Here is a 144,179-nt window from a genome sequence, read left to right as displayed (position 1 = left end):
ATCCCTAATTCTCTTGAAGAGATCTCTAGTCTTTCCCATTCTATTGTTTTCCTCTATTTCTTTGCATTGATCACTTAGCAAGGCTTTCTTATCTGTGTTGTTCTTGGAACTCTGCCTTCAAATGGATATATCTTTCCTTTTCTCCTTTGCGTTTTACTTCTCTTCTCAGCTATTTATAAAGAACCATTTTGCCTTTTTGCATTTCTTTTTTGGGGGGATGGTTTTGATCACTGCCTCCTGTACAATTCTATGAACCTCCGTCCATAGTTCCTCAGGCACTCTGTCAGAACTAATCCCTTGAAACTATTTGTCACTTCCACTGTAAAATCATAAGGGATTTGATTTAGGTCATACCTGAATGGTCTAGTGGTTTTCCCTACTTTCTTCAATTTAAGTCTGAATTTTGCAATGAGCAGTTCATAATCTGAGCCATAGTCAACTCCCGGTCTTGTTTTTGCTGACTGTATAGAGGTTCTCCATCTTCGGCTGCAAAGAATATAGTCAATCTGATTTCAGTATTCACCATCTGGTGATGTCCATGCATAGAGTCATCTTTTGTGTTGCTGGAAGAGGGTCTTTGCTATGACCAATGTGTTCTCTTGGTGAAACTCTGTTAGCCTTTGCCCTGCTTCATTTTGTACTCCAAGGCCAAATTTGCCTGTTTTCAAGGTATCTCTTGACTTCCTACTTTTGCATTCCCATTCCTTATGATGAAAAGGACATTTTTTTTTCTTTTTTTTTTTGGTGTTAGTTCTAGAAGGTCTTGTATGTCTTCACAGAAAAATAAAGATAATGGGAAAACATCAGACAAGAAGAAGTTAGCAGAGAAAGTATTCAATATTTCAGATACTTGAGTCTGAAATCACATCATGCAGATAGCTAACACTAATCCTAAAAAAAAAAAAGAAAGTTAATTTTTTTCTTTATTCTATCATGCCCTTTCTCTATCTACTTTTTGAGACCAAAAGCAGAAATTTGGTCAAAAGTTGCAAAGGCATTACAACTGTGATCAAGGAAGCACACTGAAAGTTTCCAAATATAAACAATTTCTACCCTCTGATCTCTTCTACCATTTTTCAGAAAAGACTCTGAAAATTAAATATCCTCTCAAAACAAATAAATGCAAAGAAACATTCTTTCTGGGTCCTAATTCTCTACTGAATTTTTGCATCACTTGACTTACCTGAATTTCTCATTGCTTATTTATGTTTAGCCTCAAATATCACACAATGGCATAACTGAAAATAAATCCTATGCCACTTAACCTGTGGAGCACTGTTGCCAAGCTTAACCTGGTTGACACTGGAACTTGGGACCAAAAGGAGAGACAGGCACAGAACGTCTCTCAAAAGTCTCAGGAAGTTAAGTATGATATTTGGAAGAACAGTTAAGTTGTAAAGAAGGCTGTCTTATTCTATGTGGTAAATAACACTGTTAGAGGATTTAGTGCAAACAAGGCAAAGAAGTTTCCATGACAAAGTTAGTCTATACTTTCATATGTTGCTTTAGTTCTTTTGTTGTAATATGGTTTGTCAAGATAGTTTTCAAGTTCTGTGGCTTTATAGATTCAGAAGAATGTAAGTAGATAGATAAATAGATACATAGATAAACACATACATAGATAAACATAGATACACACATAGATAACTTTCTGTATTGTAATGCCATCAAAAGATTGGGCATAACTCAATCAAATTTTATCTTGGACATAGTCTCTGGTTTGAATAATATCATTACTATAAACATATTTCAGTGAAATGAAAAGGTATTAAATACCATTAACGTACATTGAAAATCAACATCTTCTAACAAATAAGATGTATTTAAATCAGAACTTAAACATGTAATATCAAGGAAGAAATAATGGAAAGTCATTGATCTCAACAAACCTTGATTTTTTTAGATCAAAGTGCAATTACTAAAGTGCATTGAAACTTAATTCCAGGTCATGTCTTGATCCTATAAAAATTTGTCATTTGTGATATTGGATTTTGCATCTGCCTCTCAAAGGTCAGAAGAACAGCAGGAACACTGCAGTTCCAGTTTATCCATAAATCATTTTATATTCATGGAGGTACTTCTTTATTGCTAGGAGAACTGCCTAGAAACCAGATTGAAAATGTCTATGAATTGAGTAGTTTCCAGGTGGGCAGTGATCTTTACAGTGACCACATATTTCAAAACTTTGGGGAGAAAGTGTGTATGTGTGTGTGTATGTGTCAAAGTGAGTTAAGATTAAGATACTTTGCAAAGTTCTGCATTTTTACAGATGCAGAACTGCTATCACCAGCCATGGTGATACTATTTTTCTTGTTACCTACTCCCTAAAAATTGTATACAGTTCAAATACTCTCTGATATGGTGTTATAGTACTATTTTTTGCTTCCACAAAATATATTAAAACACACACACACATACACACACAGAGAACTTAGAAATTTGCAATCATTATTATGGCCATAACTATATTCCGTCACTAACAATAACAGCATTTCCTTCATAATTTCAATGTCAAGATTCCTATTCTTTGAATATCACCTTGTGTCTAAGTCACTTACTTTGGCATTCCAATTCAAACAACCCTTAGATCCCAGCAGAATCTCCAATCCATTATCACCACCACCTTCTACTTTTGAACACCCCCTACATCTGACTTCTTTCTCTATGCTGTTGAAATTCTATACTGCTTCAATCCAACTCTCTGCCTACTCTCTCACCTGAACCTGAGCAAGTGAATCTAGATGAAGGAAAATCCAAAATCAGGTCAACTGGTCTTCCTTACTTTATACTCATGACCATAAGACAAAGTCACTCAGTCATGTCCAACTTTTTGCGACCCCATGGACTATACAGCCCATGGAATTCTCCAGACCAGAATACTGGAGTGGGTAGCCTTTCCCTTCTCCAGGTGATCTTCCCAACTCAGGGATCCAATCCAGGTCTCCCACATTGCAGGCGGATTCTTTACCAGCTGAGCTACAAGGGAAGCTCAAGAATACCGGAGTGGGTAGCCTATTCCTTCTCCAGGGGATCTTCCCAACCAGGAATTGAACCGGGGTCTCCTGCACTGCAGGCAGATTCTTTACCAACTGAGCTACTAGGGTCCATGAACCAAGCCTTAATACTTTCTAGGAATCATAGCATACTTGCTCTAATCCACCCATGGTTCTCTTTCTTAGATGAGTATTTCCATCTCCTCCTCTCCGTTCTCAAGCCATCAACCCGTCCTCTCATCCTCATTCTTAGCAGATAATCTGACTTCCTACTTTATTCAAATAGTCAGATGAGAATTCCCTCAGACTTCCACATTAAAATCAACCTTCCAACCAGCACCTTTAGTCATGTTGCCTCTCCTACTTTCTCCAGAGATAAAATAGTCTATCTCTTTTATAAACATACTTATCTGACTTGTATACTATAACCCACCTCCTTTTAATATATTCAAGGATATCACTCGTGATTTTTCTCTTTGCTACATCATCAATTTTCTCCTTTCCACTGGATTATTTATATCAGTTTATATTTTATTAAGGGCTTCCTCAATGGCTCAGTAGGTAAAGAATTCACCTGCAATGCAGGAGACATAGTAGACTCAGGTTTGATCCCTGGGTCAGGAAGATCCCCAAAAGAGAAAATGGCAACCCACTCCAGTATTCTTGCCTAAAAAATCCCATGGACAGAGGAGCCTGGCAGGCTACTATCCAAAGGGTCTCAAAGAGTTGGACACGACTGAACAACTAAATACAACAATGTGTTCTATTAAGGCACCATCTTTAAAGAAAAAAAACTTGGTATAGTTATTTTCTCTAGAGAGCACAACATTTCTTTCTTTCTTTGGCAATGAAGTTCTCAAAAGAATTGCTTTTATACCAGGACTCCAATTTTTCTCTCAAACTCACTCTAAAAACTCAGGATACAATCTTTGGTCTAATTCTCTTCTCTATCTGCAGTCCCTTTCTTAATGATCTCATCAGTCTTGTGTTAAGAGATCTCATCTACATGCAGCCAAGTCTTAAATATATTCTTTATACTTCTAGTCCAAATATCTCTCCCAAATCCAAGATTTATTTTTCCACTACCTAATCAAAATCTCTCTTCTGGACTGAATGTTGCTGTCCCCCTAGAATTTATGCCTGAAACTCTAACTCCCAGCATGGCTGTATTTGGAGATGGGGCCTCTAAAAAAGTAATTAAGGTTAAGCGAATTCACAAAAGTGGGGCCTTGATCCAACAGGATTATTGTCCTACTAAGAAGAGACACCAGAGAACTTGCTCTTTCTCCACAAAGCAGAGGAGAGGCCATGATGGGATACAACCAGAAAGAAGGCCAGTAAGACTTTTATCAGAAACCAGATTTTCCAGGACCTTGATAATGGATTTCTTCTAGTCCCCAGAACTGTGAGAAATAAATTTGTATATACACTAAGACTGTGAGATTTTATTATGACAGTTCAAATAATCCCCATTTGGATGTTTAAAGCACATTTCAAGCTTTTCTTGTCTCTTCTACTCACGATCCAGGAGAATAGTTTTATACAATGGATATCTACCCAACTGTCTTCCCTGATTACTATTCCTCAGGGGACTCTGTCACACCTGACTTCTCTCAAAGGCATTTTCTTATTTTTTTAAAATTTATATTTTTAACAGCTTAGTTGAAGTATGATTGACAAATAAAAATCGTATTTAAGGTATACAACAGGATATTTTGATACACATTTACACTGTGAAATAACTGCCACAGTCAAGAAAATTAACATGTTGATCATATCACACAGTTATCTTTTTGTGTGTGAGTGGTGAGAACTCTTAAGATTTACTCTCTTAGCATATTTCAAGTCTACAATACATTATTACTGTACATGATTGCACAATAGGTCTCCAGAATTTATTTATCCTCACTTCTGATGTTTCTTTCCCTCAGATTCACACAGTCTAAATTTCCTAATGGATTTAGTTTTAAGAAACTTAATTTCAGACTTTTTTTAATGTGGCTTTCCTTCCTACTGCATTGAATACTGAGTAAACTAGGTACCTCAATGATTACTGACGAAAAAGAAATTTTGCAATTATTTCCAAATTATTTCCTCCAGAGAATTCTGAGCTTCTCACTATTTATTGCCAAGCCAGTATTATACTTAATATTCTGAAAAAGGAAGTATCACAGTACCAAAAAAAAAAGAAAAAAAGCACGGTATGACTCCAAGAAGAGACGAAACGTTTGTCTCAACAAGATACCTCCTCCAAGCTGTAACTGCCAAATTGAGAAACAAAACAGCACAACCCAGAAAACCTGCAGATACCAAGGATGCAAGGCAGCCATACATCACTGCCAGATTCAAGGGTAAAAACCAGAACAATCCATGCTCAGTGACAGAGGAACTAATACAGTAAGCAGTTCTTCTGGGGAATGACGGACTGCATAGTAACAAAAGACAGAACTCGGACCACACTGTTATGCCTTTTAGGCTCTTCCCTTCTCCACAGACGTTAAAGACATTACCAGTTTTTTACTGATTGGCAACAAGAAAATAACGCCTCCTTTCTACACACAGCCTTCAAATTTATTGCAACATATCAGTAATCCTATGGTAATTTCTATATAGTTCTTTTTTTAAGAAGAGATGTGCAAGAAGAAAGTAGGGAAAACCACTAGAGCATTCAGGTATGACTTAAATCAAATCCCTTACAGTAGAAGTGACAAATAGATTTATTCAAGGGATTAGATCTGATAGACAGAGTGCCTGAAGAACTATGGACAGAGGTTTGTAGCACTGTAGAGTATCAAAAGCATCCCCAAGAAAAAGAAATGCAAAAAGGCAAAATGGTTGTCTGAGGAGGCTTTACAAATAGCTGAGAAAAGAAGTGAAAGGCAGAGAAGAAAAGGAAAGATATATCTATCTAAATGCACAGTTCCAAAGACTAGCAAGGAGAGATAAGAAAGCCTTCCTCAGCGATCATTGCAAAGAAATAGGGGAAAAAAATAGGATGGGAAAGACTAGAGATCTCTTCAAGAAAATCAGAAATACCAAGGGAACATTTCATGCAAAGATCAGCACAATAAAGGACAGAAATGGTATAGACCTAACAGAAGCAGAAGATATTAAGAAGAGGTGGCAGGATACACAGAAGAACTATACAAAAAAGATTTTAACATCCCAGATAACTACAATGGTACGATCATTCACCTAGAGTCAGACATCCTGGAGTGCAAAGTCAAGTAGGCCTTAGGAAACACCACACGAACAAGGTTAGTGGCAATGATGGAATTCAAGCTGAGCTATTTCAAATCCTAAAAGATGATGCTATGAACGTGCTGCACTCAATATGCCAGCAAATTTGGAAAACTCAGCAGTGACCACAAGACCGGAAAAGGTCAGTTTTCATTCCAGTCCCAAAGAAAGGCAATGCCAAAGAATGTTCAAACTACTGCACAATTGCGTTCATCTCACATGCTAGCTGGAGAAGGAAATGGCAACCCACTCCAGTGTTCTTGCCTGGAGAATCGCAGGGTCGGTGGAGCCTGGTAGGCTGCTGTCTATGGCGTCGCACAGACTCGGACACTGCTGACACGACTTAGCAGCAGCAGCAGCACATGCTAGCAAAGTGATGCTCAAAATTCTCCATAAGAGGCTTCCACAGAAGTGAAACATGAACTTTCAGATGTTCAAGCTGGATTCAGAGAAAGCAGAGGAACCAGAGATCAAATTGCTAACATCCATTGGATCATCGAAAAAGCAAGAGAGTTCCAGAAAAACATCTACTTCTGCTTTACTGACTACACAAAGTCTTTGACTGTGTTGATCCAAACAAACTGTGGACAATTCTTAAAGAGATGGGAGTACCAGATCACCTGACTTGCCTCCTGAGAAACCTATATGCAGATAAATAAACAACAGTTAGAACCAGACATGGAACAATGAACTGTTTCCAAATCCACGTCATACTGGAAAGGAGTATGACAAGGCTATATATTGTCACCCTGCTTATTTAACTTCTATGCAGAGTACATCATGCAAAATGCCTGTATGAAGCACAAGCTAGAATCAAGATTGCCAGGAAAAATATCGATAACCTCAGATATGCAGATGACGCCTTCCTTATAGGAGAAAGTCAAGAGGAACTAAAGAGTCTCTTGATGAAAGTGAAAAAATAGAGTGAAAGGGCTGGCTTAAAACTCAGCACTCAAAAAACTAATATCATGGCATCCAGTTCCAAATAGATGGGAAAACAATGGAAATGGTACAGAGTTTCTTTTCTTGGGCTTTAAAATCACTGCAGATGGTGACTGCAGCCATGAAATTAAAAGACGCTTGCTCCTTGGAAGAAAAGCTATGACATACCTAGGCAGGATATTAAAAAGCGGAGACATTACTTTGTCAGCAAAGGTCCATACAGTCAAAGCTATGGTTTTTCCCATAGTCATACATGGATGTGAGAGCTGGACCATAAAGACAACAGAGCACAGAAGAATTGATGCTTTCGAATTGTGGTGTTGGAGAAGACTCTTGAGAGTTCCTTGGATTGCAAGACCAATCCAGCCAATCCTATAGGAAATCAATCCTGAACATTCATTGGAAGGACTGATGCTGAAGCTGAAGCTCCAATACTGTGGCCACCTGATGCAATCAGCCAACTCATTTGAAAAGGCCCTGATGCTGGTTAAGATTGAAGGCAGGAGAATGGGATGACAGAGGATCAGATGGTTGGATGGCATCACTGACTCGACAGACATGAGTTTGAATAAGCTCTGGGAGATTGTGAAGGACAGCAAAGCCTGGCGTGCTGTAGTCCATGTGGTTGCAAAGAGTTGGACACAACTGAATGACTGCTGCTGCTGCTGCTAAGTCGCTTCAGTCGTGTCCGACTCTGTGCAACCCCATAGACAGCAGCCCACCAGGCTCCCCCGTCCCTGGGACTCTCCAGGCAAGAATACTGGAGTGGGTTGCCATTTCCTTCTCCAGTGCAGGAAAGTGAAAAGTGAAAGTGAAGTTGCTCAGTCGTGTCCGACTCTTAGCGACCCCATAGACCGCAGCCCACCAGGCTCCTCCATCCATGGGATTTTCCAGGCAAGAGTACTGGAGTGGGGTGCTACTGCCTTCTCCAACTGAATGACTAAACAACAACAAATGGTAATTTGTATATAGCTCTCTTTTTAAGAAGAGATGTCCACCTTAAAAAAAGAGAGAGAGAGAAGATATGTCCAAGCCCATTCCATATATCTGTGTCTCCACTCTTTCTCTGCAAAAAGACTCATCAGTACCATTTTTCTAGGTCCCATATATATGCATTAATATACAACATTTGCAGCCATAACAAGGAACACATTTGAGTCAGTTCTAAAGAGATGGATGAACATAGAGCCTATTATACAGAGTGAAACAAGTCAGAAAGATAAAAACAAATATCATATATTAATGTATATATATGGAATCTAGAAAGATGGTACTGATGAACCTATCTGCAGGGAAGCAGTGGAGATGTAGACATAGAGAACAGACTTATGGACATAGTAGGGGGAGGAGAGGAGGGAACAAACTGGGAGTGTGTGTGCATGGAAACATACACATAACCATACGTAAAAGAGACAGCCCATGAGAATTTTCTATATGATGCAGGGAGCTCAAACCACTGCCCTGTGCCAACCTAGAGATGTGGGAGCTAGGTGAGAGGTTCAACAGGGAAGCGATATATGTGTACCTGTGGCTAATTCATGTTGATATATGGCAGAAACCAACAACATATTGTAAAGCAATTATCCTCCAATTAAAAATATGTGTGTGTGTGTTAGTCACTAGTCATGTCTGACTCTTTGCAACCCCATGGACTGTAGCCCCCCAGGCTTCTCTGTCCATGGGATTTTCCAGGCAAGAATACTGGAATGGGTTGCCACTCCTTTCTCCAGGGGATCTTCCCAACCCAGGGAATGAACATGAGTCCCTATACATATGACATTTGTTCTTTTCTTTCTAACTTTCTTAACTCTGTATATCAGGCTCTAAGTTCATCCATTTCACTAGAATTGACTCAAATTCATTCTTCTTTATGGCTGAGTGATATTCCATTGGATAGAGTGGGACAAATGGAGACAGTAGCATCAACATATATACACTATCATGTGTATAATGGATAGCTGGTGAGAAGTTGCTGTATAACACAAGGAGCCCAGTCTGGTGCTCTGTGATGACCTAGAGGGGTGGGGTGGGGAGGGAGGCTCCAAAAGGAGGGGATATATGTATAATTATGGCTGATTCACATTATTGTACAGCAGAAACTAACACAGCACTGGAAAAAATTAAAATAGAAAAAAGGAGAGATTTGGTCATTCTCAACACATTCCTTTAAGGCATCTCCAATAAAAAATAAAAGCTCTCAAGATATTTTATATTAATAATAAGATTAGGAAAATAATAGCATTTACAATGTGTTTAGCACTGTACAAGTGTTTTACATGTTTCACTATTTTCAAATCTTCACAATACTGCTATGAGTTAAGATAAAGGAGATCCCCCTCCATCTAACCGTAGGGTTAACAAGGGAACCCACGATTTGTGAACACCATTTTGTCCAGATATCCTTTACATTTCCTAGCACATTACCGAGGATTTGGAGGTGATGTGTTGTTAGTATAGATCAGTACATTAACTTTAAATAAGTATTCACCTCCTTTTACTACTGTAAATCTTTTATTAAAGGTCAAATTTGATTGAAAGGAGCAAAGACCAAGAGAAGATAGTGGTGAGGATTAGACGAAGCCTTACCCCTGGATTGCCCCTCTGTTGCTTAGCTGCTGCACTTATTTGGCTTCCAATTTAAAAGTAGTAAATCTCTAGATAATCTTTTCAATGGCTTCCAGTCACTGAAATATATTTTATAGCTTCCATAGAAGTGTAACACTGATTGTAAGTAAGATTTGTGGAACATCGAGTAGCATTAGATCTTCAAATTTAAAATGAAGATTCGTATTCCACAAGACTGTTTGAGATAGCCTTAAGCCAAATCAGCTGATTTGACTCAAGGCATGTCTGCCACAAAATTATTATAGACAGACAGCTAACTCTGAAGAAGTTTCCCAGACTAGTCAGTCACATGTTCAACATACTAACCACTCTAACAGTGAGGAAACAACCAATAAGTAAATAAAATTGTTCCCTTATAAATAATGATAGCTTTATTTTTAACACATGCTAGATCCTAGGCACATATATGCATTTTCATTTATTCAAATATTCATCAAGATTAAGAAAAATGATTATAGAGTTAGACTCTGCAGTTAGTCTTCCTTGGTTGTGGTCTCAAGTCAACCACTTTTAGCTGAATGACTTAGGGCAGAAATATTTAAACTCTCATCTGTAAACTGGGCTAGAAGTAACAACCTGTCTCACAGGCTGTGAGAAATATGTGTGTATAGAGTACCTGAAAGAGTGCCTATCACAGCTCTCAAAAGAGGCAGCTGTATGGGGGAGGAGGAGTGGGACAGTGATGGAGTGACAGTTTGGGATTGTTGTTGTTGTTTAGCTGTTCAGTCATGTCCGACTCTTTGCGACCCCATGGACTGTAATCCAACAGGCTCCTCAGTCCATGGAATTCTCCAGGTAAGAATACTGGAGTGGATAGCCATTTCCTTCTCCAGGGGATCTTCTCACTCAGGGATCGAACCCATGTCTCCTGCATTGGCAGGTGGAGCACAGCAGATGCAAACTCTTATATATAGAATGGATAAACAAAAGGTCCTATTGTATAGCACAGGGAACTACATTCAATACCCTGTTATAAACCATAATGGAAAAGAATATTTTTAAAAATGTGTATGTATAAGTGAATCACTTTGCTGTACAGCAAAAATTAACACAAGATTGTGAATAAACTGCTGCTGCTGCTGCTAAGTCACTTCAGTCGTGTCTGACTCTGTGCGACCCCATAGACGGCAGCCCAACAGGCTCCCCCGTCCCTGGGATTCTCCAGGCAAGAACACTGGAGTGGGTTGCCATTTCCTTCTCCAATGCATGAAAGTGAAAAGGGAAAGTGAAGTCGCTCAGTCGTCTCAGACTCTTAGCGACCCCATGGACTGCAGCCTACCAGGCTCCTCCATCCATGGGATTTTCCAGGCAGGAGTACTGGAGTGGGGTGCCATTGCCTTCTCTGTGTGAATCAACTAGACTTCAATAAAGCAATTTTTAAAAGAAAGTAGCTGTTATTGTAGATGACAACTACACATCACTTGATTACTGGGCCCCAGGGACACGATGGTGAATAACCTATCCAAGATTCCTTACCTCAACAAAGCATATCTTCCCATTGAGGAAGAAAAAAATTAGCAAGAAAATAATAAATCTTAAAAAACATAACTTTATATTATGACTAAGAAAATAAATACAATGATTAGATTAACAATAGCGAGGGAAGGACAACTGAAATGAGGAGGAAAGAAGGGCTATCAGTAGAAGGGGCATTTGAGATGGACAGAAGGGATGACAAAGAACCACCCATACCACCAACTGGGAAAAACCATCCCAAGTAGGAGGCATGGTCAGTGTAAAAGCCCAGAGAAGTGGAAATAGAAGAGGAACCAGATCTTTTAAATCCTTGCAAGTCACGGAGAGGAGTTTAGATTTTATTTTTAGAGCCAAAGGAAAATGTTGAATGATTTTAAGAGAGAGGGTAGCAATCTGATCCAGTTGTTCTTTGGTTCTTTTGTTACTGTTATACACTTTGATTATTATGTGATAAGACAGGAAAGGGAGAAAATCAAGAAGGGAAAAGAAGACCAATAGGAAATTAAGGCAGATTTCCCAAGCAAGAGATGATGGTCAGATGGGTTAAGATAATGGCAACAGACATGGAGATCAGTAAATTAAATCAAAACATGACTTGGAGGTAAAAACAAAAATTATTATTAACAACAAAAATAATAACAAACCCCAAAATAAGTATTATGGTTATCCTAATTATATATGTAAAGAAACTAAGGCTTATAGAATTTAAAAACTTAGCCAAAGAGGACCTGGGCACAGGAATTTGTCACTCCACTATTTAGATATTAGGCTGAGAAGTGGTTGTGTAAAAAATTAGCTCTCACTTTAATCCTTCCTAAATCATTCTGTCTAGAATCAAACTGAGCACAATGAAGTGTTTTGTAAGCATGCATTGGTTGGGTTTTTGCTCTATGGAGCAGCTTCAGTTTTAAGGCTTATAAGTTTCACTCAATTTTGTTTTGTTTTTTCTTTCTTTCTTTCTTTCTGCCTTTCCTTCAGTCTCTTAAGAGGTGCTCTGAAACAAAGCACTTCAGAATAACTTGTTATTACTTGGCTTTTACTTGAAGTTAGATGGTTTTTAATTGTTGCCATCTTTTCTAAAAGGTGGATTGCTTTCTGAAATGTCTGCATATCTACTTGAGAAAGGGAAGTTGAACTCTTATTTATCTCTAACCCTGCTTACCAACATGAAGGAATAAGAATTGTAGGATTATTATTTTGCTATGAGATGATCTTTACCTGAAGAATTTTTGTTGCCAAAAATAAATAAATAGCCTTCCAAGGAGAATTTATTTCATTGCTGCCAACATTCTTAGTCTCTCTCATAAAACAATCTGCTTTCAAAATGTGGCAATGCAACTCCCTGGACGACCTCAGCCCCAAACCTGTTGACCTCTATGATTGTCCACCGCTGTAGAAGTCATAATGGAAAGTTTTGAAGTACGTTGGGAAGGTCTCTATGATCAGCACAGGGCGATTGTTCTGAAATATCTACAGGTATTTAGGAAAGGTAAGTAACTTTATCTGAAATTCTCCAAATATTCTGGAAAATATGTTTTAATATTTTTCATTTAATTAAGAGACAGCTGAAGGAAAGTTACACGGCTCAAAATAGCCTGGAGTTAAAACTCCCCTCCAGCTCCTCCCCACCATTCTATACAAAACAAAGAACTCTCTCACCAGAAGAAAAAGATGGACATTAAGGTTGATTACACTCACCTCCCAGCCAGTCCCAGCCTCTGGCTGATCTCCAGAATTCCTTGCCCCAGCCATTTAAGAGATATATAATTCGAACAACCTTAGAGAAGAAAAGGCCCCCTTAAGACAGATTTCCACATATATGCCTATATATACTTACTCTTTTCTTGGGTTAGGGCAGCAGCTCACTAATCTGACTGCTGCCCCTTCTCACCTCATTAAAGGTGATCTGTTCCTGTAAAGTGCTGGTCTCCTTTTTCTGAACCTCGCCTTCTCTAACTCCCTTACCCTACAATAGAGAACTCTGGTACCAAGTTCAAAATGAGGAAAGAAGAAGGAAAAAGTTGAGTAAGTTGTTGCTGCTAAGTCGCTTCAGTCGTGTCCGACTCTGTGCGACCACAGAGACGGCAGCCCATCAGGCTCTCCCATCCCTGGGATTCTCCAGGCAAGAATACTGGAGTGGGTTGCCATTTCCTTCTCCAATGCATGAAAGTGAAAAGTGAAAGTGAAGTCACTCAGTCATGTCCAACTCCCAAGGACCCCATGGACTGCAGCCTACCAGGCTCCTCTGTCCATGGGATTTTCCAGGCAAGAGTACTGGAGTGGGGTGCCATTAGTCAGATGTGTTAGAACAACTCACTCTTAGACATCTTGAGTGCAATTCCACTTTTATGAACACATTTCCAAAATTAGCGTTATTAAAGGAAAATTCTTTAGCTGACAATGTTTTACACATTTTGTGTATTGAAATTAAATGACCTTTATACTTGAGTAAAACATATATAGGAGGGAACTGACAAGAAGAGAATAGAACACAGTGTGAAAATTTCAGAAATTTACAATCCATCCATTAACTTTTCTAGACTCCGTCAATTTTCCCAGTTTCACCCTCTCTTCACTCCCTGAGTCAAGAGGACATTGCAGTCTGTGAAAATGAGGCAAAGTACAACTGTAGAAAAACCTGGAACCAGAATTGAGACTAGAATTATAGGCAGTAGTGAAAAAGGAGCATTTAAATCTTGCATATAATGCAATAAACTTTACTTAAGTTTTAATACTGGAAAGGTGGAATATTTGGTTCTATGTGTTGTTAAACATCATCATGAACTCCCTAAAGGGATTCGTTTGTATGGCTCTAGAGTGGTTTACCATAATGTAGTTGACACATGAACGTAAAAGATCACATAACAGAACCCACCAGAATAATAAATATTAAGTGAAATAACAATAAAGGCCTATGATTTGACCTATGACACAAATACAACTGTAACACAAGAAACTGGCCATACCTGAAAACTCAAGCTAATACCCTTCACTGTGACATTCTCCTGGCCTGTTGAAGAAAGCAAAATAAATTCTGAACAAAGCTGACACATGGCAACGTCCAGACAATTCATGTTCAAACACTAGTGTGTCATGATGTGTCTTCTCCAGTGCAGATACTTCCCTTTACATGATACAGAGACCAATTTCCTATAAAAAACAGGAGAAGCAATGTGATTTATGAAAGCATATTCACTGAACTGCTTAGCCTGTCTGAAAATATATGTTCCTCCCTTGGTTTAGAAAGTATAGATCAAAGAAAATTCATTTTTGTGGAGTGACAACACTATGTGACATTTTAATAATTCTAATTGTAGCATCTAAGAATTCCGGTCAGTGAAGATAAATGAATGCATTATTTATGATTTCATTCCATTTATTAGATTGCCCTGTCAATGTGGTAGCCATTAGCAACGTGCAGCTATTTAAATTTAAATTAGCTAAAATTAAATAAAACTTCAAATTCATTTACCAGCAACATTAGCCATATTTCAAGTTCATAACAGCCAGATATGGGGAGTAGCTACCATATTGAACACTGAGGATATGGAACATTTCCACTATCAGAGAAAGTTCCGTCAAACAGCATTGACTAAAATACTCTAACCCTATTATACTAGCAAACCAGAAAATGGAGGGAAAAGAAAAGAAATGGAAACTTCCCTTTATGTTAACCTTTTACTACATTCTTATGACAATGATTTGGGCTTAGCAGTATGTTCTCAATGGTGAGATGGTCATTGCTGTTGTTTAGTTGCTAAGTCCCACCTGATTCTTTTGTGATGCCGTGGACTGGAGCCTGCCAGGCTCCTCTGTCCATGGGACTTCCCAGGCAAGAATAGTGGAGTGAGTTGCCATTTCCTTCTCCAGGGGGATCTTCCTGACACAGGGATTGAACCCATGTCTTGTTTCGCAGGGGATTTCTTTCCCACTGAGCCACCAGGGAAGCCACATGGTAGGCATATCTCTATCTGGAACCCAATATCCTTGAAGGAATATGCAACTCTTTCCCTCATATATAATTATTATGAGGCACAATGGAGAAAATACTTGTCATGTTTCACACAGTAATTCCCAAGAACTTCATGTCCTGGTAGAATAAATAAGATTCTGTCTACCCAGAATTGACTCCTTACCCATATTTTTCTATTACTCTTAACCCTGGTATAACAGATATCTTTACAGCAAGCAGCATTTTCATCCTTAAGGGGAAACCCCCTGGTGCTAATCCCTTTAGCAGCCCAGATGTTTCTCTACTGAATCCTGACTTTCTCCGGCTGGATGTTAAAGTAAGTTCAGAGAACTCAGTCTCTTGGGCTTACAGAATTTTCCATCTTTGCCTGGCAAGGGTTAATTATTGTCCATGAGTATGAGAAATGCACTTAAAACACCCACAAGAAAAAAAATCAAAATTCAAATTTAAAACCAGCAGTTCATGAATTTAAATTTGTAGAACCTCAGATTGAGTGATTTCTAAGTCATTCAACAACAACTCGTCCTTGGTCATAATCTATACCCTTTCAATATAGTGATTATCATAGCAGCAAACCAATGCTACGGTAGCTACAACATAATCTTTGGTAATCATATACCTGCCTGTCAGAGGTTCACTGTCTGGTCAAACAATCTGTGAATAATAAAAAACAGATTCGATGGCAAAAAGAAAATAAAAAAATTTGTGCCTGCCTGATTGTTCTAGACAAGCTCAGGAGGCAGAAACAACACACAGCAGCATACTTTGACATATGGGATTAGAAAATGCCATTTCTCAAAAAAAAGACAATATAAAAAAGGTACCACTATATGAAATAAAAGATGAGTTATCTGTTTTGTTCATCCTTTTCCTAAGTTCGGTGACTACTACTCCAGTCCCTCCCACTGACACTCTTGTTCAGGCACCATCTGTCCTGATCTAGAGGCTGTGCTACCTCACATCCTTAATCTGAAAGTGCCTGATTCCCTGATGATCTCCAGATAGCATCTCTTCTCAGTCTCAAATTACCATGGAAGTGTCACCTATTTTAAACATACAGATTAGGATACAACTCAATAACAACAACAAAACCCAATCAAAAACTGGGCAGAAGATCTAAGTAGACATTTCTCCAAAAAAGACATACAGATGGCCAATAAGCACATGAAAAGTTGCTCGACTTTGCAAATTATTAGAAAAATGCAAATCAAAACTACAGTGAGGTATCAGCTCACAGCAGTCAGATGGCCATCATTAAAAAGTCTAGAATTAAGAAATGCTAGAGAGGGTGTGGTGAAAAGGTAACCTATACTGTTGGTGGGGATGTAAATTGGTTCATTCATTACAGAAAGCAGTATGGAAATTCTTTTAATAACTAAAAATAGAGCTACCATAAGATCCAGCATCCCACTCCTGGGCACATATCTAGGAAATACTCCAATTTGAAAAGATACATGCACCCCAATGTTTATAGCAGCACTATTTACAAAGCCAGGACATGGAAGCAACCTAAATGTCTATCAACAGATGAACAGATAAAGAAGTGGTACATGTAGAATCTGACTCAGCCATAAAAAAGAGCAAAATAATGTCATTTGCGGTAATATGAATGAACCTAGAGATTATCATACTAAGTGAACTAAGTCAGAGACAGAAAGACAAATACCATATGCTATCACTTATATTTGGAATCTAAACTCTGATACTAACAAACTTACTTATAAAACAGAAGCAGACTCACAGACATAAGAGAACAAACTTATGGTTACCAAAATGGAAAGTGGGGGGTGGGGGGTAGGGATAAACCAGTAGTTTGGGATTGGCAAATGCAAGCTACTCTATATAAAATAAACAAGAATGTCCTACTGTATAGCTGCTGCTGCTGCTGCTAAGTCGCTTTAGTCGTATCTGACTCTGTGCGACCCCATAGACAGCAGCCCACCAGACTCCCCTGTCCCTAGGATTCTCCAGGCAAGAACACTGGAATGGGTTGCTATTTCCTTCTCCAATGCATGAAAGTGAAAAGTGAAAGTGAAGTCGCTCAGTCGTGTCCAACTCTTAGCAACCTCATGGACTGCAGCCTACCAGGCTCCTCCGTCCATGGGATTTGCCAGGCAAGAATGCTGGAGTGGGGTGCCATTGCCTTCTCCATACTGTATAGCACCAGGAACTATATTCAATATCTTGCTATAAACTATAATAGAAAAAAAATTTTAAGAAAAATAGGTGGATTAGGGAGAATTTCATAATACTGTACAGCATTGTTTTAATTGGGAAAAATACAGAGGATTTCAATCAATGCAAGACAAAATAATTTTCTTCACATTTAAAAAAATTTTTTTTGGCTTTACTATTGCATCTGACATTTTTAGGTCCTATTCTGTTTCTCTTTTTAAATTTGAAACACTATGTTTTCTTATGATTAAGTGAGCAAAACATTTTTCAAGGCAATCTTAAAGTGCAGTGTTAATATTACATCCCTTAAGACATTTCTGCTGTAAAAATCATGAGAGAAGATCACGGAGTAAATGCTAAAAGCTGGAATATACTTTCTCCCTGAATATCAGACTATCTTGAGTGCTGTTCATATGCCCACAGGTAGTTTTCAAGTTGATAATGGCATGAAAATCTTTCGCCTTCACATAGAAAGTGGACGTTCTATGGCCCATCAGTTTCTGGTTATTCTAACCACTATTGGAGTCATGAAAAAAACATGAACAACTTTCATTTCTTCTCTTCTATTTATTCTGTCATTTGCAGAATTTAGCTGAGGTAAAGAGGTACCTTTTTCTCATTAATCATTGTAAGTTATGAAATAATTTTATTGATGGGAATGTTTTGGGCAGTGTGCCCAACTCAAAGTAGAAGACGTTAAGCCAACCCATTTTCTCATAAGATGTATGCTTCTGCATCTTCAACCAATATTCCTTAGCCTGCTGAAATACATTAAAAAGTAGGAAAGATAAATAGTCCCATCTGGCTATTTTGAGGTAGCAGATTAAACTATAAGGCATGTGGAAGAGATAGGTTCATGGCTGCTTATAGTCCAATAAATAAGTCCAAAAATGGACAAATTCTTTATAAATAAAATCTTGAAATAAACCCAAAGCCTTGAAATATAAAACACTGAATGATCAAGTTGAAATAGGGGCCTCCCTTCACTTAGTAACCAAGCTTGATTAAGAATAAAACAAATATGAAAGGTATAGATATGTTGGGTGAAAATGCCTCTAAATAAATATAATGAGTGTTTACTTTGCAAATATTTGAAATCTCAATCTAATAAAGCACAAAGGAAAATGGCTTCATTACAGAAATCCTGACCTTAAATTTGCCTTTTTATAAGGAGGCAGAGAAACAAGAGGAGGAGAAAAAGGAAGATGTGATCCCTCTGGGCTCAGCAGTCACAAGCAGTCTGTAGATGGGGGATGAGGAGGATAGTCCCTCAGGTGGTGCCACAAAAATGGAAGTCAGTTGGCAAGGGCTTTGTGCAAAACAGGCAGTGATCAATGGGAGCCAATGCCCAGCACCCTATAGAACCATAAAGATGAATGCAAGATGAATATTTCTTTCTTCAGCTGTTAGAGAAGAGTTGGCTTAAGCCATCCAAATCACGGTTCTTTTTTTTCTTGGACTCTACCACATTCTGGTAGGTCTCCTGAGGGTCTTACCTCCTCCAGAAGGAGGTGGTCCAAGTTACAGGGGAGGGAAGAGAGGGCCATGAAATCAGCACACACATGTACTCACAAACAAAAACAGACGAACAGTTGTGCTGTCCAAGTAATGTAGGCTAAAGAGGGAGAATAATTGAAGAATGGTAGTCCAGATAGGTAATTTCAGGCCTATACCTGATACCAAATCTATATTCACTGAATGGTAAAGCCTCCCAAGAAGACCCAGTCTGACTTCACTCAGCCTCCCTCTGTTTACTATCCATATTTGATTTTCTTCATAATTCTTACCATTATAATAAATTAGGTTATTCAGCTAGTTTTACTTGCTTATTGTTTGTCTCATACCTAAAATGTAAGCTCCATGAATGAAGGGTCTTTGTCTTGTCCCTAAGAAGTGTCTGAATCGTGGAAGACACCACTGTAAGATTTCGGTGAACACACAAATCAACCAACCAAATCAACCAGCCAACCGTCTGCCTGAAATGACCTATCTGGACTACCATTCTTCAATTATTCTCCCTCTTTAGCCTACATTACTTGGACAGCACAACTGTTTATCTGTTTTTGTTTATGAGTACATGTGTGTGCTGATTTCATGGCCCTCTCTTCCCTCCCCTGTAACTTGGACCACCTCCTTCTGGAGGAGGTAAGACCCTCAGGAGACCTACCAGAATGTGGTAGAGTCCAAGAAAAAAAAGAACCGTGATTTGGATGGCTTAAGCCAACTCTTCTCTAACAGCTGAAGAAAGAAATATTCATCTTGCATTCATCTTTATGGTTCTTCCCTTGCATCAGGGGTTTCCCTGGTGACTGAGGTGGTAAAGAACTGCCTGCAGTGCAGGAAACCCAGGTTCTATCCCCGATTAGGGAAGATCCCCTAGAGAAGGAAATGGCTATCCACTCCAGTATTCTTGCCTGGAAAAACATAGGCAGAGGAGCTTGGCAGGCTACAGTCCTTGGGGTCACAAACAGTTGGACATGACTGAGTGATTAACATTTCACTCTTGCCATCAGAGAGATGAGAACACAGGAGCCGAAAGTAAGAAAACCACCAGAATATGATATGACAGAGTCCCGAGAGAAGTAGTAGGCACATATACCTATATTATCCTTGTATCAGAGCTATTCCTCGGCAACCAGGATCCCTGGACTATATCTTCCTCTATTGAAACTAACTGCATAAATATTATAGATGAGGAAACAGCCTCAGGGTGATTGGACAGGACTTCCAACAAGTCTCCCAATGAGAAGGCACAGCTCTTCCCTTCTGTGCCCATGCTTTACCTGTTTTCATCTCACTGAGGATACAAAAATTAAAAGTTTCAAAGAGGCATACTATAAAAATACACATTTGGATCTTGGATCTTCATTTCTTCTTTAGTTGAGGAGTAAATTAAATGATTTATTCTTAAGACAACCAGGCAATTCAAAAGCTGTAAACCAGCCTTAACTTTAAAATAATAGGATAAAATCCTGTTACCACCTTGACTCATTTATTTGTCATCTTCACTTATTGCTTCTTTTTCTCCTTCCAGGCAATTTTCTGAAAATACTGAAAAGTTTTTTTCTCATTTTATTCAATATGGCAGTAGTCCTAAATCTTGAAGCAATAAAACTGGTCATTATAAATTCAAGGAAAGACTTGGAATATTTTTTTATAAAAATCTGGCTTTGTCTTCTCATTCACCTCACTTGAAGAGTTATTTGCTCAGCTCCCGCTGCTTTGTGAAATGTTAGCTCTCTAATACGAATATCTTTCCTTCTTCAATTCTGCATGCTCCCTCCCCAATCCTGCTGCTTAGCACTTTGTTCAATACTTGTGACGGGATTTACTAGTCTTTCCCTAAGAATTGCTGTTTTCCTTCTACTCCTACATCTTTAATTTTCTCACATTGTGAAAAATATGCTTTCGTATTTACCTTTGTCCCTTCTAGAACATTCATTCTTTAAAGGCAAGAACACTATCTTACATACCTTTTGATCTCCAACAAGGTTTTGTCTATATACCAGAACCAAGGGTTAATACGCAACAATTATACCCTCTTGTTTGATCTACTCCTTCACAATAGTTTAGTATGTTTGTGATAGTTAGATTTGCATTGGAAATGGAAATTGAGAAAAAGCTTTAGGCTAATAAAGGGCATTGTCCCATTACTGAACATTAGCTGCATCTAGTCTGGGCTAGATCCTAAAGAATTAACCAAACAACCCTGCACACTTTCATTTACAGCCCCATTACATTTAAATCTGTGTCCTTTGAAATTTTAATCACCTAGAAATCTGCTAGTATTCTAGAGCCTGCTGGGTGAAGTGATCATCCCACAGTTTTTGTTCCCCAGGTATTTGATGCCCTAGGAACAATAGCTCCATATAACTTTCTTTTCCCCTTCCAGTCAAAAGTGGTAAAATCTCCAAACAGATGACTCGAATTTGGTCATAGAACCATGTCAGTAAATACTATAATCTCATGAGTTTGTCAAGGTGAAAAATTGGTCCCTGGTGTGAAACCAAACAGCTTTTTTTCAATTCCATCCTTGCAGGAGAAAAAGAGAATGATAGCTTTGTATAAGGTGGGTAGACAGGGCCTGGTTCTGGGTTCTGATATATAGGCTTAAAATTTAAGGGGAGGAATTTAGTTTTGGCAGGAAAAAGTTCTCAGCTGTAAAAGTTATTTGACACTGGAATGTAATCTAAAGGAAATCTGCTGTGTTGCATCTGAAGAATTTTAGGTTTTTAAATGTTGTAGTGGGCTCTCAAAGGGCTGCCTGGGCACCAAGAAATAACTTCTTAAAGAGGAGTCTTGTAAGTCTACAATTATATTTAAATATAATGAAGGATTTCTTAACACTGGAGATAATCAGACGGTGGTACAAGTCATCGGAAAAATGAAGAATATCCTTCTGGATTTTTAAATAAACTCAGTGTTCAAAAATACAACCCTACACATAAGCCCCTCCGGAGTCAAGAACGTTGGTTACACCTGTACTCACAAATTACCTGCCCTAAGCAAAACACTCCCCAAATAGAGTGTTTCCCTTCTCTGGGTCCATACTCCATACAGAACAGCACAATCTGAATGTTACAAAAAGTCAATAGACAACCATTTTAAGATTTGAATTATAAATCAGTTTTAAAGTAGGAATTATAACACCTTTGGGGAAGAATATTGGTAACAGTTTTAAAAGACTAATGTTATTTTTCTCTGATGTGTTAAAATTTCTTTTCTCTTTTGTAAATATAATATATATGTTAACCTTCTGAAAGCTTATCAGGGTCACATTTTAAGTGAAGGAGTAAAACCATCCAAACTGCTTGGATGTGCTTGTCAAACCACACAGGGAAACCTGGCTTTCCCAGAGAGAAGTAGGATATGTCCATCCCAGTGGTTCTAATCAATTACAAAGACCTAAGCTGCAGAGGAAGGCCTCTCATTGAAATGCAAGCAGCACGGGAAACTCTTTATTATTATTATTATTTCAAGTAAATTGTTTCATTAAAAACCTCACCAAGGAGGCGGCTTCCTGTGTTCGTATGGAGAAAAGTGCCAGGAACAGATAAATAAGTCAGCAGAGCCCAAATTAACTAATTTCATTATCTCATCCACACACCTACACAGAAGAATCTACATTCTCACCTCTCTTCCTGCCTGCCCTCTCCCTCCTGCCGGCTGGGAGGAAAGGTTCAGTTCACTCTCTCTGAAGAGCTCGCAAGAAACTGCTCAAACTTTGGCGCACTTGAGGTGTTTTTCAGCAACACCTGCTGGGCATCATGTTGGGGCCACATTTAAATATGATAACTGCGGGGAGGGGGCGGGGGGCGGCTTTTTTTTTTTTTTTTAAGTAGTATCTTTAAAAGTCAGGGGCTGTGTTCATGCCAGACTCTACTAGGCAAGAATATGCATTGCAAAATCATTTTCTCCTCTAAAGGTTTAATAGATCCCCAAATGACTTCACATCACTAAGAGAAGTCTGCCTTTCTTTAGCGCTTCCCCCACTTGTAACTGAGTTAATGAGTGTTCCTTGCTTGCAGCTATCTTTCCAAAGGCAGGCACCAAATGGGAAAACATTCATCAGTGAAACTTCAAGAGAATAAGTCAGTCTGTGGACAGCTTGGTGATGGGTTCAGGATGACTGAAGTTGAATAACAGAAGCAGTCAGGGCTGGGGGCCATTATGATGACTGTTAATAGAAGTAAGGTTAGTTCTAATAGCACTTCGATCATTTTTTCAGTCTACAGCTCACAAACTCCAGCCATTAAAAATTTCAAGAATTACTGTGCAATTGTGCATGCAATGAATTTTTTTTTTAATACACAGGTTTTGTAGAGCAGGTTCTGAGCCACTCTCTTTAGGTAATTCTGAAAACTACATTCAGAAAAGTAAAACATCTAAATTAGAAAATATTATCGCAGAATACTGACTCATGTACACTATTCTCTGAATCCAAATGATCCCAGAGTACATCAAAAAACAGTTAAGTGAGTCTGAAAATGTATGAAGACAGATTGGCATCTCTTCTCTATACAAGGGAAAATGACTCATTCCCCCAAAGGTGAGTTAGCATCCGGCTACATTTTTTAAATACTATAAATTTAGCTTACGTCTGGTCCACATTATCTCCAAAAGCAGCAGTTATGACAGCAAGACTGCAGATGAGCAAAAATGGGACAAACGGACAATACCAGGGGCTCAAGTCTTGTCTCTGATAACCTAGAGCTGGTCGGACCTTGACACATTTAATCCCCACGATACCACATCTTTTACCTTCTAGGTCCACTGTCTCCCCCTCTTTCTTGGAACCTTTTCAAACCCATCCTGCCTTCACTTTCTATATGAATTATCCAGATTCTATCATCTATCACTTTGTTCATACTTTGGCAATATCCCCAAATCCCTTGAGTCATCGTTCTTCCTTCCACCTAAATTTCTAGTCATTCATAAGTTAGCAAGAGGTGCTAGAATCAGGCCAGTACTACTTAAAGCATGAATGTTTTCATTTTTGTCAGATCCTTCCATAGTCCTGATGTGGAATACATTTCAGTCAATGGAGAAATTTGCGTGTTTTTGCACACTGAAAATATACTACACGCATGTTTACTTTCTCTCACTGTTCTCTTTGGTTAGCAGTTGAGAAAAGTATGTTTCCCTCTCTTCTTGCGCTCTGGTGACTTTGTTCATTTGCTGGTGGCTGACACATTCATAAAGTTAATAGTCCTGAAACAAATGTATCTAAGAATCTTCAAAGCACACGATCTAATCTTTCAACATGGTTAATATAGACGATATACCCTCAGCCTCTGATAACTCTGGGCTGAAGATGCTACAAACAGCGTCACACAATTAGGAACTCTTGTGCTCAGTGACGTGCTATCTCTTTGACAGATTCAGCTAAATCTTATATAAATAATATTTAAGTGATACTCAAAAAGGCCACAATTCCTCTGTAGGAAGCAGGGATATCAGCAATTGTAAATTAACAACATAAAGTAGGAAAAGACAGTTAAGTTTTTGCTAATGGAAGGCAGAAGCAGAAGAGGGTTGACTGACACTAAGAAGATTATTCCTAGCTTTTCAATATAGCAGGCAAATGAATACGATAGATAAATGCACTATCAATTTTATTCTTACAACACTGATAGTGACTTTAATCCTGACCTTGAAATAGCTTCTCCACACACAAAGCCTTTTTGAAATGACACTGTACTAGAAAAAAAGTAAAGCAATAATTTGTCTATTGATGAACTTTTATTAGGGTGTTTACTGTGGACCAGGCAACTAAGTGCTTTATTATCTACATCATGCGTCACTTAATCCTTATGACAACATGAGGTTACAATTGATACCCACAGTTCACAGACAGGGAAACTGAGGCCTGGGGCTGAATCAGGTCTATTTGATCTCAGGGCCCAGCTCTCAGGCCCCTTCTGAGATCACACCCCAGGTATTTTGTTTCTTCCATGTGGCTTCCTATAAGTTAATGTTCAGGGCATTTGATGTATACTGATAATTCTGAAAAAGCAGGTACTAAAAATAGTGCAGGGCAAATGACAGCAAGTAATTGATTGCTTTCAGGCTCTAAGAAAAAGGAAAAGCAAAATTCACAGCAAGTTCTAGGCTTCCCTATAGGAAAAGTAGACTATTGACTATGTCATGACATTTAAAGAGACCTTAAATCTTTCTTTACACAGGTATTAAAGATCCTTCTGGCAGTCATTTATAGACCCAGACATTCCTACCCTTAACCTTCTTACAGGTTTTTTAAAGGACACTTGTATCTTTTTTTGTAGGGCATTTTGTTTTTTTCTTTTTGGCCAAGCCATAAGGCATGTGGGATCTTTAGTTCCCCAACCAAGGATCACACCCACCTCCTGCAGTGGAAGTGCAGAGTCTTGACTACTGGACCACCAGGGAAGTCTCAAGGAAACCTGTATCTTAAGTGGATCAACTGATGCATCTTCTAGGAAATGGGACACATTAACTAAGAAGAAGGAATTAATTCATTTACTACCATCTCTTTTCAATTAACAGCGACCCTTATCTAAGAGTTTCTTCCCACTCTCCTTTTTCACTCCCTATATATGTCCTCATCCTGTCACTAAGACCCTCTTGCCAAGGTGACCTTGTTAAACGCCCCACCCCCTGCAGTTTTGTACAGGCTTTATCCTAGTCTCTCCAGCAGCTGACACCACTGACAGCTTCCTGCATTTGAAACACCCTCTTTTCTTGGCACCAGGGCATCATACTCTCCTCATTTCCTATTTCTCTGCCTCCTTCTCACAGTTTCTTCTGTGAATTACCCCTCTTTTACTACCCATCATGTGTTGAAGTTCCTGAGGGCTCTGTCCCAGGCCTTTTCTCTTCTTTCTATATAAAGTTGGGATCATCTCAGCCACTTGTGTAGTTGCTGTATTTACACAGACTGGCTGAAGTTTCTACCTTCAGCTCAGAAATCTATCGAGAGTTTCAGATCCATAGGTCAAAATGTCTCCCAAATCTCTCAGACACTCTGCAGGCATCTTAAATTCCACAATTCCCAAAATTCAGCTGTTATTCTCCATCCCCAAAACATGTTCATCTTATGATGTTCTCCAAAAATGGTCCACTATCTACCAGCTGCCAAAGGAGAAACCTGGGGTGTTATAGCCCTTGTCACTATTCCCCAATCCCCACATGCAATCAGCCACCACCTTCTGCAGGTTCTACCTCCTTTATTATTTTTATTTATTTATCTATATGGCTGTGCTGGGTCTTAGTTGCAGCATGCAGGATTTTTAGTTCTGGCATGCAAACTCTTAGTTGCAGCATGTGGGATCTAGCTCCCTGACCAGGGACTGAAACTGGGTCCCCTGAAATGGGAGTGTGGAGTCTTAGCCACTGGACTACCAGAGAAGTACCACATGTTCTACTCTTAAATACAACTACTACTATTTATCTTCTACTACAGTCTACCCTCACTATCACTAACAATGCAAGGCATAATCTCTCCCCTTCGGAATACTGCAACCAACTGCAACCAAGACCTTACTGCTCCATGGTCTTCTTTGCCCACTCTTGGAAAAAAACATATAATTTATCGTTAAAATCAAATTTTACAATTAAAAGAGGGCACTATTCATATTGACAGCAGGATAACAAGCAAACACTGGATCTATTCTGGAAAAGCAGGACAGGCAATCATATTATCAGGCTGCAGTTAGACATCTTTCTAAAGCACATCCCTCACCATGTCACGTGTTTGCTTAAAAGGTATTCATGGTTCCCCCATTGCCTTCTGAACAATGAACAAACCTCCCAAAAGCCTTGTCATGGTCTGGCCCCACCCGGCTCTCCTGCCCCACCTCTCACCCCTTTATCGTCCCATGCTTCTGCCACAGGTTGTATTCCCCTCTATTTACATACTCTCCCTTGATCCTAGAATAACCTTTTGCTCTCGTATCTTCACAAAAGTCTCTTTGTATATTTCTCTGCTACCAAATTTCTACATAGCATTCTAGTTTCAGGCTAGATGCTACATCCACAGAAAGCTTTTTCCAACCCTGAGAACCAGCTAGCATGTTTCTCCGTGTGCCGCCAACGCCCACCCCTATCCATGTGGCACTGCAGTTTTTAGTTTTTAACCTTAATTAGCCATCAGATTATGCTAGTGCCAGAAATTTCCTACATATAATGCACATAACAGCATAAAAGGGATTTGGGGTTAGGGTGGAAGGGAAATAGAAAAGTGATTTGAGGGTAGGATAAATTTAGTGAGTAAGTGCTCTATTTTTACTTATGGTTACTCTTTTTTGGTATACATTTAGAGGAGATAACAAATACTGTGGGGGTAGAGGGCTTAAAACTTCTCATAAACCACATGATAGCACCACCAATGTACTAAACGAGAAGCCTGAAGACATTTTTGACTAAAATCTCTATCAATAAGTAGTATGAGCAAGTACTCTTAATATCTGTGGATTTTAAACTTATAAATCAAACACATGTTCTGGTAACTAATATATTATGTCCCGTCTAAACATTTGCAAAAACAGAAATTAAAACTTTCCTAAAATGTAAAATAGCAGTTCTCAGTTTTTCTCTATTTCAGTTGATCATCTCCGATTCCTTTTTGAAGATCATTTTTTTAAATGGGTTTCGAAGGCAGGAACGGTAATGGGTTGGCTGCTGTAACACCAGCACCAGGACAAACATAAAGCTCAGCACATAAAAACCATCAATGTTTACTGAGCTAATGGTAGAAAGATTTGGCTGGAGGATGGAATGGCTACCAGGATGAAGTCAGATCCCCAGCAGGATCCTTGGGTATTCCACGGACAGCAGGGTAGGTACTATGGTGAGAAGGAGCAAGATTTAGTTGGGGAAGTGTTAGGAAGAGCATGATGAAATGGAGAAGTGAAAGATCTTCAAACAGAAAGATAATCTCCTCCACAGATAACCCTGGCTTCATATTGTATATTATTATAAATTATACAATAAACCCACAAAAATTACATATTTGTTCATTCTTTTGGAAGCAAAAGCATTCTGATACCAAGATGCAAAGAAACAGAATCCTAATAGCTATGTGGTATTCACTATCACTGTGCCTCAAAAGTAAAATTAAACATTGCCCCTTTAAGCTGAAAAACCAAAAGAAGGGAGGACAAATCTTTTACCTCTTATTTTGTGTCAGTCACTCTTCTGGGTGTTTCACAGAAGTTACAAATTTGTGTCAGTATTTTTTATGCTCTCAAGGATCTTACACTCCAACCCTAGAGAGGAGATAAGATGAGATGTAAATAAATATAAATCAAAATAGAATGAAATAGCTTCTAGAATTATGGTACCAATAAATTCTGAATTTTTTTTAATAGTTCCAATGTTCTGTGATTTTATTATTTCCAATGACAATGCATATAATATGCAAGTAAAAGTTACTTCATTTAAAAATCTTTATATAAATTTTCCTCTAAAATAAGGGAACTGTTTGGAAAAATGCATATTTCTTAATATAACAATGTTACCCAATATTGGTTGCTTAAAAAAAAAAAAAGAAGCCCAAGAATACTGGAGTGGGTAGCCTATCCCTTTCCAGCAGATCTTCCTGACCTAGGAATTGAGCTGGGGTCTCCTGCATTGCAGGCGCATTCTTTACCAACTAAACCATTAGGGAAGCCCTAAAAAAAAAAAAAAAAAAAAAGATTATATTTATGAGAGAGTAATGAAATGCTAGAGTGTCCTGGAGAAGAAAGTCTTTCACTAAGAGGATCAAAAACAGACTCATGAAGAAAGCATTCAGCTAAATACTACTACTCCCGCTCCACAAAGAAAAGATGGAAAAGATCTATCTCATCAAGCAACAATGACTGAGAAACTGCATTGTAGGTGGAGATAATGGGTAGGCAAATTCTTTTAATGCATATAGATAGTAACACTCACATAATAACTAATGTCACAATGAGAAGGGGACAGCTAGGACATGGTCACCTTAAAGAAAAAGCTTGTCAATAAGCCCATTAACAAAAAATTTTAATGTTCTATTCAACCATGAAAAGAATATGTTCAGTTGAGTTCAGTCACTCAGTTATGTCCAAATCTTTGTGACCCCATGGACGGCCACACACCAGGCTTCCCTGTCCTTCACCAACTGCAGGAGCTTGCTCAAACTCACGTCCATCAAGTTGGTGATGCCATCCAACCATCTCATCGTCTGTCATCCCTTTCTCCTCCTGTCTACAATCTTTCCCAACATCAGGGTCTTAATGAATCAGCTTTTCTCATCAGGTGGCCAAAGAATTGGTGTTTCAGCTTCAGCATCAGTCCTCCCAATGAATGTTCAGGACAGATTTCCTTTAGGATGGACTGGCTGGATCTCCTTGCAGTCCAAGGGACTCTCAAGAGTCTTCTCCAACACCACAGTTCAAAAGCATCAGTTCTTTGGTGCTCAACTTTCTTTACAGTCCAACTCTCACATTCATAGATGACTACAGGAAAAACCATAGCTTTAACTTGATGGACTTTTGTTAGCAAAGTAATGTCTCTGCCTTCTAATATGCTCTCTAGATTGGTCATAGCTTTTCTTCCAAGGAGGAAGTATCTTTTAATTTCATGACTGCAGTCACCATCTGCAGAGATTTTGGATAATCCCCAAATACTAAAGTCTCTCACTGTTTCCATTGTTTCCCCATCTATTTGCCATGAAGTGATGGGACCAGATGCCATGAACTTAGTTTTTTGAATGTTGGGTTTTAAGCCAACTTTTTCACTCTCCTCTTTCACTTTCATCAAAAGGCTCTTTAGTTCTTCTTTGCTTTCTGCCATAAGGGTGGTATCATCTGCATATCTGAAGTTATTGATATTTCTCCTGGCAATCTTGATTCCAGCTTGTGATTCATCCAGCCCAGCATTTTGCATGATGTACTCTGCATAGCAGTTAAATAAGCAGGGTATACAATATACAGCCTTGATATACTCCTTTCCCAATTTGGAACCAGTCTGTTGTTCCCTGTCCAGTTCTAACTGTTGCTTCTTGACGTGCATACAGATTTCTCAGGAGGCAGGTAAAAAGGTGGTCTGGTATTCCCATCTCTTTAAGAGTGTTCCACAGTTTGTTGTGACCCATACAGTCAAAGACTTTGGTGTAGTCAATAAAGCATAAGCTTGTTGAAGCCTGGTTTGGAGAATTTTGAGCATTACTTTGCTAGCATGTGAAATCAGTGCAATTGTGTGGTAGTCTGAGCATTCTTTGGCATTGTCTTTCTTTGGGATTGGTAGAATCTAGGAATAACAGTTTTCTTAAAACCCATTCATAATCCTTATGCAGAGCTTCTTTTGAGTGGGGGTAACAAATAAAAATTTCTTCCAACTAGAGCTGGAGTATGTTAAAGATGAAAAAGTTAACTTCTCTGCTCTTCATTAGTTAAAATCATGATTTTAATCCTCCCCACATGGGAGAAGGGAAGAACCAACCTTGATAGCATCATTCAAGAGTTAGCTCTTACCTATGGCCATCTAGTCAACTACCAAGGAGGCAAGAATATACATTGCAGTCTCCTATAAGGAAAGTGCTGCACTCAATATGTCAGCAAATCTGGAAAACTCAGCAGTGGCCACAGGACTGGAAAAGGTCAGTTTTCATTCCAATCCCAAAGAAAGGCAATGCCAAAGAATGCTCAAACTCCCGCACAACTGCACTCATCTCACACACTAGTAAAGTAATGCTCAAAATTCTCTAGGCCAGGCTTCAGTAATACGTGAACCATGAACTCCAAATGTTTAAGCAGCTTTTAGAAAAGGCAGAAGAACCAGAGATCAAATTGTCAACATCCGCTAGATCATGGAAAAAGCAAGAGAGTTCCAGAAAAACATCTATTTCTGCTTTATTGACTATGCGAAAGCCTTTGACTGTGTGGATCACAATAAACTGTGGACAATTCTGAAAGAGATGGGAATACCAGACCACCTGACCTGCCTCTTGAGAAATCTGTATGCAGGTCAGGAAGCAACAGTTAGAACTGGACATGGAACAACAGACTGGTTCCAAATAGGAAAAGGAGTACGTCAAGGCTGTATATTGTTACCCTGCTTATTTAACTTATACGCAGAGTACATCATGAGAAACACTGGGCTGGTAGAAGCACAAGCTGGAATCAAGATTGCTGGGAGAAATATCAATAACCTCAGATATGCAGATGACACCACTTTTATGGCAGAATGTGAAGAACTAAAGAGCCTCTTGATGAAAGAGGAGAGTGAAAATGTTGGCTTAAAGCTCAACATTCAGAAAACGAAGATCATGGCATCCGGTCCCATCACTTCATGGCAAATAGATGGAGAAACAGTGGAAACAGTAGCTGTCTTTATTTTGGGGGGCTCCAAAATCACCACAGATGGTGACTGCAGCCATGAAATTAAAAGATGCTTACTCCTTGGAAGGAAAGTTATGACCAACCTAGACAGCATATTAAAAAGCAGAGACTCACTTTGTCAACAAAGGTCCATCTAGTCAAGGCTATGGTTTTTCCAGTAGTCATGTATGGATGTGAGAGTTGGACTATAAAGAGGGCTGAGCGCCAAAGAATTGATGCTTTTGAAATGTGCTGTTGGAGAAGACTCTTGCAAGGCCCTTGGACTACAAGGAGATCCAACCAGTCCATCCTAAGGGAGATCAGTCCTGGGTGTTCATTGGAACCACTGATGTTGAAGCTGAAACTCCAATATTTTGGCTACCTAATGCGAAGAGCTGACTCATTTGAAAAGACCCTGATGCTGGGAAAGATTGAGGGCAGAAGGAGAAGGGGATGAAAGAGGATGAGATGGTTGGATGGTATCTATGAACATGAGTTTGGGTAAACTCCAGGAGTTGGTGATGGACAGGGAGGCCTGGCAGGCTGTGGTTCATGGGGTCACAAAGAGTCGGACAGGACTGAGCGACTGAACTGAAGAACATACAATGGAAAAAAGACAAGCTCTTCAATAAGTGCTGCTGGGAAAACTGGACAGCTACATATAAAAGAATAAAATTAGAACCCTCCCTAACCCCATACACAAAAATAAATTCAAAATTAATTAATGTAAAGCCAGACACTATAAAATTCTTAGAGGAAAACACAGTCAGAACATTCTTTAACATAAATCACAGCAAGATCTTTTTTGACACATCTCCTAGAGTAATGAAAGTAAAAATAAACAAATATGACTTAATTAAACTCAAAAGCTTTTGCACACAAAGGAAACCATAAATAAGACAGAAAGACAGCCCTCAGAATGGGAGAAAATATTTGCGACTGAAACTGACAAGGGATTAATCTGCAAAATATACAAACAACTCATGTAGCTCCATATCAAAAAACAAACAACATAATCTAAAAATGGGCGGAAGACCTAAATAGACATTTCTCCAGAGAAAACATACAGATGGCCAAGAGGTACATGAAAAGATATTCAATATCACTAATTATTAGAGAAATACAAATCAAAACTACAATGTGGTATCACTTCACACCTGTAAGAATGGTCATCATCAACAAAAAATCTACAGACAATAAATACTGGAGAGGGTGTGGAGAAAAGGGTATCCACCTACACTGTTGGTAGGAGTATAAATTGGTACAATCACTATTGAGAACAGTATGGAGGCTTCTTAAAAAACCAAAAATACAACTACAGTATGACCAAGCAATCCCACTTCTAGGCATACATCCTGAGAAAACCTTAATTCCAAAAGATACATGGCCCTCAATGTTCATGCAGCACTGTTTACAATAGCCAAGACATGGAAGCAACTTAAATGTCCATCAACAAAGGAAAAGACAAAGATGACGTGATACATATATACAATGGAATATTAGCCATAAGAAGGAATGAATTTATAGAGATATGGATGAACCTAAAAGAGAGTGTCATACAGAGTGAAGTAAGTCAGAAAAGAGAAGCACAAATATTTTATATTAGATCATATAAGTGGGATCTAGAAAAATGGTACAGATGAACCTATTTGCAAAGCAGAAATAAAGACACAGATGTAGAGAACAAACTATGGCCACCAAGGGAAGAAAGACAGGTGGAATAAACTGGGAGATTGGGACTGACATGTATATATCATGCTGTGCTGTGCTTAGTCACTCAGTCATGTCCTACTCTTTGCAAATCTATGGACTGTAGCCTCCAAGGTTCCTCTGTCCACAGGATTCTCCTGGCAAGAATACTGGAGTAGGTGGACATGCCCTCTTCCAGAGGATCTTCCCAACCCAGGGATAGAACCTGCAGCTCCTACATTGCAGGCAGATTCTTTACTGCTGAGCCACAGGGGAAGCCCTGACATATATACACTACTAGATATAAAATATATAACTAATGAGAACCTACTATATATGTACAGCACAGAGAATTCTACTCTGTGCTCTGTGGTGGCCTAATGGGAAGGAAATCCGAAAAAGAGAGGATATGTATATACGTATAGCTGATTCACTTTGCTGTACAGGAGAAACTATTCAGTTCAGTTCAGTTGCTCAGTCGTGTCCGACTTTTCGTGACCCCATGATGTGAAGCACACCAGGACTCCCTGTCTACCACCAACTCCCAGAGTTCACTCAGATTCACGTCCCTCAAGTCAGTGATGCCATCCAGCCATCTCATCCTCTGTCATCCCCTTCTCCTCCTGCCCCCAATCCCTCCCAGCATCAGAGTCTTTCCCAATGAGTCAACTCTTCGCATGAGGTGGACAAAGTACTGGAGTTTCAGCTTTAGCATCATTCCTTCCAAAGAAATCCCAGAGCTGATCTCCTTCAGAATGGACTGGTTGGATCTTCTTGCAGTCCAAGGGACTCTTAAGAGTCTTTGCCAACACCACAGTTCAAAAGCATCAATTCTTCGGCGCTCAGCCTTCTTCACAGTCCAACTCTCACATCCATACATGACCACAGGAGAAACCATAGCCTTGACTAGGCAGACCTTAGTTGGCAAAGTAATGTCTCTGCTTTTGAATATGCTATCTAGGTTGGTCATAACTTTTCTTCCAAGGAGTAAGCATCTTTTAATTTCATGGCTGCAGTCACCATCTGCAGTGATTTTGGAGCCCAAAAAATAAAGTCTGACACTGTTTCCACTGTTTCTCCATCTATTTGCCATGAAGTGATGGGACCGGATGCCATGATCTTCGTTTTCTGAATGTTGAGCTTTAAGCCAACTTTTTCACTCTCCTCTTTCACTTTCATCACTTCCTTCCATAAGGGTTGTTTCATGTGCATATCTGAGGTTATTGATATTTCTCCCAGCAATCTTGATTCCAGCTTGTGTTTCTTCCAGTCCAGCGTTTCTCATGATGTACTCTGCATGTAAGTTAAATATAACATTGCAAAGCAACTATACTCCAGTAAAAAATAAAATAAAAAGGAGTTAGTTATTGATCCCCCATCAGAGACATTCTAGGTGTTGACAAAAGTTGCTGAGAGACAGAAGCAGAGTTCTGTTGGTCATCACTGTAACCACTGACATTTTCTCTTTCTAAGGCCAGTGAAAACATGGCCAAAAGAAGGAAGGAAAAAAAACATTCACAAGGTAATTTCATCGAGGAAAATTGCCCAAGCGACAAGGAAAATTGCCCAAGATGAAAAAGACAAATACAGTACATAGGCAAACACATCATCATTTCTTGTTGTTTTCTTTTATTTTTAATTGGAGAGTAATTTTTAATTACTCTATAATATTCTGATGGTTTCCACCATATCAACATGAATCAGCCATATCTGAAGTTTCGAATGGATTTTATCAAACAAATTTCAAGTATTTTTAATGACTCAAAATAGTAGCAATGATGAATAGGATTTGGGGGGAAATAAGAGATTCATGACCAGTGGGTTTTCTTGGCAAAACTCTATTAGTCTTTGCCCTGCTTCATTCCATATTCCAAGGCCAAATTTGCCTCTTACTCCAGGTGTTTCTTCACTTCCTACTTTTGCATTCCAGTCCCCTATAATGAAAAGGACATCTTTTTTGGGTGGTAGTTCTAAAAGGTCTTCTAGGTCTTCATAGAAGACTTCAGCTTCTTCAGTGTTACTGGTTAGGGCACAGACTTGGATTACTGTGATATTAAATGGTTTGCCTTGGAAATGAACAGAGATCATTCTGTCGTTTCTGAGATTGCATCCAAGTACTGCATTTCGGACTCTTTTGTTGACCGTGATGGCTACTCCATTTCTTCTGAGGGATTCCTGCCCGCAGTAGTAGATATAATGGTCATCTGAGTTAAATTCACCGATTCCAGTCCATTTTAGTTTGCTGATTCCTAGAATGTCGACGTTCACTCTTGCCATCTCCTGTTTGACCACTTCCAATTTGCCTTGATTCATGGACCTGACATTCCAAGTTCCTATGCAATATTGCTCTTTACAGCTCAGATCTTGCTTCTATCACCAGTCACATCCACAACTCGGTATTGTTTTTGCTTTGGCTCCATCCCTTCATTCTTTCTGGAGTTATTTCTCCACTGATCTCCAGTAGCATGTTGGGCACCTACGGACTTGGGGAATTCCTCTTCCAGTATCCTATCATTTTGCCTTTTCATACTGTTCATGGGGTTCTCAAGGCAAGAATACTGAAGTGGGTTGCCATTCCCTTCGCCAGTGGACCACGTTTTGTCAGACCTCTCCACCATGACCCACCCATCTTGGGTGGCCCCACACAGCATGGCTTAGTTTCACTGAGTTAAACAAGGCTGTGGTCCTAGTGTGATTAGATTGACCAGCTTTCTGTGATTATGGTTTCAGTGTGTCTGCCCTCTGATGCCCTCTTGCAACACCTACCATCTTATTTGGGTTTCTCTTACCATGGACGTTGGGTATCTCTTCACAGCTGCTCCAGCAAAGCACAGCCACTGCTCCTTACCTTGGATGAGGGGTATCTCCTCACCACCACCCCTTCTGACCTTGAAAGTGGAATAGCTCCTCTAGGCCCTCCCCGCGCAGCCACTGCTCCTTGGACATGAGGTTGCTCCAGGCCGCCACCCCGACCTCGGATGTAAGGTAGCTCCTCTCCGCCGTTCCTGCACTGTCACAGCCTGGCACTCTCGGCCGCTGCCCCTGACCTCGGACGTGGGGTAGCTCCTCTTGGCCGCCGCCCCACATCCTCTTCCAACAACACAAGAGAAGACTCTACACATGGACATCACCAGATGGTCAATACTGAAATCAGATTGATTATATTCTTTGCAGCCAAAGAAGGAGAACCTCTATACAATCAATAAAAACAAGACCGGGAGCTGACTGTGGCTCAGAACACGAACTCCTTATTGCCAAATTCAGACTTAAATTGAAGAAAGTAGGGGAAACCACTAGACCATTCAGGTATGACCTAAATCAAATCCCTTACGCTTATACAGTGGAAGTGGGAAATAGATTTAAGGGACTAGATCTGATAGATAGAGTGCCTGATGAACTACGGACGGAGGTTCATGACATTGTACAGGAGACAGGGATCAAGACCATCCCCAAGAAAAAGAAATGCAAAAAAGCAAAATGGCTGTCTGAAGAGGCCTTACAAATAGCTGTGAAAAGAAGAGAATCGAAAAGCAAAGGAGGAAAGGAAAGATATAAGCATCTGAATGCAGAGTTCCAAAGAATAGCAAGGAGAAATAAGAAAGCCTTCCTCAGCAAATAGTGCAAAGAAATAGAGGAAAACAACAGAATGGGAAAGACTAGAGATCTCTTCAAGAAAATTAGAGACACCAAGGAAATATTTCATGCAAAGATGGGCTTGATAAAGGACAGAAATGGTATGGACCTAACAGAAGCAGAAGATATTAAGAAGAGGTGGCAAGAATACACAGAAGAACTGTATAAAAAAGATCTTCATGACCAAGATAATCACGATGGATTGATCACTCACCTAGAGCCAGACATCCTGGAATGTGAAGTCAAGTGGGCCTTAGAAAGCATCACACAAACAAAGCTAGTGGAGGTGATGGAATTCCACTTGGGCTGTTTCAAATCCTGAAAGATGATGCTGTGAAGTGCGGCACTAAATATGTCAGCAAATTTGGAAAACTCAGCAGTGGCCACAGGACTGGAAAAGGTCAGTTTTCTTTCCAATCCCAAAGAAAGGCAATGCCAAAGAATGCTCAAACTACCACACAATTGCACTCATCTCACACACTAGTAAAGTAATGCTCAAAATTCTCCAGGCCAGGCTTCGGGAGTACGTGAACCATGAACTTCCAGATGTTCAAGCTTGTTTTAGAAAAGGCAGAGGAACCAGAGATCAAATTGTCACATCTGCTGGATCATGGAAAAAGCAAGAGAGTTCCAGAAAACCATCTATTTCTGCTTTATTGACTATGCCAAAGCCTTTGACTGTGTGGATCACAATAAACTGTGGAAAATTCTGAAAGAGATGGGAATACCAGACCACCTGATCTGCTTCTTGAGAAACCTATCTGCAGGTCAGGAAGCAACAGTTAGAACTGGACATGGAACAACAGACTGGTTCCAAACAGGAAAAGGAGTACGTCAAGGCTGTATATTGTTACCCTGCTTATTTAACTTATACGCAGAGTACATCATGAGAAACACTGGGCTGGAAGAAGCACAAGTTGGAACCATAATTGCCGGGAGAAATATAAATAACCTCAGATAGGAAATGACACCACCCTTATGGCAGAAAGTGAAGAGGAACTAAAAAGCCTCTTGATGAAAGTGAAAGAGGAGAGTGAAAACGTTGGCTTAAAGCTCAAAATTCCGAAAACTAAGACCATGGCATCTGGTCCCTTCACTTCATGACAAATGATGGGGAAACTGACTTTATTTTGGGGGGCTCCAAAAGCACTGCAGATGGTGAATGCAGCCATGAAATTAAAAGATGCTTACTCCTTGGAAGGAAAGTTATGACCAACCTAGACAGCATATTCAAAAGCAGAGACATTACTTTGCCAACAAAGGTCTGTCTAGTCAAGGCTATGATTTTCCCAGTGGTCATGTATGGATGTGAGAGCTGGACTGTGAAGAAAGCTGAGTGCTGAAGAATTGATGCTTTTGAACTGTGGTGTTGGCAAAGACTCTTGAGAGTCCCTTGGACTGCAAGGAGATCCAACCAGTCCATCCTAAAGGATATCGGTCCTGGGTGTTCACTGGATGGACTGATGCTAAAGCTGAAACTCCAATACTTTTGGCCACCTCATGCGAAGAGTTGACTCATTGGAAAAGACTCTGATGCTGGGAGGGATTGAGGGCAGGAGGAAAAGGGGACAACAGAGGATGAGATGGCTGGATGGCATCACTGACTCGATGGACGTTAGTTTGAGTGAACTCCACGGAGATGGTGATGGACATGAGGCCTGGTGTGCTGTGATTCATGGGGTCACAAACAGTCTGACACAACTGAGTGACTGAACTGAAGATATTCATTTCTAAGGTGAAAATAATCAGTATATTTTTGAATATTCCTCAATTTCATATATTTTCCTTAAGATTTCTATCAAAAGTAACTTTTCACATCTCTGTCACACCATAAATCCACCACCACTGATGTCAGAAAAAAAAAAAAATGTTCTGGCCAGATAATAGCAAAGGAAGTTACCCAAAGGCACATGGAGAAAGGTGAACAGTGTTTATAGCCTGTCTGAAGTTAACTAGGAAAAAAATTATTCTCTTCATATCCACCTCACTTCCAATAATAACATTAAATTGCTCAATATATGCAAACAACATGGTGTTCACGTTCCTTGAGAGAAAGAACCAAACCTGATAGAGTCTTGTCATGTTCAGTTGGGGACAGATTATGTGAGTTAGAGCAATGTTTCACAAGTCACAGGCAAACACAAGCCCCATGACTTGAATTCCGATGCTCTGATTCAGAAGCACTGGCTGTTTTTTCCAGGGTGACAGAAATGAAAGTCACAATTTCTTACTTTTTTCTGAAACTAAGACAAGAAGCTGATTTGATCTGGTAGCTAGAATATCTAATGAGTGTGAGTTCCTCTCTCTGGAAGAATGTTTCAAATTTTCATAAAAACATTTCATCTTCAGATTCATTCTACTAATTTTTAAGAGATTTATACATACAATAAAATTTAAGTGTACAATTCAATGATTTCTAGCAAAGGTACAGAGTTGTGTAACCATCACCACAATCCAATTTTAAAACACTTCAATCACTCCAAAATGAAACTTCACGTCTATTTGCAGGTACCCTTTACTTCCACTCCAACTCCCCAAGAAAATTAATCTACTCACTGTCACTATAAATTTACCTATCATGGACTTTTCTTTCAATAAAGTTCTATAATATATGATCTTCTAAGTCTGGCTTCTATCACCTAATACAGTAGTTTTGAAGGTCATCCACACTGTAGCATGCATCCCTACTCTACTCCTTGTCATTGCTCAAGAATATTCTGTTGTACAAATATACCAGCTTTTGTTTATCTCTTCATGAGTTGATAGACATCACGGATGGCTTCTTCTTGGGGGCTAACATGAATAATGCTGCTAATGAACACTTATATACAAGTCTTTATGTGGCTATATGACTTCGTTTCTCTTGGGGAGATAATTAGGAATGAAATTGCTGGGTCATATATTTATTTATGTTTAACATTTCTAGAAACTGCCAAAGTAGGTGCAGCGTCATTTCACCTAACTTCAAATTTACGGAGCATCAGATAACTATCACTGTGCTTTGAACCAGCCTTGCTTTCTTAAGCTAAGTGGACTTTTAACCTCTGCCAACTCTTATCATTTTCTACTATGCACTATCATTTTCTCCTTTATATATTGTTCATTGTTCAGTTGCTAAGTTGCATCCAACTCTGCAACCCCATGGACTGCAGCACACCAGGCTTCCCTGTCCTTCACTATCTTCCAGACTTCGCTCAAATTCATGTCCATTGACTCTGTGATACCATCCAAATCATCTCATCTTCTGTTGCCCCTTTCTCCTCCTGCCTTCAATCTTTCTTAGCATCAGGGTCTTTTCCAATGAGTTGGCTCTTTGCATCAGGTGGACAAAGTATTGGAGCTTCAGCATCAGTCCTTCCAATGAATGCTGCTGCTGCTGCTAAGTCGCTTCAGTCGTGTCCGAATCTGTGCAACCCCATAGACGGAAGCCCACCAGGCTCCCCCATCCCTGGGATTCTCCAGGCAAGAACAGTGGAGTGGGTTGCCACTTCCTTCTCCAATGCATGAAAGTGAAAAGTGAAAGGGAAGTTGCTCAGTCGTGTCCGACTCTTAGCGACCCCATGGACTGCAGCCCACCAGGCTCCTCCATCCATGGGATTTTCCAAGCAAGAGTACTGGAGAGGGGTGCCACTGCCTTCTTTGTTCCAAAGAATACTCAGGGTTAATTTCCTTTAGGATTGACTGGTTTGATCTAAAAGGCAGTCTAAGGGACTCTCAAGAGTCTTCCCCAGCATCAATTCAAAAGCATCAGTTCTTCAGCACTCAGCCTTCTTTATGGTCCAACTCTCACATCCGTACATGACTGGAAAAACCATAGCTTTGATTATGTGGACCTTTGCTGGCAAATTGACTTCTCTGCTTTTTTAACACACTATCTAGTTTGTTATGGTTTTTCTTTCAAGGAGCAAGCATCTTAATTTCTTGCCTGGAGAATCCCAGGGACGGGGGAGCTTGATGGGCTACCAACTATGGGGTCGCACAGATTCGGACACGACTGAAGCGACTTAGCAGCAGCAGCAGCATTCATTGGAAGGACTGATGCTGAAGCTCCAATACTTTGTCCACCTGATGCAAAGAGCCAACTCATTGGAAAAGACCCTGATGCTAAGAAAGATTGAAGGCAGGAGGAGAAAGGGGCAACAGAAGATGAGATGATTTGGATGGTATCACAGAGTCAATGGACATGAATTTGAGCGAAGTCTGGAAGATAGTGAAGGACAGGGAAGCCTGGTGTGCTGCAGTCCATGGGGTTGCAGAGTTGGATGCAACTTAGCAACTGAACAATGAACAATATATAAAGTGGTTGCAGTCACTGTCCACAGTGATTCTCAAGCTCAAGAAAATAAGATCTGTCATTGTTTCCACTCTATGTATGTATCACAAAAATGAGATAATTTGGTGAAATTAAATATTGGTTACTCGGAACCATTAAAAAATTGGAATACAAATGGGCTTTGAAAAGTTACCTTCCTGTTTTTGTAAAGTTGCTTGAAAATGTCAGAAACGTTACATTCATATTACTGTTACATTTACTGTGAAGAGTTCCATCAAAGTGGTGAAGGGCTGAAGACTAATAAGTGTGTTTGTGATTCAGGAAGGTCCTTCAGCCACTCATCTCCGTACAGAGACAGAAGATAGTTCTTAGATTTAGTCTTTAGAGTGGTGTGACATTCTGTGAAAAATAACGTTTTGTGTGAGACTGTTGCCTCAGTAGCCCAGTAAATATAAAGAAGGAAGGAAACTAAAGCCTGGTCACAGATCGACATATATCTTTCCTCCCTGAGTGACTTCTGCACTGTCAACCTCACAAGAGCCAAGCTATAAGTGTGACTTTCAGCAGAGTTCTTAATACCAGGACTGAGGCATTCAACTTTTCACAGGGAGAGGAAATGTAAATTTGATTAAAAAAAAAAAAAAAAAGATGAAAAAGCCACAATTAATAGAAGAACAAGCCCTCCCCCTAGTGGATAATTCAAAAATTGGGTTTCTACAGTCTCATTTGGGATTTTACACAATAAAATACCATGATAAATCAGTTCAGTTCAGTCGCTCAGTCGTGTCCAACTCTGTGCAACCCCATGGACTGCAGCACACCAGGCTTCCCTGTCCATCACCAACTCCCAGAACTTGTACAAACTCATGTCCATCAAGTCAGTGATGCCATCCGTGATATATGCAAAGAGCTATAAAATAAAATGCCAATAATTAGCTCTTATTTACATTTGAAGCCCACCAAAACTTGAAAAGAATTCCTCAATATTTCAAGGAAAGTGGGAAAGCTCACAGTCACCAATGATACATTTTAAAGTAAATGTATCTAGTAGAAGAAAGTGAAAGAAGGCAAACTTATGGAAGTATGGAAAAGTATGGAAAAAATTTAATAGGGACACTGTATCATAATCCTCAACACCACACCAATCACCATGGTGGCCAGGCCATCAGAGTGTGGGGTATTCATCCCCCAGTAGTCCTGTGGGATGGCCATTTTCCAGAGTCAGAAGACAAAAAGTGTGACAATCAGGTCATTTTCAAAGGCAATATAGGATTCTTATAATCATATATAATAGCCTTCAAATTGCATGGCTTTTATTATGAGTTAATTAAAATTCTTGGAGAAGGCAATGGCAACCCACTCCAGTATTCTTGCCTGGGAAATCCCACAGAGAGAGGAGCCTCACAGGCTACAGTTCATGGGCTTGCAAACAGTCAGACATGACTTAGTGATTGAACAACAATTTAAAATCTAGGGAACCACAGATTTGAGGCTTATAATTATACTACATTTATTAAAATCTGCAGAGATTAAACAAAATTATTCTAATTTTTGAAGATTCACCATGTTCTAGGTACTGGTAAGAACTTGATATAAATTATTTTATAAAATCCCCAAAACAGTCTTAAACTGTTCTAATAGATAAAGAAACTGGCACAAAAGTGGCAGAACTGGAATGTCCAACTCCAGAGGCCACCCCCTTAATCTCCGAATGAAAACAGAAACAAATCAGTAAAATATAAAGTGTATATTTGTCAATGGGGGCTTCCCCGGTGGCTCAGTGGTAAAGAATCTGCCTGTAATGCAGGACACGCAGGAGACCCAGGTTCCATCCATGGGTTGGGAAGATCCCCTGGAGAAGGGCATGGCAACCCACTCCAGTATTCTTGCCTGGAATATCCCATGGACTGAGGGGCCTGGCCGGCCACAGTTCATGAGGCCGCAGAGACTCGGACAAAGAAGTGACAGAGCATGCATATTTCTCAGTGATTTTAAGGAGAAATGTACATCCTTTTCTAATTTATATTATTTATTTGGTAATTTTAAAGAAATTGCTAAACATCTGGATTCACTGTTAGAACAAGCCCTGAAGTGACAACCACAAGTCCTAGGCTCAGACTTCCCTGGTGGCACAGAAGGTAGAAATCTGCCTGCCAATGCAGAGGACACAGGTACATCCCTGGTCCAGAAAGATCTCACATGTCAAGGAGCAACTAAGCTTACGCACTACAACAATGAGCCTGCACTCTGGAGCCCAAAAACCACAACTGCTGAAGCCCACGCACCTCGAGCCTGTGCCCTACAAGAGAGGCCACCACAACGAGAAGCCTGCACACCACGAGTAGCCACTACTCACCACAACTAGAGAAATCCTGTGCAAATAAGTCGTAGGCTCTAACTTTGTCTGCCTTCACTGCCCTTTTGACATTAGACCATTTACTTAACCTTTGTAATGAAATGACCTGCCTCTTTTCCTAGTGTTCCTGGTATGGAAGCGACAAGGCATTGTAGTGAAGTTAATGGGATGTGGTAGGGTCATGGCTGAAGTGGATAAACACTCTAATACCCACTGCAAGATGATCATAACTGTATATAAAATATGAGCCTACGCCTCCAGTTAAGAGAAAAGCAACTAAGAGCGCATGAGGATCATTTCAGACAACATCCGTGCAGCCTCCATTTCCATTACTATATAGTAACATTGACCAGGGTTCAGTGTTTCTACACCAAGGGAGTGCTTGGTTGTGAAGGATTACCTCATGACTGCAAGAGTTAAGTCCATCTTCAAAATACTAAAAGAGCCCCACAAATTCCAAAGCTCACTCCTATGGGAAATGGTAAAACCTCCTGGTGAAAACCATGGCAAAGTTCCTTCAGGCTCTGGAATCTTTGTCTCTTCTTTGCCCAAAGTTGTTGTTGTTGTTTACTTGCTAAATTGTGTTCCACTCTTGTGTGACCCCATGGACTGTAGCCCACCAGGCTCTTTTGTCTATGGGATTTCCCAGGCAAGAACACTGGAATGGGTTGCCATTTCCTTCTCCAAGGGATCTCCAACCCAGGGATCAAACCCAAGTTTGCTTGGCAGGCAAATTCTTTACTACTGAGACACCTGGGAAACCCTGGCCCAAAGTTAGTCAAACATAAAAAGATATTACTAAAGTCAACAAATCATATGTACTTTGAGCCCATCACTCAACAGGCATCAACAGTTGCTTTTGGAGGAATTCACTGAACCCAGTGAGTAAGGCAGACGCAGATGATGATTGCAGCCATGAAATTAAAAGACGCTTTCTCCTTGGAAGGAAAGTTATGACCAACCTAGATAGCATATTCAAAAGCAGAGACATTACTTTGCCAACAAAGGTCCGTCTAGTCAAGGCTATGGTTTTTCCAGTGGTCAGGTATGGATGTGAGAGTTGGACTATAAAGAAAGCTAAGCGTCGAAGAATTGATGCTTTTGAACTGTGGTGTTGGAGAAGACTCTTGAGAGTCCCTTGGACTGCAAGAAGATCCAACCAGTCCATCCTAAAGGAGATCAGTCCTGGGTGTTCATTGAAAGGACTGATGTTGAAACTGAAACTTCAATACTTTGGCCACTTGATGAGAAGAGCTGACTCATTTGAAAAGACCCTGATGCTGGGAAAGATCTGAGGCCAGGAGGAGAAGGGGTCGACAGAGGATGAGATGGTTGGATGGCATCACCGACTCAATGGACATGAGTTTGGGTAAACTCCGGGAGTTGGTGATGGATAGGGAGGCCTGGCATGCTGTGGTTCATGGGGTCACAAAGAGTCAGACATGACTGAGTGACTGAACTGAACTGAACTGAAAGCACAAAAGGGCACATGAAATGCATGTTAGGGTTCCTACAGTGATCTTGTTTTTGGTCTCATTGCTGACTTTTGGCAGATTTAGAAATAAGCATTTGAAAAATAGCACTATGAAATAGTAACTGATCAGACATGGGGAAAAGCAAAATAAGACTTATATAGATGAAGTGCGTGGGGGTGAAGGGTGGGGCTGAGGGTAATGCTTGTGTGCATAAGGGATAGGATGCTTCAAAGACACTCTGGGTTGCAAAAAATTAAAACTCCTTATTTTTCTACAGTTCAGCCTTAATTTCAACATCCTATTCCCTGTAACAACAGAAAACTGATCACTCAATTTTCTCAGGGTTTTCTCAGTCTTTTTTTTTTTTTAATATAGTTCCCTGTGCTACACAGGAAATCCTTGCAAGGCATATAGAATCTTAGTTCCCTGACCAGAGATCAAAGCTGTGCCCTCTGCATTGAAAGCACAGAGTCTTTACCACTGGACCACCGGGGAAGTCCCTCTCAGTCTTTTTCAGTTCAGACTTAGAATACCTCCTCCTCTGTTTCATTCCTTCATCATTTGTGGGGTTGAGAGGCTAACAATAACAGTTAAAATTTGTTGAGCTCTGTCCCATCCTCAGGCAACTGATTTGCTTTCTATCATGATAGGCAGGTCTGCACTTTATATAAATGGATTATACACTATGTACTCTATTTGCCCTTTTTCAATTCACTAACATTATCATTTTGAGATCCATTCATACTGCTATGTAAGTCAATAATGCATTCCTTTTTACTGAATGATTATTCTTCTAATTTCTATCCATTTAATAGTTAATAGAATATTGGTTGTCTCTGGTTTTTAACTACCACAAATAGAGCCACTATGAATCAGTTCAGTTCAGCCGCTCAGTCGTGTCCACTCTTTGTGACCCTTTGGACTGCACACACCAGGCCTCCCTGTCCATCACCAACTACTGGAGCTTGCTCAAACTCATGTTCATCGAGTCAGTGATGCCCTCCAAAGATCTCATCCTCTGTCGTCCCCTTCTCCTCCGTTCAATCTTTCCCAGCAACAGGGTCTTTTCCAGTGAGTCAGTTCTTCACATCAGATGGCCAAAGTATTGGCATTTCAGCTTTAGCAATAGTCCTTCCAATGAATATTAGGATTGATTTCCTTTAGGATGAACTGGTTGGATCTCCTTGCAGTCCAAGGGACTCTCAAGTCTTCTCCAACACAGCAATTCAAAAACATCAATTCTTTGGTGCTCAGCTTTCTTTATAGTTCAACTCTCATATCCACACATGACTACTTGTAAAACCATAGCTTTGACTAGACGGACCTTTGTCGGCAAAGTAATGTCTCTGCTTTTTAACATGCTGTCTAGGTTGGTCACAGCTTTTCTTCCAAGGAGCAAGTGTCTTTTAATTTCATGGCTGCAGTCACCATCTGCAGTGATTTTAGAGCCCAAGAAAATAAAATCTGTCACTGTTTCCACTTTTTCCCCTTATATTCACCATGAAGTGATGGGACTGGATCCCATGATCTTCGGTTTTCGAACGTTGAGTTTTAAGTCAGCTTTTTCACTCTCTTCTTTCACTCTCATCAAAAGGCTCTTTAGTTCTTCTTTGCTTTCTGCCATAAGGGTGGTGTCATCTGCATATCTGTTATTGATATTTCTCCCAGAAATCTTGATTCCAACTTGTGCTTCATCCAGCCCAGCATTTTGCTTGATGTACTCTGCATATAAGTTAAATAAGCAGGGTGACAATATACAGCCTTGAATACTCCTTTCCCAATTTGGAACCAGTCTATTGTTCCATGTCCGGTTCTAACTGTTGCTTCTTGACTTGCATACAGATTTCTCAGGAAGAAGGTAGGGTGGTCTGGTATTCCCATCTCATGAAGAGTTTTCCACAGTTTGTTGTGATCCACACAGTCAAAGGTTTTGGCATAATCAATAAAGCAGAAGCAGATGTTTTTCTGGTATTCTCTTGCTATCTTCATGATCCACAGATGTTGGCAATTTGATCTCTGGTTCCTCTGCCTTTTCTAAACCCAGTTTAAACATCTGGAAGTTCTCAGTTCATGTACTATTGAAGCCTGGCTTGGAGAATTTTGAGCATTACTTTGCTAACATGTGAGATGAGTGCAATTGTGTGGTAGTCTGAGCAGTCTTTGGCATTGCCTTTCTTTGGGATTGGAATGAAAACTGACCTTTTCCAGTCTTGTGGCCACTGCTGAGTTTCCCTAACTTGCTGGCATACTGAGTGCAGCACTTTCACAGCATCATCATTTAGGATTTGAAATAGCTCAACTGGAATTCCATCACTTTCACTAGCTTTGCTGTAGTGATGCTTCCTACGGCCCACTTGACTTCGCATTCCAGGATGTCTGACTGGGTAAGTGATCACACCATTGTGGTTATCTGGGTCAGGCAGATCTTTTTTGTACAGTTCTTCTGTGTATTCTTGCCACCTCTTCCTAATATCTTCTGCCTTTGTTAGGTCCATACTATTTCTGTCCTTTATTGTGCCCATCATTGCATGAAATGTTCTCTTGGTATCTCTAATTTTCTTGAAGAGATCTCTGCTGCCCTTTCTATTGTTTTCCTCTATTTCTTTGCACTGATCACTGAGAAAGTCTTTCTTTTCTCTCCTTGCTAGTCTTTGGAATTCTTCATTCAAATGGGCATATCTTTCCTTTTTTCCTTTGCCTTTCACTTCTCTTCTTTTCTCAGCTGTTTATAAGGTGCCCTCTGACAGCCATTTTGCCTTTTTGCATTTCTTTTTCTTGGGGATTTTCTTAATACTGCCTCCTGTACAATGTCACGAACCTCCGTCCATAGTTCTTCAGGCACTCTGTCTATCAGATCTAATCCCTTGAATTTATGTCTCTCTTCCACTGTATAATCATAAGGGATTTGATTTAGCTCATACCTGAATGGTCTAGTGGTTTTCCCTATTTTCTTCAATTTTAGTCTGAATTTGGCAATAAGGAGTTCATGACCTGAGCCACAGTCAGCTCCTGGTCTTGTTTTTACTGACTGTATACAGCTTCTCCATCTTTGGCTGCAAAGAATATAGTCAATCTGATTTCAGTATTGACCATCTGGTGATGTCCATGTGTAGAGTCTTCTCTTGTGTTGTTGGAAGAGGGTGTTTGCTATGACCAGTGCGTTCTCTTGGTAAAACTCTGCTAGCCTTTGCCCTGCTTCATTTTGTACTCTGAGGCTAAATTTGCCTTTACTCCAGGTGTTTCTTGACTTCCTACTTTTGCATTCCAGTCTTCTATAATGAAAAGGACATTTTTTCTAGATATTAGTTCTAGAAGGTCTTGTAGGTCTTCACAGAACCGTTCAACTTCAGCTTCTTCAGCATTACTGGTCGGGGCATTGACTTGGATTACTGTGATATCGAATGGCTTGCCTTAGAAATGAACAGAGACCATTCTGTCATTTTTGGGATTGCACTTAAGTACTCCATTTCAGGCTCTTTTGTTGATTATGAGGACTACTCCACTTCTTCTAAGGGATTCTTGCCCACAGTAGTAGATATAATGGTCATCGGAATTAAATTTGCCCATTCCAATCCATCTTAGTTCACTGATTCCTAAAACGTCAGTGTTCACTCTTGCCATCTCCTGCTTGACCAGGTCCAGTTTGCCTTAATTTATGGACTTAACATTCCATTCCCTGGTGGCTCAGATGGTTAAGCATCTACTTACAATGTGGGAGACCCGGGTTCAATGCCTGGGTCGGGAAGATCTCCTGGAGAAGGAAATGGCAACCCACTCCAGTATTCTTGCCTGGAAAATTGCATGGACAGAAGAGCCTGGTAGGCTACAGTCCATGGGGTTGCAAAGAGTCAGACATGACTGAGCAACTTCAATTATGCAATATTGCTCTTTATAGCATCAGACTTTACTTCCATCACCAGTCACATCCACAACTGGGCATTGTTTTTGCTTTGACTCTGTCTCTTCATTCTTTCTGGAGTTAGTTCTCTACTAAGTATACTGGGCACCTACTGACCTGGGAAGTTCATCTTCAGCGTCATATCTTTTTGCCTCTTCATACTATTCATGGTGTTCTCAAGGCAAGAATACTAAAGAGGTTTGCCATTCCCTTCTCCAGTGGACCCCGTTTTGTCAGAACTCTCCACCATTTCCCATCTGTCCTGGGTGGCCCTACAAGACATGACTCATAGTTTCATTGAGTCAGACAAGGCTGTGGTCCATGGCCTCAGTTTGATTAGTTTTCTGTGATTGTGATTTTCATCTTGTCTGCCCTCTGATAAGATAAGAGGCTTATGGAGCTTCCTGTTGGGGGAGACTGACTGTGGGGAAAACTGGGTCTTGTTCTGATGGGTGAGGTCATGCAAGATCTATTGAGCATGGCCCCATCCACTATGAATATTCATGTACAAACCTTTTTGTGGACATGTACTTCTATATTCTTGAGAATTATTGAGTAAACCTCTAAGAGTGGAATGGTAGGATCATTTGGTAAGTATACATAAATCTTTTTAAGAAAATGCTGAAAGTAAAAAATAAAAATGCCAAATTTTTTCCAAAGTGATTTTATCATTTTACATTCCCACCAAGAATGTACAAAAGTACACCTCTTTCCCAACATTTTATAATATAATCAGTCTTTTTCAATGACAGTTATTCAATTAGGTTAAGTGGAAGTATATCATTGTGATTTGATTTCCTTTTCCACAGAAACTAACAATCTGGGCATCCTTTTATATATTGACCATCTCTGTAACATCTTTGAAAACAATATCTGTTCAAATATCTTGCCTGTTTTCTATTAGACTGTTTTCCTTTTATTAAGGTATAAGACATTTTCATGTTGTAAAAACAAGTCCTTTATTATGCTTTGCAATATTTTCTGCCAATTTTACATGCTCAACAGAGTAAAAGGTTTCAGTTTTGATAACATCCACTTTATTTATTTGTTAGGAATTGTGACTTTGGTGTTGTATTTAAGAAATCTTTTCCAAGGACAACATCACTAAAGTTTTCACTTATATTGCTTTTTCTATTTTTGTGGAAAATGCCTTTAGAATTTTGTTAAGGACTGCACTGAATCTATAGATGGCTTTGGGTAGTATAGCCATTTTAACAATGTTAATTCTTCCAATATATGAACACAGGATATCTTTCCATTTATTTGCATCTTCTTCTATTTCTTACTTAGGATCTTACAGTTTTTTACTGTATAGATCTCTCATCATCTTGGTTAAATTTATTCTTCAGTATTTTTGAGCTATAGTATTCCTGAGCTATTGTAAATGGGACTGTGTTCTTCATTTCTTTTTCAGATGGCTCATTGTTAGCACATAAATGCAACTGATTTTTGCATGCTGATTTTGCATCCTGAAACTTTATTGAATTTAGTAGTCTTAACAGTTTTTCAGTGGAGTCTTTAAGATTTTATTTTTGGCCATGCCAAGCGACTTGCAGAATCTTAATTCCCCAACCAGAGATCAAACCCATACCCTTGGGCAGTGAAAGCACGGAGTCCAAACCACTGGACAGCCAGGGAATTCCCCAGGATTTCCTACATAAAGATGTCATTAGTAGAGACAATTTACTTCTTCCTTTCTGATTTGGATTCTTCTATTTGTTTTTATTGCCTAATTCTCTGACTAGTACTTGTAATACTATGTTGAAAAGGAGTGGTGGGAATGGACACCCTTTGTCTACCTCATGACCTGAGAGAGAAAGTTTTCAATCTTTCACCATTGTGTTTGATATTAGATGTGTATTCATCATAAATAACTTTTATTATGCTGAGGTATATTCCTTCTGTACCCAAACTGTAAAAAAGGATGTTGAATTTTGTCAATTTTTTTTGCATCTATTGAAATTATCATATGATTTTTATCTTTCATTCTACTCATGTGGTGAGAGTGAGTGAGTGAATGAAGTTGCACAGTCATGTCTGACTCTTTGTGACCCAGTGGACTGTAGCCTACCAGGCTTCTCCATCCATAGGATTCTCCAGCAAGAATACTGGAGTGGGTTGCCATTTCCTTTTCCAGGGGATCTTCCCGACCCAGGGATCAAACCCAGGTCTCCTGCATTGGAGGCAGACACTTTAACCTCTGAGCCACCAGAGGGTATATCACATTAATTGATCTGTGTAGGTTGAACTATCCTTTAATCCAAGTGTTACATCACACTTGATCATGGCATATGACCCATTTAATGTGCTGTTGAATTCAATTTGCTGGTATTTTGTTTACAACTTTTGCATGTATATTAATCAGAGATACTGACCTGCAGTTTTCTTCTCTTGTAGTGTTATCATGCTTTGGTATCAGGGTAATGCTGTTCTCATGAAATGGGTATGAGAGTGTTTCCTTCACTGCAATTTTTAGAAGAATTCTGAGAATTGGCATTAATCATTCTTTAAGTATTTGGTAGACTTCACCCGTAAAGTGTAGTGTGCCTTTCAATTTTTAACTTACTAATGTCTTTGTTTTAGGAATTTTTTAATAAAATTATATCTGGCAATAGTTTTCTGGTTTTTTTAACTCCTGAATGAGTAGTGCATTACTTCAGTATTTTTAATTAATTCCAAAACTATGTGTTTTTGCATTCAATTTATTTCTCTATGTCCCCCAAATTATCCTCTTGTCTATTTCCTACACCTCTGGATTTCCGGTTTCATATATTCTATATTCATTCTTTAAAAATGTGAAGCACTGCTTGTGAATATTTTTCTTTTGTTTTCTGAGGTATGTATTAAGAGTGCTCTGATGGGAAATTCATTTATTTCATTTTTAAAATAGCTGCAGTAATTCTTCAGAGTTGTTATTCTAGCTCTCATTTCATGAATATTAGACAGGGGCAGTTTTCCTTTCTCCCATGTTGGAACTCTCCTTGAATCCCTTCCCATCGTATCTGAGATCTAGTGCATCTGACCTTCACAGCACCAGTGGGGAGACTGAGTGGTAATACGATGGATTTTCTTTTTTTTAAACAGGAGGTAAATAAAGGAAAGTTATGACCAACCTAGACAGCATATTAAAAAGCAGAGACATTACTTTGCCAACAAAGGTCCGTCTAGTCAAGGCTATAGTTTTTCCAGTGGTCATGTATGGATGTGAGAGTTGGACTGTGAAGAAGGCTGAACCCGAAGAATTGATGCTTTTGAACTGTGGTGTTGGAGAAGACTCTTGAGAGTCCCTTGGACTGCAAGGAGATCCAACCAGTCCATCCTAAAGGAAAGCATTCCTGGGTGTTCATTGGAAGGACTGATGCTGAAGCTGAAACTCCAATACTTTGGCCACCTCATGCGAAGAGCTGACTCATTGGAAAAGACCCTGATGCTGGGAAAGGTTGAGGGCAGGAGGAGAAGGGGACGACGGAGGATGAGATGGCTGGATGGCATCACTGACTCAATGGATACGGGTTTGGGTGGACTCTAGGAGTTGGTAATGGACAGGGAGGCCTGGTGTTCTGCGGTTCATGGGGTTGCAAAGAGTCGGACACGACTGAGCAACTGAACTGAACTGAAGGAAGGCAACACTACTGTGGGCATTCGGGATTGATGATGTTGGTCCCTTCTCTATTTTTCTATTAATTTTGTAAAATCCCATCATGTATTTTATTTTGTCTGGTCACATGTTGACTTATTCCATTCATTCAGAGTAGGCTGCTGAGCCTCCACTTCATAAACTATTATCTTCTTTTTAGGCTTATTTTTACTTTTTTCACTGAATATTAAGTTCCTAAGTTCAAACAGGAAGCTTTTATGCTAACTATTTTTCTTTTCCTGCTCCATAAATACTATAATAAAACATTATGAGGGATTAAATTTGTAAGCATAATTAGAAATGGTCTCAGAATGAAAACAGAGGCTGGAAAACTGGAGACTGCTGTAAATCCCTTCAAACTCTATTATGCTCATAAGCTCAACTTTCTGAAAATCATTTGAATTTTGTCATTCCTTAACAATGACTTCAGAGAACATCAAAGGAATATTTTTTTTAAAAAATCTAGATAGGCAACAAGTCCAGTGTACCAGGATCTTAAGCATTCCTTCCAAAATAATAGACCCTTCCTATCCATTTAGAAAAAAAACAAATTGCTGAGTCCCAAGTCCCAGCATTTTAAAGGATTTCCTTTCAATTTAACCACCAAAGAGATTCTTATCAAATATACAGTGCATATGAATGCATGACATCAGAGGTTTCCAAAAAACTCTAGCCCCAAATTGACTGAAATGGAAAGCTTAGTCCTGTTAAAATTCAAACTTGTAAGCCATAAAACTTGTAAGCCATCACTTTCCACTGCTTCGGGAGAAGGCAATGGCAACCCACTCTAGTACTCTTGCCTGGAAAATCCCATGGACAGAGGAGACTGGTGGGCTGCAGTCCATGGGGTCGCTAGGAGTCAGACACTACTAGGCGACTTCACTTTCACTTTTCACTTTCATGCATTGGAGAAGGAAATGGCAACCCACTCCAGTATTCTTGCCTGGAGAATCCCAGGGATGGGGGAGCCTGGTGGGCTGCCATCTCTGGGGTCACACAGAGTCGGACACGACTGAAGTGACTTAGCAGCAGTAGCAGCAGTAGCAGCCATTGCTTCGACTATCACTTTATGCAAATGACTTCTAAATTTAAATCTGTTTTAAGAATCAGGAGCATATTGGCAAATTCCCACAATTTAGTCTTTTTACTCCCATTTCACAGCTCAGTAAGGCCAAAAGAACACTTAGTATTCTTTCCATCTAAATAGGTTTTTTTTGTTGTTATTGTTTCATCTATTAATGCCATTACCAATTGATCGGACATGTATGTAACAAATTCTAAAAGCTATCTTATTTTTCTCTCTATCAACAGTTCCTCATTTAATGTCACCTGGTTTTGTATATATTTGTATATATTTCTCCACTTTTTGAAATCAAATTTCATTTCTTTCTGTTTTTTCACACACACACACCAGTGGGAAGTTCAGACCTTTGTGACTTCTCTCCCAAGTTATTACAATGGCCTGTCCCTCACAATTATAAATAATATTTCCTCAAACTTGATCCATTTAAGGTTACTGTCCCAAAACACATTTCTGACCATGTCACTATCATGTTGAAAAGACCTTTGCAGGCTCTTCAATACCTACTCAGCCTCCTTTCATTATTCTCAATCTCCCCCATGACCCGGGTCCAAACAACTTCTCTGTCATAATCCTCTGCTCAAAAAAGCACACAGGGTCCAAACACAAGAGTTTACTCACTATTACCAAGCAAATTTCATTTTATGTCTTTAATGAGCTGCTGGTTCGGTCAAGGAAGTCTGTTCGTACTTTCCTCTTGGGCTTCATCTTCACTTGCTCAATTCTATTCAGGTTTCAAGACTTGGAGCAAACAATCACTCCACTGCAAAGCATTCCTCCAAGTCCATAAGGAAATAATAATCTCCTCCCTATATGCCTGTTTAGTGCCAACTCATTATTATTCTCATCTTATAATTATTAATTTTTATTCTCGTCTCATTATTCTCATTTATTTGTTTCTATTCCCCGTATAATTTCTTGAGTGCAAACTTGGTATCATGCTCATTTCTGTGTTCTCAGAGTCAGAGCTCAAGGACTTTCCAATAATAATTCAAGAAAGCTCACAGAGAGCAAGGGCTTAGGGGGGCTTTTTTAAAAAATCAGAACTCTATCACTAACACTTAACACAGTGCCTCTCACTATTTTGAATGAATGTTGTAATAAAATAAATCAACTCAGCAATTAGTCATTGAAGTCTTCATTGTTAACTTTAATTTGAAAGATTTCACTTTTGGTCAGAATATGGAGCCATGGATTAAGTTCTAGGAAATTTCATGTATATGCAGTGCCACAAAGGTTCTGTCTTCACTTAATGATGTGTGCTCAGTCACTCAGTCACATCTGACTGTTTGTGATCCCATGGGTTGTAGTCTGCCAAGCTCCTTTCCTCCTCCAGGTCACAGAATGGTATCTTTTGCTAAATAATGAATAATCCAATAGTGAAAACACATCGATCTTTGGTTTTCAGGCATCCACATATATAATGCACAACTTGACTCAAATACCAAGATAAATTACAGTCACTTCAACATGCAATTGCCAACAGAAATTCTAAAATCTATGAGATCATGACATTTACATAAAATATCTATGTGAGATCATCTCCCTAAAAGTCTTGGTGGTTCCAGTCAAGGGAGGTGTTACTGATTTGTTGCAGTTTTATCATTTATTGAGAGCTGGTCCTTCAAAGGCACAGAAAATGCAAATATCTCTCAATAATATTTGCTTAATTCTCTCAAGCTTCAAAGCATTATTTCATACATTATCTTACCAAAGTATCCAGAAATCATTTAAAGTTGTTTCAGTGATAACACAGGTGATTAGAAAAGCATCCAGGAATTACTCTGGACTTTAGTCTCCTCCTCCATAAATGAAAGCATTGTACTAAATAACCTCTGATGACCCTGCCAGTTTTAACTTTTCATTAGTTTTAGTGAAGTTTATCAGTTCAGTCTAGAAATTAATAAAAAAGATAAGTTCTAAAATGTTTAGAAGAATGAATAGCAACCTTCAGGCAAAAAGTTATAAAAACTGATTTACAGTTAACTCTGTTTCTATGAAATATAATACACATATTTTTACAATTTTCCTATATAATTTTGAAAAACACTCTTGTAAATAATCTGTCCAATCTTTCCTTTCTGATTTCTAGAATCTGGTGACTTATACCAGTCTGGTGATATTTTGATTGATCACTAGAGGGCGCACTTGACTCAACATAATTGTATAATACACAGGAAGGCTTCACTGAGCCTAGAAAAAGATCTAGCACTGTATGCAAGGAACTTAAGGGAAGAATTATTATTGAGTTTTCTATTATGAAAAGGATTAGAAAAGCACAAGAAGACTCATTTATTGCTATTCAACTGACGGTAATATTTCTTCCTGGGAGAAAACTGTTCATCTACTCTTATCTTTTCTCATCTCAGCATTGGTTTGCAGGGGCCTCAAATATTTTCAAGAAAAGACAGCAACAATTTGGCTACAGAAAACAGGACTTTTTTTTGCACCAAGGTGATACACCCCATCCTGTGATAGTGGCTACTCTCCCTCCACCCCCCAGCTCTGCACATTCTTGCCTCTCTTTGTGTACCAGCGCCATTAGCATTGAGAGAACCATTGTCCATTGTAAGAAAGTATAAAAGAAGATCATTAGAAGTTCAGATTTCTGTAGTGGCTCTTTGGGGTTTTTGATCAACACAGAGGCTGCCTGAAAAGTGAAACATTTCCAAGGAGAATGTGCTGCCGAACTAAAGAATGCTAGGACCCTAAAAGGAGCCTGAAAAAAACCCACCTACCAGCAGATTAGACAAAGGCTACAGGTTGAGGCCTCTTCTTTGAAAGAGCTGATTAATGTGAGGTCTTGTTACCTGCTTTATCACTGTTTTGTTATGAGTGAAAGGTTTCAGCATTCTTAATTTGTCTTGGGGATGGGAAAGGGAAGGCAAACTTGCCGGACAGGGTCCAAGGGTAAGGTAGATTCATTTGCCCTCAGTGAGAAATAACAGACACAAAAGACACAGGCTGTTCTAACAAATTCATACTGATTGAAGGTTGCTAAAAATAAAAGTTATTCACTATGCTAAAGCAAAAATAGAGTCAAAGAACTGAATAGGAAAAAAAAATCTGTTTTAGGGAAAGTAAGTAGTGGGGAAAGTAAAAAACTCTTGGGGAGAGATAAAAATTAACGATTTTGTGAATCATATTACTGTATTCTGTTATTTACAAGATAGCACATTTATGTATAAGGTCTTTAGGAATAACCTCATACTATGTATAATTTTAAAGTTAATTACCAAATGCTTTTTCATACCCATTATAAAATTGGAATGCATATGCCATGCTCTGACGATTTAGAGGTTTTTTAGACAAGAAGCAGGATGTGGGCCTTTTACAGTGTTTTATTTCTGGCTCCCTGAAACATAAGTCTTAAGAAAACATTGGGAGACACATGCCATAGTTAATAACAAAACCCAACATCTGTTGTCAAAGGATGAAGAGAGAAGGTAGAGTAAGATGCTTATTTTGGGTAAGTGTTTCGTGAATATTGTTTAGTAAAGACTGCTATAGAACGGAAGCTGGTACCTGTGTTACTGCATTAGCAAGTCACAGACAACAAGGGAAAGATATAATGGGGTTGTTAATCAAGTGGAAAATGCCCTCAATAAGTAAACAAATAAGACATTATTTAACAATATATGGCATCTGACCCAGAAGTTCTACAAATTTTAGCTAGTAATTATAATCATGTAATGTGTAAGGACAATTTGGTTTGATTGGGTTTATTTTGTCAATGTTTTTGTTTGCATTTTAATCTCACATCTAATATAAATTATCCTAATCTTTTCTTCCTCATTATGCCCCAACTTAATGACATAATGTAAGAGAAAATGTGGTTAAAATACAAAGCTTCCCAGGTGTGTTAGTGGTAAAGGACTCAACTGCCAAAGCAAGCAACATGAGTCATGGGTTCAATCCCTGGGTCTGAAAGATCTCCTGGAGGAGGGCATGGCTACCCACTCCAGTATTCTTGCCTGGAGAATCCCATGGACAGAGAAGCCTGGTGGGCTACAGTCCGTGGGGTTGTGAAGAGTCAGATATGACTGAAGCAAATTAGCATGAGCACAATCATTTATATGTTTATACATGCAGATGTAACTTTTTGCTATATAAAATTGTTGGTTAAACATGTTAGCTTAGTGGTTGAATAATACATAGTTTCTGCTTACTTTTACAGTATTTAGCAAATCTGAGCACTAACTGACTTGCACTATCAGACTGTGCAAATATTTGTTGTAAGCTTATTTCAAGGTACATATCTTCCTTTTATATCCCCTTAGCCCAGTACAGGCACACTCATAAAGTCTCCTTTCAAAAGATGATTACTGAATGAATGAGCCCAGATCAGGTACAACCAAATTTTTTAATTATTTCATCAATTTTTTTTTTTAAAAAAGAAGGTATCAACTCCCATCCTCTCAAAGCACAATAACAACATCTAGTTTCTAAACATTTTGTCACCTGAGTCCACCACAAAAAGCACTAATTCAAGCAACAGAAATTCTGTCCATTTAAACCTTGCAACAAGAATTATTGTCTGAGGAACAGAATTTCATAAGATCAAAAAAAGAAGTATATAAACAAATACTAGTTTTAAGAAGACTATTTATCAGCCATGCCTCCACCTTGCTAGGAAAAGCAACTTGACAGGGGAGGAGGAGAGGCATGGGTTTGAGTCCTCACTCTGCCTGACCTGGGGCAGAAAACTTCAACTCCTTAAGACTCCATTTCCTTGTGTGAAAAGCGATGGTAATAATCTTTCTCTAAATTTCCTGAGGCTCCTTGGAAATACCATGGAACTTTTTTCTGCCAGAAATCTTTCACGAACATTTGTCACCGTGCCAAATTTCCAATGCTTAAAAAGCTGGAAATTGTTACCTGTTGCATGTTGAGCTCAGCTCACCTCTGAAGACCCACTCTTACTGCATGGCTGACTCCTTTTGGATCTTCCAGAAGCCCCCAGGACCACCTCCATGGAAGGCAAGTTCTCCCAGAGTTGTATTAGTATTTAGCTGCCCAGTATTTATATGCAGCAGGCACTGTCCAAAGCATCTGACAAACAGTTACTGATTTAATCCTGTGAGCTTGAAGCCACCCCTCGAAATAAGGCTTGTGGTCTTGTTCTACCTAATAACCTTCTTCATTCTTAAATAATTCAGCTTCCATTCCTAAAATAAATGCAGAGCAATGGCAGTAGATGTTAATTGCAGGGGAAAGTTTTAAGTGCACCCTAGACAATCTGATGGGGAATATTCAAGAAAAACGTGGGATTTTAATTCTGATTCAAAGACCTATCTTCCACCTCAGCACAACCATGAAATTGACGGTAGACATTTCCTGTCAGCAAGGCCAGATCCAGGAGAAGAATCTAGATGTTTCTGCAAAACTAAATACCATTTGCACCTCTTCCATTTTTACTGAAACTTTGAAGTAAACAGGGATAGGACCAAGCCTAGTAAATTACCCAAGGACTGAAGCATTTTTGACATAAGTCCTGAGGTACCTCTTTGCCTCCTTCAAGAGCACTAGCTTTGTTTCATGTCAGAGCCCTGAGTGACAAATGATGACGGACAGACTGGACAGCAAGCCAGACTCCCCTGATGCCACAGTCACCCAGGGTGCTGCCTTCCCGAGTCTTGAGACTTGATTTGCATATGTTTCATTATTTGGTTGCACTGGAGTTGGTGTTAGAATACTCAAATATTGGAATAATACAGTGATTATGGCAGCAACTTGATTAGGTAGATGTGCTTGATTAGAGACCAGGCTCTAATGCTGTGTGAATCTGCACAAATGGCTGGACTGCTTTTTGCCTCCATTTCCTCAGCTATAGCACAATTATAATAGAATCTATCTCATGAGTGTGTTGTAAAAATGAGTTAATGCATCTGACGCACCTATCACGGTATTTAACTCATAGTAAGTAGCCGTTCCTATGACTCTTCTCCCAGGTTATCCACAGCAATTGAGCCACTCTCTGCTGAGTGGCACTGGTTCCCAAACTATGCTCTGAAGCCCACTATTCCCTGAAGTTCAGCAAAAAGGAATTCTCCTCTTCAAATAATCTTGGAAAACACTGCCTCTGCCTTGGAAACTCTAAATGCACTAAAATGAGCCATTAAAGACCTTGAGAGAAAGACCTGCAAGTCAGAAGTTTATTTCGTTTAACCCTATGAATTTCACATATGTAAGAGCACTTGACCCTCTGGTTGAACATTCACTTATTCATCTTTGCTATTTCATCTGTGGAATCTCCACTTTAGAGGCATTGTCATAACAGAACAGTGAGGCTCAGATATAATAATACATGTAATAATAATAATTCTGCCATTTAAAGTACTAATGCAGATATAACATTATTTTATATTATGTGGAATCCACATCTTGTTGCCAGTGGAAACAATGATCCCAACTTCTGTTTGCTTGGCAACTTTTCTGCTTTACCTTATTCCCTTTTTTTTTTCTTTTTAATGAGAACTGGATCCAGGATTATCCTCATCTGCTCCCATTCAATATCCAGGGTGGCAAATACTGAACTCCTTAGGAAAATCTCAGCTGTATCTGTCATTCACTTCCTGCAGATACCATCATATATATGTGTGTGTGTGTGTGTGTGTGTGTGTGTGATATAACACATATAATATTAATTATATACTAATTATATATTATTATATGATGCTGGGAAAGATTGAGGGCAGGAGGAGAAGCAGGTGACAGAGGATGAGGTGGTTGGATGGCATCACCGACTCAATGGACTAGTTTGAGCAAACTCCAGGAGATGGTGAAGGACAGGGAAGCCTGATGTGCTACAGTCCATGGGGTCACAAAGAGTTAGACACAACTGAACGATTGAACAACAGCAATATAATAACTGATTATATAATTAATGATGCTTAAAACAAATCCATTGAGATAAAGGGGAAAAGATTCTGATAAACTAATATTAATCTAGACTGTAATGAAATGCTTCAAGTCATTAAATGACTCTCTCTCCAGAGGTATTTAGCATTCTATTTCAGTTTTAATAAAATATGTACTGGACACATTGTAATAAAATCTGCCTTTTGGGGCTCTAAAAATAAATATATTAGCTTTACTCAAACTTTTTCCCAAAACCCGCAAAAGCTCAAACCACAAGAACTCTGGCTTTTAAAACTCACCAAATGCAACTAGAGATGCAACCTTCCACAGGAGGAGGTACCTGAGAGCCATCCTTTGTTAGAGACTCACTTCTTTAACTTCCTTCCTCAAGAAAATAAGCTCAGAGATGGCACATCTGTCAAGAAACATATTGAAGGAGCCAGTGTGGATGAATACTCTCACTTTCTTTTTGAAACTGTGTCCTTTTCTTATTCATTTCAGCTATTGACTTGCCTACTCCTAGCAGTGATCAAATTTCCCCTTTCTTTTAAAGTAAGAATCTTCATTTGATAGAATCTAGACTTGACTGGATAGTTAGCTCAGAGTGGCAAGCAGTGAGAGTTTTCAAGGGGGTTTTGTGGCATTCACATTTAAATTTATTTCTAGAAGCTAATTCTTCCTCTCTCAAATCATCCTAACTGTTATTGGAAATTCAGTATATCTGTAGGGAACTTGGCTAAAACCAATGAGGACTTCCATTCCAACACTTCTTTTTTCTACCAAACTCTCTCTTCACAATCCCCACCACCATCTGGAAATTCTGACAAGATTTAGGCTTTTTCTCTTTTTCAAACTTTCTTTGTGGTTCGCTCTACACTTATCTCAATTAAATCCACGTTTCTGAAAATCTCCCACATTCACCTCTGTAAGATTTTTCCGAATCTATGACTTGTCCAGGTAGTGATGATGACTGTGCACCCTACTGATGTCCCTGCAGACCATAACAGGTGAATGATGTGGGAAAGACCTTCACCAGCATGAGCCATTAATCAAATATCCACAATTTGCCCTATTGAAGACCAGCATTTTTATGTCTCATACTATCCATCCTACAAAATTTTTCAAGATTTTTTTGATGTGGACCATTTTTAAAGTCTTTATAAAATTTGGTAGAATGTTGCTTCTGTTTCACGTTTTCGTTTTCTGGCTGTGAGGCATGTGGGATCTTAGCCCCCAAGCAGGGATCAAACCTGCACTCCCTGCACTGGAAGGTGAAGCCCCAACCACTGGACCACCAGGGAAGTCCCATCTACAAATTTTTAAGTGCCAAATATTGTGTCAGGACTGTTTCTAGGAAATTAGAATATACCCATGAATTAAAGTAACAAAAATCATTGCCCTCAAAGAGCTTACGTAAACTCAAGCAAGCAAAAGCAGTTAACTCCAAGTACTGTTTTTAGTATTTAACAGGGCTTCCCAGGTGGCACAGTGGTAAAGAATCCATCTGTCAATGCAGGAGATGCGGGTTCAATCCCTAGGCTACAAAGTTACCCTGGAGAAGGAAATGGCAACTCACTCCAGTATCTTGCCTAGGAAATCCCATGGACAGAGGAGCCTGGTGGGCTACAGTCCCTGGGGTTGCAAAGAATTGGACACGACTGAGAACAAACACACACAGGTAAATGAACTAATTCAGTCCTCACAACCTTTTGAGATTGATTTGATTAGTGTTCCTATTTAACAGAAAAGAAAACTAGAGCAAAAAGAGATAAATCTCTTGCCTAGAATCATAAGAATGAAGTACGTCTTAGCTTTAACCTTCAAAGGAAATGCAAACATTTACAGAAGACTAGGTGAGATTCTCAATGCTTAGCTCAGCACTTAAAAAAATATGCATAAACTCATTTTCACTAAACTATTAAGGGATATGTTAGACCATTTGGGTGGCTGTAAAAAAATATCACAGACAGGGTAACTAATAAACAACAGAAATATACTGTACTATTTCTCACAGTACTGGAGGCTACAAATTTGAGATCTGGTGCCAGCATGGTGTGGTGAAGGCCCTATCCTGAGTTGCAGATTGCTCACTGTATTCTCATAAGGCCTACAGGGCAAGGGAGCACAATTTGATAAGTCCACTAATTCTATTTCTGGGGCTTCCTTCATGACTCAGAGAGTAAAGAATCTACCCACAATGCGGGAGAGCTGGGTTCTATCCCTGGGTTGGGAAGATCCCCTGGAAGAGGACATGGCAACACACTCCAGTATTCTTGCCTGGAAAATCCCCTCGGACAGAGGTGGCTGTCAGCCTACAGTCCACAGGGTTGCAAAAAGTCAGACATGACTGAGCAACTAAGCACATACACATGCAATTCCATTTGTGAGGCTTCACCCTCATGAACTAATTACCTTCCATAGGCTCCATTTCCTAACACAATCACCTGAGGCTTTAGGTTCCAACATATGACTTTTCAGTTCAGTTCAGTTCAGTTGCTTGGTCGTGTCCAACTCTGCGATCTCATGAATCACAGCATGCCAGGCCTCCCTGTCCATCACCAGTTTCCGGAGTTCACTCAAATTCATGTACATCGAGTCAGTGATGCCATCCAGCCATCTCATACTCTGTTGTCCCCTTCTCCTCCTGCCCCCAATCCCTCCCAGGATCAGTGTCTTTTCCAATCAGTCAACTCTTCACATGAGGTGGCCAAAGTATTGGAGTTTCAGCTTCAGCATCAGTCCTTCCAATGAACACCCAGGGCTGATCTCCGTCAGAATGGACTGGTTGGATCTCCTTGCAGTCCAAAGGACTCTCAAGAGTCTTCTCCAACACCACATCAATTCTTCAGCGCTCAGCTTTCTTCACAGTACAACTCTCATATCCATACATGACCACTGGAAAAACCATAGCCTTGACTAGACGGACCTTTGTTGGCAAAGTAATGTGTCTGCTTTTTAATATGCTGTCTAGGTTGGTCATAACTTTCCTTCCAAGGAGTAAGCGTCTTTTACTTTCATGGTTGCAATCACCATCTGCAGTGATGTTGGAGCTCCTAAAAATAAACTCTGACATTGTTTCCCCATCTATTTCCCAGGAAGTGATGGGATCAGATGCCATGATCTTCGTTTTCTGAATGTTGAGCCTTAAGCCAACTTTTTCACTCTCCTCTTTCACTTTCATCAAGAAGCTCTTTAGTTCCTCTTCACTTTCTGCCATAAGGGTGGTGTCATCTGCATATCTGAGGTTATTGACATTTCTCCTAGCAATCTTGATTCCAGCTTGTGCTTTTTCCAGCAGCATTTCTCATATGTACTCTGCATAGAAGTTAAATAAGCAGGGTGGCAATATACAGCCTTGACATACTCCTTTTCCTATTTGGAACCAGTCTGTTGTTCCATGTCCAGTTCTAACTGTTGCTTCCTGACCTGCAGATAGGTTTCTCAAGAGGCACATCAGGTAGTCTGGTATTCCCATCTCTTTCAGAATTTTTCACAGTGTATTGTGATCCATGAAGTCAAAGGCTTTGGCATAGTCAATAAAGCAGAAATAGACGTTTTTCTGGAACTCTCTTGCTTTTTCCATGATCCAGCAGATGTTGGCAATTTGATCTCTGGTTCCTCTGCCTTTTCTAAAACCAGCTTGAACATCTGGAAGTTCACGGTTCACATATTGTTGAAGCCTGGCTTGGAGAATTTTGAGCATTACTTTACTAGCATGTGAGATGAGTGCAATCGTGCAGTAGTTTGAGCATTCTTTGGCATTGCCTTTCTTTGGGATTGGAAAGAAAACTGACCTTTTCCAGTCCTGTGGCCACTACTGAGTTTTCCAAATTTGCTGGCATATTGAGTGTAGCACTTCATAGCATCATCTTTCAGGATTTGAAATAGCTCAACTGGAATGCCACACCTCCACTACCTTTGTTCGTAGTGATGCTTTCTAAGGCCCACTTGACCTCACATTCCAGGATATCTGGCTCTAGGTGAGTGATCACACCATCATGATTATCTGGGTTGTGAAGATCTTTTTTGTACAGTTCTTCTGTGTATTCTTGCCACCTCTTCTTAATATCTTCTGCTTCTGTTAGGTCCATACCATTTCTGTCCTTTATCAAGCCCATCTTTGCATGAAATATTCCCTTGGTATCTCTAATTTTCTTGAAGAGATCTCTAGTCTTTCCCATTCTGCTCTTTTCCTCTATTTCTTTGCATTGATTGCTGAGGAAGGCTTTCTTATCTCTTCTTGCTATTCTTTGAAACTCTGCATTTAGATGCTTATATCTTTTCTTTCCTCCTTTGCTTTTTGATTCTCTTCTTTTCACAGCTATTTGTAAGGCCTCCTCAGACAGCCATTTTGCTTTTTTGCATTTCTTTTCCATGGGGATGGTCTTGATCCCTGTCTCCTATACAATGTCATGAACCTCCGTCCATAGTTCATCAGGCACGCTGTCTATCAGATCTAGTCTCTTAGGAAGACACATTTAGACCACAGCAAAAGACTTTGCATGAGATCTTTTGAAGGAGGTCCCCATTATCATCATTACCTTCACCATATTTTGTCCTCAGGTAAATAGCAGGGAGAGAGCACAGCTCCACCCATCAACAGAAAATTGGATTGAAGATTTACTGAGCATGGCCCTACCCATCAGAACAAGACCCAGTTTCCCTCTCAGTCTCTCCCATCAGGAAGCTTCCCTATGCCTCTTATCCTTCTCCATCAGAGGGCACACAGACTGAAAACCACAATCACAGAAAACTAACCAATCTGATTACATGGACCATAGCCTTGTCTAACTCAATGAAACTATGAGCCACACCATGTAGGGCCACCCAAGATGGACAGGAAACGGTGGAGAGTTATGGCAAAATGTGGTCACCTGGAGAAGGAATGGCAAACCACTTCAGTATTCTTGCTTTGAGAACCCCATGAGCAGTATAAAAAGGCAAAAAGATATGAAACTGAAAGATGAACTCCCCAGGTCGGTAGGTGCCCTATATGCTACTGGAGATCAGTGGAGAAATAACTCTAGAAAGAATGAAGAGACGGAGCCAAAGCAAAAATAACACCCAGTTGTGGGTGTGATTGGTGATAGAAGCAAAGTCCAATGCTGGAAAGAGCAATATTGCATAGGAACCTAGAACGTTAGGTCCATGAATCAAGGCAAATTGGAAGTGGTCAAACAGGAGATGGCAAGAGTGAATATTGACATGTTAGGAATCAATGAACTAAGATGGACTGGAATGGGCAAATTTAACTCAGATGACCATTATATCTACTACTATGGGTAAGAATCCCTTAGAAGAAATGGAATAAAAAAAAAAAAAGAAGAAGAAGAAATGGAGTAGCCCTATTAGTCCACAAAAGAGTCTGAGATGCAGTACTTGGATGCAATCTCAAAAACAACAGAATAATCTCTGTTTGTTTCCAAGGCAAACCATTCAATATCACGGTAATCCAAGTCTATGCCCTGACCAGTAATGCGGAAGAAGCTGAAGTTGAATGGTTCTATGAAGACCAACAAGACCTTCTAGAACTAACACCCAAAAAAGATGTCCTTTTCATTATAGAGGACTGGAATGCAACAGTAGGAAGTCAAAAAATACCTGGAGTAACAGGCAAATTTGTCGTTGGAGTACAGAATGAAGCAGGGCAAATGTTAACAGAGTTTTGCCAAGAGAATGCACTGGTCATAGCAAACATCCTCTTCTAACAACACAAGAGAAGACTCTACACATGGACATCACGAGATGGCCAACACCAACATAGACTGATTATATTCTTTGCAGCCAAAGATGGAGAAGCTCTATACAGTAAGCAAAAACAAGACCAGGAGTGGACTGTGGCTCAGCTCATGAACTTCTTATTGCCAAATTCAGACTTAAACTGAAGAAAGTAGGGCAAAACACTAGACCATTCAGGTATGACCTAAATCAAATCCCTTACAATTATACAGTGGAAGTGACAAATAGATTCAAGGGATTCGATTTGATAGAGTGCCTGAAGAACTATGGACGGAGGTTCGTAACATTGTACAAGAGACAAGGATCAAGACCATCCCCAAGAAAAAGAAATGCAAAAAAGCAAATGGCTTTCTGAGGAGGCCTTACAAATAGCTGTGCAAAGAAGTGAAAAGCAAACCAGAAAAGGAAAGATATATCCATTTGAATGCAGAGCTCCAAAGAATAGCAAAGAGAGATAAGAAAGCCTTTCTCAGTGATCAGTATGAAGAAATAGAAGAAAACAATAGAATGGGAAAGACTAGAGATCACTTCAAGAAAGTTAGAAATACCTTCTTAGGGAGGTAAGCGAACATTTCATGCAAAGATGCGCACAATAAAGGACAGAAATGGTATGGACCTAACAGAAGCAGAAGATATAAGAAGAGGGGGCAAGAATACACAAAAGAACTATGCAAAAAAGATCTTCACAACCCAGATAATCATGACGGTATGATCACTCAGCTAAAGTCAGACATCCTGGAATGTGAAGTCAAGTGGGCCTTAGGAAGCATCACTATGAACAAAGCTAGCGGAGGTGACGGAATCCCAGTTGAGCTCTTTTAAATCCTAAAAGATGATGCTGTGAAAGTGCTCCACTCAATATGCCAGCAAATTTGGAAAACTCAGCAGTGGCCACAGGACTGGAAAAGGTCAGTTTTCATTCTAATCCCAAAGAAAGGCAATGCCAAAGAATGCTCAGACTACCACACAACTGCACTCATCTCACATGCTAGAATGCTCAAAATTCTCCAAGCCAGGTTTCAACAGTCCATGAACCATGAACTTCCACATGTTCAAGCTGGTTTTAGAAAAGGCAGAGAAACCAGAGATCAAATTGCCAGCATCCGTTGGATTATCGAAAAAGCAAGAGAGTTCCAGAAAAACATCTATTTCTGCTTTATTGACTATGCCAAAGCCTTTGACTGTGTGGATCACCACAAACTCTGCAAAATTCTTAAAGAGATGGGAATACCAGACCACTTGACCTGTTCCTGAGAAATCTGTATGCAGGTCAGGGAGCTACAGTTAGAACTGGACATGGAACAACAGACTGGTTCCAAATAAGGAAAGGAGTATATCAAGGCTGTCTATTGTCACCCTGCTTATTTAACTTCTATGCAGAGTACATCATGAGAAACATGGGGCTGCATGTGGCACAGGCAATCAAGATTGCCAGGAGAAATATCAATAAGCTCAGATATGAAGATGACACCACCCTTATGGCAGAAAGCAGAGAAGAACTAAAGAGCCTCTTGATGAAAGTGAAAGAGAAGAGTGAAAAAGTTGGCTTAAAGCACAACATTCAGAAAACTAAGATCATGTCATCCAGTCCCATCACTTCATGGCAAATAGATGGGGAAACAGTGGAAACAGTGAGAGACTTTATTTTTTAGGGCTCAGAATCCCTGCAGATGGTGACTGCAGCCATGAAATTAAAAGACGCTTACTCCTTGGAAGAAAAGTTATGACCAACTTAGCATATTAAAAAGCGAGATATTACTTTGCCAACAAAGGTCTGTCTAGTCAAGGTTACGGTTTTTCCAGTAGTCATGTATGGATGTGAAAACTGAACTATAAAGAAAGCTGAGCACCAAAGAATTGATGCTTTTGAACTGTGGTGTTGGAGAAGACTGTAGAGAGTCTCTTGGACTATAAGAAGATCCAACCATCAATCCTAAAGGAAATTGGTCCTGAATATTCATTGGAAGGATTCATGTTGAAGCTGAAACTCCAATACTTTGGCCACCTGATGCGAAGAGCTGACTCACTTGAAAAGACACTGATGCTGGGAAAGATTGAGGGCAGGAGGAGAAGGGACTAACAGAGGATGAGATGGCTGGATGGCATCACCGACTCAATGGACACGAGTTTGAGTAAACTCCGGGAGTTGCTGACGGACAGGGTGACCTGCGATGCTGCAGGCCATGGTCTCAAAGAATCAGACACGACTGGGCGACTGAACTGACTGACTGTCTGATAAGACTTTTGTTATGCAGTTTCTTTTTACAATCAACACAAGTTGTTAATATGACCATTATAGTATTTTACAGGTTTAAAAATTATAAAATCAGTGTAAAAAATTTTATTTTAGTTGCTTAATCATGCCTGACTCTTTTGTGACCCCATGGACTGTAGCCTGCCAGGCTCTACTGTCCATGGGATTTCCCAGGTAAGAATACTGGAGTAGGTTGCCATTTCCTTCTCCAGAAAATATTCCCAACCCAAGGATGAAACCCAAGTCTCCTGCACTGACATGTGGATGATTTACCACTGCCACCAGGGAAGCCTTACTGAACTACTGCTTTTAGTAATAAAAATCATTTTTGGACTTATCACAGCCCATAACTGTACGTGCATTATATAACTATGTGATTGGTGTCTCTCTGTAGCCACTCTCCTGCATTTTAAATGTGCCCTACACACAACAAAGACTTAGCAAAATAGTATAATGCCTTGTTTAGCATTTACCTCTAGGTTGCTTTATGGGCATAATAAAGATACTGACTATAGTATGTAGCCACCAGATATATGCACATTAATTTGCAATGAGAATTATATCCAATAAGAAACTCTTTGTGGATAAAGGTCCCAAGATATTTCAATAGGGGAAGAATAGCCTTTTCCAAAAATTATGCTTGGACAGTCAGACATTTTCATGAAGATGGATGAATATGAACCCTCATCTCACACCATATACAAGAAGTAACTTGAAATGTATCATAGATCTAAATATAAACTATAAAACTCTTAGAAGAAAGCATAAGTGTAAATTTTGGTTATATTAGATTATGGTATTTGGTAATTATTTTTGGTTATCATTACCAAATTATTATTTGATAATAATTTTTAATACATCAAACACATAAAGAAAAGCAAACATTAATCAATTGGACTTCATCAAAACTCAACACCTTTGCACTTCAAAATAGGCCATCAAGAAAGTAAAAAGACAAGCCACAGAATAGAAAAAAAAAAAAAAGAAATCATATATCCAATAAAGGACATGTATCTAGAATAAAGAATTCATGCTGCTCAATAATTTAAAAGGTAAGCAACCCAACAAAAAGTGGTCAAAACAATTAAATAGATATTTTACCAAAGAAAATATAGGAATGGCTAATACACATGTGAAAAGATATCCAACATCATTTGTCACTAGGGAAATGGAGATTAAAACCACAATGAAATCTCACTTTACATCAGCTAGGATGCCAATGACAAAAGTCAGACAGTGCTGGGTGTTGGTAAGGATTTGAGGAAATTGGAAGGAACCCTCACACTGGTAGGAACAGCCACTTACATTTTCATCAACCTACGTCACCCGATGAACTCAAATTCTCTATATTTTAGCTGAGAATCAAGACACCATTTCACTTACAACTTCAGCAAATAAAAGACAAATATCTCACCTTCCCTAACTGTGTGGCCCATGAAAAGCAGCACTAAGCCATCACCGAACTCTTCCCCTATCAAACCTACACACAGCTTCACAATGCTCTCAACAGAAAAGGCTATGCAAACATTTCTATTTGTCATCTCACATTATTTCAACTTTTTTAAGGCTTCCCATATGCAGCCACGAAATTAAAAGACACTTGCTCCTTGGAAGAAAAGCTATGAAAAACCTAGATAGCACATTAAAAAGGAGAGACATTACTTTGCTGACAAAGGTCCATCTAGTTAAAGCTCTGGTTTTTCCAATAGTCATATATGGATGTGAGAGTTGGACCATAAAGAAAGCTGAATGCTGAAGAATTGATGCTTTTGAACTGTGGTGTTGGAGAAGACTCTTGAGAGTCCCTTGGACTGCAAGGAGATCAAACCAGTCAATCCTAAAGGAAATCAGTCCTGAATATTCATTGGAAGGACTGATGCTGAAGATGAAGCTCTAGTACTTTGGCCACCTGATGCAAAGAACTGACTCATTGGAAAATACCCTGATGCTGGAAAAGATTGAAGGCAGGAGGAGAAGGGGATGACAAAGGACAAAATGGTTAGATGGCATCATCGACTTGATGGACATGAGCTTGAGTAAACTCCAGGAGTTGGTGATGGACAGGGAAGCCCAGTGTGTTGCAGTCCATGGGGTCGCAAAGAGTCAGACATGACTGAGCAACTGAACTAAACTGAAGGCCTCCCATTAGCAGTTCTCTTCTTTTATGATAATATTATCATATCTGATCTTACATAGGTTATATAATAATTTTATCTGTGAGTTTTAAAAGATTTTGGGAGGGGAAGTGGATGTGGCAAGGGAGTTCTTGCCTATAACCTTCAGTTGAACTACAGACACTATCATAAAATGGACCTGGCTATAAATCTTGTTTCATACCAAAAAAAATCATACTGCACTAAATTTTTCTTTTTTAATATAATAGTTTATTGCTTAGTCAAATATGATTTTAGAAACCTAAAAAACTTGCTGTTTAAAAAATGTAAGAAAGTAAGTTACAACATTCATGTGTTAAAACTAAATTTTTCTTTTTTAATATAATAGTTTATTGCTTAGTCAAATATGATTTTAGAAACCTAAAAAACTTGCTGTTTAAAAAATGTAAGAAAGTAAGTTACAACATTCATGTGTTAAATCTGCAATAATTCTTAGGATAACTTTTATGATTATACAACTCATGTATAATTATCTAACTTTAGGATTATCTAAGAAAAAAATATATAGACCCTTAAAAATCCTGGTGCTAAATCTCACTGCTTCCAACTTCTTTCTTTACACCATAAAATTTTTATCCCTAAAATAACAATCACTTTTCTTTTGTTATATTGGTTCTAGCACACCAGTCTCTAAGCATCACAACCTTTGGCAAACTATGTCATGTCTCTGCTATTAGTTGTTAAACAGAGCTGCCACCTCAGTCCTCTCCTTGATTCTAATTAAGGTTATAATTATCACTGAATCTCATACAGATAACTCACAAGAATATATTTCTTTCATTTCACCCCCAACCTAAATGGAAGCCTGGAAATCACCTTCCGGGTTCTTTGTTTTCAACTGCCAGAAATCTTACATTAGAGCCTCCACAGCTAAGTACAGAATCATGTAAGGCAGACCAAATTTCCTGGAACAATTTGAAACGCTGTTGTATTCCAGAATATTGTAAGTCAAATTGGCCTAATGCAATATAAAACACTGTCAGAGTAATAGAGAGTGAGATAAAAGTCTTCCTTCAGGATCACATAACAATTGTTGTATTCATTTGAAGAGTCCTTTTAAGATGCACTTAATACACTTGTCTCTATTGATGACAGCAACCCGGAATTATTTTAAAAAGGAAAAAAAAGAGAGAGAGAAATTTGTCCCTATTCAAATGACTCCTCGGGTACCTGTTGTCCACAGAAAACATAAATATGTGGTAACGGATAAATCTGAGATCCGGGGGGCTGTGCCCAGGGCTCTCTGTGCCATCACCTTTGTGATATACTCTCCCTGCAGGGTTTGTGTGGTGCTCTCCTCCCCCTGGGTCATTAATATCAGCCTGACAAAATAGGCAGTTAGATTCTTCTATCTAGCGGAGTCCTTTTGACAAGGAATGACACTGTGAACCTGTGTGTTAACATGAACAGGTGATAAAGGGGGTCACACAGCTCTTCACAGCTGCCAGTATCAGAGAGTTACATGAAACACAGAAATCTAAAAGGCAGCTCTTGAGCCAAAGCCCCGGGGAGTGGAGTTCACTTTTCTGACTCCCGGTGCGCCCTCTTTCTGGTCCCGCCACAGACATTCTCTCTAGATAGCTTGGCAGCCCATGAAAGCAAAAGGCATTTTAGTCTGTGAGGCAATAAAGTTGAGTAATTGCTACCTCAAATCTTTCTCAAAGTGACTTAAAAGATGACCACTGTAAGAGGTTTACTTCTGGTGAACGATCGACGGTAAAGAGCCAACTCCAGGACAGACAGGAATACCTGGGCAAAGCTCCGGGCAGTGGCAGTGAGGTGACCAGCACATCGCTTCTAGAGCAGCCACGGCATCAGTGACTGCACCGTGATGATGCATGTGCTGGCTCATGCTGCAGCTTCCACTTCCTAGCAAATGGGAGTTCTGCTGCTGCTTGACATGAACTCAATAAACAATTGCTGTTAACAGACAAAAATAATCATCTGGTCACTCAAAACTAAGTATGGATAACTCTGGGAACACAGGGCAGAGGCTGTGGGAGACTGCAAAGAGGAAAAAGGCACAGCTTTAGCCTAAAGTCATTTCAAATCTAATAGAAGAGATGAAAGAACAAATAATTCTAATCATAGTAACATGCATGCAGAGGGCACCCCCTGGGTGAAATTTTCATATCTGACAAACAATAAGAGAGAAAAATAGAGAAAAAAATCCTCTATTTTCCCAATTATAAAATGAGATCACTACCCTCAAATGCCATTGTGAAGATTAAGGAAGAAACTAGCATTTAAAAAAACTTTGTACATAGTAAGTGACTGATAAATGCTATCTCTTGAAGATTTTCATCAAGCAAATAACAGAAGCAGAAAAACATACATAAACAGTTATATAGCTCTCTGGAACTGGAAATTAACATAATGGCAATAATGGAACTTTAGGGTGAACAATGTACAGTTGTCTAAGAGACTTGGATAAACAGACACAGTTTGATGGAGTAACATGGCAAGAATTCAGAGGAGAATAGAAAAGGAAAAAGCATTTTAATGAAGATAAGAACTGAGAGTTGTTAAATTATCAAGTCCTAGTAAAATGCAACGGCACCCCACTCCAGTACTCTTGCCTGGAAAATCCCATGGACAGAGGAGCTTAGTAGGCTGCAATCCATGGGGTCGCTAAGAGTTGGACACGACTGAGTGACTTCACTTTCACTTTTCACTTTCATGCATTGGAGAAGGAAATGGCAACCCACTCCAGTGTTCTTGCCTGGAGAATCCCAGGGACAGGGGAGCCTGGTGGGCTGCTGTCCATGGGGTCTCACAGAGTCAGACTCAACTGAAGTGACTTAGCAGCAGCAGCAGTAAAATGCAACCAAGAAAAGTTTAATCTGACTAAATGACTATTACAGAAAGCCATGATTAAGCCTCGAAATAAGATCTTATTCTGATATTAACTACTTCATTGTTTAAATTCAGATATTGAACTAGAAATTATCCAAAGTCCCTTCCAGACCTACTTTGTGATTCTAAGATAATCTTAACATGAAATTCTTAGTATTTTGTACTCCTCTGATCAAGAATTTAGAAAGGCTCATTCAGTTCTGTTCTGTTCAGTTCAGTTCAGTCACTCAGTCTTGTCCGACTCTTTGCGACCCCATGGACTGCAGCACACCAGGCTTCCCTGCCCATCACCAACTCCAGGAGCTTGCTCAAACTCATGTCCATTGAGTCGGTGATGCCACCCAACCATCTCATCCTCTTCTCCTCCTGCCCACAATCTTTCCCAGCATCAGGATCTTTTCTAATGAGTCAGCTCTTCACATCAGGTGCCCAAAGTATAGGAGCTTCAGCATCAGTCCTTCCAATGAATATTCAGGACTGATTTCCTTCAGGATTGACTGGTTTGATCTTCTTGAAGTCCAAGGGATTCTCAAGAGTCTTCTCCAACACCACAGTTCAAAAGCATCAATTCTTCAGTGCTCAGCTGTCTTTACAGTCCAATTCTCACATCCGTATGCAACTACCAGAAAACCATAGCCTTGACTAGACAGACCTTTGTTGGCAAAGTAATGTCTCTGCTTTTTAATATGCTGTCTAGGTTGGTCATAGCTTTTCTTCCAAGAAGCAAGCATCTTTTAATTTCATGGCTACAGTCACTATCTGCAGTGATTTTGGAGCCCAAGAAAATAAAGTCTCCCATTGTTTTCATTGTTTCCCTATCTATTTGCCATAAAGTGATGGGACCAGATGCCATGACCTCAGTTTTTTGAATGTTGAGTTTTGAAAAGCTCGTTAAATAGGTTAAAACTGCCTCATCTTGAAGGCCTGCTTCAATATGCTCTTCTGTAATATTTCATTTAATTATATTACTTTCATACAGTTGCTTAAGTCAAATAGTTCAGAATTTTATGTAACTTTTCTGGTTATTTATAACCTTCACATTTCATTTGTCAAGTCTGATTTTCTGTACATCTGTTACTTTTTTTTTCACAAGGAAAAACAACTAATCCGCAGCTCAAATTTAGCAACGAATAAAAACTGACATCCAACCAGAATTGAAGTACCCACCTTACCCAGCTCCCTTAAATAATATGGTCCTGATGAAATTCATCAGGCCTATTAAAATAATGAATATCATTGATTAGTGTGCATGCATGCTCACTTGCTGCAGTCGTGTCTGACTCTTTGCAACCCTATGGACTTTAGCCTGCCAGTCTTCTCTGTCCAAGGGATTCTCCAGACAAGAATATTGGAGTGGATTCCCTGGCCTCCTACAGGGGATCTTCCCAACCCAGGGATCAAACCCAGGTCTCCTGCATTGCAAGCAGATTCTTTACCACTGAGCCACCAGGGAAGCCAATTAGTACAGAAGCTGTATCTTATATAGTGCTGTGCTTAGTCACTCAGTCATGCCTGACTCTGCGATTCCATTGACTATAGCTGGACAGGCTCTTCTGTCCATGGGGATTCTACAGGCAAGAATACTAGATTGATTTGCATGCCTTCCTCCAGGGGATCTTCCCAACCAAGGGATCAAACCCAGGTCTCCTGCATTGCAGGCCAATTCTTTACCTTCTGAGACATAAGGGAAGCCCATGAATAATGGAGTAGGTAGCCTATCCCTTCTCTAGGAGATCTTCCTGACCCAGGAATCAAACCAGGGTCTCCTGCACTGCAGGTGGATTCTTCACCAGCTGAGCTACCAGGGAAGCCCACCTTATGAAGTAGTGCTTTGCAAACTTAAATGCATATCTCAAATCTGAATGTAAAATCGTGTTAAAATGTGGGTTCTGATTCAGAAAGTCTAGAATAGAGCCTGCTAGTCTTGGCATTTATAGCAAGGTCCCGCAGGGTGTTGATGCTGCTGGTATAAGAATCACACTGAATAGTAAGAGTCTAGAATGGCACTTCACAATATGTTTGAAATTTAAATAGCCACATGTGCCAGTAGCTATCATATTAAATATGTCCATAATTACAGAATGTTCTATAGGGCAAGACTAGTTAAAAGTCTTTTAATCCAGGGACTTCCCTGGTAATCCATTGGTTAAGACTCTGTGCTGACAATGCAGGAGGCCTGGGTTCAATCCCTGGTCAGGGAACTAAGATCCCATATGCCATGCAGCGTGGCCAGATGACTTTTTCAAAAGTCTCATAAACCGTAAGTTTATCTGATTTATACAAACACAAAAGAATACTACTTGATTTTTCCAAAGGTAATGCAAAAGCTAACACATATGAATACAGATTTTTCAAAATTGTTACAGAAGCAAACCAATGTAGAAGTTATCCTGATAGGAGTCAAAAGAATTTGCTACATTCCTGATTTTTAATTATAAAATTCTGTAGTAATAATATTACTATCTTAATAAATGGTGAATCATTACCAATGTATTCTAATTGAATTATATATTGAAACATAACAAAACAGCTAAAAACTTAATGGTTTAAAGCAACAATGATTTATTGTTTCTCATGGGTTTATCAGTTAGTTGAGCAGTTCCACTGGTTTCACCAAGGTTCATTAATTTGGTTGCATTTAGCTGGAGGGGTACACTGGGCCCTGTTTCTTTCTCTCCCTGTGATCTTTAACCTCAAGTATGGTGGGGTTGTGAAGATTCCCTGGAGAAGGGTTAGGCTTCTTGGGCTTCCCTGGTGGCTCAAATGGTAAAGAATCTGCCTGCAATGTGGGAGACCTGGATTTGAGCCCTGGGTTAGGAAGATCCCCTGGAGAAGGGAACGGCTACCCACTCCAGTATTCTGGCCTAGAGAATTCCATGGACAGAGGAGCCTGGCGGGTTACAGTCAATGGGGTTTCAAAGAGTTGGACACGACTGAATGACTTTCACACACACTTATGGTAGACCAAGCTTCCTTGCTAGATAGCAGTAAACTTCCAATAGCGTCAGCTCCAGTTGATAACTGCTCAAGTCTCTGCTTTCAGGTACTTGCTAACATCCTATTGGAGAGAGAAAGTCAAAAGCATCAACTTACTGTGTAGCAGGCACAGTTCTAGATACTGGGTATATACATCCATGAAAAGAGACAAAAATCCCTGCCATAGTGGGCTTAAGATTTTAGTGGAGAAACAGAGAGAAACAAATAACATGGTAAACACAATAAATAGCACACAGGGTAATAGGACATTACCAGATGTGTTAGAAAGTTGTAAATACTATAGAGAAGTATAAGAAAGTCAGAGGGAATGACAGTGCCCTGATCAAGGAAGGCCTCCCTGAGAAGGTGACATGGTGGCACAGGGTAAAGGAGAGAGGGGGTGAGCCTGCAGAGAAAGTGTGAGGGTGAGAAGATGAGCTTTGTTCTAAGCTATCATCACCTCTTACCTGGGTGGCTGAAATAGACTCATAATTTGTCTCCTTGTCCCCCTAGAGTTTACCCTTGCCCCACTAGAGTTTATTTTCAATAGAGCTTCTATATGCAGGAGATAACATCATATGAACCACTCAAACCCGTGGGCATTGACTCTGAGGAAAATGCAGCACCACTGGAGGTTTGTGATCAGGTGTGATATGATTCATCATACTTTGTAAAATGATCACTATGGAGGCTTTATTGAAAGTCAATCCTAAAGGAGATCAACCCTGAGTATTCACTGGAAGGACTGATGCTGACACTGAAGCTCCAACACTTTGGTCATCTGATGCAAAGAGCCAACTCATTGGCAAAGACTCTGATGCTGGGAAAGATTGAGGGCAGGAGGAGAAGGGGGTGACAGAGGATGAGATGGTTGGATGGCATCACCAACTCAATGAACATGAGTTTGAGCAAACTCCAGGAGATAGTGAAGGATGAGAAAGCCTGGCATGTTGAAATCCACTGGGTCACAAAGATGGTACATGACTTAGCAACTGAACAACAACAAAGCGACTGGAAAGATGCACTTTTCATCAACTGAGATGGGGAAATTTGAAAGGGATGGAGATCAGGAATCCAGTACTGGGCGTGTTAAATTGGAGATGCTTAGAAAACAGTGATGGAGAAGGCAATGGCACCCCACTCCAGTACTCTTGCCTGGAAAATCCCACGGATGGAGGAGCCTGGTGGGCTGTAGTTCATGAGGTCGCTAAGAGTCGGACACAACTGAGCGACTTCACTTTCACTTTTCACTTTCATGCATTGGAGAAGGAAATGGCAACCCACTCCAGTGTTCTTGCCTGGAGAATCTCAGGGACGGGGGAGCCTGGTGGGCTGCCGTCCATGGGGTCTCACAGAGTCGGACATGACTGAAGCGACTTAGCAGCAGCAGTAGCAGCAGAAAACAGTGAAATACATTGGAAAACAATCTATTTACTCTCCTAAGTGATAGAACAGTGACCAGTAAGTACCATACTTTATATGCATCATCTGATTTGAGATGATTCTCACAACAACTTTATTCATAATTTTTACCCAGATGTTAATTAACCTGCCCTGATCACTGAACTAAAGGAAAAGCTGGAATTTAAACCCTTCTCTTTGTTCAAAATCTGTGCTCTTGGCTTCTACTCTACACAGCCCCATTGCAAAGTGGAAAAACAATCCTAAAGCGCCATGTTTCTTAGAACTTATTACCTGACCCCACACTGACTATTAAAATATGACAGTGGCTAAACAGAAATGAAACGCAAAAAAGCATGTGAATACTAATCAAGCAAACAATTTCCTAAAATTCACCAGATTCTGCCCCAAGACTCAACAGGAAATTAAAATTTGGCATTGGGCCAGCTTTAAAGCTTTCATCATTTTATCTCCAAAGATTATTATTTCAACTTTAAGTAGCTTATGTGATTTACCTTCCTAGGTCAGACCAAAAAGTCAGCAGCAATTTGGAAAAAGACTCTACCATTGTGTTCAGTGACATTTTATATCGGCAGGAAATAGCCATTTATGCAATTATTTTGTGTAATCCTTACATTCCTATTGGTATACAGAAAAGGAAAAAATTATATACATATATATATTAAGTGATCATGTTCCTTAGTGTGAAATTGGACAAAATGCTGTCTCATTGTGATCCCTTCTTTCCTCTAAAATGTAATTATGTCACTGAAGTACCTACAACTAAGGGAAAATGAGAAAATAATTTTCTTGCAATGAACTATGAAGCTTGAGATAGGGACATGTTCTCATTATTTTTCCATTTTATTTCTCTGGGACTCAATTTCTCTTGGAAATAGAATCTATTAATAAAACCAACACAAAAACACTGCTACATTCTTTTAAAGATACTGGGAACTAAAGGGATACTCCTAAATTCAAAACCACTATTTTATTAATAGCTGTAATGACCATTAATTTTTTTTCTCTTTTCCTAATTGATTTTGACCTGCCAATAAAAAAATTTAACTCCTGAATGGAAAAAAAAAGAATTGCTGTTCTATTCTTTTAGATTTCATTTATTAGCTTAAAAAGCTAAACTATAGAAAAATCAGTACGACTGGTTAACCTAAACAAAGGTTAAAATTTTTAGTACCTATAAGTGATATAACTTATACTTAAATAGTACTTTGTTGTCTTAGTAGTTATATCATGCATATCTGAAATACTAAAAAATGTATAGTCCTTAAGATATCAATCCATTTCATACAGCCCTACCAAAAGACAGAGAAATGATGCCAGCTGATTCTCAACCCTGTGACTGAGAGGGAGTGATTAAGAACATAGCGTGTTAAGGTTTTCTGGAGAAAGAGAATCAATAGGAGATCAGATATAGGTAGATATGGATGATATAAATTTATTTTAAGGAACTGACTCACACAATTGTGGAAGCTGGCAAGTCTAAAATTTGCAGGGCAGACCAGCAGGCTGGAGACCCTAGGAGAGTTAAGTTCAAGTTACAGTTCAAGGCCACAAGCCAAAGACCCTCTTCCTCTGGAAAACTCAATCTTTTTCTTTTAAGGCCTTCAACTGATTAGATGAGACCTATCTACATTTTGAAGGATAATCTGCTTTTCTCAAAATCTACCAATTTCAATGTTCACCTCATCTTTAATAGATACCGTCTTCTAGACTGGTGTTTGATCAAATATCTAGGTTGAACATTGCCTAGCTAGGCTGACATATAAAACTAACCATCACAGGAAGCTTAGAAGACCTGAAGATATAAGCAGAAATTACATAGATGGTGTATAGGTGTCATAAACAAAAGCAGGTCTTTAATTAGATGTATGGAAGAACAACAAACAACAGAAATTAAAAACTAATGACTTTCAGTTTAATTAACAATATAAGTGGTATTAATTAGGCTAGTTGATCTTTAAGTGTTATTTCCCAAAAGCAGCACTATCATGGGAGCTTGTCTTAGGCCCCTCCCACACCTACTGAATCAGAAACTTGGGGCTGTGCCCCAACAATCTGGGTTTTGACAAGCCCACTGGGTAACCTTTGCTTGCTGAAGTCTGAGAGCCAGTGCATTAGACCACTGCATCACTATAGTATTCACACATTTCCATTTGTCTATTGGTTAATGTACCCAAACAGTATTTCGTCACCAATAATCATTTATGAAGCGTCTACTGCATGCTGGTCTCTGTGCTATTATTAGCTCCAGGTGGCAAGCAGAGAGAGGTAGGCTGTGAAGATAAGATTTGAAAAAAAAGAAAAGAAAAAAAAGACAGATCTGAGCTGGTTTATGCCAGGTTTTATTTGCCACGTTAAGGTTTGTTTGTTTATGTTGACAACTTACCAACATTGTAAAAACAGAATTTCAATTACCAAAAATAGCACAATGTAGAAGGATAACAGTGCCAATTGGAAGAGGCATTAAGGAGCAAATATATTAGTACATAGGAAAGAGGAGGAAAGGAGAATGATGATTGTAGAAATAGATTCAGTAAGTATAAGTGATAAAACAGATAAGAGGCATGAAGAAGAAAATAAAGGATGATGTTAATGATTATCTAAGAAATGTGGTAACATGTCTGCACACGTACACATACACATATACAATGCAAGTGAAACTAGACAAAGTGAAGGGTGATTTTAGATATGAATAGGGGAAACTTGAAAAGAAAAATAAATATCTACATGTAAGTAAGAGCCTGGGATTCTCAGGAATACAGGTTAAAGACTTGGGAGCAGATAATACTGCACAGTGTAGAGAACGTAAATTGTGATTTTCAACCAGTCTGAGCAGTAGGGAGAAGAGCAGAGGCCACCGTTCATCAGCATGTCTGTTAAAGCATAGTCCATACACCTGACACAAACTAACACAGTAAAATCTGACAGGATCCTGGCTGACGAGACATGCAGATACAGACTTGCTGCACTGGATAACACACGGATTAATGGAGATGATTCCTGCAGAAAAAAATAAGAGAACAAGGAGGATCGTGGTGGAATCCTACAGAATACCAACAACTCAGGAAAGAAAGGGGAAGACGAGCCAGTAAAAGAGGCTCAGAAGAAGCTGCAAAGGAAAGGGGGGAGATGAAGGACTGAACAATGATAAGAAAACCAAGAGAGGAAATGTTTAAGCCAGAGGAAGCACAAAGGCAGCAGTATCCTGATGAGGAACACAGATCGCTGCTTGCAAGTCACTGCTGCCCACATTCCCAACAGTCTCAAGGAGCTAGGAGATCAGAAATCCATTTAAGTGCCATTTAACTCCCCTCATTCTCACTTTTCCTCCCTGCATAATGAGCAAAGTGGCCTCAAAGACTCCCTCTCCACAAGGTCCTAAATTCCAGGGCAGAAGTTCCCCTAGATTAGGATGAAGAGGATTGACGTGGGGCTCAGATGGCATTTTTAACGAGAACCCATGCAACGTCATTTGTTTGGGGAAACTTTAGGAAATACCAGTCCCACAGTTGTTATGAGGTAACACAGTTTCTCTTGTACAGTTTCTATTAGTATCTTCTCTGTGGTTTCCTCTCATGAAATACATCATGACACTTGCTTAAATGAACACCTTGTTGGAGTCATCCCACCTCCTTGCTGCTATCTCCTGGGGCTCTTGGCTGCTTTCTCATGGAGGGGAGTGTTCCTGCAGCTTCCTTGAGGGCATCCAGGGCACCAAAGCTGCCCCAGCCCCCGTCTGCCTGTCTCCATGTTGGCCACCAGCACAACTTCTAGGAGTACATCTCCTCCTTAGAATGTCTTGTCCATGATCGAAAATTGAAGAAATAAATTTAATATAAACAAAATTATTTTAATTAAAGCTGACATCCAAATATCACAGCTCTCATAGAGCTATGATAACCAGCCATGAATAAGCAATCATTCTAAGTCTCAATTAAGAGTTTTTTACATTTTCTAATTTTCTTATAGCTTATTTCACTAACACATTAAGAACTTCTACTTTTCAAGAAATTTATAAACATTGTTTTTCCTGAAAGAATAATATTGAAAACAAGTGAAGCTCTGGTAATGGGGAAAAAAAATTACTAAAAATATCCTTTGAAGAGAATTTCAGCAAAAGCTTGTAGGGTCTTATGGAATGATTCAAACATTCAAAGTACCAACACATACTCCTCCTCTTAACAGGAGTCATCTATATTTCATCACAAAAAGTTAACTACTTTGCTGACATCTCCAGGAGTGGTAATGAGATTAAGAAGAGGTTGGTGGAGAGAATAAGGACCACTACTAAAGCCCTCAAATTTCTCATTTTAATCAATGATTTTTAAATAGTTAATGAAAAGATGATATTGCTTCCAACTGTACTATGATCAGTGCATATATGGCTGGACAGTTTGAGAATGGAGTAGAACACAAGAAACCTGGACTACTCTGAAAAAGTTATTTCTGGCTGAATTCTACATTCAGCTGTGTGCTGCTGCTAAGTCACTTCAGTCGTGTCTGACCTTGTGCAACTCCATAGACGGCAGCCCACCAGGCTCCCCCATCCCTGGGGTTCTCCAGGCAAGAACACTGGAGTGGGTTGCCATTTCCTTCTCCAATGCATGAAAGTGAAAAGTGAAAGTGAAGTCGCTCAGTCGTGTCCGACTTGTAGCAATCCCATGGACTGCAGCCCACCAGGCTCCTCCATCCATGTGACTTTCCAGGCAAGAGTACTGGAGTGGGGTGCCATTGCCTTCTCCATCCAGCTGTGTAAGGGAAAACAATTGCTCTGGGAGACAGACGAGTTAGCTGTCTTTAAAACAGAAGGTGATCAGGATCACAGACAGGCAAATCATGGAGAGAATATAACATAATAATATTCAAATAACATCAGCAAAATCATCAGCCATAAATAAGTCCTTAACTAAAAGAAATTTAACTTTAAAAAACCCTCAGAATTCAATTTTCAATCTAAACTCCTTTTTGACTGCTTTAGCATTTTTAATTTAATAAGAATCTTATGAAAAGTAAATAAAAAGAGAATATTTTAAGGTGTAGGATCTTAGTTTACTGACCAGGGGTGGAACCCATGCCCCCTGCATTGGGAGCACACAGTCTTAGCCACTGAACCACCAAGGAAGTCTCCAAAATAGGAATATTTTAATAGCGACAAGGTATATTTGTTCTTCTTGGATTTGTGTAAGATCATTTTTATTAGGCCCATGGTATACAGACCAGGGTGTGTGTGTGTGTGTGTGCGTGTGTGTGTGTGTGTGTGTGTGTGTAATCTATATTGAGTTCAGTTCACTCGCTCAGTTGTGTCTGACTCTTTGCAACCCCATGAATCGCAGCATGCCAGGCCTCCCTGTCCATCACCAAATCCCAGAGTTCACTCAGACTCATGTCCATCGAGTCGGTGATGCCATCCAGCGATATCATCCTCTGTCATCCCCTTTTCCTCCTACCCCCAATCCCTCCCAGCATCAGGGTCTTTTCCAATGAGTTAACTCTTCGCATGAGGTAGCCAAAGTACTGGATTTTCAGTTTCAGCATCATTCCTTCCAAAGAACACCCAGGGCTGATCTCCTTTAGAATGGACTGGTTGGATCGCTCAAGAGTCTTCTCCGACACCATAGTTGAAAAGCATCAATTCTTCGGCACTCAGCTTTCTTCACAGTACAACTCTCACATCCATACATGACTATAGGAAAAACCATAGCCTTGACTAGACAGAACTTTGTTGGCAAAGTAATGTCTCTGCTTTTGAATATGCTATCTAGGTTGGTCATAACTTTCCTTCAAAGGACTAAGCATCTTTTAATTTCATGGCTGCAGTCACCATCTGCAGTGATTTGGGAGCCCAAAAAAATAAAGTCTGACACTGTTTCCACTGTTTCCCCATCTATTTCCCAGGAAGTGATGGGACCAGATGCCATGATCTTTGTTTTCTGAATGTTGAGCTTTAAGCCAACGTTTTCACTCTCCTCTTTCACTTTCATCAAGAGTTTTTATAGTTACTCTTCACTTTCTGCCATAAGGGTGGTGTCATCTGCATATCTGAGGTTATTGATATTTCTCCCAGCAATCTTGATTCCAGCTTGTGCTTCTTCCAGCCCAGTGTTTCTCATGATGTACTCTGCATAGAAGTTAAATAAGCAGGGTGACAATATACAGACTTGACATACTCCTTTTCCTATTTGGAACCAGTCTGTTGTTCCATGTCCAGTTCCAACTGTTGCTTCCTGACCTGCATATAGGTTTCTCAAGAGGAAAGTCAGGTAGTCTGGTATTCCCATCTCTCTCAGAATTTTCCACAGTTTATTGTGATCCACACAGTCAAAGGCTTTGGCATAGTCAATAAAGCAGAAATAGATGTTTTTCTGGAACTCTCTTGCTTTTTCCATGATCCAGCAGATGTTGGCAATTTGATCTCTGTTTCCTCTGCCTTTCCTAAAACCAGCTTGAACATCTGGAAGTTCACGGTTCACGTACTGCTGAAGCCTGGCTTGGAGAATTCTGAGCATTACTTTACTAGTGTGCGAGATGAGTACAATTGTGCAGTAGTTTGAGCATTCTTTGGGATTGCCTTTCTTTGGGATTGGAATGAAAACTGACCTTTTCTAATCCTGTGGCCACTGCTGAGTTTTCCAAATTTGCTGGCATATTGGGTGCAGCACTTTCACAGCATCTTCTTCCAGGATTTGAAATAGCTCAACTGGAATTCCATCACCTCCACTAGCTTTATTCATAGTGATGCTCTCAAAGGCCCACTTGACTTCACATTCCAGGATGTCTGGCTCTAGGTGAGTGATCACACCATTGTGATTATCTTGGTCGTGAAGATCTTTTTTGTACAGATCTTCTGTGTATTCTTGCCACCTCTTCTTAATATCTTCTGCTTCTGTATATAATATTTATATTCATATATATTTAAATATATAATCTATATATCTAGATAAACTCATGATAGATACACACAAATTGGGTACCAAATTACAACAGAACCAGCATACCAAATTTTAAATACTACTTAATTGAATGTTGGACCAACTTTCTGACCTGATGCAAATGAGAAAACACTAAATGGAAGATTAGATCTGCACAAAGTATTAAGTTTGCAATTATACTGTCATAAAACTTTAATCATTCCATGATTTAAATGACTAAGAAATATTCCAAAGCACTTACAACCAATCATTTAACTTACTTAAATCATTTATTTATAGCTATTCTCAGTGTCTAAACCAGTGCCAAATTGTGGGAAAGAAGAAATTATTTTCAAATACACAGAAGCATCTGCTTGCTTCAGTGGTACTGCCTGCTAATGTAGGAGATGTGGGTTTGATCCCTGGGTAGGGAAGATCCCCTGGAAAAGGAAATGGCAACCCATTCCAGTATTCTTGCCTGGGAAATCCTATGGAAAGAGAAGGCTGGCAGGCGACACCCCACGGGGTCCCAAAAAGTCAGACACGACTTAGCGACAAAACACAACAAGCAAAAGAACTGGCAAAAACTGATAGAAGCAATTCTTAATTGGTTATTGCAACAAGAATCTTTATAGGGCATATTTTACTAAGTCAATAAGAGTCAGCCTATAAATCTGGGTGGTTTATAAAATTTTTTATTTTTCTAAATTTTATTTTTTAATATAAATTTTCTTCTTTGAGAGCATCCCAAATTAATAAGGGTCTATAATTAATCATACTACAGATAAATAACATTATTCTGTTTTCAGTCTTGGCTTAGGGTCTATAGGGGCATAAATATCATTATATATAATTATTCTAATCTATGATTACTCACACATTTATATTCGGCAAACACAAAACAGAATAAAATAAAATGTGATCAGTGCTGACTTCTTATGCATAAAATATTCTTATTAAATTATTCTCACATGGGGTGACCTAGATAGCAACTAAAAAATCTTTGAGCTATTAAGGAAACAGTTCTTTCATAAATGCTCAAGAATTTGAAATTCTACATTTTAGGGATCTTTCAAGCAGAATTTTTTTAGTTTAGTGGAGATATAAGTAGAATCTTAGAATCCTAAAAGGATAACTACATTTACATAAAAAAGAAAAAAATTTACTCAATAACAACATTAATATTTAGAATTAAAGTATAATTAAAATTGTTTCTTTGCAGGCAATGAAATATTTCTTCTAATACTCCTTTACACTATCACTAGCACAAAACCTCCTAATTTTCTTTGCTTTTTATAGTATTATTATATTATAATTTAATGTCATATTATTTTTATATTATAATTTGTAATGAGCCGATATTATTCTAAAACGTAAGGTGTTCAAAATATATACCAGTACTCTTTGACTCAATAAAAATAGTTATTATTTCTACTGTGAAACACACATTATACAATTTATTTTTTAACTTAAAAATAAATAAAACTTTAAAAATAAAAAAGATAACCAAGTATCTTATAAGAAACAAACGTCTAGGATTACTATTAAACATGGATATATTTTGAAAGAAGCTAATCTTACTTGACTCAAATTAAAGAGGGTTAGACATAAGAGTCCACATGAATAGTCTATTTCCTGTTCTGTGTCAGCAGAGTAGCTACCTAGAGGGGCTATGAGTCTGCAGCTGTCATCTTCCTCAAGCCACTTCACTGATGAAGGAATCTTTTGTTCTACTGATAGGTGATACATTGTGCGCTGCTCAGGTGCCCAGAACAAAAAGTGTAGAGCACACAATGAACCTCTCTCCAGCCAGTTTTAAGAGGAATAAAAGGAAAACTAGCTTTACCTGAGATGTGTTTCTTTCAATGAAACTTCCTTGCCCATTCTAAAGAAAAATATCATTCTGTCTGTTTTTAAAAGCTTGCTCTACAGTTGGCTCCTCCCTCACTCCCCTCCTCATTCTGGGACAAAAGCAACAGGAACAGAAGGTCTTTTTTTTTTTTTTAACTAAAATGCTTAAGTTGGGTAAAATGCTGGCTTTTTGAAGGGGATTGTTGGAGTCACTATCTAAGTTGTCTCATCGTGTCTAAACAATGAGATAGAATCATTTAAATAACCATTGATTCTATTTAGTTACTGATGTAGAAAATTTTTAAACCTTTTCTATATGTTCTTAAATGCACCTAAAATGTTTTATCTTTATTCAATATATTTCTAAATAGAAAAAAGTATATACCATCAATAAGTGTCATTTCATAAACATGAATTCGAATATATAATAATATATTCTATATATTATATAAATATATAAATAAATTATAGTGAATAAAACTTATTAGGATGTGTTTAAGGTCACTGTACTATATATAACTTGCTTAATGGAATCTTGTCTTATATTTAAATAAAATATTCTTCTAGAGATATTGTCAAACTGAAACCAAGCAGGACACTGTAAAGCTTCCCCTGATAACAAGACCTCTGTGTCCCCCATTTCTTATTTGTAGGAAAAAGGCTTTAGTTTCTTAGACCTTCCCTTAGTTCCAATAGAGCAGACTCAAGCAGTTATTAATTTGAGAAGTGATGGAACGCAGAAACAAAGAAAAAGCAGTTAAGCAAAATAGTTTGAATGATACTTCAGATCCCTAGTTCCTCCTCCAGGGATATACGTAACAATCTGATGAGTATCTGAGTTATTTTGCAGAAACTAAGGCCCTTGCCCATGTTGACCACAAGCACACAAGCATATAGATCTCAGACTTGTTGGAACTAGAGGTTGATGATTAAAACTTCTGAAACATCACCCCATTATCTCATGACCAACCAATCAGAAGACAGTCCTTGCAGCCCTCACACCAAATGCGGCCTTTAAAAATCGTTCCCTGAAAGCCATCAGAGAGTTCTGTCTTTTAAGCATGAACTGCCTGTTCTCCTTGCTTGGCACGCTTCAATAAACACTGCACTTTCCTTCATTACAGCCTGGTGCCAACAACTGCCTTTGCTGCTTACGGGCAAGTAGACCAAGTTCAGTAACAAAATGACAACGTGAACAGCCCTGGGGGTTGGGGGAATCACTTTCTTTTCCACTCTCCTATCAATAGATGAAGATGCCCCACAAGGACATCTTGTTTGATTTAAAAGGAGTGTGCAGACCTCTGCTACTATAAGCCACACTGGTCCTCTAGGGCTCTACAAATCCACTTCACCAAGAAAAAAAATAAGCACCACACGGTTGATGATTATCATAATAATAACATGGGTTAGTGTTGCTTAGAAACTCTTAAGTTAAAACTTAAGAACTTAGTTTCTCTCATCCATCTTCCATATCAGGTTATTACATTTTTAGGATTTATAACTTCATAATTATTAGGTTCACTAAGATCAAGAAAGGAAATTTTTTGTATTAACAAAAAATTGAAATCCACACTGGGTGCATTTGCAAAAATTTTTCTGCATAATGAATAAAAGGCTCTGTCTACTATATTATAAAATCTATTACCATGCACACAACATAAATGTGTATAAAATGTTAATATGTTTCACACACAAGTGCCTGGTAGGCAGAATTTATCTCTGTTTTATTAACCTATAAATCTCAAGAGCCTAGAAAAAAGCCTGGCGAAGAGTATATAATAAATATTTGCTTAATTAATTAACTGGCAAGGAGAGAGTAAATGCAAATCTTGAAATTACACAGAAGATTCCATAACTTCTACTTAGTTTAAATCCTGAATATTAGCATTGATTCTCTTTATTATTTTATTCTAAATATTACCCAAAATAAATGAAATATTTCTCTTTTTTTTTTGCATCAGGTTCCAAATTTTACAACAAATTAGCATATCACAGTTAGGTAATCTTTTGGCATCATTTCCTGGAATTTGTCCTTGTAAAGACACAGAGGATTAAAGAAATTACAATTCTAAAATGTTCAACATTTCTATTAGAGCTTACAAACATAAATTTAAATAATGAACATATTAGTGTATCAATACATGAGATGAATATGTCCCTTATTCATTTTTGTAGCATTAAAATATCAAAAATCAAAAAGTTCTAATCCTACTTCATGTTGCTTGAAGTTTGAGCAATAGAGAAAGAAAAACAAAAGGAATAGTTCTTCATATGTTTACTATCACGTTTTATTAGGACCATCAGGGTCAAATGCTTGCCAGTGTCTTAAATTTAGATAACAAGTTGGGATTTTCTTAGACAAGTTTATTTCTTTTAGTAAAATCCAAGGGCCACAGCTGCCCTCTAGGGTCATGTAGAAGCTCTTAAATGAAACTGGATGAACCAGCTCTTTCAAATCTTTTTCTCAAGTTATATACTTGGTAAAAGAAAGTGTACTGCATGATAAAATCCTGCTGTAACAAGGTAAAATCTATATCGAAGATCCTATTTAAAGTTAATTTTTTGAAATAAAAATACTCCTTTATGAACATGAGGGCAAGCTCTCAATAAATGAGGGATTCAAGATTAAAATGTTATGTATCAGTAGATAAGAAAGCAAATGCCATGTGAGAACATGAGTACATATATAAAGACAGAGAGTCTAAGAAAAAGAAGAAAACAATAGATTTTTCCAGTCAACTTTTACTATGGCATTTTTTCCTTTATTCTCTTACAATGGTATACATCATTAAAACTTCATAATTAGTGGCTAAAAAGCTCAACTACAAACCAAAGAAGTTGAAAGAAGAATTCCCAAACATTTGTGAGAATTTTAATCCCCTGCTTGAGCCACATTCTATTCCTTCTGTTCTATTTATCTTTGAATCCATCACCTTGGGATCATGGAAACACTGTTTTATGATGCTTAGTTTTTCTATCCAAAATATGTAGGAAACAGAACCATCTTAACCTGTGTTGTCCATTTGGGAAATATACCAATACAAATATGAAGAATAGTGTCCTACTTTTCCTACAAAACAGCTATAAAGTCCATGGACTGACAAACTAGCAGGTTCTACGTAACCCCTTAATCCCTCTTCATTTTAGTTTCCTAGTCTGTCAAATAAAGAAGATACTAAATAACCCAGAAGGCTTTGAGGATGACATGAGATATAACATGAAAATACACTTTATAAATTCTGAAGTATTATACCATAATTAGACTTTATCAGTAGAAACAATAGAATCTATCGGTCAAGTTTTCTTCAAATAATCAGACAAAACATTTTGCACTTATTCAATGAACAATCATTACTGAAAAATGAATTTAGAAGTCTTTTTTTCAATGAGAGTCTGATTATGACCCTCATGAGAATACTAATTTTGCTAGATCATAACAACAAGATGGCTTTACCAAAATTAATCATCAAAATTAATTCTCAAAATTTAAGGCATTCCCTACATGTATACTTAGGCTAAAATTTAAGAATAGTTTATTTTTAAAGGAAGTGCTTAGATGGTGACAGCACTTATTCAAATACTGAGTTCTGGCTAGTTTTATTTATAAATAAGTCATGTTTTTTATACTGTATTAAATATTTCATAACTTTTCTCTTCTCACCAAGAGGACTAGAGGGAATATATTAAAATCAAATATAAGTTTTGCTTAAGAATTCTCCTCTATGTAGAAGCCCACCCAATAAGGACATTTAAATCAATAATAAACTGATAATTTTTTATTCATTCAACCAAGCAGTCAATCAGTAAGTATTTCTTGAGTCCTGATTGGAAAAACCAAGTCCTGGCCCTAAAGATGCAGGAAGTTTAGTGATGAGACAAAGTAATGTCACTGAAAGACTTGAAAAGAAAGTTAATAGAGAGGACTTTATTGTGGAAGAAGGTAACTTTATAAAAATAGTCTATTAGCAAGTACACGGAAAACCTACTGCAGTTTTTGAAAGATCAGCCTTTAAACAAAACTCCAGGGGTAATCTAAAAATTTTACTGAAGTTTAATTTTAAACTCTAATAAGCTTTCCACCACCCTAAACCACAAATGCTAAAAAGATTTCAACACACATTCAGCTTAATGCTTGTTGTTGTTCAGTCGCTTAGTCATGTCCAACTCTTTGTGATCCTATGGACTTCAGCACGCCAGGCTTCCCTGTCCTTCACCAACTCCAGGAGCTTCCTCAAACTCATGTCCATTGAGTCAGTGATGCCATCTAGCTATCTCCCATCTTGTCCTCTGTCGTCCCCTTCTCCTCCTACCTTCAATCTTTCCCAGCATCAGGGTCTTTTCTAATGAGTCACACTCCTTGTATTAGGTGGCCAAAGTATTGGACCTTCAGATTCAGCATCAGTCCTTCCAATGAATATTCAGGACTGATTTCCTTTAGGATCAACTCATTTGATTTCCTTGCAGTTAGCCAATAAACACTGAGTGCTGGACACTGAGTGCTTATGTGGAGATGGCTTTAGACAAAAGAGATACCACTCTTTCCTGAATACTTAATGGTACTGCTGGAAAGACAGATTAAATAAACTGTTTCAAAATAATTAAATCATTTAAACTGTGCAAAGTACTGAAGGTGAACACAAGATGCTCTTGAAGCATATAATGTGAGAACTTACCAGATTTCAATACACATCTGTTTTTGAGAGAATCTAGGCTGTTTTTTAGCTTTTTGTTGCTGTTGTTGAGTGGCTAAGTTTTGTCTGACTCTTTGAGACCCCATGGACTATATAACCTGCCAGGCTCCTCTGTCCGTGGGATTTCCCAGCCAAGAATACTGGAGTGGGTTACCATTTCCTTCCCCAGGGGACCTTTCCGATCCAGGGATTGAATCCACATGTCCTGCACTGGCAGGCAAATTCTTTACCACTAAACCACCAGGGAAGGCCTGTTTAGTTTTTACCAAAATATAAATATGCTACAAAGCCACCATGAAACCTGTGTTGTTGTATTGAGGTAAAATACCCATATAGAGGCTACCTATGAACAGTTGTTTTAGGAAGATATTTTGTTTAGTCCCTTAAACTTGTCAGTTTTTCTCTTGTTCAAAGTCTGATGGGTAACTTTGGAACTTCTGAATAGTTCTGGCTCCTTGGGCTTTAACTATTGTATTCCTATATGGCTAACACGTTATCCTTTGATCTCTGTAGGATTTCATCAAATAGGAGGCAGGGATTAATTACTGGATTTCTATCTGGGTTCCACACTAAAACCAACTTATAAATGTTATCAAATTGAAACTGAACCAAGGAAAATGTAAACTTTGCCTCAAAATCGTATCATAATGCTCTAGATAACCATAAATATTACTTTATATGAAAAAGTATTAGTTACATTTTAGAGGAAAAGTTGAAATGCACTAAAGATAAAAATACGAGAAAATATGTTACAGAGAAAACTAAGAGTTTTAAATTAAGGAGATTCTTAAAGTAATACAATTTAAAACAGTCTCCAAAGCAATCAATATGGGTTGCAGTGTTCGGTAAAGATCACTACTTGGCACAGGAGTCTGTTTAGGGACAGTCTTTATCATGGTCAATCAAATACTGTTTATTAATGTTCCTCTCAGTTTTTAACATAAATGTTCCTTTAAAGATCTGGCTAAGTGCCAGATCACAGTATACCTATAACTATGCCTGCTTCTTTTTCAAACTAAAGCTTAAGAAATAAATCAATTTATTTTTTCTCCTTTTCTTATTTTAACCACATAAAATATATGATTAATTCTCACTGATAAAAATCAAATACATGGAGTTCTAGTTCCTATAGCAATATGACAGAAGCTTAATGCTTCATCTTCCCATTTTTCTGTCTAAATGACATATGTGTGAATAGAAAATATATTTTTAGATATATTTAAGCTACAATTTTATAGATGAGGAGACAGAGACAATCGCAGATTCTAAAAAGTATTAATTACAAGCTAAACAAAATGATTACTATTTAAAGATACTATGCTCTGGGATGGTTTGTTACACAGCAAAAACTAACTGCTATAGTTAAAAATAAATAAGCATGGGGGGATAATATAGAGCATGGTCATGGTAACTATAGTTAATAACATTATACTGCATATGTGAAAGTTGCTAACAGAAGACATATTAAAAGTTCTCATCACAAACATTTTATAACTATATATGCTGATGGATGCTAACTAGATTTATGGCGATCATTTTGCAAATATACAAATATTGAGTCATTGTGTTGTATACTTGAAACTAGAGAAGGAAATGGCAACCCGCTCCAGCATTCTTGTCTAGGAAATCCTACAGACAGAGGAGCCTAGCAGGCTAGTTTGTGGGGTCGCAAAGAGTCGGACACGACTGAGCAACTAACACATATAATTGAAACTAATATATATCAATTATACCTTGATGAAAAAGTATTCCAGATAGATTACAGATCTAAAAGTAAACAGTAAATTACTAAAGCTTCTGCTGCTGCTGCTGCTGCTGCTAAGTCGCTTCAGTCGTGTCTGACTCTGTGCGACCCCATAGACGGCCTCCTACCAGGCTCCTCTGTCCCTGGGATTCTCCAGGCAAGAACACTGGAGTGGGTTGCCATTTCCTTCTGCAATGCATGAAAGTGAAAAGTGAAAGTGAAGTCACTCAGTTGTGTCCAACTCTTAGCGACATCATGGACTACAGCCTACCAGGCTCCTCCGTCCATGGGATTTTCCAGACAAGAGTACTGGAGTGGGGTGCCAGAACAGCATAATTCAACAGACATGTCTGTGATAATGGAAATATTCTGTATTTGCTGTGTACAACAAGATAGCTACTAAGCCAACTGTGGCTATTGAACACTTGAGATGTGACTGGTGCAATGGAGAGATTGAATTTTTTTTTAATTTAATGTAATATAAATTTAATTAATTCAAGTGTAAATTTAGCTATATGTAGTCATTCACTCCATAGAGCTATTGGACAATGCAATTCTAAAAGAAAACAGAATAATTTTTACCTTCAGAAACTTTGGACAAGCAAAATCTATAGAAAAAAAGTGTAGATGTAAATGGGTGCAGCCACTTTGGAGAAGAGCACAAAGGTTCCTTAAAAAACTAACTATAGAACTACTACATGATCCAGCATATATCCTGGGCTTGTATCTAGAAACAGCATAAACTCTATGCCAAAAACATACATGCACCCCAATATTCACTGAAGCACTATTTATAACAACCAAAACATGGAAGCAACCTAAATGCCCATCAGCAAAAGGATGGATAAATAAGATGCGGTACATATATAAACACAATGGAATATTATTAAGCCATGAAAAAGAACAAAATGATGCCATTTGCAGCAACATGGATGGACCTATAGGTTGTCTTACTGAGTGAAGTAAGTCAGACAGTGAAAGACAAAAATAATATGATACCCCTTATCAGTTCAGTTCAGTTCAGTAGGTCACTCGGGTCCGACTCTGTGACCACATGGACCGCAGCATGCCAGGCCTCCCTGTCCATCACCAACTCCCAGAGTTTACCCAAACTCATGTCCATTGAGTTGGGGATGCAATCCAACCATCTCATCCTCTATTGTCCCCTTCTCCTCCTGCCCTCAATCTTTCCCAGCATCAGGGTCTTTTCAAATGAGTCACCTCTTCATATCAGGTGGCCAAAGTATTGGAGTTTCAGCCTCAACATCAGTCCTTCCAATGAACACCCAGGACTGATCTCCTTTAGGATGGACTGGTTGGATCTCCTTGCAGTCCAAGAGACTCTCAAGACTCTTCTTCAATACCACAGTTCAAAAGCATCAATTCTTTGCTGCTCAGCTTTCTTCATACTCCAACTCTCACATTCATACATAACTACTGGAAAAACCATAGCCTTGAATAGACAGACCTTTGTTGGCAAAGTAATATCTCTGCTTTTTTAATATGTTGTCTAGGTTGGTCATAACTTTCCTTCCAAGGAGTAAATGTCTTTTAATTTCATGGCTGCAGTCACCATCTGCAGTGATTTTGGAGCCCAAAGTAATAAAGTCACCTACTGTTTCCACTGTTACTCCATCTATTTGCCATGAAGTAATGGGACCAGTGGAAGTGAGAAATAGATTTAAGGGCCTAGATCTGATAGATAGAGTGCCTGCTGAACTATGGAATGAGGTTTGTGACATTGTACAGGAGACAGGGATCAAGAACATCCCCATGGAAAAGAAATGCAAAAAAAGCAAAATGGCTGTCTGGGAAGGCCTTACAAATAGCTGTGAAAAAAGAGAAACGAAAAGCAAAGGAGAAACGGAAAGATATAAGCATCTGAATGCAGAGTTCCAAAGAATAGCAAGAAGAGATAAGAAAGCCTTCTTCAGTGATCAATGCAAAGAAATAGAGGAAAACAACAGAATGGGAAAGACTAGAGATCTCTTCAAGAAAATTAGAGATACTAAGGGAACATTTCATGCAAAGACGGGCTCAATAAAGGACAGAAATGGTATAGACCTAACAGAAGCAGAAGATATTAAGAAGAGGTGGCAAGAATACATAGAAAAACTGTACAAAAAAGATCTTCACGACCCGGATAATCATGATGGTGTGATCACTCATCTAGAGCCAGACATCCTGGAATGTGAAGTCAAGTGGGCCTTTGAGAGCATAACTACGAACAAAGGTAGTGGAGGTGTGGCATTCCAGTTGAGCTATTTCAAATCCTGAAAGATGATGCTATGAAGTGCTACACTCAATATGCCAGCAAATTTGGAAAACTCAGCAGTGGCCACAGGACTGGAAAAGGTCAGTTTTCATTCCAATCCCAAAGAAAGGCAATCCCAAAGAATGCTCAAACTACTGCACGATTGCACTCATCTCACATGCTAGTAAAGTAATGCTCAGAATTCTCCAAGTCAGGCTTCAGCAATACGTGAACCGTGAACTTCCAGATGTTCAAGCTGGTTTTAGAAAAGGCAGAGGAACCAGAGATCAAATTGCCAACATCCGCTGGATCATGAAAAAAGCAAGAGAGTTCCAGAAAAACATCTATTTCTGCTTTATTGACTATGCCAAAGCCTTTGACTGTGTGGATCACAATAAACTGTGGAAAATTCTGAGAGAGATGGGAATACCAGACCACCTGACCTGCCTCTTGGGAAATCTGTATGCAGGTCAGGAAGCAACAGTTAGAACTGGACATGGAACAACAGATTGGTTCCAAATCGGGAAAGGAGTACATCAAGGCTGTATATTGCCACCCTGCTTATTTAACTTATATGCACAGTACATCATGAGAAACACTGGACTGGAAGAAACACAAGCTGGAATCAAGATTGCCAGGAGAAACATCAATAACCTCAGATATGCAGATGACACCACCCTTATGGCAGAAAGGGAAGAGGAACTAAAGAGCTTCTTGATGAAACTGAAAGAGGAGAGTGAAAAAGTTGGCTTAAAGCTCAACATTCAGAAAACGAAGATCATGGCATCTGGTCCCATCACTTCATGGCAAATAGATGGGGAAACAGTGGAAACAGTGTCAGACTTTATTTTTGGGGGCTCCAAAATCACTGCAGATGTTGACTGCAGCCATGAAATTAAAAGACGCTTACTCCTTGGAAGAAAAGTTATGACCAACCTAGATAGTATATTCAAAAGCAGAGACATTACTTTGCCGACTAAGGTCCGTCTAGTCAAGGCTATGGTTTTTCCAGTGTTCATGTATGGATGTGAGAGTTGGACTGTGAAGAAGGCTGAGTGCTCAAGAATTGATGCTTTTGAACTGTGGTGTTGGAGAAGACTCTTGAGAGTCCCTTGGACTGCAAGGAGATCCAACCAATCCATTCTGAAGGAGATCAGCCCTGGGATTTCTTTGGAAGGAATGATGCTAAAGCTGAAACTCCAGTACTTTGGCCACCTCATGCGAAGAGTTGACTCATTGGAAAAGACTCTGATGCTGGGAGGGATTGGGGGCAGAAGGAGAAGGGGACAACAGAGGATGAGATGTCTAGATGGCATCACTGACTCGATGGACGTGAGTCTGAGTGAACTCCCGGAGATGGTGATGGACAGGGAGGCCTGGCATGCTGCAATTCATGGGGTCGCAAAGAGTCGGACAGGACTGAGTGACTGAACTGAATGGGACCAGATGCCACGATCTTAGTTTACTGAATGTTGAGCTTTAAGCCAACTTTTTCACTCTTATTTTATTTTTTTATTTTATTGGAGGCTAATTACTTTACAATATTGTGGTGGTTTTTGCCATACTCTCCTCTTAAAATTCCATCAAGAGGCTCTTCAGTTCGTCCTCACTTTCTGCCATAAGGGTGTTGTCATCTGCATATCTGAGGTTATTGATGTTTCTCCTGGCAATCTTGATTTCAGCTTGAGCGTCATCCAGCCCAACGTTTCTCATGATGTACTCTGCATAGAAGTTAAATAAGCAGGGTGGCAATATACAGCCTTGATGTACTCCTTTCCCGATTTGGAACCAATCTGTTGTTCCATGTCCTGTTCTAACTGTTGCTTCCTGACCTGCATACAGATTTCTCAAGAGGCAGGTCAGGTGGTCTGGTATTCCCATCTCTCTCAGAATTTTCCAGTTTGTTGTGATCCACACAGTCAAAGGCTTTGGCATAGTCAATAAAGCAGAAATAGATGTGTTTCTGGAACTCTCTTGCTTTTTTCATGATCCAGCGGATGTTGGCAATTTGATCTCTGGTTCCTCTGCCTTTTCTAAAACCAGCTTGAACATCTGGAAGTTCACGGTTCACGTATTGCTGAAGCCTGGCTTGGAGAATTCTGAGCATTACTTTACTAGCATGTGAGATGAGTGCAATTGTGCGGTAGTTTGAGCATTCTTTGGCACTGCCTTTCTTTGGGATTGGAAGGAATCTAAAAAATAGTACAAATACAGATTTTGTTCAAATTTCACAAAATATTGTGCCAGTGTCCATTATTTGTTTTCATATCTTACAAAATTCCACACTGTGTTTAGTTTCACTGAATAGCTTCAGCTGCATGCAACAAATTTCAGTAAATCCTCTTTTCATTTTTGTTCTGCTGCAAATATTTTCTAATTTTCCTTATTATGGCTTCTTAGGTACAACCATCATTTAAAACTGGACATTTAATTTCAAAATACATGGGGTTTTTAAATTATCATTGATATTAATTTCTCATTTAAATGCTTTCTTCTCCTCAGTCACCCTCTGTGTTCCTTCAGTATTTTAAGTTTGCTGAGGCTTTCAATGGCTAAGTCAAAGGTCTCTCTTGGTAAATGTCACATTGTACTTGAAAATATGGTCAAAGTATCTGTTGATACTGATTTCTAACATAACTCCACAGTGATAGAGAACAGATTCCATATCATTTCAATTTCTTTACATCATGAAATTTTTGCACCATGTTTTATGTCCCTGAAATATTCCAGTGTCTCCTAGTTTATAGTATATGAGAGCTGGAGTAGAATTTGCATCCTACTGTAGTGTGAACACTGTATAACTCTTAATAACATTGAATCGGTTCATGGTGCTTTAAAGGTCTACTATATTCTTCTTGTCTGTATATCCATTCTATTAATTTTCAAGAGTTTGATATTGAAACTCCAAATAAATTCTTAATTTATTATCTTCTTAGAATAATTATAATATATAGTGGAACTATATGTAACTTTATTCTGTATTTTCAAAGCCTCCTGAAAATGTATTATACTTTCATAATTTAAAAAGAGAAAAAAATTTTAAAGAGCATAAATGAACTTATCTACAAAACAGAAATAAGAGTCACAGATGTCGTAAACAAACTCTCTGTTTTCCACTTCCTGTTTGCCAAAGAGTGAGGCAGGGTAAGGATAATCTGGGAAACTGGGATTGACACATACACACTACTAAGAGATAACTAATAAGGATCTACTGCATAGCCCACAGAACTCTACTCAGTACTCTGTAATGGCCTATATGGGAAAAAAAAATCTTAAAAACAATGGATATGAAGTAATTCTTTACTGAAGGCTACAGTTTCTATTAGGTAGCTCTTGCCTGCATCTCTCTCTTACCCAGAGCCTCTGAAACCTAGATCCCCTTCAGTCCTAGGAAAGGCAAAACTGCCTCATCATAGTTAGTCCCATAAACATCACCATCCACCATCCCTTTTTGGCTTCTTTAGTTCTGCACACTTTTTAATAAAAGGTTTCTCTTCATTAAACTCTCAATCACTTAGTTTGGTTGTACTGTTGGGATATTGTGGTATAATGAGCAACATATTTACTCTTTTTCTCCAGTTCTGGGCACTGGGGCTTCTAAAGCCCTAGGAATTTCCTAGGTGGTATGACCAGAGGAGCATCTTTTGTTATTCATAGTAAGTCCCTTTCAATCAAACCTGAATTTAAGCCAATGAGGTGATTCTTAGAAGATGGGGGCTGCCTGCCAGTAGAACCAACCACATGATTTAGGGTTGACTTTCACCCCACTCCCAGAGTAGAGACTGGAACAGAGGATCAAGCTAACCACCAATGGCAGTGATTTAATCAACATGTTTATAGAATGGGACTTTCATAAAAACCTTAAATAACAGGGTTCAGAGAGCTTCCAAGATGGTGAATGCATTCATCTGCTGGCAGGGTGATGCACCCTATTCCACAAGGACAGAAGAGCCCACACCTGGCGCCCTTTCAGACTTTACCTCATTTTGTGCCTCTTCATTTGACAGTTTATTTGTATCCCTTATACTACTGCCAGGGAGATGGAAATTTTGAAAACAAGGTATTCAATTTAAAAGAGACTTCTAAGACAATCTAATTTAGGCAAGTTGCCTGTTTAACTTTATACATATAAATATAACCACCTAATATTGAACCTAGGGACTTACTGGCAGAACAATGCCTATTTTTAAACCCAATTTACTTAAAGAGATCACAGATGAGTTTAAAGAAACATTATTTTGTCAAAATGACCACATCTGATAGTAAAATCGACGACTTTGGAATCAAATGACCAGAGTATAAATTTCAGTTTTGCTACCCATTAACTGTGTGATCTTCAGAAAAGTTCTTGACTTCTTTGTTCCTCCGCATCCTCATCTATAAAATGGAGGTAATAATGAAAACAACCTTATATGGCTGTTGTGAGGATCGAGAAGATCCGTGTGAAGCACCTATCAGTTCAGTTCAGTAGCTTAGTCATGTCCGACTCTTTGTGACCCCATGAATCACAGCACGCCAGGCCTCCCTGTCCATCACCCACTCCCAGAGTTCACTCAAATTCATGTCCATCGAGTCGGTGATGCCACCCAGCCATCTCATCCTCTGTCATCCCCTTCTCCTCCTGCCCCCAATCCCTCCCAGCATCAGGGTCTTTTCCAATGACTCAACTCTTTGCATGAGGTGGCCAAAGTATTAGAGTTTCAGCTTCAGCATCAGTCCTTCTAATGAACACCCAGGACTGATCTCCTTTAGGATGGACTGGTTGGATCTCCTTGCAGTCCAAGAGACTCTCAAGAGTCTTCTCTCAACACCACAGTTCAAAAGCATCAATTCTTCGGCACTCAGCTTTCTTCACAGTTCAACTCTCACATCCATACATGACCACTGGAAAAATCATATCCTTAACCAGATGGACATTTGTTGGCAAGATAATATCTCTGCTTTTCAATATACTATCTAAGTTGGTCATAACTTTCCTTCCAAGGAGTAAGCGTCTTTTAATGTCATGGCTGCAGTCACCATCTGCAGTGATTTTGGAGCCCCAAAAAATAAAGTCTGACACTGTTTCCCCATCTATTTCCCAGGAACTGATGGGACCAGATGCCATGATCTTCGTTTTCTGAATGTTGAGCCAACTTTTCCACTCTCCTCTTTAACTTTCATCAAGAGCCTTTTTAGTTCTTCTTCACTTTCTGCCATAAGGGTGGTGTCATCTGCATATCTGAGGTTATTGATATTTCTCCTGGCAATCTTGATTCCAGCTTGTGCTTCTTCCAGTCCAGTGCTTCTCATATGTACTCTGCATATAAGTTAAATAAGCAGGGTGACAATATACAGCCTTGATGTACTCCTTTTCCTATTTGGAACCAGTCTGTTGTTCCATGTCCAGTTCTAACTGTTGCTTCCTGACCTGCATACAGGTTTCTCAAGAGGCAGGTCAGAGGTATTCCCATCTCTTTCAGAATTTTCCACAGTTTGTTGTGATCCACACAGTCAAAGGCTTTGGCATAGTCAATAAAGCAGAAATAGATGTTTTTCTGGAACTCTCTTGCTTTTTCCATGATCCAGTGGATGTTGGCAATTTGATCTCTGGTTCCTCTGCCTTTTCTAAAACCAGCTTGAACATCTGGAAGTTCACGGTTCACGTATTGCTGAAGCCTGCCTTGGAGAATTTTGAGCATTACTTTACTAGCGTGCGAGATGAGAGCAACTGTGCAGTAGTTTGAGCATTCTTTGGGATTGCCTTTCTTTGGGATTGGAATGAAAACTGACCTTTTCCAGTTCTGTGGCCACTGCTGACTTTTTCAAATTTGCTGGCATATTGAGTGCACCACTTTCACAGCATCTTCTTTCAGGATTTGAAATAGCTCAACTGGAATTCCATCACCTCCACTAGCTTTGTTCGTAGTGATGCTTTCTAAGGCCCACTTGACTTCACATTCCAGGATGTCTGGCTCTAGGTGATTGATCACACCTTTGTGCTTACATGGGTTGTGAAGCTCTTTTTGTACAGTTTTTCTGTGTATTCTTGCCACCTCTTCTTAATATTCTGCTTCTGTTAGGTCCATAGCATTTCTGTTCTTTATTGTGGCCATCTTTGCATGAAATGCTCCCTTGATATCTTCTTGAAGAGATCTCCAGTCTTTCCCATTCTGTTGTTTTCTTCTATTTCTTTGCATTGATTGCTGAAGAAGGCTCTTATCTCTCCTTGCTATTCTTTGGAACTCTGCATTCAGATGCTTATATCTTTCCTTTTCTCCTTTGCTTTTCGTTTCTCTTCTTTTCACAGCTATTTGTAAGGCAAGGTGCTTAGCATGGTATTTCGCTCATAAGTACACAATTAATTTTAGTTTTTGTCATTATGCTATTCTTATTGTTGTTGTTGTTGTGTTAGCTGCTTAGTTATGTCCAACTCTACGATCCATGGACTGTATGTAGCCTACCAGGCTCCGCTGTCCATGGAGTTCTCCAGGCAAGAATACTGGAGTGGGTTGCCATTCCCTTCTCCAGGGAATCTTCCTAAACCCAGGATCGAACCCGAGTCTCTTAGTCACTCAGTCCTGTCCAACTTTTTACTACCCCACAGACTCTAGCCAACCAGACTCCTCTGTCCATGAAGTTTTCCAGGCAAGAATACTGGAGTGGGTTGCCATTACCTTCTCCAGGGGATCTTCCTAAACCCAGGGATCGAACCCAGGTCTCCTGCATTGCAGGCAGATTCTTCATCACCTGAACCACCAGGGAAGCCCATTATTATTATTATCTGGCAATAACTATAATTCTTCATAGCCCTGATATATTTTTCAATTTGTTGAATTTTAAGCAATATTTAGTAAACAATAATTCAAATATTAACGAGATCAATATCAGCAATATGTCAACAATTTACACATTTTTTTTTTCTTTACACACACCACCTAATAAAATGGCATCCAAGTTAGACCCACTTTAGTAGTGTTTCCAAGATAGACCAACTTGAATCAAACCCTGGCTCTCCCACCACTAGTTGTATGACCCTCAGCAACTTGTTTTATGATTTCTACATCTGCAACAAGGACAGAATGGTGACTAACTTGGTTGGATCATTGCACAGAATAATGAGATACTGTGTAAAATGTGTGCCTGCTCATAGCTAAGAGGAGAGAATTCTTCTTCTCATGGGAGAAGAATTCAAAGGAGGAATTATAAACAGTGTGGTTTGTACCAGTGAAGCAGTTGAGAAAATTATAATGGCTGTCTTTCCTGGTATCAAAAAAAAAAAAATCAGAACTGGTTAATAGGAAGCTCTGGATTAGTAATAAAACTGTTATCTGCTTTTTTCTAGGAAGTTTCTCTGTCCTTGGAAATTCACTTGAAGCAAGTCAGAACTTCACATTTTTTAAAAAATCAGGCATTACTCTAAAACTTCAGAAAAATGAGTCATGAATACCCAGAACCAGAAAGCTAAGGCTTTGGTTAGGTATTCAGGAAAGTTGTTCTTCTGGAACAACTCCTGACCTATTTTTTTACAATGTGAAAACATTGAGATATTCCCTATTATGTTATTGTGAGTCTTTGAAATAAAAAATTAGAAAATTTTTCATATTTTAGACTACATATTAAACAGTATACATAATGGTATCATGACAAGAGAATCTAAGTAAAATAAGACTACATAGAGTAACATAAATTTTAAATTTTGTTTTTAATTTCTCCTTTCAGTTGCTATAAGTAGCTTCAAACCATCATTCTATGATAGAAAGTTGAAGTGACTAAAAGATTCATATTTGTCACTCTCCACAAAGGCCTCATTGTCCCACAGATCACTTCAAGGGATGCAGCCTGGCTCCACAGTGAAGGACTTGGCAGCAGAGAAGAGCTGGACTTCAGCCCACACTCACCTGGTCAAGCCACTCAGGAGCCCACATGACTGCATAGATGTAGTCCCATGGTACCTGGGAGCTGGTACCAGGGCTCATCTCCTAAGGGACGAGATCTCTTTTCAGAACGAAATATTTGGAAAGAATTATGTCTTAACTCACCGTGTGCTCATTTCTTAATTATCAGTTCATAACCAAGTAGAGATTAGTAAAAAGCCACTGGAAAATACAAATGGCCTTCACAGTGGAGTATTCCCTGAGCAGAAACTGGGACAAGTTAGAGTCAAAGCCAGATGACAAGTTAGAGTCAAAGATACCAAAGGAAGACTGAGGAGTGGCAGAGAGGGTCAATGACAAACTGCCTGCTCCACGTTTTGCACACGGTATAAACTTATGAAATTAAAATCATCTTGATTTACACTTGCAAAATAGAAGTTTCTAAGAATTAAAGAGAAAGTCTTGTAGAATTATGACACATTCTTTAAATGAGAAGTTGTAAGCAATTTTACAAAACCATTAGTATACAAACCTAAAAACATTGAAAATTCAGGTTAAATGTTACTTCTAAAATAACATTTCCTCTTTAAGAATACTTGTAAAACTCTTTATTTTTATATTCTTCTGTATTGAGGAACTGTCAAAAAACCCTTGCTTATATGCCTAGTTGCCTCATTATAGGAAAAAGCATTTGAAATGTGATTTTATACACTAAAGCAATCTATTCCCATGAAGAAAGCTCTGCCTTTCAACAACTTCTGGCCACCCAAGAACATCTCAGCATCTCTGACTCTGAGAAAAAATTAGTAATATGTATTTATCAAAGTAAATCTCAATTTTCTTTAAGTAATTTTCCCTTTCATGGATGTAAACTGACTCTAAAGATTAAAAAGGGGCTCTAACTTCTTATTTCAAAATGTATGGTCAACTCATTAAATTTCTACATATCAAGTTAAGATCAAGAAAGTGAATGTTAGTAGGTTAGTTAACTATCAACAATGTTGATTTGGCTCCAGTTTACAGACCCTGGTTTTCAAACAGGTCATATCACATAAGAATGTTAACTGTGAAGGTGAAAACAAATCCCTATTCTCGGCTTTCTGCTTTTATTCTTCCTTTATATTTTTATTCTTTGTTGGCCTTCCTTTATTCTTATTCTTTCTTTACCCCAGGTTGACCCCTGTCGGTCCCTTGGTCTGATTTCTTGATTTAGTGTCTCCCATCTCCTCTTTCTTCGCTCCTTTTCAAGTCCCTTGGCTTTTTTGTCTAAAGCTCCCCTCTTTGAAGCCATCCTCTGCCTCTCCAACCCTGCCTTTGTCACGGGTGCTCCCCGGCTCAACTCCCATTCTGTCACTGCATTCTCTCCTTACCTCCTCACCCTGGCCCTCAAGGCCTGCCAACGAGGGGCATCTGCTGGAGAAACATACATCACCCAAAGACAGAGTCTCACCTTAACTTCATCTTGACTATCAGAAAATAAACAATAATTCAAGTGTGAGTAGAGGTAACTAACCTTGGAGTGTTAGTAACTTCACGGAACAAGCTTCTGAAAACCGAATCAGAGTGTCATGTCTGTTGTAGAACGTTTATAACACGTCAGGGATTTACCACTGATGAATAAATCTTCACAGGGGAGTGAGACTCCATTTACCACATTATGTATGTTGCTGTGTTAGTCACTTCAGTTGTGTCCAACTCTTTTGCGACTCCATGGACTATAGCCTGCCAGGCTCCTCTGTCCATGGTGTTCTCCAGGCAAGAATACTGGAGTCTGGAGCGGGTTGCCACGCCCTTCTCCAATTTACCACATTGTACTATTTAAACTGAGATTAAAAATCCTTGGGGGCTATGTTTAAAGAGAGGAAAAACAAAAACATCTTAATAATACAATATAATTAAAAGATGAAAAGTTGAAATAATTACCAGAAGCAGAATTGAGTTATAATGAATTACCCTGGACTCTAGCTAGATGGCGCTAGAGCACGTGCATAGCTAGTCAGTACATTACAGTTACCTAATGGAAAGTACTAGTCTAATAGATGTTTCATATTTTTTAGGATATAAGACTCTGTTAGGAATTAAAGCAAATATTATCACTAGGATTTTTAAGAATCTAACTCTTCTGAGAGTGACATTTTGCATCTTTGAAAGGAAAGAGACATCTATTAATAGGTATTACATATATTCTTTGACCCTGAAATAGGACCATCAATATTCACATTCAGGATTTTCATCATTTTGAAATCTTTTTTAGCCTTTGTCATTAATTAATAGTATCAACATGTTCCATGTATTTGTGAAATTCCTCAGTAGAAATAACAGCTTTAAAAATCCCAAGGATCTTTGGGGCTTATAACCTGATCACAACTGGCAGGCACGTAGCTGATTTCTCCAGAAAAATTTCCCTTCTTCCGAATTATACAATTTCAAATGTGGCAAATACAAGCACACAGGTTACCTCCTTTCCATTGCACGCACTTACCTAAGTAGTAACTATGCCTTGGATAACGTTTTGTAACATATTATTATTCAGTTTTAATTATTGATTTAAATTTAATTGTTTACACCTTTTCAGGTACTTTAAAGCTTGAAGATAGGCCACATTCATCAGCAGGCCCACTGAAGAAGAGATTACCCCATGCTACTCTCACCTCAGCTCATCACTAATACATTAATTTTAAAAAATGAGTCACAGGCAAACTACTAAACAAAAGAAATTAACAGATTTAGTTATATTTGGAATTAATATTTAACAATTTTAATTTTGCATATTCTTATTTTTTTTCAGAAAAAAAATATTTTATTTTCATGTTTTCAGAAAAGTTTGTAAATTCTCACCTATAGAATGTGACTTTTATTTTCATCACTGCCTCCAATATCTACTTGCAGAAACAAGGCAAGAATAATAGAATTATCATTTGTATTCAGTTTTTTAACATCTCTAGCCTATAATTTGGAGAAGGAAATGGCAACCTACTCCAGTATTCTCACCTGGAGAATTCCATGCACAGAGAAGCCTGGTGGGCTGCAGTCCATGGGGTCACAGAGAGTCAGATGACTGAGTGACTAACACAGCCTATAATTTCTCTACATAGTAACTATTGTATGAATAAATACATAATCAGAACTCATGCAGCATATATGACTACTTCAGATTTATAAGGGAAAAACAGTAAGATTAAAATGTGTATCATTTGTAGCACATACTTTCCAACTTTGTTTATTACAACCCTACAGAATCCCCAGAAATGCCATTTAAAATAAATGGTCATAGTTAAGTTGCTATTTTATCTTAATCGTCTTGATTTATTTTGAAAGTTTCTAATAGATATCCCACATTGAAAGGGAAGAGAGACTAAAACAATTTTTTTCTGGACCTTTTTTATGAGAATTCCCTACAAACAGATACTGAGAATCTGTCCATCCCAAGCACCTAAGACTTCTGTGCTTCACAGCAGGCCTGATGGGCCAGATGCACCCCACTCCGGTCCTGAGCATCCTCACTCGTTCATTTAGCACTTATTGGGCACTAACTCTGAGCCAGGTGCTGTGCTCACAAGAATTCAAAACGAACCATGAGCAGTCCTCCAAGATGTCTCAAAATTCACATTTTAAAGTAGTTAGGCACTTTAAGTTAGATACCCAAACAGATAAATAGAACACAGTGAGACAAGTGCCATGCTGTCTGAATAAGGACAAAAAGAGTTCAAGATAGGCTCCTTGGAGGAGGCAACACCTAACACAAGCCTTAAGCAAAGACTAGGCATTAACCAGGTGAAAAATTCAGCTTCAGCAAAACTTCATTTACCCTTAGGAGTCCTCAGAAGAGAATGGAAAAGACCATAGGAAAACAGAAGTATGAAAAGAAAATATCTCTGTAATAAATTCCACTCATTCCATACACTAAATCACTTTAAAATTCCAGAAAAGCAATCCCAGGCCTTGAATACAATCTGCCTAACAGATGGATACTGTTTCCACTGATTCCCCATCTATTTCCCATGAAGTGATGGGACCAGAGGCCATGATCTTAGTTTACTGAATGTTGAGCTTGAAGCCAACTTTTTCACTCTCCTCTTTAACTTTCATCAAGAGGTTTTTTAGTTCCTCTTCACTTTCTACCATAAGGGTGGTGTCATCTGCATATCTGAGGTTATTGATATTTCTCCTGGCAATCTGGATTCCAGTTTGTGCTTCTTCCAGCCCAGTATTTCTCATGATGTACTCTGCATATAAGTTAAATAAGCAGGGTAACAATATACAGCCTTGACATACTCCTTTTCCTATTCGGAACCAGTCTGTTGTTCCATATCCAGTTCTAACTGTTGCTTCCTGACTTGCATATAGGATTCTCAAGAGGCAAGTCAGGTAGTCTGGTATTCCCATCTCTCTCAGAATTTTCCACAGTTTATTGTGATCCACGCAGTCAAAGGCTTTGGCATAGTCAATAAAGCAGAAATAGATGTTTTTCTGGAACTCTCTTTTTTGGGCTCAAAAATCACTGCAGATGGTGACTGCAGCCATGAAATTAAAAGACACTTACTCCTTGGAAGGAAAGTTATGACCAACCTAGATAGCATATTCAAAAGCAGAGACATTACTTTGCCAACAAAGGTCCGTCTAGTCAAGGCTATGATTTTTCCAGTGGTTATGTATGGATGTGAGAGTTGGGACTGTGAAGAAAGCTGAGCACAAAAGAATTGATGCTTTTGAACTGTGGTGTTGGAGAAGACTCTTGAGAGTCCCTTGGACTGCAAGGAGATCCAACCAGTCCATCCTAAAGGAGATCAGTCCTGGGTGTTCATTGGAAGGACTGATGCTAAAGCTGAAACTCCAATACTTTGGCTACCTCATGCAAAGAGTTAACTCACTGGAAAAGACCCTGATGCTGGGAGGGATTGAGGGCAGGAGGAGAAGGGGACGACAGAAAATGAGATGGCCGGATGGCATCACCAACTTGATGGACATGAGTTGGGGGAACTCCAGGAATTGGTGATGGACAGGGAGCCCTGGCGTGCTGCGATTCATGGGGTCACAAAGAGTCGGACACGACTGAGAGACTGAACTGACTGACTGAACAGCTGGATAATATAGCCTCTATTAGTTTTATAACTGAGGCAAGTAAATATTTGAGACATGTCTTTTCTATAAAAATAAGGAAATTATTACTTAAAAGATTGTTGTAAGGATCAAATGAGTTAATGCATGTCACATTGTAAACATCTTTGGTCTACAGGCATCACTACCTAAAAAACCTGGCTATGGAGTTCACAGAAGAAAAAGTATTGGATCCAAAGGCAGAAAATGGTTTGCCCAACTCTAGCAACTACTAAACTCTATAACCGTGAGTCAATTAAGTTTTCTGAGCTTCACTGAAACCATTAATAAAATTGGGATAGTAAGACCTCCTATGCCTACCTAGAAAAGGTTGTTATGAGTATCAAATGAGATAATATATATCACAGTTGTTGTTGTTTAGTGGCTCATCATGTTTGACTGTTTTGCAACCCCATGGACCGTAGCCCACCAGGCTCCTCTGTCCATGGGATTTCCCAGGCAAGAATATTGAAATGGGTTGCCATTTCCTTCTTCAGGGGATCTTATCCACCCAGGGATTGAACCCACATCTCCTGAAGCTCCTCCATTGGCAGGCATATTCTTTACCACTGAGCCACAAGGGAAGCCCATATATCACAGTGCTTCAATAAGTAAAAGGAACTATAGATAGACACAGACTTTAAAAAGACTGATGTTAATATTTTTACAAGGTAAAATACCAACAATGAATGTGGGTGCATGTGTGTGTATATGAGTCAGACAGAATGTTATCAAAACAGTGAATACATCTGGTCCCTTTCGCTCTAGCATTGAGGTCAAAATAAATTAGTTTTTAAAAAGCAGTGATTTTTAAAGAACAATACATTAATAAGAAAAAGCTATTTGCAAACTAACTAATAAAGCACCTAATAAAGTGATATCCTTAAAATAAAATGGCTCTTAAAATCAGTAAAGTATAAAAATAACCAAAATATGAGCCAGAATTTGACTAACAGAATACCTACATGACTATTAAAACTGTGAGAATCTGTTTAAATTTGTTAGACACCAAAATGCATACTAATATAAGAAAATTTATCTCTCAAATTGTTAAGAAAAATAACTATAATTCCAATGTTGCCCAATATATAACAAGAAGATGACTGTTTCATAAATATCTGGTGAGAATAAGAAATTACAACAATCATTCCAGAATGGAAATTGTAAATATTACTTATGAGCCTTTAAATGTTTTTTATCCAAGTAATTCACTTTCAGATTAATAGGCTAAACAGAATATCATGGATAAGCCATATATTTCTATAGAATTTTTCCACAGAATTATGTCCCACTATAAAAACTGATAATAATGGAGTATTTTATTAACTACAATGAATTTATACAATCATATATCACCATTAAAAATCTGGTTTTGAAGAATTATTTAGTATCAGGGAAATGTTGGGAGCAATTTAGAATGCAATATTATGTTTATATTATCCCAATATTAATATGTATATATTTGTTTCTTGGAAAAAAGACTTGAGAATTGCTATCAACTGTATCAGTTATCTACTGCTGCCTAACAAATTACTCCCAAATTTAGCAGTTTCAAAAAACATGCATTTATTATTTCACCATTTCTATGAATCAGGAATCCAGGCACATCTTGGTTGGGACCTCTGCTTCAATCTCTCACAAAGTTATAATCATGTTATCAATCAGGACTGAAGGCTCAATTAGGCAAGATTCCACTTTCAAACTCACATGGTTGTTGGCAGGCTTCATTTTCCCAAAGGGTACTGGACTGAGGGTTCCTTGCTGGATATCACCAGAAGCCACTCTCAGTCCCTTGCCAACATGGCAGCTTACTTCATCATAACCAACAATGGCCTGCTAGCAAGTCAGAGATCACAATCTTTTGTTAATCACCAAAGTGACATCTCCTCAGTGTTACTATATTCTATTAGTTAGAAGCAAGTTACTTAAGGGGAAAGAATTTACAAAACTAGGACTGTCAAGAGGTGGAGATCACTGAAAGTGATGTCAGAAGCTGTCTACCACAGCAGTGGATACCTCTTTTCCTTTCTTATATGCCTCCATCTGCATAAGTATTATTATATACATATAGTTAACATATAAGGCAAAAAAAAGTTTTAAATATAATAAAGTGGCTAACCTGTTAAGAAAGCAATTAGGAAAAATATAAGAAAAGTAATAAAACTGTGTCCCTATGATGTGATAATAAAAAATATACTTATTTATACAGCTTATAGTCAAGGCAGTTTAAAAATATTGAAAAAGAGAAGGAAAGAAGGGAGGGAATAGGAGAGAAAAACAAGTGATTTCATTGCCAAACACTTGGTGCCTCTGTGCTCAGTCACGTCCAACTAATAATTGGTTTAAAAGAATAAAAACTGTGCCATTACAGTAAAATATCTCTTTACCTGAAAAATACTCAGCTATACAGAGGGATGTGAAAAAGGCACAAAATCCAAATACCAAGTAAAACAAAAACATAAAATAAAATATATACTACCATGCTGTAAACTAACAGCTCTGTCCTGTACCATTATAATTAAGTTTCACTTATACACAATGATGTGGTAAAGGGGTATTTTGTGATTTTGTTAATAGTTTTGCTTATATTCCCTATTGAAAAACTAGTGAAACAAATCCCTTTAAAGAAATATAAAATAGTATAGTTATACTTTACCAAAGCAAGAAGACGCAAATTATTTTCTTACCTCAGATTTATCCCAAATAAATTAAAAAACTAGTATGACCACTTTATAGAAATTTTCTCTTTTTCTCATAACTGTTATGAGATGAATGAAATCATACAAATCTAGGATGCTTTCCACTTAGACTGAAACATGTCCTTATGCAGTACAAAATGTCTTATGGGAAGAAAACAGAGCTGTCTGTGAAAAGAAAAGACCTGTGTTCTAGGCCAGACAGTTTATCTGATTAAGGAAAGAGAAGAAGGTTTACAGTCAGAGATTAATTCTCCAGCACCACACAGTAAGCTCTCTGAACAAGGTTTGTGTCACTCCAAGCTTCATTCCTAACAGTTGAGCAGAGTTTTTCAAATCCTGGTGTTATTATTGATCCTTGGTTGCAGTTGTTCAACTCAATCTCTTACAAAATACTATCAACAAAGAACAAGTCAAACATACCTACTGCCAGTGCCAGACAGAATCAACAATAATGACCTGAGTTGTTCTGCCCACAACATACTCATTACTAGAAGTCAATTTTACTAGACAAAATACAACTACAGATTTAAAATAAATGTATACATCAACCTTAGTAAGCTTTCTCTTCAAAAACATACGAACAATTCAATTCATACAAACAAAAACTTACTGCTAATGAAATAAGCTAATAGGAGGCATAATTTGCTAAAAAAAAAAAAAAAAATTCAGTCCAAGAAGTAATACAGAATTTAAAAAGTCTTATATTGTATACAAAGTTGGTCATCTCCATGGTGGAAGAACAGGTATCAGAGTCATTCTAAAATAAAGTTTCGGTTTTCTCTCTTGAGCTGAAAGAGCCAATAATAGAAGTCAGAAATAGAACGCTGATGTGTGTTTGTTACCTATGAACATTATCTCTTGCCTACGGACATTAAAGATATTTAAGAAGTTACAGTTCAAAGACCATAAAGAAAATGTCTCCTATATTAGGACAATGCCAAAGAGTTATTTTATCGTTATCTCAGGAATAACATGCAAAGACTTTTTCTAATGTATAATGTTTCTCCTAACGTGACTTTGTTCTGCTAGGTTTGTTTTAGAGTAGAAATTTTCTCTCTCTCTCTCTTTTTTTTTTTTTTTTTGGATGTAACTAAACTGAGATTGAATCATTATCAAAGCAGCAACTGTAGTTCATCAGCTTAGTCACCAAACCAACCACATAATTTCCAAATAGGTGACCTGAAATAGGAAATTAAGCTTCAAACTGGAGTCAGGATATCAACTGTGCTAAAAGATTTAAGTTTTCCTTTATGTGTGTATATCTGTAACAGAACATGACTTATGACAAAGCAAGATTTACAGTCACTTTTTCAAATTTTATAAACCAAAACTTCATCAGTATCTAGTTAGAAAAACAGAGACAAACAAGTAAATTTTATATTTACTTTAACTAATTTCAACAATTTTTTATTCTGCTTACCAGAGACCTAGCCCTGATCATTCCCATCAGCTGTGTCCTATTTCTCAAATAATCTGGCATTTGGACTCTGAATTCAAACATACCTAGATCTGACTTTTTGTTCTTACACTTGCTTGTAGAATCCTAGATCAAATATGTTAAGTATAAAACATAAGCAACTTAATGCCTTTTGCATAAGAGTATTGTGGCAGAGGACAGGTAAATTATTTAGCATAAGGCCTGACATATCTTAAGACATTAAATATTATTGTATAATGTTAACTCTTGTTGATTTTATTTCCTACCTATTTTATTTCCTAACTTACTTACTATAAGTAAGTTCCCACCCGCATGATTTTAGAGATAATTTACCCTTATAGAGGATTGCCTGCAGTTTCCAATATCTTTGTTTTAACTATGTCTCACTAAATTACTGAAACAGATTTACTGTTAAGAGTTATTCAATAAGATGCAAACCAGGAAGGAAAAAAACTTCCAGTAGACACATGGGAAAAGAAAGTGAAAGAAATGAAAGCATACCACTACAAAAGATAAATGATAAAGACAAGAATGAAGAAAAAATGGCAATAGTTAGTCCTCACTAATCACTTTAGTAATTAGTGTCAGACTTTATTTTTGGGGGCTCCAAAATCACTGCAGATGGTGATTGCAGCCATGAAATTAAAAGACGCTTACTCCTTGGAAGAAAAGTTATGACCAATCTAGATAGCATATTCAAAAGCCGAGATTACTTTGCCAACAAAGGTCCATCTAGTCAAGGCTATGGTTTTTCCAGTGGTCATGCATGGATGTGAGAGTTGGACTGTGAAGAAAGCTGACTGTCGAAGAATTGATGCTTTTGAACTGTGGTGTTGGAGAAGACTCTTGAGAGTCCCTTGGACTGCAAGGAGATCCAACCAGTCCACTCTAAAGGAGATCAGCCCTGGGTGTTCTTTGGAAGGAATGATGCTAAAGCTGAAACTCCAATACTTTGGCCACCTCATATGGAGAGTTGAGTCATTGGAAAAGACTTTGATGCTGGGAGGGATTGGAGGCAGGAGAAGGGGACAACAGAGGATGAGATGGCTGGATGGCATCACGGACTCAATGGACATGAGTTTGAATAAACTCCAGGAGCTGGTGATGGACAGGGAGGCCTCGCGTGCTGCGATTCATGGGGTCGCAAAGAGTCAGAAACGAATGAGCGACCGAACAGAACTGAACTGAATTAGTAAATTTAGTAATTACTAAATTTAGTAATTTAGTCATCAGTAATCTCTTTAAATGTAAATAGATTAAATTCTCCAAAGAACACAGAGTGGTTGAGCAAACAAAACACCAAGAGCCAACAATATACTGCCTACAAGAGACTCTTTAGTGTTAAGGACATGCACAGACTGAAAGTGAAAGGATAGAAAAGGATAATCATGTAAATGATGACACAAAGAGAGTAGGAATGCCCATATTTTTTATCATACAAAAAAGACTTTTAGTCAAAATTGAGCACAAGAGACAAATGGGGTCATTATACAGTGTTAAAGGAGTCAATTCACTGAGAAGTTACAACAATTATAAATAGACTGCCTCTGCTGCTAACTCGCTTTAGTCGTGTCTGACTCTGTGCGACCCCATAGATGATGGCAGCCCACCAGGCTCCCCCATCCCTGGGGTTCTCCAGGCAAGAACACTGGAGTGGGTTGCCATTTCCTTCTCCAATGCATGAAAGTGAAAAGTGAAAGTGAAGTCGTTCAGTCATGTCTGACTCCTAGCGACCCCATGGACTGCAGCCTACCAGGCTCCTCCGTCCATGGGATTTGCCAGGCAAAAGTACTGGAGTGAGTTGCCATTGCCTTCTCCAATATACACCCAAAATGGGAGCATCTAAAGATTTAAAGCAAATATTTAAAAACCTGAAGGGAAAAATAGACAACAATACAGTAATAGTAGGAGACTTCAACACCCTACTTTCCATAATGGATAGCTCATCCAGGCAGAAAATCTACAAGGAAACAGTAGATTAAAATAATACTATACACCAAATGGGCTTCCTTGGCAGCTCAGCTGGTAAAGAATCCGCCTGCAATGCAGGAGACTCCAGTTCAATTCCTGGGTCAGGAAGATGCCCTGGAGAAGGGATAGGCTACGCACTCCAGTATTCTGGGGCCTCTCTGGTGGCTCAGCTGGTAAAGAATCTGCCTGCAATGTGGGAGACCTGGGTTCAATCCCTGGGTTGTGATGATTCCCTGGAGAAAGGAATGGCTACCCACTCCAGTATGCTGGCCTGGAGAACTCCATGGACTGTATCGTCCATGGGGTCGCAAAGAGCTCGGACACAACTGAGTGACTTTCACTTTCATACACCAAATAGCCCTAACAGACATGTACAAAACATTCCATCCAACAGCACTATAATACACATTCTTCTCAAAACTATGGAATATGCTCCAAGATAGCCCATATGTTCAGACAAAACAAATGTTAACAACTCTTTAAAAATTGGTATCATGAAGTATCTATTCTGACCACAATATAATGAAACTAAAAATCAATTATAAAAAGACTACTGGAAACTTCACAAATATTTGAAAATTAAACAACATTCTCCTAAGCAACCAAAGGATCAAAGAAAAATCAAAAAGAAAATAAAAAAAAACCCTCAGACAAACAAAAATGGAAACACAACATACTAAAACTTATGAGAGGCAGCAAAAGAAGTCCTAAAAGTTAAGTTTATTGAGATAAGTGTGTATATTAAAAGAAAGATCTGAAAAAACCTAACTTTATACCTCAAGGAACTAGAAAAAGAATGAAAAAACTAAGCCCTGAAATTAGCATAAGAAAATAACAAAGATTAGCATATAAATAAGTAAAATAGAAACTAGAAGACAATAGTAAAGATCAACAGAACTAAGAGTTGGGATTTTTTTTAAGATTACAAAAAATGTATAAACCTTTAGTTAAGTTTATAGCAAGAAAAAATAGAGAGGACCAAATAAAGAATATTATAAATGAAAGTGGAGACATTACAATTGATACCACAGAAATACAAAGGCTCACAAGAGACTACTATGAATGAATATATACCAACAAACTGAATAACCTAGAAATAGATATATTCCTAGACTCATACAACCCACAAATCTTTCCCAAACTCTTTAAAAACTTAAGAGGAAAGAACACTTCCAAGCTCATTTTATGAGGTCAGCATTATCCAAATACCAAAGCATGATAAGGACACTACAAAAGAAGAAAACTGCAGGTCAATATCCCTGATGAATATACATGAAAAAATTCTCCAAAAAATACTAGCAAACCAAATCCAATGGAATATTTGGGACATATTTCTACCTGAAAAAGTATCTGTTGTTTATTCTGATGTTCAGATTTAACTAGGAATCCTATATTTTCTCTGGCAACCATAGCTGGGAACTCCTTGAGGAACTATATATAACATGTCTCAGATTATCAGCCCAAAGATGTTATAGAGAACATGGCTCCCATCTCTACTGGTCAAAGTTTGCAGGAGTGGACTGGAGAAGCAAACAGGAGCAGAAACCAAAAGATAAGCAATACAGCTAAAGCCAGGGGCCCTCAAGCTACAGCTGCACACTGCTGGTTGCTGTAGCAACAGCTACAGCAAAAATGTGGGCCAATGTGCTAGGTAGCATTTAAAAGATCTCTAACACACCCTACATTAAAATTGCAATGGGAAATTTTCACATTTGGAAGGAGGAGATACTTGCTCTAAAAAATTGGTGCCACCATGGTCACCTCTCTCCATTCTAGTGACAGATGGAAAATGTTTATTTTCTTTTTCACTGACACCAGCATATAGGAAATGGAAACAATAACACAAACACACATTTCATCATGCTTTTAACCTCAGAATAAGGTGAGCAAGGCTGTTCAACAAGGGCACACCAGGGAAAAGCCATCTAATTTCTAACAAATTTTCTACACAACTAACAAGATCACCAGGCTTCCCTGGTGGCTTGGTGGTGAAGAATCTGCCTGCCGATACAGGAGATATGGATTCGATCCCTGGGTTGGGAAGGTCCCCTGGAGAAGGAAATGGCAACCCACTCCAGTATTCTTTCCTGGGAAATCCCATGGACAGAGGAACCTGGCAGGTTACAGACCATGGAGGTCACAGAGTCGGATGTGACTAAACAAGATCACCACAGTGGATGTCACATCATACTGAATGTTCACTATGAAGCAATGAGATAAGCAAACAAGCTTCTATCTGGATCGCAGTAGTGGTAAATAAGAGCAGCCTGGATACACAGCCTCTTCCAGCATAGATCAGGCCATTCAAAAAAGAGCTCCTAACCACTAAGCAAGAAGTCCAAAAGGAAGATGCCCCCTGAGCAAACCCTGAAGAGCAAATCCCATGGAAAGAGCAGAGGGGAGCTTCTGCCTGTAGGAGGAGCTGAAAGGTTTGCAAGGATGAACCTTCTCCAAGCCAAGAGACTGTCTCAACACTAACAAAAAGTTCTAAGACACTGCCTCTTGATGGATGAGAATTCAGTTTGAGATCCTTTTCTTTTGACCTTTGCCAAAAGCTTATGATTTTCCCTATTTTCACTCAATTTCAAATTTTTAATAATTCTCAGAAGAAAACAGCACAAGATTTCATATTTCAAGGACTTACATTTTGTGAATCATTTGTATCTACTGACCTTTAAAATAATCCAGTGTAAATCTCACTTGAGTTATTTGCAGAAATTTAAGTACCAGCATTTGCTTATTATAAGCACTCACTATGATCACCTACCCTGGAGGCTGAGGGGAAGAGGGGAAGAGCGTATCCCATATTTCTAGAGAGTGGATGAACTTGCAACACCTGGCATTATATGCTCTCTTCTTTTTATAAAGTATCACAATAATGAGTGATTTGGTAAATGATGATAGCAAGATGAATTTAAAAAGTTCTTCAAACTCTCTATATACTGGTGTTCAAAAACAGATTGGTAGAAAAATCATACCCACAGAAATGACATTATCCCCAGGGTGAAATTATACACAACATTATCATCCTGGCTGCTTTCAGTCCTTTTATTTCCAAGATTTAGTCCACCTTTGAGTTCATTTGTTTCTCTTTTCTCGGGTCAAGGGGTTACTTAGTCCATCTTTACTGCCTCTGTTGGGTGTGCTCTTCACCTGAGTGTCTGTTTACACAGGTAGGTCCTTGTAAAGCAGCAGGAAGGGGCTCTTTTTTTGAACTCTGCTATCAAAGTCAACAAGCCCCTGAGTTTACTCTGTATAGTTTACCATCTACATTGTCAGAAAAGTTCCATGTAGCACTAAGCCCATTAGTACACCACGTATGTGAAGAAGTTAGAAATGGACAGAGAGTGTTGAGGATCCAGATAAGAGAGGGAGAGGTTTTCCACATAAGGAAGGAATGACCTGTTGAATGAACACAGTGTGCTAAAGTGCTTTCCTCTAAGATTGTCTAAAATTAGAAACCAATAGTCAGCACTATGCTACCACTGTTTTCTCATCCAAGAGAAATCACGAAGAGGAGGCCCTGAAATCAACTAGGGATTAGTTCCAGTTTGAGGTGGCTTTTTAAATATTCTAAATCTCAGGTGTTTGTGGGACCAGAGGTCAGGGAGAAAGGCATGCCAGGTGTCAGAATTTTTCTATTTCTGTTTACCTGGAGCCCCAAAGGGAGAACAGGAAATAAGATCAGTCCCATTCATGATTTTTATTTATTGAAAAGTAAAGCTTATACCTTCATGTCTGCTGCCACACACACTGCCTCCTATCACTCTTAAACACCTAAAATCAGAGAAACACCACAGATCAACTCCTTTCATCTTACAGGTAAGGAAAAAGAAACTTCTCAACAGTTTCAGCTTATTGGTGAAGCTAGCCTAGGACCTGAATTCTGAACCTAAAGTTGACTCCAGCCCCTTTAATTTCCTTCCACCTCTAGCCAGGATTTCCTTCTGTTCAATCATAACCGTATCAGGCATATGAGTGCAATCTATGTTCTACCATCAGTGGCAGGAAGGTTGGAATTCAACTGAGCCCTTTCTGCCCTTTCAAGATCTAATGGACCATTCAAGCACTCTCAGAATGTTTAGGTGTTCAAAATAAAGATATCTCTTGAGCTTCTGAATAATTTGTGTTTTTCATGAATCAAATCCTAAGTGTGGGTCCATTGAGTTCAATGCATATTATGCTTCTGGACCTGTTCCCAAAGGTAAGTTACGTTTATGTTGCTCTTCGCCTGTTTCTTACAATATATATTGTATTCACCTTTAAAGTTACACATTCATTTTTACAAAAGTAATTTTTTTTCAATCTAACAATTTGACTTTCAAGTTCTCATTTTTCTACATGGTAGAAAACAGTTTAAACTCAGACGTCCCTTGTTAAACAGAATTAGTTCAGAATGCTTCCTGCCCAATCTTGCCCCCTGAAATATATGTTTCTATGATCACTACTTAGGGGCTTGACCAAAACTGGAGGAGATATTGGCCGTCAAGCAGCCGGGGTCACCCTAACAATTGCACTCTTCTAAACAGTTGCATCCTGGCTGATATGCACACGTACCTCTGTGGTGTCAGTCACACACCCCATTCACTTCTGGCTGCCATCTTCTACCCTAGAGTCCCCATGCCCAGCTGAGTTCTATCACTTTGCCCACCAGGGTTTTAGCCCTGCAAAACCAAAACATAGCTTCAGTTCAGAGACAAAAACCCTGTCCCTCTCGGGGTTTTCTTTGCTTTGCCTTTATCCTGCTCAGCCCAGAGTGTTACCTTCAGACTATTATTGCAGTACTCTTTTAGTATTTCTGTTGTTGCCAGGCCCTTGCCCTTGAACACTCAAATCTTGTTCCTCTCCAGGGCTTCCAACCTCTAGGTCCCTATCTCTGCAGACAAAGCTCCACAGAGGTGTCTGCGTTTCTGCCAGTGTCTGGTCATCAGGTAAAAACAGATCAATCAACAGTCTTTTCTTCCTGAATTCTGGCCCCCTTGGGGTTCACTAGGCCCCCATTAGCCCTTCCATGTCTTTTGTGAGGGCAGTACCTGAGTTCAAAGGTACTGCCACGCCTCTCTGGTGTCCTTGGGAGAGCCGGTGTTGACGGGTGCACTCGCTCATACCTCTACCCATCCTCTCTGTAAGGCTGCTAATGGCAGAATAGGAACGCAGTCCCCAAACTGAGATTCCATCATGTTCTTCTTTACAAAGAACACCCCTCAGAAACTCAAATAAAGGGTGCTGAGCCTCCATGCTAATTTTTAACCCTTCTTGTTTCATCACCAGAACTTCTGCACTTTAGCTTGAAAGGCTTTTTTGTTTGTTTTTAAGTCTGAGGATGGGAATGAAGGGAAAGCATGTGGGGCAAGGACGAAGATGTATTAGCAGTTCATTTTCAAACTTTTCTCTATTAACAACAGAGAAATGGACCATGGCATTTTCAATTTACGGGTTGAGAATTTGGTATCTTTTGCCCTCCAACCTGACATGAGAATTGTTCCCTCCCAAAACCCAAAGGGAATGATCACAGAGGAAAATGTATGATAATTAACAACTTGAATTTTTATCATGACCAGTCTCAATGACCTTCCTGGAATTTAGCTGAGTCCATCTCAGCCATACTTATGTTCTCTCCTTGACCTGATCCATGCTCCTCTCTCCAAATTTCATATCTAAGGTCGGGGGCTGATTCTGCCTCATGACGATGGATTAGCTGGTTCTGTATGGGTAAATTCCCTCTCTACCTATATTTCCCAGTTTGTGGTTGTTTCCAAGTCAAACTGGCCAGCAGATTCATAAACAGAGATGTAGAGAGAGGGAATAAGGAGACAGGTAATGAACTGGACCAGAAGGATTAAAAATAAGGCTACATACAGTAAGTTATAATACTGAACAGGCTGAGTGGAATCAAATTATAAGTGGCTTTGAAAATCATGTTTTGTTATTTTGAGACATAACAGAGTGGGCAATCAGACCTATGGAAGGTTTATAGAAGAAAAGTGATATGATCAAAATGATGCTTTAGGATAATCCATTGAAAGATGAAGTGGAAGGAAAATGCTTGGCTCCCAAGACTTAATGTTGCAGCTGAGTTTACCTGCTGGTGCTATCTCCCATTTGTCAAATACAGCTTTGTGACTGGAAGCTATGTTTAAGCAAATTTTCTTTACTAGAAATTTGAACAAAAATTTCTCAATTCACTTATTATGGAGAACGATTTATAACAGAAAATAAAGTTAACAATCTTTCTTCATAGAAAAGACTAATCTGACATAAAAATAATCCATGGTTTGGCTGATGTTTATACATTATTTATGGGATGGTTATCCTTCTATATATTTCATTTTCACTCTGTCAACTTACACACACAGTTACAGCTTCATCCATCCTAGCATCATGCTTCCCGTTATAACAAGGGGAGTTGTTTCTTCTACCTAGATCAATCCCTCCCACCACTGACTGTCCTGGGAGTGCCCTTGACCTGAGAAATGTGGCCTACAGTGTTGACAGTCCATTTGAAGTCACTCTAAAAGATGGACTAGGGAACCAAGCAGCCTGTTGTATGACACTCGCCCAGAGTGCCATACTGTTCAGATGTAGGAGCAAAAGACACGGGTAAAACATTCATTTTCATTGAGTTTTGCCAAATAGTTGAAACAAAATGTTAGATGTGGAAGGGAACTTAATGTATGGAACGTGGAAGAGAGAGAGGCAAGACAATGGCTGATGGATTAAAGAGGAAACACGAAGGCTGATGGATTGGAAGAAATATGCAGCCCACAGACTGAAGTTTCAGATGAGGTCAAAGAATGATCAGACGTAGTGAATAACTTCACTGGGGAAAGAAGAGACTGCGAGACAGAGTAGTATATTTAAGTTAAAGAGCCAATGGGTTAAGGTGTTTATTCTCCTACTTAAGGTCAGTGGTATATTCATGGGAGCCAGTGGCTCAGTTACAAAAGAAGAGATGGTGACTGCAGATGAAGAGGCCCCTAAAGCAAAAAGTCACACTCTTAGCTGTTCCTTCCATGTGTCTACCAAAGTCAGGGAGAACAATGGCAGAGACTGAGATGGAAGGAAAGCCTGTGATACAGATGCCAAAGTTTTAATTGAATACAAGAAAGTGAATAATGAGCACTATTTACATGTCCCAGAGTATGCCTTTGGACCTACTCACTTCCAAAGCAATAAATTAGAAGACTATTTTAATCCTTAATAAATGCCATGTCTTCAACACCTCTATAAGCTCTGAACTATTTAGTCTAGATATGTACATACTCCAAAAACAAAACAAACAAACAAAAAATACCAAAGTGGAAATAGAGAAACTTCTGTTTTTAAGAAGAGCTGTACCTACTAAATGGCTCAGCCTTTAAATAAGACTATTCTTTGATAACCCCTGTAGAACAAACACTTTTTATTAACATGTCAAGTCACTTTAATGCCCTCACATCCAAAAGTGCTCAATATATGTTTTCCTTAGGAGGGACTTTCTGCCTAAAATCTAACTACTGAAGCAGAAAAAAATTCAAGCCATATTCAAAAATCCTTAATATAACAGTATTGATACAGGCTTGGGATGGAATTAATGCAAGCCAAGACTGAGCTCTAATCATTGAAAAGGAAAGGAGGAATGAGAGGAAAATTCTGGTAGTAAAATCAAAGATGAATAGGTTTTGTGATTAATTAAATGAAACAATGCTGATCCTACTGCCAAGAATGTTGGGTATGTCCTATCTACATTCAACTCTAATCTAATCTCATCTCATACTATTGCAAACGTTCTAGGGCCCACAACAGATTTCCCAACCTAGGGATCCAGCAAAGAGACTGAGAACCCCAGGGGAAATTGATTTTGAAGTCCAGTATGACTTGATTACAGAACTTCTGCAGGACTGGGAAAACAGACTCTTGAAGGGCATAAACAAACCTTGTGCACACCAGGACCCAGGAGAAAGGGGCAGTGACCCCACAAGAGACTGAGCCAGACTTGCCTGTGAGTGTTCAGGAGTCTCTGGTGGAGGTGTGGATCAATAGTGGCATGCCGTGGTGTCAAGAGCACTGAATACAACAGTCCAGCATGCTAGCATAAGGCTTTTTGAAGGAGGTCGCCATAACTACCATTATTCCAATCATAGTTTGGCATCAGGCCAAACTACAGGGAGGGAACACAGCCCAACCCATCAATAGAAAATTAGATTAAAGATTTACTGAGCATGGCCCTGCCCACCAGAGCAAGACCCTGATTCCCCCACAGCCAGTCCCTCTCATCAGGAAGCTTCTATCAGCCTCCTATTCTTATTCCTCAGAGGGCAGAGAGAATGGAAACAAAAATTATAAAAAAACTAACCAAACTGATAACTTGGATCACAGCCTTGTTTTATTCAATGAAACTATGAGCCATGCCACGTAGGGCCACCCAAAGTGGATGGGTCATGGTGGAGAGTTCTGGCAAAACATGGTCCACTGGAAAAGGGAATGGCAAACCACTTCAGTATTCTTGCCTTGAAAATCCCATGAACCGCATGAAAAGGCAAAACAATATGATACTGAAAGATGAACTCCCCAGGTCATTAGGTGCCCAATATGCTACTGGATATAGTGGAGAAGTAACTTCAGAAAGAGAGACGAAGTCAAAGCAAAAACAACACCCAGTTGTGGATGTGATTGTTGATGGACGTAAAGTCCGATGCTGTAAAGAACAATACTGCACTGGAACCTGGAATCTTAGGTCCATGAATCAAGGCAAATTCTACCTGGTCAAACAGGAGATGGCAAGAGTGAACATCAACATTTTAGGAATCAGTCAATTAAAATGGACAAGAATGGGCGAATTTAATTCAGATGACCATTATACATACTACCTTGGGCAAGAATCCCTTAGAAGAAATGGGGTAGCCCTCACAGTCAATAAAAGAGTCCAAAATGCAGTACTTGGGTGTAATCTCAAAAATGACAAAATGATCTGTTTGTTTCCAAGGCAACCCATTCAATATAACAGCAATCTAAGTCTATGCCTCAACCACTAATGCAGAAGAAGCTGAAGTTGAAAGATTCCATGAAGACGAAAAGAACTTCTGGAGCTAACATCAAAAAAAAAGATGTACTTTTTTTTTATTTTTTTATTTTTTTATTTTTTTTTAATTTTAAAATCTTTAATTCTTACATGTGTTCCCAAACATGAACCCCCCTCCCACCTCCCTCCCCATAACATCTCTGTGGGTCATCCCCATGCACCAGCCCCAAGCATGCTGTATCCTGCGGCAGACATAGACTGGCGATTCAATTCTTACATAATAGTATACATGATAGAATGCCATTCTCCCAAATCATCCCACCCTCTCCCTCTCCCTCTGAGTCCAAAAGTCCATTATACACAGCTGTGTCTTTTTTCCTGTCTTGCATACAGGGTCGTCATTGCCATCTTTCTAAATTCCATATATATGTGTTAGTATACTGTATTGGTGTTTTTCTTTCTGGCTTACTTCACTCTGTATAATCGGCTCCAGTTTCATCCATCTCATCAGAACTGATTCAAATGAATTCTTTTTAACGGCTGAGTAATACTCCATTGTGTATATGTACCACAGCTTTCTTATCCATTCATCTGCTGATGGACATCTACATTGCTTCCATGTCCTGGCTATTATAAACAGTGCTGCGATGAACATTGGGGTACATGTGTCTCTTTCAATTCTGGTTTCCTCAGTGTGTATGCCCAGCAGTGGGATTGCTGGGTCATAAGGCAGTTCTATTTGCAATTTTTTAAGGAATCTCCACACTGTTCTCCATAGTGGCTGTACTAGTTTGCATTCCCACCAACAGTGTAGGAGGGTTCCCTTTTCTCCACACCCTCTCCAGCATTTATTGCTTGCTGATTTTTGGATCGCAGCCATTCTGATTGGTGTGAAGTGGTACCTCATTGTGGTTTTGATTTGCATTTCTCTGATACTGAGTGATGTTGAGCATCTTTTCATGTGTTTGTTAGCCATCCGTATGTCTTCTTTGGAGAAATGTCTATTTAGTTCTTTGGCCCATTTTTTGATTGGGTTGTTTATTTTTCTGGAATTGAGCTGCATAAGTTGCTTGTATATTTTTGAGATTAGTTGTTTGTCAGTTGCTTCATTTGCTATTATTTTCTCCCATTCAGAAGGCTGTCTTTTCACCTTGCTTATATTTTCCTTTGTTGTGCAGAAGCTTTTAATTTTAATTAGATCCCATTTGTTTATTTTTGCTTTTATTTCCAGAATTCTGGGAGGTGGATCATAGAGGATCCTGCTGTGATTTATGTCTGAGTGTTTTGCCTATGTTCTCCTCTAGGGGTTTGTTCTGGAAGTTTTGGCCACAGCAATCAGAGCAGAAAAAGAAATAAAAGGAATCCAAATTGGAAAAGAAGAAGTAAAACTCTCACTGTTTGCAGATGACATGATCCTCTACATGGAAAACCCTAAAGACTCCACCAGAAAATTACTAGAGCTCATCAATGAATATAGTAAAGTGGCAGGATATAAAATCAACACACAGAAATCCCTTGCATTCCTATACACTAATAATGAGAAAGTAGAAAAAGAAATTAAGGAAACAATTCCATTCACCATTGCAACAAAAAGAATAAAATACTTAGGAATATATCTACCCAAAGAAACTAAAGACCTATATATAGAAAACTATAAAACACTGATGAAAGAAATCAAAGAGGACACTAATAGATGGAGAAATATACCATGTTCATGGATTGGAAGAATCAATATAGTGAAAATGAGTATACTACCCAAAGCAATTTACAAATTCAATGCAATCCCTATCAAGCTACCAGCCATATTTTTCACAGAACTAGAACAAATAATTTCAAGATTTGTATGGAAATACAAAAAACCTCGAATGTATGGAAATACAAAAAACCTCGAATTGCCAAAGCAATCTTGAGAAAGAAGAATGGAACTGGAGGAATCAACTTGCCTGACTTCAGGCTCTACTACAAAGCCACAGTCATCAAAACAGTATGGTACTGGCACAAAGACAGAAATATAGATCAATGGAACAAAATAGAAAGCCCAGACATAAATCCACACACCTATGGTCACCTTATCTTTGACAAAGGAGGCAAGAATATACAATGGAGTAAAGACAATCTCTTTAACAAGTGGTGCTGGGAAAACTGGTCAACCACTTGTAAAAGAATGAAACTAGATCACTTTCTAACACCGCACACAAAAATAAACTCAAAATGGATTAAAGATCTAAATGTAAGACCAGAAACTATAAAAGATGTACTTTTCATTACAGGAAAGTGGAACATAAAAGTAGGAAGTCAAGAGATACCTGGAGTAACAGGCAAGTTTGGCCTTGGAGTACAAAATGAAGCAGAACAAAGGCTAACAGAATTTTGCCAAGAGAACACCCTGGTCATAGCAAACACCGTCTTCCAACAACACAAGAGATGACTCTACACATGGATATCACCAGACGGTCAATACCAAAATCAGACTGATTATATTCTTTGCAGCTGAAGATAGAGAAGCTCTATACAGTCAGCAAAAACAAGACCAGGAGCTGACTGTGGCTCAGATCATGAATTCTTTATTGCAAAATTCAGACTTAAGTTGAAGAAAGCAGGGAAAACCACTAGACCATTCAGGTATGATATAAATCAAATCACTTAAGATTATACAGTGGAAGTGAACAATAGATTCAAGGGATTAGATCTGACAGAGTGAGTGCCTGAGGAGCTATGGATGTAGGTTTGTAAAATTGTACAGGAGGTGGTGATCAAAAACATCTCCAAGAAAAAGAAATGCAAAAAGGCAAAATGGTTGTCTGAGGAAGCCTTACAAATAGCTGAGAAAAGAAGAGAAACTAAAGGCAAAGGAGAAAAGGAAAGATATACCCATCTGAATGCAGAGTTTCAAAGAATAGCAAGAGAGATAAGAAGGTCTTCCTCAGTGATCAATGCAAAGAAATAGAGGAAAACAAACAGAATGGGAAAGACTAGAGATCTCTTCAAGAAAATTCAAGACAGCAAGGGAACATTTCATGCCAAGATGGGCACAGTAAAGCTGGCCACAGTAAAGCACAGAAATGGTATGGACCTAACAGAAGCAGAGATATTAAGAAGAGGTGGCAAGAATACACAGAAGAACAATACAAGAAAGATTTTAATGACCCAGATAACCACGAAGGTGTGATCACTCACCTAGAGCCAGACATCTGGAGTATGAAGTCAAGTGGCCCTTAGGAAGCACCACTATCAACAGAGCTAGTGGAGGCAATGGAATTCCAGCTGAGCTATTTCAAATTCTAAAAGATGATGCTGTGAAAGTGCTGCACTCAATATGCCAGCAAATTTGGGAACGTCAGCAGTGGCCACAGGACTGGAATCCCAAAGAAAGGCAATGCCAAAGAATGTTCAAATTACTGCACAATTGCACTCATCTCACATGCTAGCAAAGTAATGCTCAAAATTCTTCAAGTTAGCCTTCAACAGTACATGAACTGTAACTTCCAGATGTTCAAGCTGGATTTAGAAAAGGCGGAGGAATCAGAGACCAAATTCCCAACATCCATTGGATCACAGGAAAAAAGCAAGAGAATTTCAGAAAAATTTCTACTTCTGCTTCATTGACTATGCTAAAGCTTTTGACTGTGTGGATCACAACAAACTGGAAAACTCTGAAAGAGATGGGAATACCAGACCACCTTTCCTGCCTCCTGAGAAATCTATATGCAGGTCAAGAAGCAACCACTAGAATCAGACATGGAACAACAGAGTGGTTCCAAACTGAAAAAGGAGTACATCAAGGTTGTATAATTGTATACTGTCACCCAGCTTATTTCAGTTATATGCAGAGTACTCATGAGAAATGCTGGGCTGGATGAAGCACAAGCTGGAATCAAGACTGCCAGGAGAAATATCAATGACCTTAGATATGCAGATGACACCACACTTATGGTAGAAAGTGAAGAAGAATTAAAGGGCCTCTGGATGAAAGTGGAAGAGGAGACTGAAAAAGCTGGCTTAAAACTCAACATTCAAAAAACTAAGATCATGGCATCCGGTCCCATCATTTCATGACAAATAGAAGGGAAAACAATGAAAACAGTGACAGATCTTATTTTTCTTGGGCTCCAAAATCACTACAGATGGTGACTGCAGCCATGAAATTAAGAGTCTTGCTCCTTCAAAGAAAAACTATGACCAACCTAGACAGCATATTAAAAAGAAGAGACATTACTTTACTGACAAAGGTCAGTATTGTCAAAGCTATGGTTTTTCCAGTAATCATGTATGGATGTGAGAGTTGTACCATAAAGAGTGGCAAAGAATTGATGCTTTTGAATTGTGGTGCTGGAGAAGGCTCTCGAGAGTCCTTTGGACAGCAAGGAGATCAAACCAGTCAATCCCCAGGGAAATCATTCCTGAATATGCATTGATGCTGAATATGCATTGATGCATTGATGACTGATGCTGAAGCTGAAGTTCCAATACTTTGGCCACCTGATGCAAAGAACTGACTCACTGAAAAAGACCCTGATGCTGGAAAAGATTGACGGCAGGAGGGGAAGACAGAGAATGAGATGATTGGATGGCATCACCAACTTGATGGACATGAGTATGAGCAAGCTCCAGGTGCTGGTGATGGACAAGGAAGCCTGGTGTGCTGCAGTCCATGGGGTACAAAAAGTCAGACATGACAGAGGGACTGAACTGAATCTCATCTTATTCAAAACCATAAATCTATTCTCCTAAATATCTTTAAGGTAATCATGGGGTCTATCCTACTCCTTTATATCTTATCTCTTCTTTTTGTTTTAGCTATTCACAAGTAGGCAGGGTCAGATAATTTCTCTATGAGCTGAATAAAGCCTCTTTGGGTTTACAATCAGGCACGGGGCAGTGTTTCTGAGAGGTAGGCTATTATGTATGACTGTAATAACAAAAGCACTAAAAAGCAAGTCAATAAAACATTTTCCAACATGGAGTCAGAATTGGTTTCTTCCCATCTGGCTCAGATGGTAAAGAATCTGCCTGTAATCAGAAGACCCGGGCTCAAACCTTGGGTTGGGAAGATTCTCTGGAGAAGGGAATGGCAATCCATTCCAGTATTCTTGCCTGGAGAATCTCATGGACAGAGGAGCCTGGTGGGCTACAGTCCAAGGGGTTGCAAAGAGTCAGACACGACCGAGCAACCAACACTTTCACTTTCTCCAACACTAACACATCTCAGTTTTAATGATTTAAATAAACAGAGGTGTAAGTAATTAAGAGACTTGATTTCAAGGTGCTTCTTTTTATCTAACACTGCATTTTAAACGATTTGAGATAATGTAAAAAGTGCTAAATTAGAAGAATTAAAAGCTGAATCTTGGAGTATGAAATGGAAACCCATTTCAGTATTCTTGTCTGGAAAACTCCATGGACAGAGGAGCCTGGAAGCCTCTAGTCCATGGGATTGCAAAGAGAGAGACATGACTGAGTATGCACACAGCACATACACAAATGCTGGATCTATATCCTTGAAACAGAGCAGGATCATGTCAGGCTCTTCGACAGGGAAGCCTCTCAAACAGCTGCTAACTTGGGAAGGGAGGAGACACAGAGGCAAGGAAAGAGCAGCCAAGAAACTCTAGTGCAGCCTTGGGGAAGGGTCCTGGTTCTGCCTCAAGGGATACACATAAAAATATCTTTGAGCTCCTTGAGAACTATAACCCCCAACAAGTGGAGGAACAACAACAATCACCAAATTTGAACCTGAACCTTTTCTAATCTTATTAATCCATCTTTTCACATCCTCCCATCACCACCTAAACTTTCTCTCCAATCCTGACCCTGCCCATTTCATACTCTCTTCATTTCTGTTCTTTCATCCAGCCTCCTTCATTTTCCTGTGTATTGTTCCTTTTTTTTCCATTGCTCTTTTGCTCTTTATATTTTAAATACTGCTGATCTCTTTATGTATTCCTTTTACTGAAATAAAATTAATGTGAAGGTTTATTTCTTTCAGAAACACAGATACTAAACAATTCATTCCAGGACTTCCCTTGTGGTCCAGTAGTTAAAAATCTGCCTTCCAATGCAGGGAATGCATGTTTGATCCTTGGTCAGGAAACTAAGATCCCACATGCTACAGGGCAATTAAGTCCATATGCCACAACTAGAGACCCCCACTCGATGCAACTAGAAAAGGCCTATGCACCACAATAAGAACCTGCATGCTGCAACAACATCTGCAGAAAAACATCTACTTCTGCTTCATTAACTACACTAAAGCCTTTGTGTGGATCACAACAAACTGAAGAAAATTCTTAAAGAGATGGGAATACCAGGTGGTCAAACCACCTGGTATTCCCACCTGACTTGCCTGCTAAGAAACCTGTATGCAGGTCAAGAAGAAACTGTTACAACTGGACAAGGAACAATAGACTGGTTGAAAATTGGGAAAGGCGTACATAAAGGCTGTATGTTGTCACCCTGCTTGTTTAACTTATATCCACAGTACATCATGCTAAACGCAGAGCTAGATGAAGCACAAGCTGGAATCAAGACTGCTAGGAGAAATATCAATAACTTCAAACATGCAGATGACACCACCTTTATGGAAGAAGATGAAGAGGAACTAAAGAGCCTCTTGATGAAAGTGAAAGAGGAGAGTGAAAAAGTTGACTTAAAACTCAACATTCAAAAAAGTAAGTTCCTGGCATTCAGCCCCATCACTTCCTGGCAAACAGATGGGGAAAAAGTGGAAACAGTGACCGACTTTATTTTCTTGGGCTCCAAAATCACTGTAGATAGTGACTGCAGCCATGAAATTAAAAGATGCTTGCTCCTTGGAAGAAAAGCTATGACCAACCTAGACAGCATATTAAAAAACAGAGACATTACTTTAGCGACAAAGGTCCGTATTGTCAAAGCTATAGTTTTTCCAGTAGTCATGTATGGATGCGAGAGTTGGACCATAAAGAAGGCTGAGCACAAAAGAATTGATGCTTTTGAATTGTGGTGCTGGAAAAGACTCTTGAGAGTCCCTTGGAAAGCAAGGAAATCAAACCAATCAATCCTAAAGAAAATCATTCCTGAATACTCATTGGAAGGACTGATGCTGAAGCTGAAACTCCAATACTCTGGCCACCTGATGCAAAGAACTGACTCACTGGAAAAGACCCTGATGCTGGGAAAGATTGAAGGCAGGAGGAGAAGGGGACAACAGAGGATGAGGTAGATGGATGATATCACCAATTCAATGGACACGAGTTTGAGCAAACTCAGAGAGGTGTTGAAGGACAGGGAAGCCTGGTGTGTTGCAGTTCATGCGATCTCAAAGAGTCAGACACAACTGAGTGACTGAATAACAACAACATGGTGCAACAAAGACCCAGAGCAGCAAAAAGAAAAAAAAAAAAAGACAAACATTCCAAAATAAAGTCTTCATTCATTTTCCAAACTAAAAAAGAGTACAAAAACTCTAAACCCAGCAACCATAAAATATATGCCTCAACAGGGATAGAAGAAGAAACATTCAGACAGACCAGAAGACTTTTCTTAAGAAGAGAAGGAAGAAAGGCAAGAAGAAAGAAGGCAGGCATGGAAGAGGCCATCGAGAAAATCAGTGGGTTCAATTATTAATGTCAGAACCTATTTGCTGAGATTCACTTTGCAGTTCATCTGTCATGCTTTATGAATTAATTTCCCTCTCTGATTTAGAACATCCCTTTTTAATGGTTGTGACACCCTCCCTTTATTTCTCTGAGTCACTTTTGCATTGATCCAGATTATGCTTTTGTTGTTGTTTTGTTTGTTGTTGAAGGGAGAGGTATTTATTTCATCCCAGAGTATATCACTTTTTTTTTTTTTTTTTTGCTACACTATGAGGCATGTGGGATCTCACTTTCCTGACCAGGGGTCAAACCTGTGTCTCCAGAATTAGCAAGCAGACTCTTAACCACTGTATCACCAAGGAAATCCCCAGTGTATATCTTTTAAAGCCTTTCAGTTCAGTTCAGCCGCTCAGTCATGTCCGACTCTTTGCGACCCCATGAAGTTGTAGCATGCCAGGCCTCCCCATCCATCACCAACTCCTGGAGTTCACTCAAACTCATGTCCATCGAGTCAGTGATGCCGTCCAGTCATCTCATCCTCTGTCGTCCCCTTTTCCTCCTGCCCCCAATCCCTCCCAGCATCAGAGTCTTTTCCAATGAGTCAACTCTTCACATGAGGTGGACAAAGTACTGGAGTTTCAGCTTTAGCATCATTCCTTCCAAAGAAATCCCAGGGTTGATCTCCTTCAGAATGGACTAGTTGGATCCCCTTGTAGTCCAAGGGACTCTCAAGAGTCTTCTCCAACACCACAGTTCAAAAGCATCAATTCTTCGGCACTCAGCTTTCTTTACAGTCCAACTCTCACATCCATACATGACCACTGGAAAAACCATAGCCTTGACTAGACGGACCTTTGCTGGCAAAGTAATGTCTCTGCTTTTCAATATGCTATCTAGGTTGGTCATAACTTTCCTTCCAAGGAGTAAGCGTCTTTTAATTTCACACAAAAACATGAGTTGCTCTATAGTACTTTGCTAACTTTTTGATAAAATTTGGTTGCCTTTTCCAAATGGAAAAACACACCTGGAATTAAAAGGAAACTATGAACCTTGGACCAGAAAACTCTCTCAATCTCTATGTTGTATGTAATGAAAATAACCCAAAGGCTAATGTTGATCTCAGGTAAAAAATTCTCCAGGCCCTCAAACCCAAGGTCTCAACTGTTCGTTCCAACAGTCAGGACAGTGCAGTAGCAAATGAGTGGGAAAGTGCATATAGGGTAAAGTGATAATGCAATTCATTTCCTCTTCAACCCATGGGGTTCCTGAACTTTGTGGAAATGTCTTTGACAATACTGTCATTATCAAAACCAAGTGCAAAAAGGAAGCATGAAGCTCAAGCAAAATCCTACACTGAATAAACTTTTCTTACTGGATAATAATGCCCTACAACCCAGGAGTATGAGAATTTTGTTAGCAATTCACACTGTCTATGTGATCAGATATAAAGTAACTGTCAGTACTGTATCAGCAGGTGATAGTTCCAGATAGTTTTCAGATGGGCATTAAACCCATGGATTACAGGATCATCAGTTTTGACTGAAGTTTGACTGGTATTAAGTCACCTCCACAAAGTTGAAATGATAGCTGTTACAAGACAGCTAAAAACAGAAAGCAGTTTACTCTGTTTTGAAGGGCAGAGAATACAAAAAAAAAAAAAAAACAACAACACTAGTGAAAAAGAACATAAGGTAGAAAAAGATCATAGAAATTTCTTGTACTAGCTTAAGAACTTGGATTTTATTCTGTTCTTACTATATAGAGATAATTGAAGGTATTTGAACATAGGAAAAGTCAAAGATTTTTTTCAAGAGTCCTATCTTTTAAAGATTTTTAAAAGATTAACCGGGCAATGATGACCCTGTATGCAAGACAGCAAAAAAGACACAGATGTGTATAGCGGACTTTTGGACTCAGAGGGAGAGGGAGAGGGTGGGATGATTTGGGAGAATGGCATTGAAACACGTATACTATCATGTAAGAATCAAATTGCCAGTCTATGTCCGATGCAGGATACAGCATGCTTGGGGCTGGTGCACGGGGATGACCCAGAGAGATGTTATGGGGAGGGAGGTGGGAGGGGGGTTCATGTTTGGGAACGCATGTACACCCATGGTGGATTCATGTCAATGTATGGCAAAACCAATACAGTATTATAAAGTAAAATAAAGTAAAAAAAAAAAAAAATTAAAAAAATAATAATAAAAATAAAAGATTAACCTGACCCAAAATAGACTGAAAAGCAAACATGTCTGTGGGCAGAAAACCCAGGTAGAAAGTTTCCACCTTAATACAGGGATGCAGTGACTGCATGTGTGGACAACAGTGGAGGTGTGGAGAAAAGGGATATACCATCTTGAACAAAGAAAAACAAAGTAGCAGATTCCATCAACTACCATGCCTAGGGCGGTTAAAATTAAAAGCTTCTGCACAACAAAGGAAAATATAAGCAAGGTGAAAAGACAGCCTTCTGAACGGGAGAAAATAATAGCAAATGAAGCAACTGACAAACAACTAATCTCAAAAATATACAAGCAACTTATGCAGCTCAATTCCAGAAAAATAAACAACCCAATCAAAAAATGGGCCAAAGAACTAAATAGACATTTCTCCAAAGAAGACATACGGATGGCTAACAAACACATGAAAAGATGCTCAACATCACTCAGTATCAGAGAAATGCAAATCAAAACCACAATGAGGTACCACTTCACACCAGTCAGAATGGCTGCGATCCAAAAATCTGCAAGCAATAATGCTGGAGAGGGTGTGGAGAAAAGGGAACCCTCCTACACTGTTGGTGGGAATGCAAACTAGTACAGCCACTATGGAGAACAGTGTGGAGATTCCTTAAAAAATTGCAAATAGAACTGCCTTATGACCCAGCAATCCCACTGCTGGGCATACACACTGAGGAAACCAGAATTGAAAGAGACACATGTACCCCAATGTTCATCGCAGCACTGTTTATAATAGCCAGGACATGGAAGCAATGTAGATGTCCATCAGCAGATGAATGGATAAGAAAGCTGTGGTACATATACACAATGGAGTATTACTCAGCCGTTAAAAAGAATTCATTTGAATCAGTTCTGATGAGATGGATGAAACTGGAGCCGATTATACAGAGTGAAGTAAGCCAGAAAGAAAAACACCAATACAGTATACTAACACATATATATGGAATTTAGAAAGATGGCAATGACGACCCTGTATGCAAGACAGGAAAAAAGACACAGCTGTGTATAATGGACTTTTGGACTCAGAGGGAGAGGGAGAGGGTGGGATGATTTGGGAGAATGGCATTCTATCATGTATACTACCATGTAAGAATTGAATCGCCAGTCTATGTCTGCCGCAGGATACAGCATGCTTGGGGCTGGTGCATGGGGATGACCCACAGAGATGTTATGGGGAGGGAGGTGGGAGGAACACATGGGAGGTGTTTGGGAACACATGTAAGAATTAAAGATTTTAAAATTAAAAAAAAAAAAAACTAAAAAAAAAAAAACAAATAGTGGGAAGGAAGCCTGATGATAAGGCCCAGGAAAATGGTAGCAGCAGTGAGACGATTTGGAACTTCAGAAAGAAAACTGGTTGGTGGAGAAGGATCATGGTTATTACTTCTTAGCAATATGGCATCTGCAGTGGGAATGACACATGCAAACTGTCCCAGAGACAGTGAGAAATCAAAGTGTGGGCTCAAAACAAGGTCAGTGTTCAACAGGTAAATCAGAAAGTGTATATTGGTGTCTCTCTGTCTCACTCTATATATAAACATATACATATATATATATACATATTTCACAGCTTTTAAAAACACATTAGTAGAAACTGAAACAACTGAGTGAAGGAGGAATGAGTCCAGCTGAGGGTTGAAGAATTCTGTTAGACCGATATTTTTGTGATCTTCATTACAACTGGATTTGACTGGGTATTTTAAAATCACACACCTAAATGCCTATTCTACTTCTTTAAAACTACTTACATATTTGGTAAGTACTTTCCTTCTATGGGAAAGAAGTAATTATGTTGAAATTTGGCAAGGGGTGCAGGGGTGGGGAATGTGTCTTTCTATTCCATTGAGGATTATTTGCACTCTGTGAGAGTGCTGGAGTAAAGATGTGCAACAAAACAGGAGTCCAGAGCCCAGGCCTCATCTTCCAATTCCATCACTAACCTGTTAATACAAACTCATTAGAACAGGAGGCAGGGAAGGGCAAGCCTAAACTTAAAGGTCTCCTGCCTGAAATGATCTCCATTTTCTCATCTTCAGCACTGGTTTTCAGGGAAGCATTTCTTCTGTGCATTGAGGGTGCCATCCGCCTCCCTTTTATTGTTCATTTGGTCCCCTCCTCTGACACTGGCAGGTTATCTCTCCGAAAAGCTTATTATATCTTCGTTTTTCAAATTAATCAAAATCGCCTCATCTGCTTTTAATTTCTTGTTTGTTGAAATTCTCAAAGTTTCCTTTGGGCAGGGTGAGGATGAAGAGGACCTGCTGCTGCTGCTGCTAAGTCGCTTCAGTTGTGTCTGGCTCTGTGCAACCCCATAGACAGCAGCCCACCAGGCTCCCCCTTCCCTGGCATTCTCCAGGCAAGAACACTGGAGTGGGTTGCCATTTCCTTCTCCAATGCATGAAAGTGAAAAGTGAAAGTGAAGTTGCTCAGTCGTGTCCGACTCTTAGCGACCCCATGGACTTCAGCCTACCAGGCTCCTCCGCCCATGGGACTTTCCAGGCAAGAGTACTAGAATGGGTTGCCTAGGTGTGCTCAAAACGCTGACTTAGCTGTGCCTACAAGTCTGTATAACTGAGAGCATGTGGTTAAAACAGAAGGCATTTGTGTTTTCAGCTTCTATCATATAAAGAAAACAATTACGTCATCTTGTCCTCATCGATTGTTGTTCAGTCACTAACTCATGACTGACTCTTTGCGACACCATTACATGCAACACTTTCTCCCACACTTTGCTCAAATTCATGTCCATTGAGTTGGTGATGTTATCTAACCATCTCAGCCTCTGCCACCTTCTTCTTTTGCCTTTAATCTTTCCTAGCATCAGGGTCTTTTCCAGTGAATCAGCTCTTCGCATCAGGTGGCTAAAGTACTGCAGCTTCTGCTTTCAGCATCAGTCCTTCCAGTGAATATCTGGTGTTGATCTCCTTCAGGATTGACTGGTTTGACCTCCTTGCAGTTTAAGGGAATCTCAAGAGTCTTCTCCAGCACAATTTGAAAGCATTAATTCTTCAGCACTCAGCCTTCTTTGTGGTCCATTTCTCATATCCATAAATGACTACTGGAAAAATAATAGCTTTGACTAAATGGACCTCTGTCGACAAAGACGTGTCTCTGGTTTTTAATATGCTGTCTAGGCTGGTCATAGCTTTCCTTCTAAGGAACAAGCATCTTTTAATTTTATGACAGCAGTCACCATTCACAGTAATTTTGGAGCCCAGGAAAATAAAATCTGTCACTGCTTCCACTTTTTTCCCTTTTATTTGCCATGAAGGGATGGGACCAGATGGCATGATTTTCGCTTTTTGAATGCTGAACTTTAAGCCAATTTTCTCACTCTCTTCTTTCACCCTCATCTAGAGGTTCTTTAGTTCCTCTTCACTTCCTGCCATTAAGTGGTATCATCTTCATATCTGAGGTTATTCATATTTCTCCCGGCAGTCTTGATTCCAGCTTGTGCTTCATCCAGCCCGGCACTTTTTGTTTGTTTTATTTTAATTGGAAGCTAATTACTTTACAATATTGTGGTGATTTTGCCACACATCGACATGAATCAGCCATGGGTGCACATGTGTTCCCCATCCAGAACCCACCTCCCACCTCCCTCCCCATCCCACCCCTCAGGGTCATCCCAGTGCACCAGCCCTGAGCACTTTGTCTCATGCATCGAACCTGGACCGGCGATCCACTTCACATATGATAAAATACACATTTCAACACTACCCTCTCAAATCATCCCACCCTCACCTTCTCCCACAGAGTCCAAAAGACTACATCTGTGTCTCTTTTGCTATCTCACATATACGGTCATCGTTACCATCTTTCTAAATTCCATATTTATGTGTTAGTATCATGAGAAATGCTGGGCTGGAGGAAGCACAAGCTGGAATCAAAATTGCCGGGAGAAATATCAATAACCTCAGATATGCAGATGACACCACCCTTATGGCAGAAAGTGAAGAAGAACTAAAGAGCCTCTTGATGAAAGTGAAAGAGGAGAGTGACAAGGTTGGTTTAAAGCTCAACATTCAGAAAACGAAGATAATGGCATCCGGTCCCATCACTTCATGGCAAATAGATGGGGAAACAGTGGAAACAGTGGCTGACTTTATTTTCCTGGGCTCCAAAATCACTGCAGATGGTGACTGCAGCCATGAAATTAAAAGATGCTTACTCCTTGGAAGGAAAGTTATGATCAACCTAGACAGCATATAAAAAACAGAGACATTACTTTGTCAACAAAGGACCATCTAGTCAAGGCTATGGTTTTACCAGTGGTCATGTATGGATGTGAGAGTTGAACTGTGAAGAAAGCCAAGCACCGAAGAATGGATGCTTTTGAGCTGTGGTGTTGGAGAAGACTCTTGAGAGTCTCTTGGACTGCAAGGAGATCCAACCAGTCCATCCTAAAGGAGATCAGTCCTGGGTGTTCATTGGAAGGACTGATGCTAAAGCTGCAACGTCAACACTTTGGCCACCTGATGTGAAGAGCTGACTCATTTGAAAAAACCCTGATGCTGGGAAAGATTGAGGGCAGGAGGAGAAGGGGACGACAGAGGATAAGATGGTTGGATGGCATCACTGACTCAATGGACATGGGTTTGGGTGGACTCTGGGAGTTGGTGATGGACAGGGAGGCCTGGCGTGCTGTGGTTCATGGAGTCACAAAGAGCTGGACATGACTGAGTGACTGAACTGAACTGAACTGATACTGTATTAGTGTTTTTCTTTCTGACTTACTGCACTCTGTATAATAGGCTCCAGTTTCATCCACCTCATTAGAACTGATTCAAATGCATTCTTTTTAATGACTGAATAATATTCCATTGTGTATATGTAACACAGCTTTCTCATCCATTCATCTGCCAATGGCCATCTAGGTTGCTTCCATGTCCTGACTATTGTAAACAGTGCTGCAATGAACATTGGGGTACACATGTCTTTTTCAATTCTGGTTTCCTCGATGTGTATGCCCAGCAGTGAGATTGCTGGGTCGTATGGCAGTTCTATTTCATTTTTTAAGGAATCTCCATACTGTTCTCCATAGTGGCTGTACTAGTTTGCATTCCCACCAACAGTGTAAGAGGGTTCCTTTTTCTCTGCACCCTCTCCAACATTTATTGTTTGTAGACTCTTTGATACCAGCCATTCTGACTGGCATGAGATGGTACCTCATTGTGGTTTTGATTTGCATTTCTCTGATACCGAGTGATGTTTAGCATCTTTTCATGTGTTTGTTAGCCATCTGTACATTTTCTTTGGAGAGATGTCAGTTTAGTTCTTTGGCCCATTCTTTGATTAGGTCATTTATTTTTCTGGAATTGAGCTGCAGGAACTGCTTGTATATTTTTGAGATTAATTCTTTGTCAGTAGCTTCATTTGCTATTATTTTCTCCCATTCTGAAGGCTGTCTTTTCACCTTGCTTATAGTTTCCTTTGTTGTGCAAAAACTTTTAGGTTTAATCAGGTCCCATTTGTTTACTTTTGCTTTTATTTCCATTACTCTGGGAGGTGCGTCATAGAGGATCCTGCTGTGATTTATGTCAGAGACTGTTTTACCTACGTTTTCCTCTAGGAGTTTTACAGTTTCTGGTCTTATGTTTAGATCATTAATCCATTTTGAGTTTCTTTTTGTGTATGGTGTTAGAAAGTGTTCTAGTTCCATTCTTATAAAAGGGGTTGACCAGTTTTCCCAGTACCACTTGTTAAAGAGATTGTCTTTTATCCACTGTATGCTCTTGCCTCCTTTGTCAAAGATAAGGTGTCCACAGGTGTGTGGATTTATCTCTGGGCCTTCTATTTTGTTCCAATGATCTATATTTCTGTCTTTGTGCCAGTACCATATTGTCTTGATGACTGTGGCTTTGTAGTATAGTCTGAAGTCAGGCAGGTTGATTCCTCCAAGTCCATTCTTCTTTCTCAAGATTGCTTGGCTAGTCAAGGTTTTTTGTGTTTCCATACAAATTGTGAAATTATTTGTTCTAGTTCTCTGAAAATTACCACTGGCAGCTTCATAGGAATTGCACTGAATCTATAGATTGCTTTGGGTAGTATAGTCATTTTCACTATATTGATTCTTCCAATCCAAGAACATGGTCTATTTCTCCATCTATTTGTGTCATCTTTGATTTCTTTCATCAGTGTTTTATAGTTTTCTAAATATAGGTCTTTTGTTTCTTTAGGTAGATTTATTCCTAAGTATTTTATTATTTTCATTGTAATGGTGAATGGGATTGTTTCCTTAAGTTCTCTGTTTTCTCATTTTTAGTGTATAGGAATATAAGGGATTTCTGTGTGTTAATTTTATATCCTGCAACTTTACTACACTTATTGATTAGCTCTAGTAATTTTCTGGTGGATTCTTTCAGGTTTTCTATATAAAGGATCATGTCATCTACAAACAGTGAGAGTTTTACTTCTTCTTTTCCAATCTGGATTCCTTTTATTTCTTTCTATTCTCTGATTGCTGTGGCTAAAACTTCCAAAACTATGTTGTATAGCAGTGGTGAGAGTGGGCATCCTTATCTTGCTCCTAACTTTAACGGGAAATGCTTTCAATTTTTCACCATTGAGGATAATGTTTGCTGTGGGTTGATCATATATGGATTTTACTATGTTAAGGTATGTTCCTTCTATTCATGCTTTCTGGAGGGTTTTTATCCTAAATGGGTGTTGAATTTTGTCAAACCAGCCCAGCATTCTGCATGATGTACTCTGCATTTAAGTTAAATGAGCAGGGTGACGATATACAGTCTTGATGTACTCCTTTCCCAATTTTGAACCAGTCTATTTTCCCCTGTAAGGTTCTAACTGTTGCTTCTTGACCCACATACAGGTTTTCGAGGAGACAGGTAAGGTGATCTGGTATTCCCATCTCTTTAAGAATTTACCAGTTTGTTGTGATACACACAGTCAAAGGCTTTAGCATAGTCAATGAAATAGAAACAGAAATTTCTCTGGAATTCCTTTGTTTTCTCTATGATCCAACAAATGTTGGCAATTTGATCTCTGGTTCCTCTGCCTTTTCTAAAGCCTGCTTGTACATTTGGAAGTTCTTGGTTCCCATACTGCTAAAGCCTAACTTGAAGGATTTTGAGCATTACCTTACCAGCATGGGAAATGAGAGAAATTATATGGCAGCTTGAACACCCTTTGGCATTGCCCTTCTTTGGGATTGGAATGAAAGCCAACATTTTCCAGTCCCATGGCCACTGTTGAGTTTTCCAAACTTACTGACATATTGAGTGTATCACTTTAACAGCATTATCTTTTAGGATTTTATACAGCTCAGCTGGAAGTCCATCACCTCCACTAGCTTTGTTTGTAGTAATGCTTCCAAAGGTCCACTTGACTTGACACTCCAGGATGTCTGACTCTAGATAAGTGACCATGCCATCATGGTTATCTGGGTCATTAAGACCTTTTTTGTATAGTTCTTCTGTGTATTCTCCAGGCAAGAATACTGGAGCATTGGCATTACCTGGGAACTTGTTAAAAGTGCAGAATTTCAGATTGCATTCCCTCTCCACAGGATCTTGCCAACCCAGGAATTGAATCCGAATCTCCTGCTTTGCAGGCAGATTCTTTATAGTCTGAGCCACCAGGGAAGTCCCATCATTCATAAAAGACTACAATGGTGCTTATGAATTTCACCTGCTGAGAAAAGTGTTATGGAACTGTTGGACACAAAAAAGTTAACTCCTTAAAGGGAAATACTACATAACTTACAGATATATGATCTGTGTGTCTGTATGTATATTTATATATATCAACATACATATTACATATATATGAAATATATATAAATATCTATATATTCTACAAATATCTATATATATGATATATATAGATATAGATAGATAGATAGATAGATATCTTCTGCTGAAAACCACAGAGGAGACAGAATAAGAAATTAAGAATGGAAAATTTGAGAAATATGCACATTTTAAAAGTCTGGGCAGGGATGTATTTGAGAAACTAGGATGTGAAAGTTGCACCATAAAGAAGGCTGAGCACAAAAGAATTGATACTTTTGAACTGTAGTGTTGGAGAAGACTCAAGAGGCCCATGGACTCCAAAGAGATCAAATCAGTCAATCCTAAAGGAAATCAACCCTGAATATTCACTGGATGGACTGATGCTGAAGTTGAAGCTTCAATATTTTGGCCATCTGATGTGAAGAGCTGACTCATTACAAAAGACTCTGATGCTGAGAAAGATTGAAAGCAGGAGGAGAAGGGGATGACAGAGGACGAGATGGCTGGATGGTATCACCAACCCAATGGACATGACTGAGCAAGCTCTGGGAGATGGTGAACGACAGGGAAGCCTGGTGTGCTGCAGTCCATGGGGTTGCATGGAGTTGTACTCGACTGAGCAACTGAACAACAAGGTAGATATCTATAAACCAACAGATCCCAGGTGCCAAAAACAGTTTACCTGGTGGGTCAGAAATCACATTTGAAATCAGATACTACACTGACATGTTAGCAAGAAATAAAACCACTTAGATCAGTGCCTCTCAAATGTGAATGTACATATACACTGCCTGACAATCTTATTAAAATGCAGATTCTGATTCTACATTCCTGGTATGGGATCTGAAATTTTGCACTTCTAACAAGTTCCCAGGTAATACCAATGCTGCTAGTCCACACGTGACAAGCTGAATATCAGGAATTTAGTCTATCCAGAAACAGGATACAAGAAAGTTAGGAAGCTAGCCTGTGTGCATGCGTGCTTAGTCACTAAGTCACGTCCAATTCTTTGTGATGCTGTGGACTATAGCCTACCAGACTCCTCTGTCCATGGGATTCTCCAGGCAAGAATACTGGTGTGGGTCACTATTTCTGTCTCCAGGGGATCTTTCACATGTAGGGATGGAAACTGTGTCTCTTGTGTCTTTGCATTGCAGGCAGATTCTTTACCACTGAGCCTCCTGGAAAGCAGGGAGCCAGTCTAGAGGCTGTGAAATAAAAACCACAGTCACAATAAGCTATTGATGCTTTAGGCCTCAGCCAGGATGCTTTGTATCCCTGCTTCTCACCAACTTAGCAACCAATCCCAGGACACAGACAGCCCAAGGTCCATAGATGGAAACAGGTAAGCCAGGTTCAGTTCAGTTCTGTCACTCAATCATGTCTGACTCTTTGGACTGCAGCACACCAGACTTCCCTGTCCATCACCAGCTCCCAGAGCTTGCTCAGACTCATGTCCACCCAGTTGCTGATGTCATCCAACCATCTCATCCTCTGTCATCCCTTTCTCCTCCTGCCTTCAATCTTTCCCACCATCAGTGTCTTTTCCAGTAAATCAGTTCTTCATATCAGGTGGCCAAAGTATTGGAGTTTCAGCTTTAGCATCAGTCCTTCCAATGAAGATTCAGGACTGATTTCCTTTAGGATTGACTGGCTGGATCTCTCCGCAGTCCAAGGGACTCTCAAGATTCTTCTCCAACACCACAATTCAAAAGCATCCATTCTTTTGTGCTCAGCTTTCTTTATGGTCCGACTCTCACATCCATACATGACTACTGGAAAAACCATAGCTTTGACTAGATGGACCTTTGTTGACAAGTAATGTCTCTGCTTTTGAATATGCTGTTTAGGTTTGCCATAGCTTTTCATCCAAGGAGTAAATGTCTTTTAATTTCACAGCTGCAGTGACCATCTGCAGAGATTTGGAGCCCCCCAAAATAAAGTCTCTCACTGTTTCCATTATTTCCCCATTGATTTTCCACGAAGTGATGGGACGAGAAGCCATGATCTTAGTTTTTTGAATGTTGAGTTTTAAGTCAACTTTTTCACTCTCCTCTTTCACATTCATCAAGAGACTCTTTAGTTCTTCTTCACTTTCTGCCATAAAGGTGGTGTCAACTGCATCTTGATTCTAGCTTGTGCTTCATCCAGCCTGGCATTTTGAATGATGTACTCTGCATATAAGTTAAATAAGCAGGGTGACAATATATAGCCTGGACATACTCCTTCCCTAATTTGGAACCAGCCTGTTGTTCCATGTCTGGTTCTAACTGCTGCTTCTTGACCTGCATACAAATTTCTCAGGAGGCAGGTAAGGCGGACGGACTTACCTCTTCCAGGTAAGGTATTCCCATTTCTTTCAAGAATTTTCCAGTTTGTTGTGAGCCACACAGTCAAAGGCTTTGGCATAGTCAATAAAGCAGAAACAGATGTTTTTCTGTAATTCTCTTGCATTTTCAATGATCTATCAGATGTTGGGAATTTGATCTCGAACTTGATTTGTAAATCCAGCTTGAACATCTGGAAGTTCATGGTTCACGGACTGTTGAAGCCTGGCTTGGAGAATTTTGACCATTACTTTGCTAATGTGTGAGATGAGAGCAATTGAACATTAGTTTGAACATTCTTTGGCACTGCCTTTGGGATTGGAATGAAAACTAACCTTTTCCAATCCTGTGGCCACTGCTGAGTTTTCCAAATTTTCCAAATTTGCTGGCATATTGAGCGCAGTGCTTTCACAGCATCATCTTTTAGGATTTGAAATAGCTCAACTGAAATTCTATCACCTCTACTAACTTTGTTCATAGTGATGCTTCCTAAGGCCCACTTGACTTCGCATTGCAGAATGTCTGGCTCTATGTGAGTGATCACACGATTGTGGTTATCTGGATCATGAAGATCTTTTTTGTATAGATCTTCTTCTGTGTATTCTTGCCACCTCTTCTTAATATCTTGTGCTTCTGTTAGGTCCGTACCATTTCTGTCCTTTATTTTGCTCATCTTTACATGAAATATTCCCTTGGTATCTCTAATTTTCTTGGAGAGATCTCTAGTCTTTCCCATTCTATTGTTTTCCTCTATTTCTTTGCACTGATCACTGAGGAACCTTTCTTATCTGTCCTTGCTATTGAAACTCTTCATTCAAATGGGTATATCTTTCCTTTTCTCCTAGGTTTGTGACACTGTAAAGGAGGCAGGGATCAAGACCATCCTCAAGAAAAAGAAATGCAAAAAGGCAAAATGGTTGTCTGAGGCCTTAGAAATAACTGAAAAAAGAAGAGAAGCTAAAGGTAAAGGAGAAAAAGAAAGGTAAGCCAAGGGAAATAAGTAAAATAGATATTAGGGGAAAATACAAGGGTAAGTATCAATATTATCTAATAGAAATGTGTAATCCAACAATTGCACTTCATTGACTCTCACATTCTGATTTTAATGGGGTTCTTAGTAATTCAGTGTGCTTTTGATATTTGGTGTAGAAAAAGCTTCGGGTGAGCAGCACTGGCTCATTTGACTCAGGATAATTGTCAGAT

This window comes from Budorcas taxicolor, chromosome 24, assembly GCF_023091745.1.
Source record: "Budorcas taxicolor isolate Tak-1 chromosome 24, Takin1.1, whole genome shotgun sequence".
In the NCBI taxonomy this organism is placed as follows: Eukaryota; Metazoa; Chordata; class Mammalia; order Artiodactyla; family Bovidae; genus Budorcas; species Budorcas taxicolor.
This window is presented reverse-complemented; position numbering follows the sequence as displayed.